A 125,584-nucleotide genomic window follows, 5' to 3' on the forward strand; every position below is an offset into this window, starting at 1 on the left:
CTTAAACTATAGGAGGCTCAACTCACCAGGAGGGGCAAAGTTTCCCAAACCTCAAAATGCCTATAAATACAGCCCTCATCACACCCACAAATCAGTTTTACAAACTTTGCCTCCTATGGAGGTGGTGAAGTAAGTTTGTGCTAGATTCTACGTTGATATGCGCTCCGCAGCAGGTTGGAGCCCGGTTTTCCTCTCAGCGTGCAGTGAATGTCAGAGGGATGTGAAGAGAGTATTGCCTATTTGAATTCAATGATCTCCTTCTACGGGGTCTATTTCATAGGTTCTCTGTTATCGGTCGTAGAGATTCATCTCTTACCTCCCTTTTCAGATCAACGATATACTCTTATATATGCCATTACCTCTACTGATTCTCGTTTCAGTACTGGTTTGGCTTTCTACTACATGTAGATGAGTGTCCTGGGGTAAGTAAGTCTTATTTTCTGTGACACTCTAAGCTATGGTTGGGCACTTTTATATAAAGTTCTAAATATATGTGTTCAAACATTTATTTGCCTTGATTCAGGATGTTCAACGTTCCTTATTTCAGACAGTCAGTTTCATATTTGGGATAATGCATATGAATAAATCAATTTTTTTCTTACCTTAAAATTTGACTTTTTCCCTGTGGGCTGTTAGGCTCGCGGGGGCTGAAAATGCTTCATTTTATTGCGTCATTCTTGGTGCAGACTTTTTTGGCGCAAAATTTTTTTTCTTGGTTTCCGGCGTCATACGTGTCGCCGGAAGTTGCGTCATTTTTGACTTTTTTTGCGCCAAAAGTGTCGGCGTTCCGGATGTGGTGTCATTTTTGGCGCCAAAAGCATTTAGGCGCCAAATAATGTGGGCGTCTTTTTTGGCGCTAAAAAATATGGGCGTCACTATTGTCTCAACATTATTTAAGTCTCTTTGTTTATTGCTTCTGGTTGCTAGAAGCTTGTTCACTGGCATTTTTTCCCATTCCTGAAACTGTCATTTAAGGAATTTGATAAATTTTGCTTTATAGGTTGTTTTTTCTATTACATATTGCAAGATGTCCCAGATTGACACTGAGTCAGAAGATACTTTTGGAAAATCGCTGCCTAGTGCTGGACCTACCAAAGTTAAGTGTATTTGCTGTAAACTTGTGGTATCTGTTCCTCCAGCTGTTGTTTGTAATGAATGTCATGACAAACTTGTTAATGCAGATAATATTTCCTTTAGTAATGTTACATTACCTGTTGTTGTTCCATCAACATCTAATACTCAGAGTGTTCCTGTTAACATAAGAGATTTTGTTTCTAAATCCATTAAGAAGGCTATGTCTGTTATTCCTCCTTCTAGTAAACGTAAAAGGTCTTTTAAAACTTCTCATTTTTCAGATGAATTTTTAAATGAACATCATCATTCTGATTCTGATAATGATTCCTCTGGTTCAGAGGATTCTGTTTCAGAGGTTGATGCTGATAAATCTTCATATTTATTCAAAATGGAATTTATTCGTTCTTTACTTAAAGAAGTCTTAATTGCATTAGAAATAGAGGATTCTGGTCCTCTTGATACTAAATCTAAACGTTTAAATAAGGTTTTTAAATCTCCTGTAGTTATTCCAGAAGTGTTTAATCTCCCTGATGCTATTTCTGAAGTAATCTCCAGGGAATGGAATAATTTGGGTAATTCATTTACTCCTTCTAAACGTTTTAAGCAATTATATCCTGTGCCATCTGACAGGTTAGAGTTTTGGGACAAAATCCCTAAGGTTGATGGGGCTATCTCTACTCTTGCTAAACGTACTACTATTCCTACGGCAGATAGTACTTCCTTTAAGGATCCTTTAGATAGGAAAATTGAATCCTTTCTAAGAAAAGCTTACTTATGTTCAGGTAATCTTCTTAGACTTGCTATATCTTTAGCGGATGTTGCTGCAGCTTCAACTTTTTGGTTAGAAGCTTTAGCGCAACAAGTAACAGATCATAATTCTCATAGCATTGTTAATCTTCTTCAACATGCTAATAACTTTATTTGTGATGCCATCTTTGATATCATTAGGGTTGATGTCAGGTATACAGGGAGTGCAGAATTATTAGGCAAATTAGTATTTTGACCACATCATCCTCTTTATGCATGTTGTCTTACTCCAAGCTGTATAGGCTCGAAAGCCTACTACCAATTAAGCATATTAGGTGATGTGCATCTCTGTAATGAGAAGGGGTGTGGTCTAATGACATCAACACCCTATATCAGGTGTGCATAATTATTAGGCAACTTCCTTTCCATTGGCAAAATGGGTCAAAAGAAGGACTTGACAGGCTCAGAAAAGTCAAAATAGTGAGATATCTTGCAGAGGGATGCAGCACTCTTAAAATTGCAAAGCTTCTGAAGCGTGATCATCAAACAATCAAGCGTTTCATTCAAAATAGTCAACAGGGTCGCAAGAAGCGTGTGGAAAAACCAAGGCGCAAAATAACTGCCCATGAACTGAGAAAAGTGAAGCGTGCAGCTGCCAAGATGCCACTTGCCACCAGTTTGGCCATATTTCAGAGCTGCAACATCACTGGAGTGCCCAAAAGCACAAGGTGTGCAATACTCAGAGACATGGCCAAGGTAAGAAAGGCTGAAAGACGACCACCACTGAACAAGACACACAAGCTGAAACGTCAAGACTGGGCCAAGAAATATCTCAAGACTAATTTTTCTAAGGTTTTATGGACTGATGAAATGAGAGTGAGTCTTGATGGGCCAGATGGATGGGCCCGTGGCTGGATTGGTAAAGGGCAGAGAGCTCCAGTCCGACTCAGACGCCAGCAAGGTGGAGGTGGAGTACTGGTTTGGGCTGGTATCATCAAAGATGAACTTGTGGGGCCTTTTCTGGTTGAGGATGGAGTCAAGCTCAACTCCCAGTCCTACTGCCAGTTTCTGGAAGACACCTTCTTCAAGCAGTGGTACAGGAAGAAGTCTGCATCCTTCAAGAAAAACATGATTTTCATGCAGGACAATGCTCCATCACACGCATCCAAGTACTCCACAGCGTGGCTGGCAAGAAAGGGTATAAAAGAAGAAAATCTAATGACATGGCCTCCTTGTTCACCTGATCTGAACCCCATTGTGAACCTGTGGTCCATCATCAAATGTGAGATTTACAAGGAGGGAAAACAGTACACCTCTCTGAACAGTGTCTGGGAGGCTGTGGTTGCTGCTGCACGCAATGTTGATGGTGAACAGATCAAAACACTGACAGAATCCATGGATGGCAGGCTTTTGAGTGTCCTTGCAAAGAAAGGTGGCTATATTGGTCACTGATTTGTTTTTGTTTTGTTTTTGAATGTCAGAAATGTATATTTGTGAATGTTGAGATGTTATATTGGTTTCACTGGTAAAAATAAATAATTGAAATGGGTATATATTTGTTTTTTGTTAAGTTGCCTAATAATTATGCACAGTAATAGTCACCTGCACACACAGATATCCCCCTAAAATAGCTATAACTAAAAACAAACTAAAAACTACTTCCAAAACTATTCAGCTTTGATATTAATTAGTTTTTTGGGTTCATTGAGAACATGGTTGTTGTTCAATAATAAAATTAATCCTCAAAAATACAACTTGCCTAATAATTCTGCACTCCCTGTATGTCTCTAGCCATTTTGGCTAGAAGAGCTTTATGGCTTAAAACTTGGAATGCTGATATGTCTTCTAAGTCAACTTTGCTTTCCCTTTCTTTCCAGGGTAATAAATTATTTGGTTCACAGTTGGATTCTATTATCTCAACTGTTACTGGAGGGAAAGGAACTTTTTTACCACAGGATAAAAAATCTAAAGGTAAATTTAGGTCTAATAATCGTTTTCGTTCCTTTCGTCACAATAAGGAACAAAAGCCTGATCCTTCACCCACAGGAGCGGTATCAGTTTGGAAACCATCTCCAGTCTGGAATAAATCCAAGCCTTTTAGAAAACCAAAGCCAGCTCCAAAGTCCACATGAAGGTGCGGCCCTCATTCCAGCCCAGCTGGTAGGGGGCAGATTACGATTTTTCAAAGAAATTTGGATCAATTCAATTCACAATCTTTGGATTCAGAACATTGTTTCAGAAGGGTACAGAATTGGCTTCAAGATAAGGCCTCCTGCAAAAAGATTTTTTCTTTCCCGTGTCCCAGTAAATCCAGCGAAGGCTCAAGCATTTCTGAAATGTGTTTCAGATCTAGAGTTGGCTGGAGTAATTATGCCAGTTCCAGTTCTGGAACAGGGACTGGGGTTTTATTCAAATCTCTTCATTGTACCAAAGAAGGAGAATTCCTTCAGACCAGTTCTGGATTTAAAAATATTGAATCGTTATGTAAGGATACCAACATTCAAAATGGTAACTATAAGGACTATCCTGCCTTTTGTTCAGCAAGGGCATTATATGTCCACAATAGATTTACAGGATGCATATCTGCATATTCCGATTCATCCAGATCACTTTCAGTTTCTGAGATTCTCTTTCCTAGACAAGCATTACCAGTTTGTGGCTCTGCCGTTTGGCCTAGCAACAGCTCCAAGGATTTTTTCAAAGGTTCTCGGTGCCCTTCTGTCTGTAATCAGAGAACAGGGTATTGTGGTATTTCCTTATTTGGACGATATCTTGGTACTTGCTCAGTCTTCACATTTAGCAGAATCTCATACGAATCGACTTGTATTGTTTCTTCAAGATCATGGTTGGAGGATCAATTTACCAAAAAGTTCATTGATTCCTCAGACAAGGGTAACCTTTTTAGGTTTCCAGATAGATTCAGTGTCCATGACTCTGTCACTAACGGACAAGAGACATCTAAAATTGATTTCAGCTTGTCGAAACCTTCAGTCTCAATCATTCCCTTCGGTAGCCTTATGCATGGAAATTCTAGGTCTTATGACTGCTGCATCGGACGCGATCCCCTTTGCTCGTTTTCACATGCGACCTCTTCAGCTCTGTATGCTGAACCAGTGGTGCAGGGATTACACAAAGATATCTCAATTGATATCTTTAAAACCGATTGTACGACACTCTCTGACGTGGTGGACAGATCACCATCGTTTAGTTCAAGGGGCTTCTTTTGTTCTTCCGACCTGGACTGTGATTTCAACAGATGCAAGTCTGACAGGTTGGGGAGCTGTTTGGGGGTCTCTGACAGCACAAGGGGTTTGGGAATCTCAGGAGGTGAGATTACCAATCAATATTTTGGAACTCCGTGCAATTTTTAGAGCTCTTCAGTCATGGCCTCTTCTAAAGAGAGAATCGTTCATTTGTTTTCAGACAGACAATGTCACAACTGTGGCATATATCAATCATCAAGGAGGGACTCACAGTCCTCTGGCTATGAAAGAAGTATCTCGAATACTGGTATGGGCGGAATCCAGCTCCTGTCTAAATTCTGCGGTTCATATCCCAGGTATAGACAATTGGGAAGCGGATTATCTCAGTCGCCAAACGTTACATCCGGGCGAATGGTCTCTTCACCCAGAGGTATTTCTTCAGATTGTTCAAATGTGGGGGCTTCCAGAAATAGATCTGATGGCTTCTCATCTAAACAAGAAACTTCCCAGGTATCTGTCCAGGTCCAGGGATCCTCAGGCGGAAGCAGTGGATGCTTTGTCACTTCCTTGGAAGTATCATCCTGCTTATATCTTTCCGCCTCTAGTTCTTCTTCCAAGAGTAATCTCCAAGATTCTGAAGGAATGCTCGTTTGTTCTGCTGGTGGCTCCAGCATGGCCTCACAGATTTTGGTATGCGGATCTTGTCCGGATGGCCTCTTGCTAACCGTGGACTCTTCCGTTAAGACCAGACCTTCTGTCACAAGGTCCTTTTTTCCATCAGGATCTCAAATCCTTAAATTTGAAGGTATGGAGATTGAATGCTTGATTCTTAGTCAAAGAGGTTTCTCTGACTCTGTGATTAATACTATGTTACAGGCTCGTAAATCTGTATCTAGGAAGATATATTATCGAGTCTGGAAGACTTACATTTCTTGGTGTCTTTCTCATCATTTTTCCTGGCATTCTTTTAGAATTCCGAGAATTTTACAGTTTCTTCAGGATGGTTTGGATAAAGGTTTGTCTGCAAGTTCCTTGAAAGGACAAATCTCTGCTCTTTCTGTTCTTTTTCACAGAAAGATTGCTTATCTTCCTGATATTCATTGTTTTGTACAAGCTTTGGTTCGTATAAAACCTGTTATTAAGTCAATTTCTCCTCCTTGGAGTTTGAATTTGGTTCTGGGGGCTCTTCAAGCTCCTCCGTTTGAACCTATGCATTCACTGGACATTAAATTACTTTCTTGGAAAGTTTTGTTTCTTTTGGCCATCTCTTCTGCTAGAAGAGTTTCTGAATTATCTGCTCTTTCTTGTGAGTCTCCTTTTCTGATTTTTCATCAGGATAAGGCGGTGTTGCGAACTTCTTTTACATTTTTACCTAAGGTTGTGAATTCTAACAACATTAGTAGAGAGATTGTGGTTCCTTCATTGTGTCCTAATCCTAAGAATTCTAAGGAGAGATCATTGCATTCTTTGGATGTAGTTAGAGCTTTGAAATATTATGTTGAAGCTACTAAGAATTTCCGAAAGACTTCTAGTCTATTTGTTATCTTTTCAGGTTCTAGGAAAGGTCAGAAGGCCTCTGCCATTTCTTTGGCATCTTGGTTGAAATCTTTAATTCATTATGCTTATGCCGAGTCAGGTAAAACTCTGCCTCAAAGGATTACAGCTCATTCTACTAGGTCAGTTTCTACTTCCTGGGCGTTTAGGAATGAAGCTTCGTTTGATCAGATTTGCAAAGCAGCAACTTGGTCTTCTTTGCATACTTTTACTAAATTCTACCATTTTGATGTGTTTTCTTCTTCTGAAGCAGTTTTTGGTAGAAAAGTACTTCAGGCAGCTGTTTCAGTTTGATTCTTCTGCTTATAATTTCAGTTTTTTTCATTATAAGATTTAAACTTTATTTTGGGTGTGGATTGTTTTCAGCGGAATTGGCTGTCTTTATTTTATCCCTCCCTCTCTAGTGACTCTTGCGTGGAAGATCCACATCTTGGGTAGTCATTATCCCATACGTCACTAGCTCATGGACTCTTGCTAATTACATGAAAGAAAACATAATTTATGTAAGAACTTACCTGATAAATTCATTTCTTTCATATTAGCAAGAGTCTATGAGGCCCACCCTTTTTGTGGTGGTTATGATTTTTTTGTATAAAGCACAATTATTCCAATTCCTTATTTTTTATGCTTTCGCACTTTTTTCTTATCACCCCACTTCTTGGCTATGCGTTAAACTGATTTGTGGGTGTGGTGAGGGGTGTATTTATAGGCATTTTGAGGTTTGGGAAACTTTGCCCCTCCTGGTAGGATTGTATATCCCATACGTCACTAGCTCATGGACTCTTGCTAATATGAAAGAAATGAATTTATCAGGTAAGTTCTTACATAAATTATGTTATATGCACAGTATATATCAGTAATTAAGTGTTGCATTACATAAGGTCAGCCCACACAATAAATGTTTATATATGCACAGTATATGTCAGTAATTAAGGCTGCATTACATAAGTAACAGAAAGAGAAAACCAGTGGCACTACTTTTTTAGTGAAAGGATTATTATGCTAAGAAGCTCTAGATCTCTATATAAGACAGACTGGGAAGTATATCCCAGATTAGTGCTGTAGTATAAGAGTCTGTGGTGCTGTGTACTGTATGTAGACTATGAAGGCTGGATGTGGTTAAAGAGATAACCACAGAAAGGAGTACACTTATAGCACTCGAGAGCTTGTAATGATATGATTTTATTAATCACAAGGCTCAGAGTGGTGCAATGTTAGTAAAGACAACACTTGTTCCCAAATATGCTAAATCTAACTAAATTTAAAACTTAACGTTTATTAATTCACAGTGCTAAAATTTGCGGAAAACAAAAAATGAATTAAAAACACTTAACCAAAATGTGTGCTAAGTAAGATTATGTAAAGTAATAGAGTAGGCTAATGATACCAGGGTTAGAGTCTCTATTTATATTAGTCTCTGTAGGGGGGGTCGTGTAGTATAGGTACAACCAACAGGGGGTTAAATATACTTATAAACGGAGTCCAGATCAGTATTTAGTGTTTAATACGTATAGTGCCCCTATATTGTGTATCAGTACTGACTACAGCTAACTGGAGATTTCTAGATATAAACTGCCTTGGGATTCAATATCCCTTCTTTCAAATTAGAACCGTTTGGAGTAGTATTATAACTACGAAATGGTTACTAAAGGTGACATTAAGCAAAATTGACTCCGTAGAGTTGGGGTTAACACTTTAGTGTGTTCACTCAGAGCTAGTCTGATGGATACCATATATAGTGGTGTTAGGTTGAATAAGGTAGGTTATAAGTCCTATACTGTGCGTCTACTCATGTATTATGCCACCTAAAGGTGTAGTATATCATTAGGCGTTGATACCAGAGTTAGTGTGTGTATTATATTACTGACCTGCTTATTCAAACAGGGCTTACAAGATAACACGTAGTTGGTTACATTGGCTATATAATAGTATAGGTTGTCAGAATCTCACAGACTGCGATTCTGAATTAATATCACCCAGTAGAAGTAGTTTAATACGTATAATTGGTTGTGGCTAAATTGGCTATATATCAATATTGGTTGTCAGGATCTCCCAAACTGAGATTCTAAATTCACGTCACTAAATAACAGTAGTTTCAAACATATAATTAGTTGTGACTGAGATTTAATTCTGTCGTGTGATTATTAAAGTTATTTCTATAGAGTTCAGTTGAATGATATAGCTTGTTGGTTATAGATATTTAGTTCAAAGTTCAATTGATGTAGTAATATGTATTACATATTTTATTACATTGTATCATTTTTGAATGTGCTCATGTAAATACAATTTAATTACTGAAAGAACTACCTGCAACTTTTCAGTTAAAGTTGTATGGTTTGTTAACATGTAGTAAACCACTCCTAGTGTCCTCTATTTTTGATATTATGTTAGCTGTGTCTTAGCTCAAAGAGAAATATCTTAAACTTTATTATTGATAAGCGTGTTAAAGTCACAGTATTGGTATCCTTAGAAAACAACACACACTGGTACTCTGTTAGTACCTGGTATTTAGATTTTAAATGATTGAGATTTAATAGTGTTTGTACATTTTCATGTCACAGTATTACTCTCTTGTGAAATAACTCCCACCGCTATTTTGTTGGTAAGCGTTATTGTTATAACGATATAGAGTCCGTTTAATTATTTTCAAATATCTCCCACCACTTTTGTGTTAGTAAGCATTGTTGTTATCACGGTATAAAACCAGTTTTTTACTATAAAATATCTCCCACCGGTGCGGTGTTAGTAAGCATTATTGTAGTAATGATATAAAGCCGGTTTTGTTACTGGTTTGTAGGCTGACAGGTAAAGCCCAATATTACCCTTATCTACTTTTGGCGCTTTCGTGTTTAAATTATTTAACCGTTAGTGCAATCTTGCACACAAGCAGTAGCTGTAATTTAGAAAGTAGCCATTACTATATTGTAGCCAGTACTATATTGATCCCATGCCAGTCTTCAATACCACTGACCTCCCTTATTTTCGTTTCAGTTTGATAAAGACTCAAGTATATTGCCTCAATTAAATAACAAATTTACATTTAGCATTAATAATGGTTAGCATCTAAAAATACAGGAGTTCGCAATGACTCCTCACCATTTCCCTAAATCCCTAACATGTTTCGCCGTCTAACACGGCTTTTTCAAAGGGTTATCGCTGGCGAAGACTGGCATGGGATCAATATAGTACTGGCTACAATATAGTAATGGCTACTTTCTAAATTACAGCTACCGCTTGTGTGCAAGATTGCACTAACGGTTAAATAATTTAAACACGAAAGCGCCAAAAGTAGATAAGGGTAATATTGGGCTTTACCTGTCAGCCTACAACCAGTAACAAAACCGGCTTTATATCATTACTACAATAATGCTTACTAACACCGCACCGGTGGGAGATATTTTATAGTAAAAAACTGGTTTTATACCGTGATAACAACAATGCTTACTAACACAAAAGTGGTGGGAGATATTTGAAAATAATTAAACGGACTCTATATCGTTATAACAATAACGCTTACCAACAAAATAGCGGTGGGAGTTATTTCACAAGAGAGTAATACTGTGACATGAAAATGTACAAACACTATTAAATCTCAATCATTTAAAATCTAAATACCAGGTACTAACAGAGTACCAGTGTGTGTTGTTTTCTAAGGATACCAATACTGTGACTTTAACACGCTTATCAATAATAAAGTTTAAGATATTTCTCTTAGAGCTAAGACACAGCTAACATAATATCAAAAATAGAGGACACTAGGAGTGGTTTACTACATGTTAACAAACCATACAACTTTAACTGAAAAGTTGCAGGTAGTTCTTTCAGTAATTAAATTGTATTTACATGAGCACATTCAAAAATGATACAATGTAATAAAATATGTAATACATATTACTACATCAATTGAACTTTGAACTAAATATCTATAACCAACAAGCTATATCATTCAACTGAACTCTATAGAAATAACTTTAATAATCACACGACAGAATTAAATCTCAGTCACAACTAATTATATGTTTGAAACTACTGTTATTTAGTGACATGAATTTAGAATCTCAGTTGGTGAGATCCTGACAACCAATATTGATATATAGCCAATTTAGCCACAACCAATTATACGTATTAAACTACTTCTACTGGGTGATATTAATTCAGAATCGCAGTCTGTGAGATTCTGACAACCTATACTATTATATAGCCAATGTAACCAACTACGTGTTATCTTGTAAGCCCTGTTTGAATAAGCAGGTCAGTAATATAATACACACACTAACTCTGGTATCAACGCCTAATGATATACTACACCTTTAGGTGGCATAATACATGAGTAGACGCACAGTATAGGACTTATAACCTACCTTATTCAACCTAACACCACTATATATGGTATCCATCAGACTAGCTCTGAGTGAACACACTAAAGTGTTAACCCCAACTCTACGGAGTCAATTTTGCTTAATGTCACCTTTAGTAACCATTTCGTAGTTATAATACTACTCCAAACGGTTCTAATTTGAAAGAAGGGATATTGAATCCCAAGGCAGTTTATATCTAGAAATCTCCAGTTAGCTGTAGTCAGTACTGATACACAATATAGGGGCACTATACGTATTAAACACTAAATACTGATCTGGACTCCGTTTATAAGTATATTTAACCCCCTGTTGGTTGTACCTATACTACACGACCCCCCCTACAGAGACTAATATAAATAGAGACTCTAACCCTGGTATCATTAGCCTACTCTATTACTTTACATAATCTTACTTAGCACACATTTTGGTTAAGTGTTTTTAATTCATTTTTTGTTTTCCGCAAATTTTAGCACTGTGAATTAATAAACGTTAAGTTTTAAATTTAGTTAGATTTAGCATATTTGGGAACAAGTGTTGTCTTTACTAACATTGCACCACTCTGAGCCTTGTGATTAATAAAATCATATCATTACATGCATTACATAAGGTCTGCACACACAATAAATGTTTATATATGCACAGTATATATCAGTAATTAAGTGATGCATTACATAAGGTCTGCACACACAATAAATGTTTATATATGCACAGTATATATCAGTAATTAAGTGCTGCATTGCACAAGGTCTGCATACACAATAAATGTTTATATATGCACAGTATATATCAGTAATTAAGTGCTGCATTACATAAGGTCTGCACACACAATAAATGTTTATAAATGCACAGTATATATCAGTAATTAAGTGCTACATTACACAAGGTCTGCACACACAATAAATATTTATATATGCACAGTATATATCAGTAATTAAGTGTTGCACTACAAAAGGTCTGCACACACAATAAATGTTTATATATGCACAGTATATATCAGTAATTAAGTGATGCATTACAAAAAGTGTGAGCATACAATAAATGTTTATATATGCACAGTATATATCAGTAATCAAGTGCCACATTACAAAAGGTAGGCACACACAATGAATGCTTATATATGCACAGTATATATCAGTAATTAAGTGATGCATTACAAAAAGTGTGAGCATACAATAAATGTTTATATATGTTTATATATGCACAGTATATCTCAGTAATTAAGTTCTGCATTACAAAAGGTCTGAGCATACAATAAATGTTTATATATGCACAGTATATATCAGTAATTAAGTGTTGCACTACAAAAGGTCTGCACACACAATAAATGTTTATATATGCACAGTATATATCAGTAATTAAGTGCTGTATTACATAAGGTCTGCACACACAATGAATGTTTATATATGCACAGTATATATCAGTAATTAAGTGATGCATTACAAAAGGTGTGAGCATACAATAAATGTTTATATATGTTTATATATGCACAGTATATCTCAGTAATTAAGTTCTGCATTACAAAAGGTCTGAGCATACAATAAATGTTTATATATGCACAGTATACATCAGTAATTAAGTGCTGCATTACAAAAAGTTCTGAGCATATATATTTCAGTATGTCACTCAGCAAATAAACAGTTAAGTTATACAGATAATGGTTTACTGATGCTCTGTATATTTCAGTATGTCACTCAGCAAATTAACAGTTAAGTTATACAGATAATGGTTTAGTGATGCTCTGTATATTTCAGTATGCCACTCAGCAAATAAACAGTTAAGTTATACAGATAATGGTTTAGTGATACTCTGTATATTTCAGTATGTCACTCAGCAAATAAACAGTTAAGTTATACAGATAATGGTTTAGTGATGCTCTGTATATTTCAGTATGTCACTCAGCAAATAAACAGTTAAGTTATGCACATAATGGTTTAGTGATGCTCTGTATATTTCAGTATGTCACTCAGCAAATAAACAGTTAAGTTATACAGATAATGGTTTAGTGATGCTCTGTATATTTCAGTATGTCACTCAGCAAATAAACAGTTAAGTTATACAGATAATTTTTTAATGATACTCTGTATATTTCAGTATGTCACTCAGCAAATAAACAGTTAAGTTATGCAATAATGGTTTAGTGATGATCTATTTGCTTCTGGCAGATGAGGGGTTACATGATAGTCTTTATAGTTCTGGTAGTTAATAGGTTACGCAATGCTCTGTAGGTTTGCTGCTGATGTGACATAAAGGTACTCAGTGCTATTGTGGCAGTGGGGGGGGGGGAGGGGTTAAGTGATTATGAGCATAGTTCTGTCAGATGATGGGTTTGGCTATTCTTTATATGGGTCTAACAACTATGCATGTTTTTGGCAATGGAGGGGTTTAGTAATGCTATGTATGTTTGTGGCAGGGGAGGGGTTTAGTGATGCTATGTATGTTTGTGGCAGGGGAGGGGTTTAATGAGGCTCTGCATGTTTGTGGCAAAGGAGGGGTTTAGTGATGTTATGTATGTTTGTGGCAATGGAGGGGTTTAGTGATGCTATGTATGTTTGTGGCAGGGGAGGGGTTTAGTGATGCTATGTATGTTTGTGGCAGGGGAGGGGTTTAGTGATGCTATGTATGTTTATGGCAATGGAGGGGTTTAGTGATGCTATGTATGTTTGTGGCAATGGAGAGGTTTAGTGAGGCTATGTATGTTTGTGTTGTGGCAGGGGAGGGGTTTAGTGAGGCTATGTATGTTTGTGACAGGGGAGAGGTTTAGTGATGCTATGTATGTTTGTGGCAGGGGAGGGGTTTAGTGATGCAATGTATGTTTATGGCAATGGAGGGGTTTAGTGATGCTATGTATGTTTGTGGCAATGGAGAGGTTTAGTGAGGCTATGTATGTTTGTGGCAGGGGAGGGGTTTAGTGAGGCTATGTATGTTTGTGACAGGGGAGAGGTTTAGTAATGCTATGTATGTTTGTGGCAGGGGAGGAGTTAAGTGATTTTGAGCATAGTTCTGTCAGATGACAGGTTTAGCTATTCTTTATAATGGTCTAAACAACTATGTATGTTTGTGGCAGGGGTTTAGTGAGGCTATGTATGTTTGTGGCAGGGAAGGTGTTTAGTGAAACTCTGTATGTTTGTGGCAGGGGAGGGGTTTAGTGATGCTGTGTATATTTGTGGCAGGGGAGGGGTTTAGTTATGCTATGTATGTTTATGGCAGGGGAGGGGTTTAGTGATGCTATGTATGTTTGTGGCAGGGGAGGAGTTAAGTGATTTTGAGCATAGTTCTGTCAGATGACGGGTTTAGCTATTCTTTATAAGGGTCTAACAACTATGTATGTTTGTGGCAGGGGTTTAGTGAGGCTATGTATGTTTGTGGCAGGGAAGGTGTTTAGTGAAGCACTGTATGTTTGTGGCAGGGGAGGGGTTTAGTGATGCTGTGTATATTTGTGGCAGGGGAGGGGTTTAGTTATGCTATGTATGTTTATGGCAGGGGAGGGGTTTAGTGATGCTATGTATGTTTGTGGCAGGAGAGGGGTTTAGTGTGGATCTGTATGTCTGTGACATGGGAGGGGTTTAGTGATGCTATGTATGTTTATGGCAGGGGGAGGGGTTTAAGGATGCTATGTATGTTTGTGGCAGGGGAGGGGTTTAGTGATGCTATTTCTGTTTGTGGCAGGGGAGGGGTTTAGTGATGCTATATATTTTTGTGGCAGGGAAGGGGTTTAGTGAGGTCTGTATGTTTGTGGCAGGGGAGAGGTTTAGTGATGCTATGTATGTTTGTGGCAGGGGAGGGGTTAATGATGCTCTGTATGTTTGTGACAGGGGAGGGGTTTACTGAGGCTCTGTATGTTTGTGACAGGGGAGGGGTTTAGGGATGCTATGTATGTTTGTGGCAGGGGAGAGGTTTAGTGATGCTATGTATGTTTGTGGCAGGGGAGAGGTTTAGTGATGCTATGTATGTTTGTGGCAGGGGAGAAGTTTAGTGATGCTATGTATGTTTGTGGCAGGGGATGGGTTTAGTGGCAAATGAGGGGTGATCTGTATAGTCCTCGTGGGTAAGGGGTTACTTGATATTATTTATGATTCTGACATTTAATCTACTCCCAACTCGCATAAACATCAAAAGCCATAATCATACCCTGCTCGACTGGATTCTCTCCACTTCTCCCGACCGAATCCAGGAGGCAGGTGTTCTCCCTAACAATTTCAGTGACCACTACTTAGTGTACTGCATGCTCAAAATAAAGGCTACTAAATCCTCTCCCAAGGTTAAAATCACCAGGTCCTTCAAAAAATTTAATATTAAATCATTTCTAAATGACATCAAGAACCTCCCCTGGCACAGATTAAACCTAATCCCAGATTTAGACTCTGCAGTTGAATTCTTACAAGTTTGGAATTTACATGCGCCGCTGCGTAAGGTGAGAGTAAAAGGAGCACACTTGAATTGGATCACAGCTGACCTCATTCAAATGTACCAATTTCGGGATTCATTGTGGTCAAAGTTCAAGCATACAGGCTCTATGAATGATCACTGTGTATATAGACAATGGCGAAATATATGCACTAAACAAACAAAATTGACTAAGGCCCAATATTTCTGTGAAAATCTGAACAATAAAATATCAAACCCTAGAAAGTTTTGGAAACTCATAAATAACTTACAAAATCCACCAATCCACTCCCAACTCCCCACTGTCAATGTGGATAACCAAACCCTGCAACTCCCCTTAGAAGTAGCAAATGCCTTTAACAATTATTTTGTCGGATGCTCCACCACCCTGATTGACAAACTAATAAATGGCACGCATCCTGAAGCTACAAATGTGGATCAGGCCCCACTAAAACAGCAAAGACCCAATATAGAGAAGTTCAATTGTAGACCTGTACCCAGTACAACAGTCTGGACCTGATCAAATCCCAGCAATGCTGTTGAAGCTCAGTGCACCGGCAATTGCTAAGCCTGTCACAACCCTAATTAACGAATCCTTGGTGTCTGGATACATACCCAAACTTTGGAAAACTGCAAGAGTAGTGCCTATTCATAAAAGTGGGGAGTTAACCTTGGTTTCTAACTATCGCCCTATATCATTGCTCCCAGTATTGTCAAAAATCTTAGAAAAATGTGTCCATACACAACTATGTGAGTATTACCAACAATCTAACTATCTGACCCCTGATCAATCAGGTTTTCGCTCAAATCACTCCACTACAACTGCCCTCCTAAAAGTTTGCAACGACATCCAAACTGGCATAGAACAAGGAGACCTAACTGGAGCTATTTTCCTTGATTTTGCTAAGGCTTTTGACACAGTGGATCACGACATACTACTGCTCAAACTAAAAAACTCTGGTATTGGTGATCGTCCACTAACCTGGTTTCGATCATATGTATCAGATCGATCACAATATGTCTCTGTTTCTAACAGTGACTCCCTCCCTCTCCCAGTCACGTATGGTGTTCCCAAAGGTGTAGGGGTCTCGGCCCCCTACTATTCACATTATTTATAAATGATTTGCCTAATGTCTGCAAATCCTCAACTGTACACATAAACGCAGACGACACGGTAATCTATGCAAACAATTCTGATCTGCAGCAGCTTTAAGCAGTGCTCCAAGACCAGTTCACAGAGGTAGAAAAGTGGATCTCAAAAAACAAACTCTTCCTAAACACTGACAAAACTGTCACAATGATCTTTGGAACTGGGCCTAAATTACACAAATTACAAAATTCCCATCTACGCATCAAAACAAAATCCAACTGCACGCTGACCGCAGTCCACTCTTTCATATACTTGGGTATGTTCTTAGACCCCAATCTATCTTTTGGCCTCCACATAGAAAAACTTGCATCTAAACTTTATCCAAAATTAGGTGCCCTGTACAGAAACAAATCTTGCCTCAGCCCTACAGTAAAGGAAAAGATGGTACAGCAAATGCTGATGCCTATCATGGATTATGGGGACGTAGTATATGCACCTGCTCCGCAAACTCACCTTAATAAACTTAATACATCGTATAACTCGTTCTGCCGCTTTGTGCTACAATGTCACTACAGGACCCACCATTGTGACATGCTAAAAGAACTAAACTGGCTGACGCTGGAATCCAGACGCACCCTCCATCTTTCCTGCCTTGTGTTTAAGAGCCTTTCTGGGAAGCTCCCACCATACCTGAGCACTATACTCTCCCCGGCTATTCCCACCTCCTATAACCTCCGATCCAATAACAGCACATTATTTAGTTTGCCTCAATACAAAAAGAAAGCAGCTCGATCCTCCTATTCCTACAGAGCGCCACAGTTATGGAATGACCTCCCATACACTTTCAAACCTTCCCCAAGCCAAATATCCTTTAAGAGATCCCTCTCTACATATCTCAAAACAGAATGCTCCTGTCATGGTTGATCATATATTTCCTACCTGTTCTATGTTAAATGTTTGCATATATTGTGTATCATTATTGTTTATGTATTTTATTGTACCCTATTGTATCAATGCAATGTTTTGTGGACCCAGGACATACTTGAAAACGAGAGAAATCTCAATGTATCCTTCCTGGTAAAATATTTTATAAATAAATAAATAAATAAATAAATAAATAAATATAAGGGTTAAATGGAGTATTGGATGTTACTCTGCAAATTAAAGGGAAGCTAAACCCAACTCTTTTCTTTAATGATTCATATAGAGCAGCAATTTTAAGCAACTTCCTAATTTACTTCTATTATTAATTTTTCTTTGTTCTCTTACGCCTAGATTTAGAGTTCTGCGTTAGCCGTCAAAACCAGCGTTAGGGGGTCCTAACGCTGGTCTTGGTCTACCGCTGGTATTTAGAGTCTTGTAGGTAAGGGTCTAACGCTCACTTTCCAGCCGCGACTTTTCCATACCGCAGATCCCCTTACGTCAATTGCGTATCCTATCTTTTCAATGGGATCTTTCTAACGCCGGTATTTAGAGTCGTGGCTGAAGTGAGCGTTAGAACTCTAACGACAAGACTCCAGCCGCAGAGAAAAGCCAGGAGTTAAGAGCTTTCTGGGCTAACGCCGGTTTATAAAACTCTTAACTACTGTGCTCTAAAGTACACTAACACCCATAAACTACCTATGTACCCCTAAACCGAGGCCCCCCCCCACATCACCGCCACTCTAATACATTTTTAACCCCTAATCTGCCGACCGCACACCGCCGCAACCTACGTTATCCCTATGTACCCCTAATCTGCTGCCCCTAACACTGCAGACCCCTATATTATATTTATTAACCCCTAATCTGCCGCCACCAACGTCGCTGCTACCTTACCTACACTTATTAACCCCTAATCTGCCGACCGCACACTGCCGACACCTACATAATATTTATTAACCCTAATCTGCCCCCCCCCAATGTCGCCGCTACCTACCTACAATTATTAACCCCTAATCTGCCGACCGGACCTCACCGCTACTCTAATAAATGTATTAACCCCTAAAGCTAAGTCTAACCCTAACACTAACACCCCCCTAAGTTAAATATAATTTTTATCTAACGAAATAAAATAATTCTTATTAAATAAATTAATCCTATTTAAAGCTAAATACTTACCTGTAAAATAAACCCTAATATAGCTACAATATAAATATTAATTATATTGTAGCTATTTTAGGATTTATATTTATTTTACAGGCAACTTTGTATTTATTTTAACTAGGTACAATAGCTATTAAATAGTTATTAACTATTTAATAGCTACCTAGTTAAAATAATTACAAAATTACCTGCAAAATAAATCCTAACCTAAGTTACAATTAAACCTAACACTACACTATCAATAAATTAATTAAATAAACTACCTACAATTATCTACAATTAAATCAACTGAAAAAAAAGATTACAAGAATTTTAAACTAATTACACCTACTCTAAGCCCCCTAAAAAAATAACAAAGCCCCCCAAAATAAAAAATGCACTACCCTATTCTAAAATAAATATTTTACAGCGCTTTTACCTTACCAGCCCTTAAAAGGGCCTTTTGCGGGGCATGCCCCAAAGAATTCTGCTCTTTTGCCTGTAAAAATAAAACATACAATCCCCCCCCAACATTACAACCCACCACCCACATACCCTAATCTAACCCAAACCCCCCTTAAATAAACCTAACACTCTGCCCCTGAAGATCTCCCTACCTTGTCTTCACCACGCCGGGTATCACCGATCCGTCCAGAAGAGGGTCCGAAGTCTTCATCCAATCAAGGCGATGTCTTCATCCAAGCGGGGGCTGATGAGGTCCATCATCCGGCTGAAGTCTTCATCCAAGCGGGGGCTGAAGAGGTCCATCATCCAGCTGAAGTCTTCTATCAAGTGGCATCTTCAATCTTCTTTCTTCCGGGTCCTTCAGCTTTTCCGATCAGCCAATAGAATGCAAGCTCAATCTGATTGGCTGATTGGATCAGCCAATCGGATTGAACTTCAATCTGATTGGCTGATTCCATCAACCAATCAGATTATTCCTACCTTAATTCCGATTGGCCAATCGGAATTGAAGGGACGCCATCTTGGATGACGTCCCTTAAAGGAACCTTCATTCATCGTTAGTCCGTCGGGGAAGAAGGATGTTCCGCGTCGGCGGGATGAAGATGGATCCTGGGGGGCTTTGTTATTTTTTTAGGGGGCTTAGAGTAGGTGTAATTAGTTTAAAATTCTTGTAATCTTTTTTTTTGTAATTTAGTGGGGTTTTTTTTTTGCAATTTAGTGTTTGCTTTTTTTTGTAATTTAGTTTAGTTGATTTAATTGTAGATAATTGTAGGTAGTTTATTTAATTAATTTATTGATAGTGTAGTGTTAGGTTTAATTGTAACTTAGGTTAGGATTTATTTTACAGGTAATTTTGAATTTCTTTTAGCTAGGTAGCTATTAAATAGTTATTAACTATTTAATAGCTATTGTACCTAGTTAAAATAAATACAAAGTTGCCTGTAAAATAAATATAAATCCTAAAATAGCTACAATATAATTATTATTTATATTGTAGCTATATTAGGGTTTATTTTACAGGTAAGTATTTAGCTTTAAATAGGAATAATTTATTTAATAAGAATTATTTTATTTCGTTAGATAAAAATTATATTTAACTTAGGGGGTGTTAGGGTTAGGGTTAGACTTAGCTTTAGGGGTTAATACATTTATTAGAGTAGCGGCGAGGTCCGGTCGGCAGATTAGGGGTTAATAATTGTAGGTAGCGGCGACGTTGGGGGCGGCAGATTAGGGGTTAATAAATATAATATAGGGGTCGGCGGGGGTTAGGGGCAGCAGATTAGGGGTTCATAGGGATAACGTAGGTGGCGGCGGTGTACGGAGAGGCAGATTAGGGGTTAATTGTATAATGCAGGTGTCAGCGATAGGGGGGTCGGCAGATTAGGGGTTAATAAGTGTAAGGCTAGGGGTGTTTAGACTCGGGTTACATGTTAGGGTGTTAGGTGCAGACTTAGGAAGTGTTTCCCCATAGGAAACAATGGGGCTGCGTTAGGAGCTGAACGCTGCTTTTTTGCAGGTGTTAGGTTTTTTTTCAGCTCAAACTGCCCCATTGTTTCCTATGGGGATATCGTGCACGAGCACGTTTTTGAAGCTGGCCGCGTCCGTAAGCACCGCTGGTATTGAGATTTGCAGTGGCGGTAAATTATGCTATACGCTCCCTTTTTGGAGCCTAACGCGGCCCTTCTGTGAACTCTACATACCAGCATTGTTTAAAAGGTGCGAGGGGAAAAAAGCATGCGTAGCTAACGCACCCCTTTGGCTGCGGAACTCTAAATCTAGCCGTTAGTATCTTTATTTTAAAAGCAGGAATGTTAAGCTTAGGAGCCGACCCATTTTTGTTTGAGAACCTGGGTTATGCTTGCTTATTGATGGCTAATTGTAGCCACCAATAAGCAAGTGCTATCCAGGGTGCTGAACCTGAAATGGGCCGGCTCCTAAGCTTTATATTCCTGCTTTTTAAATAAAGATTCTAAGAGATCGAAGAAAAATGGATAATAGAAGTAAATTAGGAAGTTGCTTAAAGGGACATTCCAGCCAAAATTGGAGTCCACATGGCTGCATTTCAGTTTTGAATCGAAGCATTTGTGTAATATAGAGGTATTAGCAAAGATGCTTCTAATAAAACCTTTAGCTGTTTCAAACGTGTATTTAAGTATGCACCGTGCACCAGCATTTTATACACAGCTCTTGCTCAGAGAGCCTAAGGTGCTTGTGCCATCTGGTAATGACTCAATTTGTTAATTGCTGACATGATACAAGCCCTACTGGTGCTCTGCGCAGCTGCAGTATATAAAATGTGGGTGCAGTGACAATATCTAGAATCACATGCACGTGCAGGACAAATGCTAGCACTAAAGCAGTGATAATATCTAGAATCTCATGCACGTGCAGGACAAATGCTAACACTAAAGCAGTGATAATATCTAGAATCACATGCACGTGCAGGACAAATGCTAACACTAAAGCAGTGATAATATCTAGAATCACATGCACGTGCAGGACAAATGCTAGCACTAAAGCAGTGATAAGGTTTACTAGAAGCATTTTGCCAATACATTTATATTGCACATGTAATTCATCTGTGTGCATTTACACTTTCACTGGAATATCCCTTTAAAATTGCTGCTCTATCTGAATCATGACAATACAAAAATGGGGTTTAATATCCCTTTAATCATTATGTGGCGCTCTATATGCTACTTGTATGCGTGGGTTAAGTGTTGCTCTGTATTCTTCTGGCATATGAGGGGTTAAGTGTTGCTCTGTATTCTTCTGGCATGTGAGGGGTTAAGTGATGCTCTGCATGCTTTTGACAAGGTAAGGGGTTAAGCAGTGCTTTCTACAATTCAGGAAGATGAGATGCTGTGCAACACACCAGCAGCAGAGGGGTTAACAAATGCATATTTTTCAGGACTGCATCTCCCATCCTCCCATGGGGGCACGGCCACTTTGTGGGGACATTACCCTCACTGTCACCCCAGTGGACTGTAACACATACACCCGGCCAGCTGAAGGTCACAGCTATATATACACACTGCAGGGAGCGGCTAAATATAATCTGCCGAGTATCTATTAACTCCTTAGCTTCCATAGCCTATCGTCCTCCTCCTACCAATTCTATAATAATGTCATTTCCCTACAGAGCTTTACTATACCCTCTCGGCTACAGCCACCTGGCTTTACATAGTTTATTTTAGCAGCCCTCAATATAAATTCATAGCCACCTACCCCCCTCCCCACACTCACCAGTTAGCCCCCAGCCCCTCCCATTGGTTATCAGATTATGTAGGAGGGTACTGGCCAGGGTGTGCTTTCTGCAGCATAGGAAAAGAGTCTGAGGGGTACAGAGCTAGATTTCTTCACTCCGGTCTCTCCCTGTCTCATTCTGCCGAACCTAACGCCAGCTTTGTCATGTCTCGTCCTCTCACTGACCAAGAGAAGCGGAAACAGATCAGCGTACGAGGTTTAGCCGGAGCAGAAAATGTGACCGAACTGAAGAAGAATTTTAACCGTCACCTTCACTTCACTCTTGTCAAGGATCGCAACGTGTCCACTCCTCGTGATTACTACTTTGCGCTTGCACACACCGTTAGAGATCACCTGGTGGGACGTTGGATCCGCACTCAACAACATTATTATGAGCATGACCCAAAGGTAAGTTGTGTGGCTGAGGATCTGAGTTTGCTTTGAAATGTTTCCCAAGTCCCAGTGATCTTGTAAAGAACACAGGAAGCGAAAATGTGTCTCAAGGTTTTTGAATGGTAATGTAGTTGTTGTAGGGGACCGACTGCAAATTATCTTTTGGTGTCATACAGAGGTTTCCAAACCCCACAAATGTTTTGGAAGTTTACTAACAGGTCTCTCCAGTCGTTTCTATGCAACTGATTCACTAAAGCTTCCACCAGCCTCTTCAGCTTTGCCAGCTCACACGCAATTGGCCATCAATCACCCCAGTCCGAGAATCCAGGGAGATTGAGAAACATCACTTTAGAATTGGTGTACTAGGTTAAGAAGCAGTGGTCTGATGAAGCTGGAGAGGCTGGAGGGAGCTTTAAGGAATCAGTTACATATAATAACATAGGAACTGGTGAAGCTGGAGAGGCTATAGGGAGTTTTAGTGAATCAGGTACTTAGTTACTGGTGAGGCTGGAGGGAGGTTTAGTGAATTAGTTACATAGAATAACATAGGAACTAGTAAAGCTGGAGAGACTGGCGGGAGCTTTAGTGAATCAGTTACATAAAATAATATAGGAACTAGTAAAGCTGGAGAGACTGGTGGGAGCTTTAGTGAATCAGTTACATAGAATATCATAGGAACTGGTGAAGCTGGAGAGGCTGGAGGGAGCTTTAGTGAATCAGTTACATAGAATAACATAGGAACTGGTGAAGCTGGAGAGGCTGGAGGGAGTTTTAGTGAATCAGGTGCTTAGTTACTGGTGAGACTGGAGAGAGCTTTAATGCATTAGGTGTATAGTTACTGGTGAAGCTGGAAAAGCTAGAGAGTGCTTAGTGAATCAAGTGTATAATTACTGGTGACGATGGAGAGAGCTTTAGTGAATCAGGAGTATAGTTACTGGTGATGCTGGAGAGGCTTGAGAGAGCTTTAGTGAATCAGGTGTATAGTTACTGGTGAAGCTGGAAAGGCTTGAGAGAGAGCTATAGTGAATCAGTTACATAGAATAACATAGTAACTGGTGAAGCTGGAGAGGCTGGAGGGAGCTTTAGTGAATCAGGTGTATAGTTACTGGTGAGGCTGGAGAGAGCTTTAGTGAATCAGGTGTATAGTTACTGGTGAGGCTGGAGAGAGCTTTAGTGAATCATGTGTATAGTTACTGGTGACAATGGAGAGAGCTTTAGTGAATCAGGTGTATAGTTACTGGTGAAGCCGGAGAGGCTGGAGAGAGCTTTAGTCAATCAGGTGTATAGTTACTGGTGAAGCTGGAGAGGCTGGAGAGAGCTTTAGTGAATCAGGTGCATCGTTACTGGTGAAGCTGTAGAAAAAAATAAATTAATTGTGCCCTTTCAGGAGGTTTTAGGGCTGATGTGCAGCATCAGGAAGTGCGCTTTAAGTTTAAAGCTAGCTGAAGGCTCAGTACCCTCACCCATGTCCTGTAACATTATTGGCTGATATTACATATTAGTACAGGTGGCCCTCGGTTTACGCCAGTTCAATTAGCGCCGTTTCAGAATAACAACCTTTTTTTCAGTCATTAAAACAGCCAGTAGGTGGAGCTTAGCAGACTTAAATTAATCTGTGTACACAGAACAGACCTTAGCTATCGAGCAACAAGATCTAGCGACAACTTCCCTATTATCTTCCTGCCCAGATTGAAATGCATATAATAGGTGCAGACCCAATATTATCTAACATGCTAACAATGCAGAAAACTGATTGCAGAAAAATGCAAGTAAAAAAATGTTTTTGTTCATTAAACTTAGTTTGATGATACAGTCGGTTGTGTGATTATTTAATTAGGTTTATAATGCTGTTTAGCATTTAAAGTCTTCATTTCAAAGCTTTACAAATAATGTATTAGGTGTTACTTATGACAATTTTGAGAGGGGCCTGGAACCTAATTCCCTCACTTCCCATTGACTTATATTATAAACTGGGTTTCAGTTTACAACAGTTTCGATTTACAACCATTCCTTCTGGAACCTAACCCCAGTGTAAACTGAGGGCTACCTGTACATAGTAACAGCTCTTGCTCTGAGAGGGGCGATTACTTTATGTGCACAGAATAAATTGACGTAGTTCAGACTTAAAGGGGAAGTGAAGAAAAATGCAACATTTATGACTCAGTGTGTACAGTTTTATAAAACTTTTACATTCACAGCTTTCTCTCCATCACATTTTGTGACATAGCTCCTTTCCAGGACAGCATACTTAGGTAGGCTCAGACATGTGCACGAGTCTCAATGCTGTTATGGAAGGAGCTAACATTGAAGGAGCAAAAAATAATAGGCTGTTTTCCTTTAAGGCCAGAAGAAAAGAGAATTCACCTTCAAATAAAGCAAAAATATATTTCCCTGTGAAGTTGTGAGACTTGATACCTAGTGTGTTTGAAATTATAGGCATAGATACAATTTTACATAAAATTTGTATGATGTTTGTTGCAAGATGTGCAGCTGTCTTTGCAACAATATTATACATATAGTTCACAAGACACGTGCATGCTCCTAAAACTACCTCATCATGTTCTCATTGAAAGGAGATCTAAAATAAAGTGAGAGAAATTTGATAAAAGAAAGTTTGTGAAAATATGCTCTATGTATGATGTACACGTCCCTTTAAATGTTTGATATGGCAGTAAATATTTTTTTTCCCAGTTCCCTCCTGCAGCAAAGTATCCGAGCCGCCAGCTCAGGGTGTCTCAAGGAATTAGATATTAGGTACGGTAACAGGAGCTGTGCATGCTTGTAAGGCGATCGTCTGACATGTACAGTTACGTGCACATTATGCGCTAAAAATCTCTCACAGGAAAGAACTAAATTTACCCACATTTAGGCCAGATTACGAGTAGAGCACAAACGTTTGCGCTCGAGCGATAAGGGGTTTATCATGGGGATTTGCGAACGTCTGGCTTACTGCTGGTATTACGAGTTCAAAGTAAACGCCATCGCTTGAGCACGATCGCAATTTACGCTAGAATGATTACCGTGACTTCAGAGCTCTGGTTAACTGTTTCTAGAAACATAAAAGTTGCACAAAGCAGATCAAAAATACATTACACAATACAGTTACACTCATAATAACACTGTCTAATAAATATACATTACATAGTACAGTTACACTCATAATAAGACTGTCTAATATATATACATTACACAGTACAGTTACACTTATAATAACACTGTCTAATAAATATACATTACACAGTACAGTTACACACATATTAACACTATCTAATAAATATACATTACACAGTACAGTTACACTCATAATAACACTATGTAATAACAATACATTACACAGTACAGTTACACTCATATTAACACTGTCTAATAAATATACATTACACAGTATTGTTACACACACAATAACACTGTCTAATAAATATACATTACACAGTACAGTTACACTCATAATAACACTGTCTAATAAATAAACATTACATAGTACAGTTACACTCATAATAACACTGTCTAATAAATATACATTACACAGTACATTTTACACTCATATTAACACTATCTAATAAATATACATTAAACAGTACAGTTACACTCATAATAACACTATCTAAAAATATACATTACACAGTACAGTTACACTCATAATAACACTATCTAATAACAATACATTACACAGTACAGCTACACTCATAATAACGGTGTCTAATAAATATACATTACACAGTACAGTTACACTCATATTAACTCTGTCTAATAAATAAACATTACACAGTACAGTTATACTCAAATTAACACTGTCTAATAAAAATACATTACACAGTACAGTTACACTCATATTAACACTGTCTAATAAAAATACATTACACAGTACAGTTACACTCATATTAACACTGTCTAATAAAAATACATTACACAATACAGTTACACTCATAATAACACTATCTAATAAAAATACATTACACAGTACAGTTACACTCATATTAACACGGTCTAATAAAAATACATTACACAGTACAGTTACAAACATAATAACACTGGCTAATAAAAATACATTACACAGTACAGTTACACTCATATTAATACTGTCTAATAAATTTACATTACACAGTACAGTTACACTCATAATAACACTGTCTAATAAAAATACATTACACACTACAGTTACACTTATTATAACACTGTCTAAAAAAATACATTACACAATACAGTTACACTCACATTAACACTGTCTAATAAAAATACATTACACAGTACAGTTACACACCTAATAACACTGTCTAATAAAAATATATTACACAGTACAGTTACACTCATATTAACAATGTCTAATAAAAATACAATACACAGTACATTACACAGTACAGTTACACTAATAAAACAAATAAATTACATAGTACAGTTACACACAGAATAACACTGTCTAATAAATATACATTACACAGTACAGTTACACTCATATTAGCAATGTCTAATAAAAAATACATTACACAGTACATTTACACTCATATTTACACTGTCTAATAAATATACATTACACAGTACAGTTACACTCATATTAACACTGTCTAATAAAAATACAGTACACAGTATAGTTACACTCATATTAACACTGTCCAATAAAAAATATATTACACAGTACAGTTACACTTATTATAACACTGTCTAAAAAAATACATTACACAGTACAGTTACACTCATATTAACATTGTCTAATAAAAATACATTACACAGTACAGTTGCACTCATATTAACACTGTCTAATAAAATACATTACACAGTACAGTTACACTCATATTTACATTGTCTAATAAAAATATATTACACAGTACAGTTGCACTCATATTAACACTGTCTAATAAAAATACATTACACAGTACAGTTACACTCATATTTACATTGTCTAATAAATATACATTACGCAGTACAGTTACACACATAATAACACCATCTAATAAGTATACATTACAGAGTACAGTTACACACATAATAACACTATCTAATAAATATACATTACACAGTACAGTTACACTCATAATAACACAGTCTAATAAATATACATTACATAGTACAGTTACACACATAATAACACTGTCTAATAAATATACATTACACAGTACAGTTACACACATAATAACACCATCTAATAAATATACATTACACAGTACAGTTACACACATAATAACACTGTCTAATAAATATACATTACACAGTACAATTGCACATATAATAACACTATCTAATAAATATACATTACACAGTATAGTTACACTCATAATAACACTATCTAATAAATATACATTACACAGTACAGTTACACACATAATAACACTATCTAATAAATATACATTACACAGTACAGTTACACTCATATTAACACTATCTAATAAATATACATTACACAGTATAGTTACACACATAATAACACTATCTAATAAATATACATTACACAGTACAGTTACTCTTATAATAACACTGTCTAATAAATATACATTACACTGTAACGTTACACTCCTATTAACACTGTCTAATAAATATACATTACACAGTACAGTTACAGTCATAATAACACTATCTAATAAATATACATTACACAGTACAGTTACACACATCACTATCTAATAAATATACATTACACAGTACAGTTACGCACATAATAACACTATCTAATAAATATACATTACACAGTACAGTTACACACATAATAACACTGTCTAATAAATATACATTACACAGTACAGTTACAGTCATAATAACACTGTCTAATAAATATACATTACACCATACAGTTACACACATAATAATACTATCTAATAAATATACATTACACAGTACAGTTACACACATAATAACACTATCTAATAAATATACATTACACAGTACAGTTACACTCATATTGACAATGTCTAATAAATATACATTACACAGTACAGTTACACTCATATTGACACTGTCTAATAAATATACATTACACAGTACAGTTACACTTATAATAACACTGTCTAATAAATATACATTACACTGTACAGTTACACACATAATAACACTATCTAATAAATATACATTACATAGTATAGTTACACACATAATAACACTGTCTAATAAATATACATTACACAGTATAGTTACACACATAATAACACCATCTAATAAATATACATTACACAGTACAGTTACACACATAATAACACTATCTTATAAATATACATTACACAGTACAGTTACACTTATAATAACACTATCTAATAAATATACATTACACAGTACAGTTACACACATAATAACACCATCTAATAAATATACATTGCACAGTACAGTTACACACATAATAACACTATCTAATAAATATACATTACACAGTACAGTTACACTTATAATAACACTATCTAATAAATATACATTACACAGTACAGTTACACACATAATAACACCATCTAATAAATATACATTACACAGTACAGTTACTCATAATAACACTATCTAATAAATATACATTACACAGTACAGTTACACACATCACTATCTAATAAATATACATTACACAGTACAGTTACACACATCACTATCTAATAAATATACATTACACAGTATAGTTACACACATAATAACACTATCTAATAAATATACATTACACAGTACAGTTACACACATCACTATCTAATAAATATACATTACACAGTATAGTTACACTCATAATAACACTGTATAAAAAATATACATTACACAGTACAGTTACACTTATAATAACACTATCTAATAAATATACATTACACAGTACAGTCACACTCATAATAATACTGTCTAATAAATATACATTACACAGTACAGTTACACACATAATAACACTATATGATAAATATACATTACACAGTACAGTTACACACATAATAACACTATCTAATAAATATACATTACACAGTACAGTTACACACATCACTATCTAATAAATATACATTACACAGTATAGTTACACTCATAATAACACTGTCTAATAAATATACATTACACAGTACAGTTATACTCATAATAACACTGTCTAATAAATATACATTACACAGTACAGTTACACACATCACTATCCAATAAATATACATTACACAGTACAGTTACACTCATAATAACACTGTCTAATAAATATACATTACACAGTACAGTTACACTCATAATAACACTATCTAATAAATATACATTACACAGTACAGTTACACACATAATAACACTATCTAATAAATATACATTACACAGTACAGTTACACACATATTAACACTATCTAATAAATATACATTACATAGTACAGTTACACACATAATAACACTGTCTAATAAATATACATTACACAGTACAGTTACACACATAATAACACTATCTAATAAATATACATTACACAGTACAGTTACACACATAATAACACTATCTAATAAATATACATTACATAGTACAGTTACACACATAATAACACTGTCTAATAAATATACATTACACAGTACAGTTACACACATAATAACACTATCTAATAAATATACATTACATAGTACAGTTACACACATATTAACACTATCTAATAAATATACATTACACAGTACAGTTACACCCAGCACCTACTGACCTTCCCTGCTGCTAATAACTCTTATCTATACACCCAGCACCTACTGACCTTACCTGATGCTAATAACTAGCTGGTGCATTGCATTTGCTTCTTCACTGTAATCTGTTTAAATAGATGTTAATCTTCCGATCTTTCTATGGAGTGTGCAACCTCGAAGTCGGCAATTGTGAACTGCTGTTGAGAGCTTTGTTTTAGTAGCTTATATCAGGTGATACATCTTAAAAAAAGGGTTTGTGCACAGGCCAGAATCTATTGAAATTTTTCTAAAGTTGAACTGTCGCAAATAATAATTGCAGATCCATTGTGATGAAGATCTGTTGAGTAATTGCGTTATTGAATGTGGGTGTGTGTACGCTGAAGAGTAATGCAAAGCAAATGCCTTTTTTATGGTTTGATAAATTGGTTTGGCATCAAGAAATGTAACATCTTGTCTAGTGTGAGACTGTGACTTTCATTATGAACAATGATATAGGACACACGTAAAAGACAGAAAGAGAACTTGCTGTGTTACTATATAGAGCTTACATTTTTGTGCTGAGTTCTGCATATGATTTGTAGTTAACAGCTGAGATACCTCCTTAAGCCCAGAGTCTACACAGTGCTATTAGTACTCTGGGTTGATGAACAGTAAGTCAGTTTTATTTATAGGTGACAGAATTATTCATGCAGCCAATTGTTAGATGAATGGAACTGTAAGTCTTTGCTACCTGGAAGTTGTGCTGTGCATTGAAGGGATCTGTCATTTATTACATATGCACATTATTTATCAGTAATAAAGCACTTCATTACAAAAGGTATGAACACACAATAAGTGTTAATATATGCACAGTATATATCAGTATTAAGTGCTGCATTACTTAAGGTCTGATCACACAATAAATGTTTATATATTCACAGTATATATCAGTAATTAAGTGCTGCATTACAAAAGGTCTGCACACACAATAAATGTTTATATATGCACAGTATATATCAGTAATTAAGTGCTGCATTACAAAAGGTCTGCACACACAATAAATGTTTATATATGCACAGTATATATCAGTAATTAAGTGCTGCATTACAAAAGGTCTGCACACACAATAAATGTTTATATATGCACAGTGTATATCAGTAATTAAGTGCTGCATTACAAAAGGTCTGCACACACAATAAATGTTTATATATGCACAGTATATATCAGTAATTAAGTGCTGCATTACAAAAGGTCTGCACACACAATAAATGTTTATATATGCACAGTATATATCAGTAATTAAGTGCTGCATTACAAAAGGTCTGCACACACAATAAATGTTTATATATGCACAGTGTATATCAGTAATTAAGTGCTGCATTGCAAAAGGTCTGCACACACAATAAATGTTTATATATGCACAGTATATATCAGTAATTAAGTGCTGCATTACAAAAGGTGTGCACACACAATAAATGTTTATAAATGCACAGTATATATCAGTAATTAAGTGCTGCATTACAAAAGGTCTGCACACACAATAAATGTTTATATATGCACAGTATATATCAGTAATTAAGTGCTGCATTACAAAAGGTATGCACACACATTAAATGTTTATATATGCACAGTATATAGCAGTAATTAAATGCTGCATTACATAAGGTCTGCACACACAAATGTTTATATATGCCCAATATATATCAGTAATAAAGTGCAGCATTACAAAAGATCTGCACACACAATAAATCTTTATAGATGCACAGTACATATCAGTGTTTAAGTGCTGCATTACATAAGGTCTGCACACACAATAAATGTTTATATATGCACAGTATATATCAGTAATAAAGTGCAGCATTACAAAAGGTCTGCACACACAAATGTTTATATATGCACAGTATATATCAGCAATTAAGTGCAGAATTACAAAAGGTCTGCACACAAAATAAATGTTTATAAATGTACAGTATATACCAGTAATTAAGTGCTGCATTACAAAAGGTCTGCACACACAATAAATGTTTATATATGCACAGTATATATCAGTAATTAAGTGCCACATTACTTAAGGTCTGCACACACAATAAATGTTTATATATGCACAGTATATATCGGTGATTAAGTGCTGCATTACATAAGGTCTGCACACAAAATAAATGTTTATATATGCACAGTATATATCGGTGATTAAGTGCCGTATTACATAAGGTCTGCACACACAATAAATGTTTATATATGCACAGTATATATCAGTTATTAAGTACTGCTTTACAAAAGGTCTGCACACACAATAAATGTTTATATATGCACAGTATATATCAGTAATTAAATGCTGCATTACATAAGGTCTGCACAGAAAAGAAATGTTTATAAATGTACAGTATATATCGGTGATTAAGTGCTGTATTACAAAAGGTCTGCACACACAATAAATGTTTATATATGTACAGTATGTATCAGTAATTAAGTGCTGCATTACATAAGGTCTGCACACATAATAACTGTTTATATATGCACAGTATATATCAGTAATTAAGTGCTGCATTACAAAAGGTCTGCACACACAATAACTGTTTATATATGCACAGTATATATTAGTAATTAAGTGCTGCATTACAAAAGGTCTGCACACACAATAACTGTTTATATATGCACAGTATATATTAGTAATTAAGTGCTGCATTACATAAGGTCTGCACACACAATACATGTTTATATATGCACAGTATATATAATTAATTAAGTGCTGCATTACATAAGGTCTGCACACACAATACATGTTTATATATGCACAGTATATATCAGCAATTAAGTGCCAAATTACAAAAGGTCTGCACACAGAATAAATGTTTATTCCTCAGAGCTGTCAAAATAGCAATCCCATTTCAAAGACCAGCTGGTCATTAAGGGGTTAATAAAGTGTTATAGTGTGTATTTACTGTAAATATTTCACATTCCAATGTTCTGTACATAGCAGAATATGTTCTAAGTATTTATATATAGATAGAAATATGTATTTGTAAATAAATAAATAGAACATATTCTTGCATGTGAAGAACATTGGTATGTGAAATATTCATATTTTCATATCGGATTAGTGCACATTAGAATATACTATCAGATTTGCGCGAGAGTGGGGTGTTCCATTGATGTCTATGGGGTAATATAGTAATATGTGAACACACGCAGGATATTCTAAGTGCGGCTTTTTGCTTTCGTTGGGTTAGTGCTCGAGCGTAAACAGTTTGCTTTCAACTCATAATACGAGCACAACCCGCTTACTTCTAACGCAATTAACGCTTAAGTGGGAGCATTAATTAGTGCTCCCCTTGTAATCTGGCCTATAATGTCTGATCTTAGATGTATATTAGATTGGTCATGGCTTTAGGTCTTATATTTTCTGAAGTGAATCATTGTTTTCTCCATCTGTGTTTTTTTCTTCAGAGAATATATTATCTCTCCCTTGAGTTCTACATGGGTCGTACACTGCAGAACACCATGGTGAATCTGGCTCTGGAAAACGCCTGCGACGAAGCAGCGTACCAGGTGAGTAGTATCGTAAAACTGTGATTATATGATATATACGTATATCTTTATGGGATAGAAAACGTATTTATAAATCTGTTCGGGTGAGCATCACATTCTGTAAACTCCATTAAGAATGAACCATTGCATGATCACCAAGGTGACGCTCCCAGGGCGAGGCTGTTTCATTGCACTTCGAGCTGGCTGCCCACTGGGATTTCCTCACATGTGGGAAAGTCAACTGCATAATTTGTGGTAGTGGGGGACTGTATGTGCGCTTCTTTTTTTAGAAATAAAAATATAAATAAACAGAACATTGCTGCTGTACGACAGACTTAACGGTGTGGCGCATAGCAGCATATTCGCAATTAACAGTGAATCACAGCACAAAGAGAACATGTTTATTTCTGTTTTACTTTTCATTATGATTTAATAGGCTAAATTCATAGACTTCAACATCCCCGTTAACAATCTGAACCTGCCTGATTCCTCACTAATCTCTGTGCCCCAACCTGGTCAAACAATTCTATTTGTTGATCCTTGTGTTAACTCACTTATCCAACCCTAGAAGGCTGTTTTCACTACCAAACTCACTGCTCAGATTATTGCTGATCACTTCAAAAATACAATTGAACAATTAGAAAAGATATCTCTTGCTCAAACCCATCCCTTCTACTTACCCCTTCTATTAACAATACTCTCTGTTACTTCTTTCCTGTCTCCTATCTTCTGCGCATCCCACAAGCTGTCCATAAATAGAACATATTCTTGTATGTGATACCAATTTATTCACAACTTCTTCCTCCCTCTCTCTCTCTCTCTCTCTCTCTCTATCTATCTATCTATCTATCTATCTATCTATCTATCTATCATCTATATATCTATCTATCTCTCTATCTCTCTCTCTCTCTATCTCCCTCTCTCTCTCTCTCTCTCTCTCTCTCTCTCAGCTTCTTTAAGCCCTGCCCTAACTTCTAAATTCAAGCATGCGTTAATCACACCAATCATAAAAAAGCCAGAGCTTGACCCTAACTCCCCTTCTAACTATCGTCCAGACTACTTCCTTTTGCCTCCAAATTATTGGAACAACTTGTCTATAATCGTCTAACTCAATTTCTCTTAACTAACTTCTTACTTGATCCCCTCCAATCTGGTTTCTGCCCTAAATACTCAACAGAAACTGCTCTCACAAATGATCGGCTATCTGCTAAAGCAAAGGGACACTACTCATGACTAATTCTTCTGGATATATTTACTGTGTTTGTCACACGACTATTTTCTCCTCTTACAAATCCTATTTTTTTTAGCATCCAAGACACAGTCCTCTCCTGATTTGCTTAAAATCCCTCAAACCACTTGTTTTCAGTTCCTTTAGCAGCATATCTTCTGATCCTTTGCCTCTCTCAGTAGGGGTACCACAAGGCTATATCCTCCTTTGGGTTCCAGTACCATTTATATGCTGCTTACCATTGGAGGCTCTGTTCTCAACACCTCACTCCAGGTCCGCTGTCTTGGTTTCCCACTTGACTCTGAACTTACATTCACTCCACATATACAAGCACTTACCAAATCCTGCCTTGCACACCTACACAACACTTACAGAATTCAACATTTGTCTGTTCAAGATGCTGAAAAAATACTAATAAATTCTCTCATTTTGTCCCACATTGACTACTGCAATCAAATCCTATATAGCCTTCCCAAACACCGCCTCTCCCCCCTCCAATCTACCATGCATGCTTCAGCTATACTCCTCTATGCAACTGGCTGATCTGTAGTTTTTTGTTTGTAGTAACAATATTTGTATGTCAGTTTTGTTACGTACAGTTGTCTCGCTGGTTATATTAAAAGGTTCTTCAGGGGCTGGTCTTGGGAATTCTAGAGGTGTGGTCAGGATGTTTCACCTAAACTTATATGCAGAATATGGAATTAATAAAGATTCTAATGTGGCTGTGACATATCTCGTCTAGCAGTTGTGTCTTGCGGTTTTACCGCTGACAAGATTGTTTTGTTTTTATCTTTCTTATATTTTTATTTAACTGTTTACAAGTTCCCTTTCGTGTGCATATTAGCGTAGAGTTTTTTTGTGTTTTAATTTGCTTGTAAAGTTTTAGTGACCATTTTTTGTGATGGCAATTTCGTTGACAATGCAACTTATTATACGTGTAGTGAGGTGACCATTTAGTTATATATATTAACTGATTAACGACGGATACAAATCTTTTTGTATTTTGCTATTTTCATGTTTTATTAAATCTTGACAATGAGTTTGTAATCTGGAAGTTAAAAAAGAAAGCATCACACTAATCCCAAAGAGTCCTGGCCAATATACTGGAACCTCGGCATCAGGTGGGATAGTGGAGAGGCAAGTTACAAAAGATAGTGCAGCAAACAAGGTTCTGCCTTACACAGCCTTTTTCAATGCTAAAATCAACCAGATTGCTCTCCTAACAAAACACCAATCCAATTTCAAGACACAAACAGTGTCCTATGTGTATTATATGCAACACGCCTATTTATTGGTTTAAGCCCTAAAACGGGGTATGCCAATCTAAATCCGTATCCAATCGGATCTCCTTCCAATAATAGGAGTGTTAGCTATGTGATGATCCAATAAAAAGTGTATGCCTTCCTGACACACCTCTATATCTTCCAATCACGGAGCACATCAATGACACACCCCCATCAGCATGTCATACTGACATCCACAGACTTAACATGCCTATGTATGTCTCTGAAGTCAATAGACAATTGAGTAGTGAAACTTACTATAAGAGGCTTTTTAGTGGTCCTAGTGAGGTATTCTCTCAACAATATAACAAGTTGATTACTTCCTATTTTGATGAAGGTGCAATTGACACTAAAGAAAAAACATTTCTTACAGCACAAACATCAAAAACTGCAACATTGTACTTATTGCCTACGATTCACAAAAACATACACTGTCCACCTGGGAGGCCTATTGTATCAGGCATGGGTTCTCTAACTGAGAATGCAAGCAAATATATTGATGCAAGATTGAGATATATTGTAGAAGGATAGCCATCATATACACGGAACACCACACATATTCTTAATAACATTTGCAATGTCGAATTGACACAGCCATGTTTGTTGGTAACTTGTGATGTGGAGTTCCCTTTACACCAGTATCAGGTGGTTGTGGGGCAAGCAAGCTGTAGCCACTTAAGATAGTGTTTGTGTCTCGAAATTGGATTGTTTTTTTGGTAGTCATCATAGCCTATTTAAAGCAGATTAGGAGAGCAATCTGGTTGATTTTAGCATTGAAAAAGGCCGTGTTTGGCACAAAACTTGTTTGCTGCACTATCTTTTCTAACTTGCTTCTCCACTATCCCACCTGATGCCGAGGTTCCAGTATATCGGCCAGGACTCTCTAAGATTGATGTGATGCTTTCTTTTTTAACTTTTTCTGTTTATTTTCTTATTCCCTCTGCTTTTTTCAGTACTATATAACCTTCCCCAGTGGGAGGGGGGTATGTGAGCAGGGTGATTAGATGTGATATTACCTTCTGTCAATGATTTTCGTTTATTAATAAAGGCTGTGGTTTATCAGTAGGGAATAGTGCAGTAAGCCCCTATACTTCTCTCTTTTGTGTAATATAATTGTTATTTTAGAGGATAAGCACCTTATCTCATAGAAATATTTTTATTTGATAAGTTTTTCCCACTCTTTTAGATTGTAGTGCTGGTCAGTTCTTATCTGTTAATTAAAGGGACAGTCTAGTCAAAATTTCATGATTCAGATAGGGCATGCAATTTTAAACAACTTTCCAATTGACTTTTATCATTAAAGGGACAGTCTACACCAAACTTTTTCTTATTTAAAAAGATAGATAATCCCTTTATTACCCATTCCCCGTTTTTGCATAACCAACACAGTTAAATTAATATACTTTTTACCTCTGTGATTACCTTGTTTCTAAGCCTCTGCAGACTGCTCCTGTATCTAAGTGCTTTTGACAGACATGCAGTGTAGTCAATCAGTGAAGAATCCTAAATAACTTCACGGGAGTGAGCACAATATTATATATATATATATATATATATATATGACACACATGAACTAGCACAGTCTAACTTTGAAAAACTTTTAAAATGCACTGAGCTAAGAGGAGGTTTTCAACTGTTTAGAAATCGGTTTAAGCCTAGCTGGGTTTAGCTTTTCAAAAATACCACCTAGAGAACAAAGCAAATTTGATGATAAAAGTAAATAGGAAAGTTTTTTAAAATTGCTGCCCTATCCGAATCATGAAAGTTTAGTTTTGACTTTACTGTCCCTTTAAATGTGCTTTGTTCCCTTGGTGGTATTTTTGAAAAACTAAACCTAGCTAGGCTCAAAATGATTTCTAAACCATTGAAAACCGCCTCTTAGCTCAGAGCATTTTGAAAGTTTTTCACAGTTAGACAGTTAGTTCATGTGTGTCATATAGATACCATTGTGCTCACTCCGTGGAGTTATTTAGGAGTCTGCACTGATTGGAGAAACTGCATGTCTGTCAAAAGCACTGAGATAAGGGGGCTGTCTGCAGAGGCTCAGAAACAAGGTAATCACATAGGTAAAACGTGTATTATTATAACTGTGTTTGTTATGCAAAACTTGGGAATGGGTTATAAAGGGATTATCTATCTTTTTAAACAATAAAAATTCTGGTGTAGACTGTCCCTTTAACTATACCCCAGATCTTTGTGTATCCCTCTAATATGAAATAATAATAAAATGACTAGCAAGGTAAATTCTTTGGCGCATGAGGATATACTCACTGCAAGGTAAGTCGGTTGTTTGATTATATACTGTGAGAGAGATAATAGCAACCAAGAACAAGTTATAGTAGATGCCCTCAGATGTTGTAGGAGATAGGATGACCTGACCATGTTGACTTTTTCCCTTTGCAGCTTGGGTTGGATATGGAAGATCTGGAAGAGATTGAAGAAGATGCTGGACTGGGAAACGGTGGACTGGGGAGACTGGCAGGTACGGCTAAGAATATAACCCATGGGTCATATGTTTGTGTGCCTTATATATACTTGTGAAATATGTTGAATAAATAAGACAATGGGGGATATTTATTAAAGGTCTGTCGGACCTGACCTGACAGTGCGGATCAGGTCCGACAGACCTCACTGAATGCGGAGAGCAATACGCTCTCTGTATTCAGCAATGCACCAACAGCTCTTGTGAGTTGCTGGTGCAACGCTGCCCCCTGCAGACTCGCGGGCAATCGGCTGCAAGCAGGAGGGTGTCAATCAACCCGATCGTACTCAATCGGGTTGAATTCCGGTGATGTCTGTCCGCCTGCTCAGAGCAGACGGACAGGGTTATGGAGCAGCGGTCTTTAGACCGCTGCTTCATAACTGCCGTTTCTAGCGAGCCTGCAGGCTCGCCAGAAACATGGGCCCTCAAGCTCCATTCAGAGCTTAATAGATAGGCCCAATGGCTTGGATTCTGTTCAGTTAAGTTCAAAATAAAATAAACTTTCAATACTTGTGTTTGAATTCACAAGAGACAAGGTTTCTATTTAATAAGTCCATGGTGGTTAAAGAGATTGTTTATCTTTTTAATTCTCCCAGTAATCGATAATGATTATCTGGCAACCCCCCCCCCACCACCACCACCACACAAAAAAACCATAGGGTCATCCATTTATGAAAATAGAAGAAAAGTTGTCTTCCCATTTAAAGAATGTAACACTTCTTGGATTGCGGCATTTTACATTGCGGTTGGATGCCGATATGTGAGATTCAGGCAAGTCCATTACTTTGAAACTCAGATTCCTATGTCTGAAGTAATCATCAAATATTGCAGCTTTATTCTGATGACAATGTTCATGCATGAACGATAGCCATAAATGATAAAGCTGTCATCACTATATAACTTACTTTTGGGTTCCTATATTAACAAGAATCTGATTTGCAGTAGATCGATGGCTCATTAATATTCCTGTGGATTTACCCTTGTCCACCAACCTACATGACTATTTTCAGCCTTCTGAACAGCGTCCAAAATAGTTTTTTTAATTTTTTATATCCAGCACCCAAAGTCACGACAGGAAACAGCAGGAAACCAGACTTAGGGACTGATGATCTAAAGGGAGAATATTAAAGAATCATCACCAGTCCTTCTATTTCCCTGGTGGAATGATCTAAAGCCACTTTTTACCCAGAAATCAGAGTGTCTCGCTAAGGGGCGTATACTGCATTTTCGTATGGGGAGGAGTTATATACATTACAAAAGTGCACCATGAAAATTGTAATTTAAAAATCATACAAAATTAATAATTAAACTATTCAGACAAAAATATGCAGGAAAAAATTGTATTGTTAAGGTGCATCAAAAATTGTATTTTAGCAAAAATGTAAAATTTGTACTGTATGTGACACAAATAACACAAGAATACATTGTTTTAAATATCCACAGTGTAAAGCTTAATTTAAGTACACTGGATGTGCAAAAAAAAAAAAAAGATTACAGTGGTTTCAAACTTAAACCCCCCACAAACACCTATAGGAGACGCTATACACAGGTCTTGTAACTGGCTGGAAAAGACCCCTTTGTACTCATTTCTCTTTCTTAATCCATCTTTTCTCCCCACTCTATCTTGCTTACCATTTCACGTTCTCTCTCTCATTCACTGTCTTCTATTATCTGTTTATCTCTCACTCATTCTTTTCCCAACCATTTCTCATTACGTCTATTTTCTCTTTTTTAACTGTATCCCTCCTTATTTTTATCTTTCTCTCATTCACTTTCTCTTTTTCTTTGTGTCTCTATTTCTCTCTCTTATTTATTCATCCATTCTCTGGGTACAATTTATCAAGCTCTGTACGGAGCTTGATGCCCCATGCTTCAGTCTCGCCGGAAAAAGAAGTTATGAAGCAGCGGTCTAAAGACCGCTGCTCCATAACCTGTCCGCCTGCTCTAATACGGTCGAGTTGATTGACACCCCTGCTAGCGGCCGCGAATCGGCAAGGGGCGGTATTGCACCAGCAGTTCACAAGAACTGCAGGTGCAATGATAAATGCAGACAGCGTCATGTCCGCTCGCACTATAATAAATTGACCCCTCATTCTTTTCTTTCTCTTTTTTCCTCTTTCTCTCTCGTTTTTTCTTTTATTTCTCTCTCTCTTTGTCTTTTGCTTTTTCTCCATCTTCTTTTCCTTGTTTTCTTTCTCTTTTTCTCACTTTCTTTTCTCTGTCTCTCCCTCCATTCTTTCTTTCTCTTTCTCTCTCTCATTCATCTTTCTTTCTTTCTTTCACTCTCTCTTTATCTTTCTCTCTTTCTCTCTCCCTCTTTCTATTACTCTCTCTTTCTCTCTCTATCTCTCTCCCTCTTTCTCTCTCTCTCTCTCACACACACACACTCTCTCTCTTTCTCTCTCTCTCTCTCTCTCTCTCTCTCTCTCTCTCTTTCTCTCTATTTTTTGTACCATTTTCTCCCCCTTTCCTTTCTCTGTAAGCTCTTGTCTCTCGCCCTTTCTCTGTCATTCTTTCATTTTATTCTCATACTCTGTCTCTGTTCTTTCCTGTCAGCTTGTTTCCTGGATTCTATGGCGACACTTGGGCTGGCAGCTTACGGTTATGGAATTCGATATGAGTTTGGAATTTTCAACCAAAAGATATCCAATGGTTGGCAGGTGTGTTATATATGTAGATCTATATACACACACAGTCACAGGGAGATCTTATTTGTCTCCAATAATACTATTTAACAACTTTATATATTCAATTGTTCCTGTCCATTGCCCCATAAGGTAGAGGAGGCTGATGATTGGCTGAGGTACGGCAATCCCTGGGAAAAGGCGCGACCTGAATACACGTTACCTGTTCAGTTTTATGGGCGGGTTCAACACACCCCACATGGAGCAGAGTGGGTGGATACTCAGGTGAGTGGTATATAATTGGTTTCTTTAATTTTTTTTAATCTGCAGAAATGTTGCTAGCTTACAAAAAAAAAATCACTGGTTCCTGCTTTGGTTATTGCCGACATAAAGAACCTTTTATTCATTTTCTAAAATCCTATACACTGAGCTTTATTATAGAACATATATTCCTTAAAATAGGTGTCAGTTAAAATTCCACATACAGATGACAGTTATATACAAGATAATCCTATGTCCAACAGTCATAACTATAAACAGCTATAACCAATGAGTAACAAGAAAACATGCACACAAAAAATGCACAGTCAGGGATTCTTGACTCCTGTAATTGAAATGTTCAAGACTCATTATCCTCAGGCATGGTACCCCATGACTGGTGTAAAGCTGATGTGGTGCCACTCTTCAAAAAGGGAAGCAAGGCTGATCCAGGAAGCTATAGACCAGTTAGTCTGACATCAATAGTGGGGAAGATATTTGAAGGGATTATAAGGGATTATATTAATAAGTATATTTGTGTAAACAAGATTATGAGTTCAAATCAGCATGGTTTTATTAGAAATAACTAATCTAATTTAATTCTACGAGGAAGTAAGTAAAAATTTAGATAAAGGGGAATCAGCTGATGTGATATACTTGGATTTTGCAAAGGTGCTCGATACAGTGCCACATGAGAGATTATTGTACAAAATGAAGGGACTGGGAATAGCTGAACATTTTAGCTCATGGATAAATAACTGGATAAAAGACAGGGAGCAACGATTAGTAGTAAATGGATCATTATACTTTACAAGGACTAATCACAAATGTACATGGAACAAACAAAAATGATAAATTAATATGAATTGCAGATATGGGTCACTTTAGAGCCCCTGTACAATCAGAAATTGCAGAGCGATTAAATACTTCAAAGGGAGATGAAGTGAACCTTAAAAATGTTACCAGTAGGCTCAATAGAAAAAGTAACAGTACTTGTGGTAATCCGAGCGATGTTCAACTCAAGAAACAGATTCGTAGTGGACACGCCAGGACAGTAAGCCGGTGGTGTGCCGGATCAAAGGCCAGTGTTTATTCCGAGTTCGGATCACATCCTCATAATACTAAGAAACTTCTTGCTGGAAACTGGTAAGCAGTAACTAACGGAGCAAACTAACTACCAACTGGTAAGCAGTAGCTAACGAAACAAACTAACTACCAACTGGTAAGCAGTAGCTAACGGAACAAACTAACTACCAACCAGTAAACAGTAGCTAACGGAACAAACTAACTACCAACTGGTAAGCAGTAGCTAACGAAACAAACTAACTGCTAACCAGTAAGCAGTAGCTAACGAAACAAACTATATACTAACCTGTAAGCAGTAGCTAACGAAACAAACTAACTACCAACCAGTAAGCAGTATCTAGCGAAACAAACTAACTACTAACCGGTAAGCAGTAGCTAACGAAACAAACTAACTACCAACTGGTAAGCAGTAGCTAACGGAACAAACTAACTACTAACCAGTAAGCAGTAGCTAACGAAACAAACTATATACTAACCGGTAAGCAGTAGCTAACGAAACAAACTAACTACCAACCAGTAAGCAGTAGCTAACGAAACAAACTAACTACTAACCGGTAAGCAGTAGCTAACGAAACAAACTAACTACTAACCGATAAGCAGTAGCTAACAAAACAAACTAACTACCAACTGGTAAGCAGTAGCTAACGGAACAAACTAACTACCAAACGGTAAGCAGTAGATAATGGAACAAACTAACTACTAACCGGTAAGCAGTAGCTAACAGAACAAACTAACTACCAACCGGTAAGCAGTAGCTAGCTGAACAAACTAACTACCAACCAGTAAGCAGTAGCTAATGAAAAAAACTAACTACCAACCGGTAAGCAGTAGCTAATGAAAAAACTAACTACTAACCGGTAAGCAGTAGCTAAGGGAACAAACTAACTACCAACTGGTAAGCAGTAGCTAACAGAACAAATTAACTACCAAACGGTAAGCAGTAGCTAATGAAACAAACTAACTACCAACCAGTAAGCAGTAGCTAACAGAACAAACTAACTACCAACCGGTAAGCAGTAGCTAATGGAACAAACTAACTACCAACCGGTAAGCAGTAGCTAACGGAACAAACTAACGACCAACCGGTAAGACTACTGTGGAATACAAATACTAAGTGATACACACTTTGAAACACAAGTATTACATAACAAAAATCAGATAAGATAACTTTTGATACAAGAGTTACAAACAGCCGGTTTGATAAATACTTATTAACCGATACTAATTAGTAAGGTTTTCATATACCATCTATTGCAACAGTATATAGAAAGATACTTTTTCTTATCTTTAAAGCATTAATATAAGCATACACATATTTATTTCATGTAATTGGCAAGAGTCCATGAGCTAGTGACGTATGGGATATACAATCCTACCAGGAGGGGCAAAGTTTCCCAAACCTCAAAATGCCTATAATTCAGTTTTTACAAACTTTGCCTCCTATGGAGGTGGTGAAGTAAGTTTGTGCTTCTTCATTGATATGCGCTTCTCAGCATTTTTGAAGCCTGATTCCTCTCAGAGTACAGTGAATGTCAGAGGGATGTGAGGGGAGTATCACCTATTGAATGCAATGGTTTTCCTCACGGGGATCTATTTCATAGGTTCTCTGTTATCGATCATAGAGATTCATCTCCTACCTCCCTTTTCAGATCGACGATATACTCTTATATATCATTACCTCTACTGATAACCGTTTCAGTACTGGTTTGGCTATCTGCTATATGTGGATGAGTGTCTTTTGATAAGTATGTTTTCATTACTTAAGGCACTCTCAGCTATGGTTTGGCACTTTATGTATTTATATAAAGTTCTAAATATATGTATTGTACTTATATTTGCCATGATTCAGGTTTTCAGTATATTTCCTTTTGCAGACTGTCAGTTTCATATCTGGGAAGTGCTTTTTTATGAAAATGTATTTCTTACCCGGGGTATAGTCTCTTTTTCAAATTGACTGTCTTTTAAATTCGCGGGCAGAATTAGGCTCACAAGGGCGAGAAATGCCAAAGTTTATTGCGCCATTTCTGGCGCAAGATTTTTTTGGCGCGAAGTTATGTTTGTTGATGTTTCCAGCGTCTTCGTTGATGCTGAGTCCTTCACAAGGTTGCGTCATCTATGACGCAAGTGTGTCGTTTTTGGCGCCAAAAAATATTTTTCTGTTTGTTGTGCGTCATACTTGGCGCAAAATATTTTCATTATTTAAGACCCCATTCTTATTTGCCTCTTGCCTTTTTTCTGTCAGAGGGCTATGCTGTTTGCATTTTTTCCCATCCCTGAAACTGCCATATAAGGAAATTGATAATTTTGCTTTATATGTTGTTTTTTCTCTTACATTTGCAAGATGTCTCAATCTGATCCTGTCTCAGAAATCACTGTTGGAACCCTGCTGCCTGATAACAGTTCTACCAAAGCTAAGTGCATTTGTTGTAAACTTGTGGAGATTATATCTCCAGCTGTGGTTTGTAATAGTTGTCATGATAAACTTTTACATGCAGAAAATGTTTCTATCAGTAGTAGTTCATTACCTGTTGCTGTTCCCTCAACATCTAATACACAAGATATACCTGTAAATTTAAAAGAATTTATTTCTGATTCTATTCAGAAGGCTTTGTCTGCCATTCCGCCTTCTAATAAATGTGGTGGTTATGATTTTTTGTATAAAGCACAATTATTTCCAAATTCCTTTGTTGATACTTTCTACTCCTTTCTTTATCACCCCACTTCTTGGCTATTCATTAAACTGAATTGTGGGTGTGGTGAGGGGTGTATTTATAGGCATTTTGAGGTTTGGGAAACTTTGCCCCTCCTGGTAGGATTGTATATCCCATACGTCACTAGCTCATGGACTCTTGCCAATATGAAAGAAATGAATTTATCAGGTAAGTTCTTACATAAATTATGTTATTTTATGACATATGTGATTTTATGATTTTAGAATTTTATATATTTTTAGACACCGGTATCCAAGTTTTTATGTACATGAACTGTATAATAAATTTGTAACATTATTTCTAGCGCCACTTTTTTCTGAACTTAGAAAAAGTTCAAAGAAGGGCTACAAATCTAATAAGGGGAATGCATAATTTAAGCTATGAGAAGAGGTTAGCCAAACTGGGTCTGTTTTCTCTAGAAAATTGCACTTGAGAGGTGACATGATTACTTTATATAAATATATTTAAGGCCCATATACAGAGATGGCAGAAGCTCTGTTTATTCCAAGAAAATTGTTTGTGAAGAGGTCATAATTTAAGACTGGAGGAAATGATTTTTTTTCTCACTATAAGAGCAATCAAATTGTGGAACTTATTACCTAAGGAGGTAGTAAATGCCAATATCTTAGATACCTTTAAAAATGTTTTAGATACATTTTTGGCTAGAAACAGAATTCAGGGATATGATTGCTTGAGTTAAATGGTTCACCTTTTTTAATGGGATTAATTCAAGATCAACTGGAACTTTTTTTAAGTATATTAAAATTTGTATAGGTTGAACTTGATGGACTTCTGTCTTTTTTAAACCTCATCTACGTTACTATGTTAAACATCATATTATAGATTACTGTTCTTGACTTCACACCTTGTTGGCTGTCTCATCTTGACTGTGTTTTTATTCCTTTTATTTCTGTTTTTATTTTTGTGCTATTTCTATTTCTCTGATTTCTTTCTTCATAGACCGTCCTTGCCCTCCCTTACGACACGCCTGTACCAGGATATAGAAATAACACAGTTAACACCATGCGTCTCTGGTCTGCAAAGGCCCCCAACGACTTCAATTTGAAAGACTGTAAGTGTTTACTAAAACCCGCTAAACCTTATTTTATTGTCCCTTTTCCCATTCAACAGCCTCCCCTCAGTCTGTATCCCTTTTTATATATAAAGTACATTTATAAGTTTATTTTATAGTTTCATTGCATATTTGCGCATATACATTTCATGATCAGTCCTTACACTCTCCTCATCTGGCTTAGCTGACATTGGATGCTCTTTGGAGACCAACATATTATAAACAAATAAGTCAAACAATTTTTTTTAGATTTGAGAGAATTAGATTTGATTAGTTTTATTTATCAAGGGTGCCAATAAATTATGAATTCCAAAACCTTAAAAAACTGCTTTGTTTTCAGTAGATAATGATTTATGAACATTGTCTGGTATTGTCTGTGTATTTCTTTCTCTAATCACAATCCCAAAATACTTTTGTGGTTATTGTTCAAAATTGTTACTGTGTTGTGAATTTTTGATTTGGTAAACTAAGAAAGTCGCCAGGATTAAAGACAAAGTGGCAATTTCAGGGGCTTACCAATTACATCAAGGGTTGTAGGACATGTATGTTAAAGGGTTCATTGATGACATCACAGGTTGTAGGACCTGTATGTTGATGAGTTTATTGATGACATCACAGATTGTAGGACATGTATGCTGATGGGTTGATTGATGACATCACAGGTTTTAGGATCTGTATTTTGATGGTATTGTCTGTGTATTTCTTTTGTAATCACAATACCAAAATGCTTCTGTGTTTATTGTTAAAAATTGCTACTGTGTTATGAATTTTTGATTTGGTAAACTAAAAACCAAGTCGCCAGGATTAATGACAAAGTGCCAATTTCAGGGACTTACCAATTACATCAAATGTTGTAGGACATGTATGTTAAAGGGTTTAGTGATGACATCACAGTTTATAGGACCTGTATGCTGATGGGTTTATCAATGGCAGATTGTAGGGCATGTACGCTAATGGGTTTATTGATGAAATCACAGGTTGTAGGACCTGTATGGGGATGGGTTTATCGATCACAGATTGTAGGACCTGTATGTTGATGAACTTATCAATTACATCACAGGTTGTAGGGCCTGTATGTTCATGGGTTTGTCAATTACATCACAGATTGTAGGACCTGTATGCTGATGCATTTATTGATGACATCACAGGTTGTAGGACATGTATATTGATGGGTTTATCGATTTCATCACATGTTGTAGGACCTGTATGTTAAATACAGGTTGTAAGACCTGTATGAACCGGTCTCACAGGTTGTAAGACCTGTATGTTGATGGGTTTATTTTTCAACAAACCAACAATGAAACAATTACTGCAGAAAAGCAATGAAAATGGCTTATTGTGATCATGTTGACATGAAAATGTCCAATTAACATGCTAATAATTATGAAACGCTAGATTGTGAACAACCTCATACTTAGACCTCATTTCCATTGAGAATAAAGAGGTGTCTTCAAACACCAATGGGCTTCCAATAATGTATTGTCTGTATGTTATGTTTGATTGGATAGAGACATAAGAGATACACAAGACTGGTTCCTCTATCCATCTTCCTTCTGAGGAACCTGTCTTGTGCATAAACTGTTTATTTTTTTTCCCAAAGGCACTTAAATCCTTAGTCTTAGAGCATGTATGGTCATGTATGAGCAAAGTGTAGAGCTTTGATGACCCTTTATATAGGGACTCATAAATATTTGTATTGTTTTAACTCAAACTATCATCTCCAAACTCCAAAAAAGAGAGATACATTAGTGATAAAATTACGTAGACACATGTAATTTAATGTCAAATAAAATAGAATATGCTAAGTTAACCTCCGGTTAAATCTACAATTCTTAAGGTTTATTTATAATTGCTTCTGAGTTAACCCTTTCTTAACCTCTCCACAGTTAATGTTGGTGGTTACATCCAGGCTGTGTTGGACAGAAACCTTGCTGAGAACATTTCCCGTGTGCTGTATCCCAATGACAATGTGAGTATCCATCTACATGTTCGGGAACTTGGTATCTTTCCGTCTTTGTCCTGATTACTTGACAAATAATATGTACACATTGATTAATAACCAATGTACTAGATTATGAGACCTGGTTTCTAAAGTAACAGAAATGTCATCAACGTATCACAAAAACCTTTATGTGTTGTTTGCATCATACATGAAATGTCACTATTATACCACTTAAATATATAATAATATTTCATTGTGAGGACATGATTAAAATATGATTTCTCCCAAATATAATTTGACATTTATTTGTTCTATGAAAAACAAGTGCATTTTCAAATGTATTGTCTATAGCAAAACATTTTATTTTTTAAAATGCAGTATTTGTTACAAAATAATATAATCTTGATATATATATATATATATTCTCCTGTCTCTCAGTATACTGAACATTGTCCAATAAATTCAACTCAATCTGCTAAGTATTTCTGAGGTTGTAATTAATAACCTCTATTAGCTAAAGGGATATGAAAGCCGAAAATTCTCTTCCATGATTCAGATACAGCATACAATTTTAATCAACTTTCCAATGTACTTCTATTATGTAATTTGCTTTGTTCTCTAATTATCCTTTGTTGAAAGGAATACCTGGGTAGGCTGAGGAGCTAAGCGCTAGCTTCTTATTGGTGGCTGCACATATATACCTAGTTCACAGTAGTGCATTGCTGCTTCTTCAATAAAGGATAATAATAGAATGAAGCAAAATTGATAATAGAAGTAAATTGGAAAGTTTAAAATTGTATTTTCTGTATGAATCATAAAAGGAAGAATTTGGGTTTATTATATCAAGTCTAGTTGGACATAAAAATGTTATAAACGCTCTAAAGGAGTGATCATTTTAGGATCCATCAATTCACTGCTACAATCTCCTGGCTGGGTGACAATCTTTCGGTGCCTGTGACATCCAAGCATGAAAATGTCACGTTCGACAGTCTGGATACCAGAGAGATGCTGCAACATTTTTGCTAGGATTTAGGGTAGCAGTAGCGCAAGGGTTAACCCCTTCTAAACTAAAGATGGTGGATAAGCTTTGTGAAGAATTTGCAGACCAGCATCAATATCCCCTGTAAAATTGTCAGCTGCCACACTGGGTCCAAGTTGACATCACAATTGTGACATTATGTCAGCAGCAATATTGTTGTCTAGAACCACAAACCATAAGATAACGTTTCCTCTGTATTTTTACTTACACAGTCGTTATGCTCTTCTTCGTTATGTTGTTTTCGTTCCCGCAGTAATATCCGCTTTCTCTGTCAGTTCTTTGAAGGTAAAGAGCTCCGTCTGAAGCAGGAGTACTTTGTTGTTGCAGCCACTCTTCAGGACATTGTCAGACGCTACAAGTCCTCTAAGTTTGGGAGTCGGGACGCAGTCCGCACATCATTTGATGCTTTCCCAGAGAAGGTGATTATCGTTATGCCATAAGGACGAGTAATGTGACAGAATACAGAAATGCCTGAGATATGCATACGTTTAGCCTAACCATTGCTTAAAGGGATAGTCTAGTCAAAATTAAACTTTCATGATTCATATAGGCCCATTTTTGGTTCAGCACCTGGGTAATGCTTGCTGATTTGGTGGCTACATTAGACACCAATCAGCAAGTACTACCCAGGTGCTGAACCACAAATGGTCCGGCTCCTAAGCTTACATTCTTGCTTTTTCAAATAAAGATACCAAGAGAATGAAGAGCAATTGATAATAGATGTAAATGAGAAAGTTACTTAAAATTGCATGCTCTATCTGAATCATGAAGGTTTAGGTGGTAAGGGCGAGTAATGTGACAGAATACAGAAATGCCTGAGATATGCAGACCGTTAGCCTAACCATTGCTTAAAGGGATAGTCTAGTCAAAATTAAACTTTCATGATTCAGATAGGCCCAATTTTGGTTCAGCACCTGGTAATGCTTGCTGATTTGGTGGCTACATTTAGACACCAATCAGCAAGTACTACTCAGGTGCTGAACCAAAAATGGGCGGGCTCCTAAGTTTACATTCTTGCTTTTTCAAATAAAGATACCAAGAGAACGAAGAACAATGGATAATAGACGTAAATTAGAAAGTTACTTAAAATGGCATGCTCTATCTGAATCATGAAGGTTTAGTTTTGACTAGATTATCCCTTTAAAGGGACATAAAAATCAAAAGGAAACTTTTATGATTGGACTGTATGGACTGTACAAGTTTACAAAACCTTTATAAGTGTCTTTGAGGATCAAATTTCCCTCTTCTTCTTCGTCTGTATTTTTGAAAATCAGCTCCTTTTCATGACCATACTGAGGTAAGCTCTGCAGCATGCACGTGTTTTGTGCACTATATGTATAATAAACATTGGGGTCTACGGTTTTATAATTATCAGCTACAGATGAGCTGTTTTCAATGTTGACGCAATTTTTCATTATCGTCAGCACTATTTTCATGACCGGTTCAGCAAAAAATGTCCTTGTACGTATCATGTGCCTGTCTTGTTTTACTGGTCACAGTCCAAATTCTCCGTACTTAGTGACACATTTACGGGGTTATTTTTCTTTTATCAAATTCCATAACAAAAATGACTTGATAAACCCCCAGACATCAATATTCACTTATTATCAAATAATGGAAACATTTTTTTAATGTTTTGTGTATGCGCTAAACACACTGACATTACCCAATGCCGTATTGTGTGACCAAATAGATATATACACTACCTGCTTAATCAATTATAATAATTAATGATAAGCAGTTTTACACTAATAAACATTAGCCCAATCCATAAGCCAACAATCAGACATGCCCACTTTACCAATAATGCCCCTGTTCAAATTCCTTAGAGAGATACACGCATATTTCTATGGGTTTGGAGCACCACAGGTTAATTACTCACATCACCTATTAGTGTCACTAAATGTTATTAAAAGAGATCAATCAAAATACTGACCCTTCAACCTGTAATGTCATCGATAAACCCATCACATCACCATTTTGTTTGTCCTTAATGGTGCACATTTGGTTTCTGGATTATAATATTGGGAGAGTAATGACAAAGATAACAATTTTGTGTTGTATTCAGGGGTAATCATTTAGTTTCAAGGGTATTAACAGCAGAAGCTTTTTGCGATTATGATCACTGGAGAAGTATACTGACAATACTGTCCAGAGTTCAGAAATTATCATCTGCTGGGACAAAGTGCAAGATTGTGATTAAGACAAACACAGATGTCATAAAGTATACAAGATCTGTAGTATACCTTAATATGCTGTCCTAGAAAGGAGCTTTCAACAAAGGATAAAAAAGGAGGAAGTCAATTTGTTATCAGACATAAATTGGAAAGTTTTTTTTTATTGTATGCATGAAAGTTTCATTTAGACTTTCATTTACCTTCTAGTTACACATGAGCTGTAGCAGGAGCCATGGGTGAGATTAGCTAAAACTCTCTGGGCTTGTGAGATTCTGTAACAAAATTTTCCAGTACAACAAAGCCCCTGGTGGAATTTTCTAAAGACAGTTTTTATTTTGAGAGCGAAGGGGCATTCCCTGCATTTATGTATGTGAATGTGATGCGTACATTACTATAGGGCTCACAAAAAAACTCAATTTAAAAATCATATAGAATGAATAAATTAAATATTGAAATAAAAATATGCAGTAAAAAAAATAGATTATTGAATCACGTCTGATCAGATGAAAATTACCACGTCTGACCCTAAGAAATGCTGAGTCGTATTTGCAATAAAAATCCTGCTTCTATATTTCTTTGTCAATTATTATGTATACAACGGTTTACTCACGCCTCTTTTTTTTTTTTTTAAACTAACTTTTCTCTAAACAAAAGAAATCTTTCTTTCAAAACTTTAGCTAAAATTTGTTTTTCTCCTTAAATGCATAAAACAATGTTGTTGTTTTTTACTAGACTTTAATTTAGACAGATGTTATTTTAAAAATAAATTCCAGCTGTGAAAAATCTATATGTAGACAAAATGTGTCTGCATTTTTGTCTTCCATAGAAGTTTAAAAGGACATTATAGTGCAGTTATTTGCCCCTTAGGAAATACATGAGAAATTGAATCCATTGTGAGCATACGGGGTCGTTAGATTTAGTTTGTGAACGAAAATCCATAAATTGGCTATTTCCTATGAGGAACATATTCAGGCAGCAAAGGAACCATTGGACTAAATAAAGCTAAAGCAGTATCTAGCGCTACACAAAAAATGCAAGCATTATGGAACGTTAACATGGCTGGAGCTCAATATATTGCATTTTAATACTGCATTTATTGCACTGCTATAACAAGTGGGCGGTTAATATTTATTGCATGAGCAGTAGTAAGGTGCGTCCTACAATATTCATGTCAAAAAGCACAAATGCGTAATTCCTCTCAGATAATAGAATTTTAGAAAGGATGACGTGAAAATAATTAATTTTGGATAATGCAAACGCACAAAGAATATTTTTTTATTGATAGCAAAAATTCCGTTCAGGTAGTAGAGTTGCACAAAAAGCAAGTGTAAAAAGTTAATATCAGGTGTTCAAAAGTGGTAAAAAATAGCAGAGGGATTGTATAAAACCGGAGCGGCCTAAGAGCTGGGCTCCTGGCTGGAAGGGTGAGGGGGAAAAGAGAAGGGGGGAAGGGGTTAGGATTTAGAGGAAAATAGGGAAGTAGAAGATAAGAAGGAGAGGAGGGACTGAAGGGATAGGAGATAGGAAAGGGGGGTTGAAAGGGTATACATAGATGGGACAACAGGAAGTGGCATTAGTACAGGCATTTTGAGTTGTTATGTTGAATTTGGGGTATGTTATTACCCAATGAGAAATTTAATTAAATTATTAAATGTGACCTTTTACATATTTAGCCAAACGCCTGTGTTTTGCGTCATTATTTCAGGTTGCCAGAATGGCAAAGGTGGTAAATGGTGGTGTTCAAAGGGTGTGTCATTATGTAAAGGTATATGGAAGGTAAATGGAGCCTCTAAGACCTTAAAAATAACATATTGCGCTCTAGCGCAAAACTAACTTGTAATACAAGTGCAGTGAGTGCACTGCCACCATTTTGTGCGATCCATTGAAAGTATAGGACACACAATATATGTATAAAGTTCATTAAAATGCTTCTGGTAAACTTTATAACCAACAACTTATAATGATCGCTGGGCAGTTATTGATCATGCAAGGCAGAGCGCAACATCAGGCGCCATGAATTAAAAGCTGCACTCCACTTGTAATCTCAATATTTAGCAAATACGCACAATCCGAAGCTGTGAGCATCAGGTATCCAGAGTAATATCTCAGAATAGGAATGAAAAGTTGTAGTATTGACCCATCTCTTGAATTTATTGGTGACTGTCAATTCATCGTCTCTTACAGGTTGCGATTCAGCTGAACGACACGCACCCTTCACTCGCTATTCCTGAACTAATGAGAGTGTTTCTTGATTTAGAGAAATTGGAGTGGGAAAAGGTAAGTTTTATTAATGGTGAGTTGTATTTGTCTATTGCTGAATGTCTTTTACAAGCCCTAGATCTGTAAGGAGTTTAGGAATTTTTGTTGTGACCATAGTTTGTATTGTGTAATATATAACCCAGGTATCATACAGTTGGCGAGTGAGCGGGAGAGAGGCGTTTCATGGAGATGTTTGACTACAAATCCTCTTACTAAACTAGTAAAAAAATAACAGATTGTAAGCTATCTTAATACAAGTTTATCTGTAGTGAAAACATTGCACTTGGTTTTCTTATGATTTCAAAAGCAGAGATTTTGGGGGGTAGTTATCAAGCCGTCAACCTCAAATACGCTGGAATTCCGCAGCGTATTTGTGGCGAGGCTGATTCGCCTTAGTTATCAAAGGCTAGAGACCGGCAAAAGTAGAATTCTGTGAAGTAAACTTCGATCCGCCGGACTCAGTCCGACAAAGATCGATTCTTACGTCACTCCAGATGTTCCGCACACAAGTGCGGCACAATCTCACTACTTTTGCTAGTTATCAAATGACTAGCAGGTACGCTCGGCACTTTTACGGCCCAGCGTACCTGGTTTTCAAACCGCCACCCCTGGAGGCGGCGGGTTCCCATAGGAATCAATGGGAATCTGACCATAGTGAAAGTACAAGTTCGCTGCTGACAGATATCCCATTGATTCCTATGGGAGATGTCTGCAACTAATACCCTAACATGTACCCCGAGTCTAAACACCACAAATTTGTCCCCCCTACACAGCCGCAACTAAATAAAGTGTTTACCCCCTAAACCGCCGCTCCCGGAGCCCACCGCAACTATAATAAATGTATTAACCCCTAAACCGCCGCTCCCTGAACCCGCCGCAACCTATATTAAACTTATTAACCTCTAATCTGCCCCCCCTACACCGTCGCCACCTATAATAAATTTATTAACCCCTATCCTGCCCCCCCTACACTGCCGCCACTGTAATAAAATTATTAACCCCTAAACCTAAGTCTAACACTAACCCTAACACCCCCCTAACTTAAATATTAATTAAATAAATCTAAATAATATTTCTCTTATTAACTAAATTAATCCTATTTAAAACTAAATACTTACCTTTAAAATAAACCCTAATATAGCTACAATATAAATAATAATTATATTGTAGCTATCTTAGGATTTATATTTATTTTACAGGCAACTTTGTATTTATTTTAGCTAGTTAGAATAGTTATTAACTAGTTATTAACTATTTAATAACTACCTAGCTAAAAGAAATACAAAATTACCTGTAAAATAAATCCTAACCTAAGTTACAATTAAATCTAATACTACACTATCATTAAATTAATTAAATAAACTACCTACAAATAACTACAATTAAATACAATTACATAAACTAACTAAAGTACAAAAAATAAAAAAAGCTAAGTTACAAAAAATAAAAAAATAAGTTACAAACATTTTACAAATATTACAACAATTTTAAGCTACTTACACCTAATCTAAGCCCCCTAATAAAATAACAAACCCCCCAAAATAAAAAAATGCCCTACCCTATTCTAAATTAAATAAAGTTCAAAGCTCTTTTACCTTACCAGCCCTTAAAAGGGCCATTTGTGGGGGCATGCCCCAAAAAGTTCAGCTCTTTTGCCTGTAAAAGAAAAATACAACCCCCCCAACATTAAAACCCACCACCCACATACCCCTAATCTAACCCAAACCCCCCTTACAAAAACCTAACACTAATCCCCTGAAGATCATCCTACCTTGAGTCGTCTTCACTCAGCCGAGCAGCGATGGAACCGAAGTGGACATCCGGAGCGGAAGAAGTTAATCCTCCAAGTGGCGCTGAAGAAATCTTCCATCCGATGAAGTCATCATCCAGGCGGCGCTGAAGAAGTCTTCGATCCGGGCGATGCCATCTTTCAAGAGGCGCTGAAGAGGTCTTCTATCCGGGCGATGTCATCTTCCAAGCCGGGTCTTGAATCTTCCTCCCGCCGACGCGGAACATCCTTCTTCACCGACGGACTACGACTAATGAAGGCTCCTTTAAGGGACGTCATCCAAGATGGCGTCCCTCCTAATTCCGATTGGCTGATAGGATTCTATCAGCCAATCGGAATTAAGGTAGGAAAAATCTGATTGGCTGATGGAATCAGCCAATCAGATTCAAGTTCAATCCGATTGGCTGATCCAATCAGCCAATCAGATTGAGCTCGCATTCTATTGGCTGTTCCGATCAGCCAATAGAATGCGAGCTCAATCTGATTGGCTGATTGGATCAGCCAATCGGATTGAACTTGAATCTGATTGGCTGATTCCATCAGCCAATCAGATTTTTCCTACCTTAATTCCGATTGGCTAATAGAATCCTATCAGCCAATCGGAATTTGAGGGACGCCATCTTGGATGACGTCCCTTAAAGGAGCCTTCATTCATCGTAGTCCGTCGGTGAAGAAGGATGTTCCGCGTCGGCGGGAGGAAGATTCAAGACCCGGCTTGGAAGATGACATCGCCTGGATAGAAGACCTCTTCAGCGCCTCTTGGAAGATGATATCGCCCGGATCGAAGACTTCTTTAGTGCCGCCTGGATGATGACTTCATCGGATGGAAGATTTCTTCAGCGCCGCTTGGAGGATTAACTTCTTCCGCTCCGGATGTCCACTTCGGTTCCATCGCTGCTCGGCTGAGTGAAGACGACTCAAGGTAGGATGATCTTCAGGGGATTAGTGTTAGGTTTTTGTAAGGGGGGTTTGTGTTAGATTAGGGGTATGTGGGTGGTGGGTTTTAATGTTGGGGGGGTTGTATTTTTCTTTTACAGGCAAAAGAGCTGAACTTTTTGGGGCATGCCCCCACAAATGGCCCTTTTAAGGGCTGGTAAGGTAAAAGAGCTTTGAACTTTATTTAATTTAGAATAGGGTAGGGCATTTTTTTTATTTTGGGGGGGGGTTGTTATTTTATTAGGGGGCTTAGATTAGGTGTAAGTAGCTTAAAATTGTTGTAATATTTGTAAAATGTTTGTAACTTATTTTTTTATTTTTTGTAACTTAGCTTTTTTTATTTTTTGTACTTTAGTTAGTTTATGTAATTGTATTTAATTGTAGTTATTTGCAGGTAGTTTATTTAATTAATTTAATGATAGTGTAGTATTAGGTTTAATTGTAACTTAGGTTAGGATTTATTTTACAGGTAATTTTGCATTTCTTTTAGCTAGGTAGTTATTAAATAGTTAATAACTAGTTAATAACTATTCTAACTATCTAAAATAAATACAAAGTTACCGTAAAATAAATATAAATCCTAAGATAGCTGCAATATAATTATTATTTATATTGTATCTATATTAGGGTTTATTTTACAGGTAAGTATTTAGTTTTAAATAGGAATAATTTATTAAAGTATAGTGCAGTGTTAGGTGTAATTGTAACTTAGGTTAGGATTTATTTTACAGGTAAATTTCAGTTTATTTTAGCTAGGTAAGCTATTAAATAGTTAATAACTATTTAATAGCTATTGTACCTAGTTAAAATAAATTGAAATTTACCTATAAAATAAAAATAAATCCTAAGATAGCTACAATATAATTATTATTTATATTGTAGCTATATTAGGGTTTATTTTAAAGGTAAGTATTTAGTTTTAAATAGGATTAATTTAGTTAATAATAGAAATATTATTTAGATTTATTTAATTAATATTTAAGTTAGGGGGGCGTTAGGGTTGGGTTAGACTTAGGTTTAGGGGTTAAAATTTTTATTACAGTGGCGGAGGTGTAGTGGGGGGCAGGATAGGGGTTAATAAATTTAATATAGGTGACGACGGTGTAGGGGGGGCAGGATAGGGGTTAATACATTTATTATAGGTGGCGACGGTGTAGGGGGGCAGGATAGGGGTTAATAGGTTTAATATAGGTTGCGGCGGGTTCAGGGAGCGTCGGTTTAGGGGTTAAACTATTTATTTAGTTGCGGCGAGGTGCGGGATCAGCAGGATAGGGGTTAATAATTTTATTATAGAGGGCGACGGTATAGGGGGGGCAGGATAGGGGTTACTAGGTATACTGTAGGTGGTAGCGGTGTCCGGGAGCGGCGGTTTAGGGGTTAATACATTTATAAGAGTTGCGGCAGGGTCTAGGAGCGGCGGTTTAGGGGTTAATACATTTATAAGAGTTGCGGCAGGGTCTAGGAGCGGCGGTTTAGGGGTTAATACATTTATAAGAGTTGCGGCAGGGTCTAGGAGCGGCGGTTTAGGGGTTAATAACTTTATTTAGTTGCGGGGGGCTCCGGGGGCGCCGGTATAGGGATAGAACAGTGTAGTTAGTGTGGGTGCTTAGTGACAGGCTAGCAATAAAGCTGGGAAAAAGCCGAAGAGCAGCGAAATCGGATGAGTGATAACTCTCACAGTCCGCTGCTCATCGCCCCGCGGCTTTTTGACAGCTTTATTTGATAACTTAGGCGAACGTATTCAAGGTCCGCGGCGGCGAAGGTAGGCGAGCTTAGGCGGGCGTATTGGACCGGCGAAGGCAGAAAAGTAGACGGCTTGATAACTACCCCCCATTATCCGTACCAGCGGCTCCGGTGTTAACCTCAGTCAAAGTAAACTCTGTCCCATTTCTGAAGGGATTCAGCGAGGAGAGATCTTGAAGGTCTTTGACATGATTTCTAGAGATTTAATTCTCTACCTTACAGACCCAGGCACAGACACACCAGCAGACATAGAGACATCACTAACATATATGCGCACATATAGACACTCACATACAGACACACCAGCAGACATACAGACAGCACTAACATATATGTGCACATATAGACACTCACATACAGACACACCAGCAGACATGAAAACAAGAGCACTAACATATATGCGCACATATAGACACTCACATACAGACACACCAGCAGACATACAGACATCACTAACATATATGCGCACATATAGACACTCACATACAGACACACCAGCAGACATACAGACAGCACTAACATATATGTGCACATATAGACACTCACATACAGACACACCAGCAGACATACAGACAGCACTAACATATATGTGTACATATAGACACTCACCTACAGACACACTAGCAGATATACAGACAGCACTAACATATATGTGCACATAAAGACACTCACATACAGGCACACCAGCAGACATACAGACAACACTAACATATATGTGCACATATAGACACTCACATACAGACACAGCAGCAGACATACAGACAGCACTAACATATATGTGCACATATAGACACTCACATACAGACACACCAGCAGACATGAAAACAAGAGTACTAACATATATGCGCACATATAGACACTCACATACAGACACACCAGCAGACATACAGACAGCACTAACATATATGTGCACACATAGACACTCACATACAGACACACCAGCAGACATGAAAACAAGAGTACTAACATATGCGCACATATAGACACTCACATACAGACACACCAACAGACATACAGACAGCACTAACATATATGTGCACATATAGACACTCACATACAGACACACCAGCAGACATACAGACAGCACTAACATATATGTGCACATATAGACACTCAAATACAGACACACCAGCAGACATACAGACAGCACTAACATATATGTGCACATATAGACACTCACATACAGACACACCAGCAGACATACAGACAGCACTAACATATATGTTCACACATAGACACTCACATACAGACACAGCAGCAGACATACAGACATCAATAACATATATGTGCACACATAGACACTCACATACAGACACAGCAGCAGACATACAGACATCACTAACATATATGTGCACACATAGACACTCACATACAGACACAGCAGCAGACATACAGACATCACTAACATATATGTGCACAGATAGACACTCACATACAGACACAGCAGCAGACATACAGACATCACTAACATATATGTGCACACATAGGCACTCACATACAGACACACCAGCAGACATACAGACAGCACTGACATATACTGTATGTGCACATATAGACACTCACATACAGACACACCAGCAGACATACAGACAGCACTAACATATATGTGCACACATAGACACTCACATACAGACACACCAGCAGACATACAGACAGCACTAACTTATATGTGCACACAAAGACACTCACATACAGACACACCAGCAGACATACAGACAGCACTAACATATATGTGCACACATAGACACTCACATACAGACACACCAGCAGACATACAGACAGCACTAACATATATGTGCACACATAGACACTCACATACAGACAGAGCAGCAGACATACAGACATCACTAACATATATGTGCACACATAGACACTCACATACAGACACAGCAGCAGACATACAGACATCACTAACATATATGTGCACACATAGGCACTCACATACAGACACACCAGCAGACATACAGACAGCACTAACATATACTGTATGTGCACATATAGACACTCACATACAGACACACCAGCAGACATACAGACAGCACTAACATATATGTGCACACATAGACACTCATATACAGACACACCAGCATACATACAGACAGCACTAACATATATGTGCACACATAAACACTCACATACAGACACACCAGCAGATATACAGACAGCACTAACATATATGTGCACACATAGACACTCACATACAGACAGCACTAACATATATGTGCACACATGGACACTCACATACAGACACACCAGCAGACAAACAGCACTAACAAATATGTGCACACATAGACACTCACATACAGACACACCAGCAGACATACAAACAGCACTAACATATATGGGCACACATAGACACTCACATACAGACACATCAGCAGGCATACAAACAGCACTAACATATATGTGCACACATAGACACTCATATACAGACACACCAGCAGGCATACAAACAGCACTAACATATATGTGCACACATAGACACTCACATACAAACACGCCAGCAGACATACAGACAGCAGTAACATATATGTGCACACATACACTCACATACAGACACATCAGCAGGCATACAAACAGCACTAACATATATGTGCACACATAGACACTCACATACAAACACGCCAGCAGACATACAGACAGCACTAACATATATGTGCACACATACACTCACATACAGACACATCAGCAGGCATACAAACAGCACTAACATATATGTGCACACGTAGACACTCACATACAGACACAACACCAGACATACAGACATCACTAACATATATGTGCACACATAGACACTCACATACAAACACGCCAGCAGATATACAGACAGCACTAACATATATGTGCACACATAGATACTCAGATACAGAAACACCAGCAGACATACAAACAGCACTAACATATACAGTATGTGCACACATAGACACTCACATACAGACACACCAGCAGGCATACAAACATCACTAATATATATGTGCACACATAGACACTCACATACAAACACACCAGCAGGCATACAAACAGCACTAATATATATGTGCACACATAGACACTCACATACAAACACACCAGCAGGCATACAAACAGCACTAACATATATGTGCACACATAGACACTCACATACAGACACACCAGCAGACAAACAGCACTAACATATATGTGCACATAGACACTCACATTCAGATACACCAGAAGACATACAAATATCACTAACCTATATGTGCACACATAGACACTCATATACAGAAACACCAGCAGGCATGCAAACAGCACTAACATATACAGTATGTGCACACATAGACACTCACATACAGACACACCAGCAGGCATACAAACAGCACTAACATATATGTGCACACATAGACAAGCACATACAAACATGCCAGCAGACATACAGACAGCACTAATATATATATATATATATATATATATATAAATAATGTAATGTTCTCCATGACGGTCTCAATAAGCCTCTATCTGTTTCAGGCATGGGATATCACAGTGCGCACCTGTGCTTACACCAATCACACCGTATTACCCGAAGCCTTAGAACGCTGGCCGGTCCATCTGCTAGAAAATCTGCTCCCAAGGCATCTGGATATCATCTATGAAATCAACCAAAGGCATCTCCAGGTATGACAGTTATCTGTCTATGTGTCTAGCAGTCTACCAGTCTGTCTCTCTATTTGTTTGTCTGTATGTCTATCTATTTGTATCTATATATCTATCTATTTATCTATCTATCTATCTATCATGTTGTTGGTAATCTCACTAGGCACAATTGGATATATTTAAGAGGGATTGTGCAGCTATAGAGACATTACTCCCCCAGAGCTTTAATGATACACTGGCCTCTAGTTATCAACGTGTCTACTTTACCTGCCTTCGCCAGCCCAATATGCCTGCCTAAGCTCGCCTACCATTGCCGCCGCGGACCTGAAAAATTTTGCCAAAGTTATCAATAAATCTGTCAAAAAGCTGCGCATCAAGTACGGGGCGATGAGCAGCGGACTGTGATAGTTATCACTCATCCAATCTCGCTGCTCTTCGGCTTTTTGACAGCTTTATTGACAAGCTGTCACTAAGCACCCACACTAAACTACACTGTTCTACCCCCTATACCAGCGCCCCCGGAGCCCCGCGCAACTAAATAAAGTTATTACCCCCTAAACCGCCGCTCCTAGACCTCGCCGCAACACTTATAAATGTATTAACCCCTAAACTGCCGCTCCCAGACACCGCCACCACCTACATTATACCTAGTAACCCCTATCCTGCCCCCCCATACCACCGCCACCTATAATAAAGTTATTAACCCCTATCCTGCGGATCCCGGACACCGCCGCAACTAAATAAATAGTTTAACCCCTAAACCGCCGCTCCCGGACCCGCCACAACCTATATTAAACTTATTAACCCCTAATCTGCCCCCCCTACACCGTCGCCACCTATAATAAATTTATTAACCCCTATCCTGCCCCCCCTACACTGCCGCCACTGTAATAAAATTATTAACCCCTAAACCTAAGTCTAACACAAACCCTAACACCCCCCTAACTTAAATATTAATTAAATAAATCTAAATAATATTTCTCTTATTAACTAAATTAATCCTATTTAAAACTAAATACTTACCTTTAAAATAAACCCTAATATAGCTACAATATAAATAATAATTATATTGTAGCTATTTTAGGATTTATTTTTATTTTACAGGCAACTTTCAATTTACTTTAACTAGGTACAATAACTATTAAATAGTTATTAACTATTTAATAGCTACCTAGTTAAAATAAAGAGAAATTTACCTGTAAAATAAAAACTAACCTAAGTTACAATTACACCTAACACTACACTATACTTTAATAAATTATTCCTATTTAAAACTAAATTCTTACCTGTAAAATAAACCCTAAGATAGCTACAATATAATTAATAATTACATTGTAGCTATTTTAGGATTTATATTTATTTTACAGGTAACTTTGTATTTATTTTAGCTAGTTAGAATAGTTATTAAATAGTTATTAACTATTTAATAACTACCTAGCTAAAAGAAATACAAAATTACCTGTAAAATAAATCCTAACCTAAGTTACAATTAAACCTAACACTACACTATCATTAAATTAATTAAATAAATTACCTACAAATAACTACAATTAAATTCCATTAAATAAACTAACTAAAGTACAAAAAATAAAAAAAGCTAAGTTACAAAAAATAAAAAAAATAAGTTACAAACACTTAAAAAATATTACAACAATTTTAAGCTACTTACACCTAATCTAAGCCCCCTAATAAAATAACAAAGCCCCCCAAAATAAAAAAATGCCCTACCCTATTCTACATTAAAAAGTTACCAGCTCTATTACCTTACCAGCCCTTAAAAGGGCCATTTGTGGGACATGCCCCAAAGAAAACAGCTCTTTTGCCTGTAAAATAAAAATACAACCCCCCAACATTAAAACCCACCACCCACATACCCCTACTCTAACCCAAACCCCCCTTAAATAAACCTAACACTACCCCCGCTTGGATGAAGATGCCGCTTGGATGAAGACTTCAATCGGATGGAAGACTTCTTCAGCGCCCCTTGGATGATGACTTCTGCCGCTCCGGATCTCTTTTCCGGTTCCATCGGTGGGTCGGCTGGCTGAAGACGGCTAAAGGTAGGATGATCTTCAGGGGGGTAGTGTTAGGTTTATTTAAGGGGGGTTTGGGTTAGAGTAGGGGTATGTGGGTGGTGGGTTGTAATGTTGGGGGGTTGTATTTTTATTTTACAGGCAAAAGAGCTGTTTTCTTTGGGGCATGCCCCCACAAAAGGCCCTTTTAAGGGCTGGTAAGGTAATAGAGCTAGTAACTTTTTAATGTAGAATAGGGTAGGGAATTTTTTTATTTTGGGGGGCTTTGTTATTTTATTAGGGGGCTTAGATTAGGTGTAAGTAGCTTAAAATTGTTGTAATATTTTTGAAATGTTTGTAACTTACTTTTTTTTATTTTTTGTACTTTCGTTAGTTTATTTAATTGAATTTAATTGTAGTTATTTGTAGGTAATTTATTTAATTAATTTAATAATAGTGTAGTGTTAGGTTTAATTGTAACGTAGGTTAGGATTTATTTTACAAGTAATTTTATATTTCTTTTAGCTAGGTAGTTATTAAATAGTTAATATCTATTTAATAACTATTCTAACTAGCTAAAATAAATACAAAGTTACCTGTAAAATAAATATAAATCTTAAAATAGCTACAATGTAATTATTAATTACATTGTAGCTATCTTACGGTTTATTTTACAGGTAAGTATTTAGTTTTAAATAGGAATAATTTATTAAAGTATAGTGTAGTGTTAGGTGTAATTGTAACTTAGGTTAGTTTTTATTTTACAGGTAAATTTCTCTTATTTTAACTAGGTAGCTATTAAATAGTTAATAACTAATAGCTATTGTACCTAGTTAAAATAAATTGAAAGTGTCCTATAAAATAAAAATAAAGATAGCTACAATATAATTATTAGTTAGATTGTAGCTATCTTAGGGTTTATTTTACAGGTAAGTATTCAGTTTTAAATAGGATTAATTTAGTTAATAAGAGAAATATTATTTAGATTTATTTAATTAATATTTAAGTTAGGGGGTGTTAGGGTTAGTGTTAGACTTAGGTTAAGGGGTTGATAATTTTATTATAGTGGCGGCGGTGTAGGGGGGGCAAGATAGGAGTTAATAAATTTGTTATAGGTGGCGGCGGTATAGGGGGGACAGGATAGGGGTTAATAAATTTATTATAGGTGGCGACGGTGTAGGGGGGGCAGATTAGAGGTTAATACGTTTAATATAGGTGGCGGCGGGGTCCGGGTGCGGTGGTTTAGGGGTTAAACAATTTATTTAGTTGCGGCGGGGTCCAGGATCGGCAGGATAGGGGTTAATAACTTTATTATAGGTGGCAACGGTGTAGGGGGGGCAGGATGGCGACGGTGTAGGAGGGGTCACGATAGGGGTTAATAAATGTATTATAGGTGGCGACGGTGTAGGGGGGCAGGATAGGGGTTAATAGGTATAATGTAGGTGGCGGCGGGGTCCGGGAGCGGCGGTTTAGGGGTTAATACATATATTATAGTTGCGGCGGGGACCGGGAGCGGCAGATTAGGGGTTAACATATTTATTATAGCTTGCGGTGGGCTCCGGGAGCGGCGGTTTAGGGGTTAATCAGTTTATTAGAGTGGCGGTGGGCTCCGGGAGCGGCGGTTTAGGGGGTAAAACATTTATTTCGTTGCGGCGGTGTAGGGGGGGGCAGATTAGGGGTGTTTAGACTCGGGGTACATGTTAGGGTGTTAGGTGTGGACAGCTCCCATAGGAATCAATGGGATGTCTGGCAGCAGCGAACATGAACTTTCGCTATGGTCAGACTCCCATTGATTCCTATGGGATCCGCCGCCTCCAGGGCGGCGGATTGAAAACCAGGTACGCTGGGCCAGAAAAGTGACGAGCGTACCTGCTAGTTTTTTGATAACTAGCAAAAGTAGTCAGATTGTGCCGAACTTGTGTGCAGAACATCTGTAGTGACGTAAGAATCGATCTGTGTCGGACTGAGTCCGGCGGATCGAAGCTTACGTCACTAAATTCTACTTTTGCCGGTGTCTAGGGCTTGATAACTAAGGCGAATCAGCCTCACCACAAATACGCTGCGGAATTCCAGCGTATTTGAGGTTGACGGCTTGATAACTAGGGGCCACTGTCTAAGTCACGAGAGTGTAACTGTGAGCATTTAACAAGTGCTTTGAGGTAACGTCTGTTATATTTGTGATTTTGTCTTTCATTGGTTTCCTTTTTATCCCTGTTTGCCTCACATTCTCTGCCTGTGTCACTTATCTCTTTCATGTTGCTTAGAATGTGTCAGCCAGGTTCCCTGGGGACGTAGAGCGCATGCGCAGGATGTCACTGGTTGAGGAGGGTTCTGTAAAGCGCATCAATATGGCTCACCTGTGCATTGTGGGATCACACGCTGTCAACGGAGTCGCTCAGATCCACTCTGATATCATAAGGGATACAGTGTGAGTGTTTATGTCTCGCTCTCTTTCTACCGTTTCTCACCTATTGTCTATTTCCTTGTTACCATTTGGCGAGTTAGTTATTAAGCAGACAGTCTAATTAGAATAACATTTTCATGATTCAGATAGGGCATGTAATTTTAAACAACTTTCCAATTTACTTTTATCATCACATTGTCCTTGTTCTCTTGGTATTCTTTGTTGAAAGCTAAGTAGGTTCACATGCTAATGTATAAGCCCTTGAAGGCGCAATCTTATCTCAGTGTATTTTGACAGTTTTTCAGAGCTAGAGGGCATTAGTTCACGTGTGCCATATAGATACCATTGTGCTCACGCCAGTGGAGTTATTTATGAGTCAACACTGATTGGCTAAATGCAAGTCTGTCAAAATAACTGAAATAAGGGGGCAGTCTGCAGAGACTTAGATACAAGGTAATTACAGAGGTAAAAAGTATATTAATATAACTGAGATAAGGGGCAGTCTGCAGAGGGTTAGATACAAGGTAATCACAGAGGTAAAACGTATATTAATATAACAGTGTTGGTTGTGCAAAACTGGGGAATGGGTAATAAAGGGATTATCTATCTTTTTAAACAATAAACATTCTGAAGTAGATTGACCCTTTAACTGTATCTTTCTTTTGGCCAAATATGTATCTCTTTATCTATCTGTATCTATCTATCTATCTCTTTATCTATCTATCTATCTATCTATCTGGGGAATGTTGAATGCTCTTTCTCCCAGTGACAAACCCAGAATATTTAGATCCATATTGTGAGTAACAAACATGATGCAACTTTTTAACCCTATTGCTGCCAGTAACACACATCATGCAATAATTTAAACCCACATTGTAACTAGACATGTGCACATCTGAAAATTTAGTTTCGTAGCAATTTGTTATTTTTTAAATCAAGTTTCAGATGCATTTGGATTGATTCGTTATATAGCTGTCATTGGTTTAGGATAAATTTGTTATTTCGGAAGTTCATTGTGTTCGGATTCATTCGTTATGTTATGTTCACTGTGCTATCTCACTATATTTTATTGAAAGATATCTCTATTTGCTATAAGTGTTTTTTTGATAATAAATATGGAACTTAAAAGGAATCGTGTTTAGTCCATAGAGTCAAACTATCGCGCCACGGCCATCCGAATAAAACTAATGAATCTGAACTAATTCGGATGTTTTGATACAAATTAATTCGGATTAGTTTAGTTTCATTACTAGGGTGATATAGAGATTCGGATACATCAGAATCTCTGAATCACCAAAATTTCGTCCGAATTTTGATTTGGAACAAAACAAATTGCACATGTCTAATTACAGCAACACACATAGAAGGGATTTAAACCCATATTGTCAGTACCACAAAAGGTTTATGTATTTAACCCATTTCCAGTAATGCACGCTGTACAATTTAACCCAATATTGTTAGTAGCACACAGTGCAGGATTTATTCCATATATTTCTAGTAACACAGGAAGCTTCTAAATTAACCCCATACAGTGAAGGGATTTAACCCTCATATTTCATATAGCACACATAGGAACAGGCACAGGGAATGGACGTAATCCCAATATTGCCAATAACACATATGGTGCATGGATTTAACCCACTGCCAGTTACACAGTATACAACCCCTATTCTTGTCAGTAACACACAGTTATGTCCAGTAACACACATTGTGAACTTTCATCCATAGTGTCATGTATGTATTACTGGCCCCTTAATTTCTTCACCTACACCAACCTATTTAAGCCACTCCCTACATCTATACCTTGCTTAGGTATTGAATCAGGTAGACATTTAGTCCGTTCTCCAAACTATACTGAAGCCACAGAACTTTGCCATCTTAGTTTCAAGAGCACTTCCTCTACTGCTTGCCAAAGGCCTGTGATTTTTTGCTTTTTCATACAAGCCTTCCTTGTCAGATTTACGCTCACTGCTGTTTTGTGTGCTGACTCCGGACATTTACCTACAGTGCTGGTCTTGCACAGAGTTTAACCCATCACGAGCGCTGCTAGTGAACTTCCGGTTCAACGCTTGTTGACTCTCTAGAGCTGCCTCGCCTTCAAGTTTTACTTACACTGCCGTCCATTGCGGTTACCTCACCCTGCTGCCGCAATCCTCCCTTCAACATCGGCAAGCCTGCCAGCTTATCAGACTACCTTGACTAATTGTGTTTTGACACAGTCTAACTGCTGCATCCAGCCGTCCTGGTAAAAACATCTGCCAGCCAAGTCTCCAGGGATTCAGCTCCACCTGTACCCAGCCTACCCATTATCATTTTCGGGAGACAGATAAGTCTTTTTCCTATTATTTGCCAGTTGCAATATTGTTTATTTATTTGTGTTTCTATTTCAGTATCCTGTTCCTGTAGCAAGTTATACCATCCAACCTTGGAGGGTTTTAATTCCTTTATATATAGATCACAATATATTAAATGCAAGCAATTCTAATTGGGGTTCTCATTTAAACTAGTATTAAACATGCCTGACCCCAAATTACAATATGTCCTAGAAGTAGATGCTTCGGACCATGCCATTGTTGCCGTCCTATCCCAACGAGCATCCCTATCTTCTCATTTACATTCTGTTGCATAGCATTTCACAACCCTTTCTTCTGCAGAGATCAACTACCCAATTGCTGAGAAAGAACTACTGACAATCAAAGTGGCTCTCGAGAACTGGAGACATTTACTAGAGGGCACTACCATACCCATCTTGATTTATACAGACCATCGCAACCTAGAATACTTAAGATCTACTAAAACATTATCTTCTAGACAGGTTAGATGGAGCCTGTTATTTTCTAGGTTTAATTACTTGATAACTTATAGACCAGGCTCATCAAATGGTAGGGCGGATGCTTTCTCCAGAATGTATCCAAAACCCATTGGTACTTGAAAAGCCTCTTTAATTCCACCCAACCACATCATCTCCCTCATGACAACAACAGATCTCTCTATCCGCTTAAAAATTGCTCTGAAAAGAGACCCACAGTTATCAAAACTCCAATTTATACAAAAATCTGATCACTTATTTTACAAGGATGATAAATTATACATCCCTAACAACATACACATTAAAGTACTACAGTTGGTACATGATTACCCCCTAAGTGGACGTCCTGGACTACACAAAATTTTGGAATTACTAATAAGAGAGTTCTGGTGGCCTTCCATGTATAAAACAACTCTAAAATATGTCTCTACTTGTTCAATATGTGTTACTTCAAAACATCCAAGAACTTCACCCTATGGGCTACTGCTCTCCCTTCCGATTCCTGACAAACCCTGGCAATCCATCTCAATGGATTTCATTGTTGATCTCCCTCCTTCAGATAACAATACAACCATATTTGTTGTCATTGGCCAATTCACTTCATCCCCTTACCAGCACTACCAACAGCTCCTAAAACGGCTCACATTTTCATAGACAACATTGTATGTTTACCTGGCTTACCTAACAATATCACTTCTGATAGTGGAGTTCAATTCACCTCAACATTTTGGAGAGAATTGTGTAAATGCCTCTCTATTGAAAACATTTTCACGCCTGCCTATCATCCACAGTCTAATGGTTTAGCTGAAAGGACCAACCAATGGTTGGAGCAATTCTTGCGCTGTTATTCCACTCATCTCCAGGATAATTGGTCGTCCCTTTTATCATTCACAGATTTCACTTTTAATAACACCATTAGTTCAACCACTGAACTCACTCCCTTTTTCGCCAATTATGGGTACCATCCCTCATTCCACAACTACAATCATCTTTCATCCATAAATCCTACTGTGTCTGAGACTATTCAGTCCATAGCTACTGCTCTTGGAATTATCCGCTCTAACATCAAAAAAGTCCAAGAAAGACAGAAACACTTCTGAATCTACTACCAACATAGAAGGCATCCACCTAAATATCAGCCAGGAGATAAGGTATGGTTGTCCACTCGTAACCTGAAATTTTCCACTCCTTCAAAAAAATGTAATAAGTTGTTTATTGGACCCTATACCATTGACAAGATTGTCAATGACAATGCAGTTTGTCTCTCTCTACCTTTACAACTCCGCATGCATCCAACTTTCCACGTTGCCTTTCTCAAACCTCCTCTGCTGGCTCCTCCTCCTGTTCGTTTACACAGCGAACTACAATATGAGTTGGAGAATATCCTTGATTCCAGGAAACATAGATGACGACTGCAATATCAGGTCAGATAGAAGGGCTATGACACCTCTGATAATTCTTGGGTCTCGTCTTCTGCCATCTCAGTTCCTTACCTTATCCGTACGTTCCATGCCTGTCACCCCTCTAAATCTTGTTTGCAGCCCTGAGGTCTGCTTTGGTTGGGTGGCCCTGTCGTATATATTACTGGCCCTTTAATTTCTTCACCTACACCAGCCTATTTAAGCCAGGCAGACATGTAGTCCATTCTCCAAACTATACTGAAGCCATCCTCTAACTTTGACACAGAAGTTCCTCACAGAAATTTGCTACCTTCGTTTCAAGTAAACTTCCTCTACGGCTTGCCAAAGTCCTGTGATTTTTGGCTTTTTCATACAAACCTTCCTTGTCAGCTTTACGCTCACTGCTGTTTTGTGTGCTGACTCCGGACATTTACCTACAGTGCTGGTCTTACACTGAGTTTAACCCGTCATGAGCACTGCTAGTGAACTTCCGGTTCAGCACTTGTTAACTCTCTGGAGCTGCCTCGCCTGCAAGTGTTACTTACACTGCCGTCCATTGCGGTTACCTCACCCTGCTGCCGCAATCCTCCCTTCAACATCAGCAAGCCTGCCAGCGCATCAGACTACCCTGACTGTTTGTGTTTTGGCACAGTCTAACTGCTGCATCGAGCCGTCCTGGTAAAAACATCTGCCAGCCAAGTCTCCAGGGATTCAGCTCCACCTGTACCCAGCCTACCCATTATCATTTTCGGGAGACAGATAAGTCTATTTCCTATTATTTGCCAGTTGCATTTATGTTTCCTTATTTGTGTTTCTATTTCAGTATCCTGTTCCTGTAGCAAGTTATACTATCCAGCCTTGGAGGGTTTTAATTCCTTTATATAGATCACAATATAATAAATGCAAGCAATTCTAATTGGGGTTCTCAAATGTGTTCTTTAATTCATTTTTTTTCTTTGCAACATTATAATTAAAGGGACACTGAACCCAAATTTTTTCTTTCGTGATTCAGATAGAGCATGAAATTTTAAGCAACTTTCTATTATCAAAATTTCTTCATTCTCTTAGTATCTTTATTTGAAATGCAAGAATGTAAGTTTAGATGCCGGCCCATTTTTGGTGATCAACCTGGGTTGTTCTTGCTGATTGGTGAATAAATTCACCCACCAATAAAAAAGTGCTGTTCAGAGTTCTGAACCAAAAAAAGTTTAGATGCTTTCTTTTTCAAATAATCGGCTAGATTACGGGTTTTGCGGTATGAGTGAAAAAGCAGCGTTAAGCCTCATAACGCTGCTTTTTCACTATCGCTGGTATTACGAGTCTTGTAGGTTTAGGGGCACCGCACACTTTTTCGGCCTTAACACAAATTAACTTACTCAATTTGCGTAAAGTCTTTTTTCAATGCGACTTCCTTTATGCCGGTATTACGAGTCTGCCTGGGAGGCCAAAAAGTGAGCGGTACACCCTATACCGCCAAGATCGATACCGTAAACTGAAAGTCAGAAGTTATGAGTTTTATGCTACAACGCCGTAACATAAAACTTGTAACTAAAGTGCTAAAAAGTACACTAACACCCATAAACTACCTATTAACCCCTAAACTGAGGCCCTTCCGCATCGCAAACCCTAAAATAAAATTATTAACCCCTAATCTGCCGCTCCCAACATCGCCGCCACTAGAGTAAACATATTAACCCCTAAACTGCCGCACTTCCGCCTCGCAAACACTAGTTAAATATTATTAACCCCTAATCTGCCGCCCCTAACATCGCCGCCACCTACCTACATTTATTAACCCCTAATCTGCCGCCCCTACGTCGCCGCCACTATACTATATTTATTAACCCCTAAACCTAAGTCTAACCCTAACACCCCCTAACTTATATATAATTAAAATAAATCTAAATAAAACCTACTATTAATAACTAAATAATTCCTATTTAAAACTAAATACTTACCTATAAAATAAACCCTAAGCTAGCTACAATATAACTAATAGTTACATTGTATCTAGCTTAGGGTTTATTTTTATTTTACAGGCAAGTTTGTATTTATTTTAACTAGTTACTAAATAGTTATTAACTATTTACTAACTACATAGCTAAAATAAATACAAATTTACCTGTAAAATAAAACCTAACCTGCCTTACACTAACACCTAACCTTACACTACAATTAAATCAATTACCTAAATTAAATATAATTACCTAAATTACCAAAAACAAACACTAAATTACACAAAATAAAAAAAGAAATTATCAGATATTTAAACTAATTACACCTAATTTAATAGCCCTATCAAGATAAAAAAAGCCCCCCCAAAATAAAAATAAAAAAACCTAGCCTAAACTAAACTACCAATAGCCCTTAAAAGGGCCTTTTGTGGGCCATTGCCCCAAAGAAATCAGCTCTTTTACCTGTAAAAAAAATATAAACACCCCCAACAGTAAAACCCACCACCCACACAACCAATCCCCGCAAAAACCTAACTAAAAACCTAAGCTCTCCATTGCCCGGAAAAGGGCATTTGGATGGGCATTGCCCTTAAAAGGGCATTTAGCTCTTTTTCAATTGCCAAAAAGCCCTAATCTAAAACTAAAACCCATCCAATAAACCCTTAAAAAAGCCAAACACTAACCCCCAAAGATCCACTTACAGTTTTGAAGACCCGACATCCATCCTCAATGAAGCAGCAGAAGTCCTCTTCGAAGCTCACAGAAGTCTTCATCCAAGCCCGCAGAAGTCTTCATCCAGACAGCATCTTCATCCATCTGGTGCGGAGCGGCTCCATCTTTAAGACATCCGGCGCGGAGCATCCTCTTCAATCAAAGTCTTCTTGCTGAATGAAGTTTCCTTTAAATTACATCATCCAAGATGGTGTCCCTTTAATTCCGATTGGCTGATAGAATTCTATAAACCAATCGGAATTAAAGGTGAAAAAATCCTATTGGCTGATCCGATCATTCTATCAGCCAATCGGAATTAAAGGGACACCATCTTGGATGACTTCATTTAAAGGAACCTTCATTCAGCAAGAAGACTTCGATTGAAGAGGATCCTCCGTGCCGGATGGATAAAGATAGAAGATGCCGTCTGGATGAAGACTTCTGCAGGCTTTGATGAGGACTTCTGCAGCTTCGTTGAGGATGGATGTCGGGTCTTCCAAACTGTAAGTGGATCTTCGGGGGTTATTGTTAGGCTTTTTTTAAGGGTTTATTGGGTGGGTTTTAGTTTTAGATTAGGGCTTTTGGGCAATTGAGAAAGAGCTAAATGCCCTTTTAAGGGCAATGCCCATCCAAATGCCCTTTTCAGGGCAATGGGGAGCTTAGGTTTTTTTAGTTAGGTTTTTATTTGGAGGATTGGTTGTGTGGGTGGTGGGTTTCACTGTTGAGGGGGTGTTTGTATTTTTTTTTACAGGTAAAAGAGCTGATTTCTTTGGGGCAATGCCCCACAAAAGGCCCTTTTTAGGGCTATTGGTAGTTTAGTTTAGGCTAGGTTTTTTTTTATTTTGGGGAGGCTTTTTTATTTTGATAGGGCTATTAGATTAGGTGTAATTAGTTTAAATATCTGATAATTTCTTTTTTTATTTTGTGTAATTTAGTGGGGTTTTTTTTGTAATTTAGGTAATTGTATTTAATTTAGGTAGTTTATTTAATTATAGTGTAATGTTAGGTGTTAGTGTAACTCATGTTAGGTTTTATTTTACAGGTAAGTCTGTATTTATTTTAACTAGGTAATTAGTAAATAGTTAATAACTATTTAGTAACTATTCTACCTAGATAAAATAAATACAAACTTGCCTGTAAAATAAAAATAAACGCCTAGATTTAGAGTTTTGTCGGTAAAGACCCGCGTAGCTAACGCAGCTTTTTTTCCCAACGGACCCTTAAGACAACGCTGGAATTTAGAGTTGTCTGAAGGGCTGCGTTAGGCTCCAAAAAGGGTGCGTTGAGCCGAATGTACCGCCACTTCAACCCTCAATACCAGCGTAGCTTACGTTAGCGGTAAGCTGGCAAAACGTGCTCGTGCACGATTCCCCCATAGGAAACAATGGGGCAGTTTGGGATGAAAAAAAAACTAACACCTGCAAAAAAGCAGCGTTAAGCTCTCAACGCAGCCCCATTGTTTCCTATGGGGAAACACTTTCTAAGTCGGCACCTAACACCCTAACATGAACCCCGAGTCTAAACACCCTTAACCTTACACTTATTAACCTCTAATCTGCCACCCCCGCTATCGCTGACACCTGCATTACACAATCAACCCCTAATCTGCTGCCCGAACACCGCCGCAACCTACATTATCCCTATGTACCCCTAATCTGCTGCCCCTAACATCGCCGACCCCTATATTATATTTATTAACCCTTAATCTGCCCCCCCCAACGTCGCCGCTACCTTACCTACACTTATTAACCCCTAATCTGCTGACCGGACCTCGCCGCTACTCTAATAAATGTATTAACCCCTAAAGCTAAGTCTAACCCTAACCCTAACACCCCCCTAAGTTAAATATAATTTTAATCTAACTAAATAAATTAAATCTTATTAACTAAAGTATTCCTATTTAAAGCTAAATACTTACCTGTAAAATAAACCCTAATATAGCTACAATATAAAGAATAATTATATTGTAGCTATTTTAGGATTTATATTTATTTTACAGGCAACTTTGTATTTATTTTAACTAGGTACAATAGCTATTAAATAGTTAATAACTATTTAATAGCTACCTAGTTAAAATAATTACAAAATTACCTGTAAAATAAATCCTAACCTAAGTTATAATTAAACCTAACACTACACTATCAATAAATTAATTAAATAAATTACCTACAATTACATACAATTAAATAAACTAAACTAAATTACAAAAACAAACAAACACTTAATTATCAAAAATAAAAAAAGATTACAAGAATATTAGGCTAATTACACCTACTCTAAGCCCCCTAATAAAATAAAAAAGCCCCCAAAAATAATTAAGGTCCCTACCCTATTCTAAATTAAAAAGTAACCAGCTCTTTTACCAGCCCTTAAAAGGGCTTTTTGCAGGGCATGCCCCTAAGTAATCCGCTCTTTTGCCTGTAAAAAAAAATACAACCCCCCCAACATTAAAACCCACCACCCACATACCCCTACTCTAACCCAAACCCCCCTTAAATAAACCTAACACTACCCCCCTGAAGATCTCCCTACCTTGAGTCGTGTTCACCCAGCCGGGCACCGATGGACCAAAAGAGGACATTCCGGAGCGGCAGAAGTCTTCATCCTATCCTGGCAGAAGAGGACATCCGGACTGGCAGACATCTTCATCCAAGCAGCATCTTCTATATTCATCCATCCGGAGCGGAGCCATCTTCTTCCAGCCGACGTGGATCCATCCTCTTCAACCGACGCCTACTCGCTGAATGAAGGTTCCTTTAAATGACGTCATTCAAGATGGCGTCCCCACGAATTCCGATTGGCTGATAGGACTCTATCAGCCAATCGGAATTAAGGTAGGAAAAATCTGATTGGCTGATCCAATCAGCCAATAAGATTGAGCTCACATTCTATTGGCTGATCGGAACAGTCAATAGAATGCAAGCTCAATCTGATTGGCTGATTGGATCAGCCAATCGGATTGAACTTGAATCTGATTGGCTGATTTAATCAGCCAATCAGATTTTTCCTACCTTAATTCCGATTGGCTGATAGAATCCTATCAGCCAATCGGAATTCGAGGGACGCCATCTTGGATGACGTCATTTACAGGAACCTTAATTCGGCGAGTAGGCGTCAGTTGAAGAGGATGGATCTGCGTCGGCTGGAAGAAGATGGCTCCGCTCTGCTCCGGATGGATGAAGATAGAAGATGCCGCTTGGATGAAGATGTCTGCCGGTCCGGATGTCCTCTTCTGCCTCGTATAGGATGAAGACTTCTGCCGCTCCGGATGTCCTCTTTTGGTCCATCGGTGCCCGGCTGGGTGAACACGACTCAAGGTAGGGAGATCTTAAGGGGGGTAGTGTTAGGTTTATTTAAGGGGGGTTTGGGTGAGAATAGGGGTATGTGGGTGGTGGGTTTTAATGTTGGGGGGGGGTTGTATTTTTTTTTTACAGGCAAAAGAGCTGATTACTTAGGTGCATGCCCTGCAAAAAGCCCTTTTAAGAGCTGGTAAAAGAGCTGGTTACTTTTTAATTTAGAATAGGGTAGGGACCTTTATTATTTTGTGGGGCTTTTTTATTTTATTAGGGGGCTTAGAGTAGGTGTAATTAGCCTAATATTCTTGTAATCTTTTTTTATTTTTTGTAATTTAGTGTTGTTTTATTTTGTAATTTAGTTTAATTTATTTAATTGTATGTAATTGTAGGTAATTTATTTAATTAATTTATTGATAGTGTAGTGTTAGGTTTAATTGTAACTTAGGTTAGGATTTATTTTACAGGTAATTTTGTAATTATTTTAACTAGGTAGTTATTAAATAGTTATTAACTATTTAATAGCTATTGTACCTAGTTAAAATAAATACAAAGTTGCCTGTAAAATAAATATAAATCCTAAAATAGCTACAATATAATTATTCGTTATATTGTAGCTATATTAGGGTTTATTTTACAGGTAAGTATTTAGTTTTAAATAGGAATACTTTAGTTAATAAGATTTAATTTATTTCGCTAGATTAAAATTATATTTAACTTAGGGGGGTGTTAGGGTTAGACTTAGCTTTAGGGGTTAATACATTTATTATAGTGGCGGCGAGGTCCGGTCGGCAGATTAGGGGTTAATAAGTGTAGTTAGGTAGCGGCGATGTTGGGGGGGCAGATTAGGGGTTAATAAATATTATGTAGGTGTCGGCGATGTTAGGGGCAGCAGATTAGGGGTTCATAGGGACAATTTAGGTGGCGGCGGTGTGCGGTCGGCAGATTAGGGGTTAAAAATATTTATTATAGTGGCGGCGATGTGGGGGGGCCTCGGTTTAGGGGTACATAGGTAGTTTATGGGTGTTAGTGTACTTTAGAGCACTGTAGTTAAGAGCTTTATAAACCGGCGTTAGCCCATAAAGCTCTTAACTACTGACTTTTTTTTGCAGCTGATGTCTTGTCGGTAGAGGCTCTACCGTTCACTTCAGCCAAGACACTAAATACCGGCGTTAGGAAGATCCCATTGAAAAGATAGGATACGCAATTGGCGTAAGGGGATCTGTGGAATGGAAAAGTTGCGGCTTGAAAGTGAGCGTTAGACCCTTTCCTGCCTTACTCTAAATACCAGCGGGCAGCCAAAAGCAGCGTTAGGACCCCTTAACGCTGCTTTTGACGGCTAACGCAGAACTCTAAATCTAGGCATAAGTTAGCTACAATTTAACTATTAGTTATATTGTAGCAAGCTTCGGGTTTATTTTACAGGTAAGTATTTAGTTTTAAATAGGATTTATTTAGTTATTAATAGTAATTTTTATTTAGATTTATTTTAATTATATTTAAGTTAGGGGGTGTTAGGGTTAGACTTAGGTTTAGGGGTTAATAAATATAGTATAGAGGCGGCAACGTTGGGGGCAGCAGTTTAGGGTTTAATAAATGTAGGTAGGTGGTGGCGATGTTAGGGGCGGCAGATTAGGGGTTAATAATATTTAACTAGTTTTTGCGATGCGGGAGTGCGGTGGTTTAGGGGTTAATATGTTTATTATAGTGGTGGCGATGTCCGGAGCAGCAGATTTGGGGTTAATAAGTATAATGTAGGTGTTGGCGATGTCGGGGGCGGCAGATTAGGGGTTAATAAGTGTAAGATTAAGGGTGTTTAGACTTGGGGTTTATGTTAGGGTGTTAGGTGTAAACATACATTTTGTTTCCCCCATAGGAATCAATGGGGCTGCGTTACGGAGCTTTACGCTGCTTTTTTGCAGGTGTTAGACTTTTTTTCAGCCGGCTCTCCCCATTGATGTCTATGGGGAAATTGTGCACGTAAAAACAGCTCACCGCTGACTTAAGCAGCGCTGGTATTGGAGTGCGGTATGGAGCACAATTTTGCTCTACGCTCACTTCTTGCCTTTTAACGCTGGGTTTTTGTAAACCTGTAATACCAGCACTGTAAGGAAATGAGCAGTGACAATAACGTGCAAGTTAGCACCGCACCCCTCATAACGCAAAACTTGTAATCTAGCCGAACGATAGCAAGAGAACGAAGAAAATGTGATAATAGGAGTTAATTAGAAAGTTGCTTAAAATTACATGCTCTATCTGAATCACGAAAGAAAATTTTTGGGTACAGTGTCCCTTTAATCTACGTGTCACATAAATACATGTACCTGCTCTGAAGGATCTGACTTCATATTATCCCTGGTGATTGTGGGGTACACACTTTCATCATGACCCCCTGATACACTGCTCCAAACTCCTCTCCATACTCTGCACTGGCATCCACTGGCGGACAGAGGGATGTGTGTATCCAGATCGCTGGAAAACAGGAGTTAAGAAGCAGCATTCGTAAGACCGCTGCTCCTTAACTCATCCACCACTTCTGAGGCAGCGGAAAGCAATCATCCCGGTCAAATATGATTGGGATTATTGACACCCCCTGCTAGCGGCCAATCTGCAGCGGGCGGCATTGCACAAGCCTTTCACTAGAAATGCTTGTGTAATGATAAATGCCGACGCATTTATTGATGTGCAGCGGACATGATCTGCTACAGCCGATCATGTCCGCCGGCACAATGATAAATTGGCCCCATAGAGTCATGAGGCTTGTGCTGGGTGACCTGAGTGCCCAAATGTTACTGTCCCCCAATAATTTGCCTTCCTAAAAATGGGTGATATGTACATTGGCATAAAGACACCCTGGTCTTTTTCTCATTCTCACTCGCATGTCTCATTTTCCCATTTGCAGTTTCCATGATTTTTATGAGATGGACCCTCACAAATTTCAGAACAAAACAAATGGTATTACCCCACGTCGTTGGTTAGTTCTTTGTAACCCAGGACTGGCTGAAGTCATAGCAGAGGTGAGCACTTCAATCTGTTCTGTTTTACTCCTTAGGAATGAGACGTAATGTGACCCTTATTTAAATAAAACCTAAAGATTTAAAGGTAGTATAGAAATGGAACCATAACAACTCTAGGGGAACTCATGGTTAGATCCAGCAAGTCTTAAGCTTTTTCCTATTTAATTAACTGCTTTGTTTTAAAAGATTGTGCCTATTTAATAGATAGCAACAGACGTTTTGGTTGCACCTTATTAACCTGTGTCCCTTTGGTTTTACAGCGTATTGGTGAAGACTACATTACACATTTGGACCATCTAAAGAAGCTTTTGAACTTTGTGAACGATGAAGCATTTATAAGAGATGTTGCTAAAGTCAAGCAGGTAAAGAACATCCATCTATCTGCCAAAGATATCTTTTGTACAAACAACTGTTCATTCTACATGAACATCTGCTCTTGCTATGCATGTATTTGTTTTCTCTCATGCTTAGGAGAACAAGCTGAAGTTTGCTCGATACCTAGAGAATGAATACAAAGTGAAGATCAATCCAAATTCTATGTTTGACGTCCATGTGAAGAGAATTCATGAGTACAAGAGGCAACTACTCAACTGTCTACACGTGATCACCTTGTACAACCGTGAGTGGTAGACTTGGGTCATGGTGTAATAGGCTGTTGAATGGGAGCTTCCTATATAATATTTACTTCTGTGTACAGGATTGAGCTATTGTCCCAGAATGTGACAATTGCCCCAGTTCACCCTGTACTGGTGTCATGATTATGAACACTAAGAGAATGAATAAAGAATTAAACTGTCCTTAAAATGATAACGTAAATATAGATGAACAAATACAATATATATTTATAGTTATTTTTAACACCCACCCTATCTTTAAACTCTAAAGCCAGGGAAATAAATGACTGCCATTTATTCATTAACCATATGTTATCTACAAGGGCATGTGACATGTATATGATATCTAGAGGATCATGGAACATCAGTATGATATTTAGATGGTCATGTGGCAACTATATGATATCAAGAGGGTTATGTGACAACAATTTTATAACTAGAGGATCATGTGACAACTGTATGATATCTAGAGGGTCATGTGACAACCGTATGATATCTAGAGGGTCCTGTGACAGCAATATAATATCTAGAGGCTCATGTGACAACTGTATGATATCTAGAGGGTCATGTGACAACCATATGATATCTAGAGGGTCATGTGACAACCATATGATATCTAGAGGGTCATGTGACAACCGTATGATATCTAGAGGGTCCTGTGACAGCAATATAATATCTAGAGGCTCATGTGACAACTGTATGATATATAGAGGGTCATGTGACAACCGTATGATATCTAGAGGGTCCTGTGACAGCAATATAATATCTAGAGGGCCATATGACAACCATATGATATCTAGAGGTTCATGTGACAACAATTTTATAACTAGAGGATCATGTGACAACCGTATGATATCTAGAGGGTCCTGTGACAGCAATATAATATCTAGAGGCTCATGTGACAACTGTATGATATCTAGAGGGTCATGTGACAACCATATGATATCTAGAGGGTCATGTGACAACCATATGATATCTAGAGGGTCATGTGACAACCATATGATATCTAGAGGGTCATGTGACAACCGTATGATATCTAGAGGGTCCTGTGACAGCAATATAATATCTAGAGGCTCATGTGACAACTGTATGATATCTAGAGGGTCACGTGACAACCGTATGATATCTAGAGGGTCCTGTGACAGCAATATAATATCTAGAGGGCCATATGACAACCATATGATATCTAGAGGTTCATGTGACAACAATTTTATAACTAGAGGATCATGTGACAACTGTATGATATCTAGAGGGTCACGTGACAGCAATATAATATCTAGAGGGTCCTGTGACAGCAATATAATATCTAGAGGGTCCTGTGACAGCCATATAATATCTAGAGGGCCATATGACAACCATATGATATCTAGAGGTTCATGTGACAACCGTATGATATCTAGAGGGTCATGTGACAGCAATATACTATCTAGAGGGTCATGTAACAACCATATAATATCTAGAGCGTAATGTGACAACAGTATAATATCTAAAGTGTCATATAACAACAATATAATATCCAGAAGGTCATGTGACAACAATATAATATCTAGAGTGTCATGTGACAATAATATAATATCTAGAAGGTCATGTGACAATATAATATATAGCGTGTTATGTGACAGCAATATAATATCTAGAAGGTCATGTGACAGCAATATAATATCTAGAGGGTCATGTGACAGCAATATAATATCTAGAAGGTCATGTGACAGCAATATAATATCTAGAAGGTCATGTGACAGCAATATAATATCTAGAGGGTCATGTGACAGCCATATAATATCTTGAGGGTCATGCGACCATCACTCATACTTATAATGTGATTTCTCCTGTGTGTGTGTAAGCTATTAATTGGTTAGAGAGGGGGTGCAGTCTCCTAGGAACAAGTTGGAATTAGTTTCCACTTGCTTTGAATGTTATTACTCCTTGTACTGAGGATAAAATGAATGCTTGGTATGTGTGTAACTAAAATATTTTTGTCAGATATTCCTTCATGTGAAAATGGGCTAATGTTGGATAAACATTGTCTCAATTTTTTCAGGTATAAAGAAAGATCCAAACAAACAGTATGTGCCACGTACCGTGATGATTGGTGGAAAGGTAAGTAGCTGAAGTACAAGGAACAAGAAATGGAGTATTACCAGATGTAGCAATACATGAGTAGAAATTCTGTTTGATATTGTAGGTCTTAAATTGTAGGTTTTATATTGTTGGTCTTATATTGTAGGTTTTATATTGTAGGTTTTATATTCTTGGTCTTATATTGTAGGTCTTATATTGTAGGTCTTATATTATAGGTCTTGTATTGTAGGCATTATTTTGTAGGTCTTATATTGTAGGTCTTCTATTGTAAATCTTGTATTGTAGGTCTTATGTTGTTGGTCTTGTATTGTAGGCATTATTTTGTAGGTCTTATATTGTAGGTCTTCTATTGTAGGTCTTGTATTGTAGGTCTTATGTTGTTGGTCTTGTATTGTAGGCATTATTTTGTAGGTCTTATATTGTAGGTCTTGTATTGTAGGTCTTATATTGTAGGTCTTATATTGTAGGTCTTCTATTGTAGGTCTTCTATTGTAGGTCTTCTATTGTAGGTCTTGTATTGTAGGTCTTGTATTGTAGGTCTTATATTGTAGGTCTTATATTGTAGGTCTTCTATTGTAGGTCTTGTATTGTAGGTCTTATGTTGTTGGTCTTGTATTGTAGGCATTATTTTGTAGGTCTTATATTGTAGGTCTTGTATTGTAGGTCTTATATTGTAGGTCTTGTATTGTAGGTCTTATATTGTAGGTCTTATATTGTAGGTCTTATATTGTAGGTCTTGTATTGTAGGTCTTATGTTATTGGTCTTGTATTGTAGGCATTATTTTTTTTTTTTTTATTTATATTTTTATTGAGGACATAAAGAAAAACATATCATTGTGTTATACAATCCACATTTGCATGCACCACAAGTATTGCTATGTACAAATAAAGAATCTTCAGTAGTAACAAGGTGGCGTATCTCTTGTAACATTCGTAATAGTTCATGCAAAGTGATTGTCCTCATTTTGGTCCCTTATATATACAATCTAGACCACTCTTGGGTCACTAGAAACAGTAGATAAACAGTAATTTAGGGAGTTTACAAGTGTGATACAATGTTTACATATGTATATGGTCCTGTAGGCATTATTTTGTAGGTTTTCTATTGTAGGTCTTGTATTGTAGGTCTTATGTTGTTGGTCTTGTTTTGTAGGCATTATTTTGTAGGTCTTATATTGTAGGTCTTGTATTGTAGGTCTTATATTGTAGGTCTTATATTGTAGGTCTTCTATTGTAGGTCTTGTATTGTAGGTCTTATGTTGTTGGTCTTGTATTGTAGGCATTATTTTGTAGGTCTTATATTGTAGGTCTTATATTGTAGGTCTTATACTGTAGGTCTTATATTGTAGGTCTTATACTGTAGGTCTTATACTGTAGGCATTATACTGTAGGTCTTATACTGTAGGCATTATACTGTAGGTCTTATACTGTAGGCATTATACTGTAGGTCTTATACTGTAGGCATTATATTGTAGGTCTTCATCTCTCTTTGAGCTGAGTAACTCTAACCATAGCTGTTTAATGAAAGTTGTTACAAAAGAGTGTTTATGGCATAAGTTAGTGCTTTGTACAAAAATAGAAATAAAGGTCTTGTTGATCTTCTCAGGCAGCTCCTGGTTACCATGTTGCCAAAATGATCATCAAACTTATCACATCAGTGGGAGATGTAATAAACAATGACCCGGTGGTGGGAGACCGACTCAAGTTCATCTTCTTGGAAAACTACAGAGTGTCTCTGGCAGAAAAAGGTGCGTTAAATAGCATGTAATGTCTGCAATGGGTTAAAACATTGTCCTATGGAAATACCCTAATGCTAAATTGTAGCAATGTGTAATCACAACACGATAACCATAAACCAGTCCCATATACATACTGTAGCTATAAACCAGTCCCTTATATATACTGTAGCTATAGACCAGTCCCATATCTGCATACTGTAGCTGTAAACCAGTTCTATCTGCATACTGTAGCCGTAAACCAGTCCCATCTGCATACTGTAGCCATAAACCAGTCCTGTATACATACTGTAGCTATAGACCAGGTCCATATGCATAAACCAATCCCATCTGTAAACTGTAGACATAAACCAGTCCCATCTGCATACTGTAGCTATATACTAGTGCCAAATGCATACTGTAGCTATAAACCAGTCCCTTATATATACTGTAACTATAGACCAGTCCCATATCTGCATACTGTAGCCGTAAACCAGTTCTATCTGCATACTGTAGCTATAAACTAGTCCCATCTGCATACTGTAGCCATAAACCAGTCCCTTATACATACTGTAGCTATAAACCAGTCCCTTATATATACTGTAACTATAGACCAGTCCCATATCTGCATACTGTAGCCGTAAACCAGTTCTATCTGCATACTGTAGCTATAAACTAGTCCCATCTGCATACTGTAGCCATAAACCAGTCCCTTATACATACTGTAGCTATAGACCAAGTCCATATGCATAAACCAATCCCATCTGTAAACTGTAGACATAAACCAGTCCCATCTGCATACTGTAGCTATATACTAGTGCAATATGCATACTGTAGCTATAAATATTTGCCAAATGCATACTGTAGCCATAAACCAATCCCATATGCATACTGTAGCCATAAACCAATTCCATATGCATACTGTAGCTATAAACCAGTCCCATATGCACACTGTAGCTATAAACCAGTGCCATATGCATACTGTAGCTATAAACCAGTACCATATGCATACTGTAGCTATAAACCAGTCCCATATGCACACTGTAGCTATAAACCAGTCCCATATGCATACTGTAGCTATAAACCAGTGCCATATGCATACTGTAGCTATAAACCAGTACCATATGCATACTGTAGCTATAAACCAGTCCCATATGCATACTGTAGCTATAAACCAGTGCCATATGCATACTGTAGCTATAAACCAGTCCCATATGCATACTGTAGCTATAAACCAGTGCCATATGCATACTGTAGCTATAAACCAGTGCCATATGCATACTGTAGCTATAAACCAGTACCATATGCATACTGTAGCTATAAACCAGTCCCATATGCATACTGTAGCTATAAACCAGTCCCATATGCATACTGTAGCTATAAACCAGTGCCATATGCACACTGTAGCTATAAACCAGTGCCATATGCACACTGTAGCTATAAACCAGTCCCATATGCATACTGAATCTATAAACCAGTGCCATATGCATACTGTAGCTATAAACTAGTCACATATGCATACTGCATCTATAAACCAGTCCCATATGCACACTGTAGCTTAAACCAGTGCCATATGCATACTGTAGCTATAAACCAGTGCCATATGCATACTGAATCTATAAACCAGTGCCATATGCATACTGTAGCTATAAACTAGTCCCATATGCATACTGCATCTATAAACTAGTCCCATATGCATACTGCATCTATAAACCAGTCTCATATGCATACTGTAGCTTAAACCAGTGCCATATGCATACTGTAGCTATAAACCAGTCCCATATGCATACTGTAGCTATAAACCAGTCCCATATGCATACTGTAGCTTAAACCAGTGCCATATGCATACTGTAGCTATAAACCAGTCTCATATGCATACTGTAGCTATAAACCAGTACCATATGCATACTGTAGCTATAAACCAGTGCCATATGCATACTGTAGCTATAAACCAGTCTCATATGCATACTGTAGCTATAAACCAGTCCCATATGCATACTGTAGCTATAAACCAGTCCCATATGCATACTGTAGCTATAAACCAGTCCCATATGCACACTGTAGCTATAAACCAGTCCCATATGCATACTGTAGCTATAAACCAGTCCCATATGCACACTGTAGCTATAAACCAGTCCCATATGCACACTGTAGCTATAAACCAGTACCATATGCATACTGTAGCTATAAACCAGTCCCATATGCATACTGCATCTATAAACCAGTCCCATATGCACACTGTAGCTTAAACCAGTGCCATATGCATACTGTAGCTATAAACCAGTCCCATATGCATACTGTAGCTATAAACCAGTCCCATATGCATACTGTAGCTTAAACCAGTGCCATATGCATACTGTAGCTATAAACCAGTCTCATATGCATACTGTAGCTATAAACCAGTACCATATGCATACTGTAGCTATAAACCAGTCCCATATGCATACTGTAGCTTAAACCAGTGCCATCTGCATACTGTAGCTATAAACCTGTGCCAAATGCATACTGTAGCCATAAACCAGTCCTATATGAATACTGTAGCTTAAACCAGTGCCATATGCATACTGTAGCTATAAACCAGTCTCATATGCATACTGCATCTATAAACCAGTCCCATATGCATACTGCATCTATAAACCAGTGCCATATGCATACTGTAGCTTAAACCAGTGCCATATGCATACTGTAGCTTAAACCAGTGCCATATGCATACTGTAGCTTAAACCAGTGCAATATGCATACTGTAGCTATAAAACAGTAATAAGCCGGTCCCATACATAGTCTATAGTTATAAGCCGGACCCATATGTAGACTGTAGTTATAAGCCAATCTCAAATGTAGACTGTAGCATTAGCCGGTCCCATACGTAGACTGCACTGAAAATCCGGTCCCATATGTAAACTGTAATGATAAGCCAGTCCCTTAGCTAGACTGTAGTGATAAGCTGGTCCCATACATAGACTGTAGTGATAATCTGGTCCCATACGTAGACTGTAGTGATAAGCCGGTCCCTTACGTAGACTGTAGTGATAAGCTGGTCCCATACATAGACTGTAGTGATAATCTGGTCCCATACGTAGACTGTAGTGATAAGCCGGTCCCTTACGTAGACTGTAGTGATAAGCTGGTCCCATACGTAGACTGTAGTGATAAGCTGGTCCCATACATAGACTGTAGTGATAAGCCGGTCCTATAGGTAGACTGTAGTGATAAACCGGTCCCTTACGTAGACTGTAAGTGGTCCTATATGTAGACTATAGTGATAAGCCTGTCACATAGGTAGACTGTAGCATAGGCCAGTCCCATACGTAGATTGTAGTGATAAACCAGTCCCATACGTAGACTGTAGTGATAAACCAGTCCCATACTTAGACTGTAGTGATAAGCCGGTCCCTTACATAGACTGTAGTGATAAGCCGGTCCCTTACATAGACTGTAGTGATAAGCCGGTCCCTTACATAGACTGTAGTGATAAGCCGGTCCCTTACATAGACTGTAGTGATAAGCCGGTCCCTTACATAGACTGTAGTGATAAGCCGGTCCCTTACGTAGACTGTAGTGATAAGCCAGGCCCCTTACGTAGACTGTAGTGATAAGCCGGTCCCTTACTTAGACTGTAGTGATAAGCCGGTCCCTTACGTAGACTGTAGTGATAAGCCGGTCCCTTACTTAGACTGTAGTGATAAGCCGGTCCCTTACGTAGACTGTAGTGATAAGCCGGTCCCTTACATAGACTGTAGTGATAAGCCGGTCCCTTACGTAGACTGTAGTGATAAGCCGGTCCCTTACATAGACTGTAGTGATAAGCCGGTCCCTTAAGTAGACTGTTGTGATAAGCGGTCCTATATGTAGACTATAGTGATAAACTGGTCCCATACAAACACTGTAGCATAAGCCAGTCCCATACATAGACTTTAGTTATAAGCCAGTCTCAAATGTAGAATGTAGCATTAGCTGGTCCCATACGTAGACTGAAGTGATAATCCTGTCCCATATGTAAACTGTAGTGATAAGCCAGTCCCATAGGTAGACTGTAGTGATAAGCCAGTCCCTTACGTAGACTGTAGTGATAAGCCGGTCCCTTACGTAGACTGTAGTGATAAGCCGGTCCCTTACGTAGACTGTAGTGATAAGCCGGTCCCTTACGTAGACTGTAGTGATAAGCCGGTCCCTTACGTAGACTGTAGTGATAAGCCGGTCCCTTACGTAGACTGTAGTGATAAGCCGGTCCCTTACGTAGACTGTAGTGATAAGCCGGTCCCATATGTAAACTGTAGTGATAAGCCAGTCCCTTAGCTAGACTGTAGTGATAAGCCAGTCCCTTACGTAGACTGTAGTGATAAGCCGGTCCCTTACGTAGACTGTTGTGATAAGCCGGTCCCATACGTAGACTGTAGTGATAAGCCGGTCCCTTACGTAGACTGTAGTGATAAGCCGGTCCCTTACGTAGACTGTAGTGATAAGCCGGTCCCTTACGTAGACTGTAGTGATAAGCCGGTCCCATATGTAAACTGTAGTGATAAGCCAGTCCCTTAGCTAGACTGTAGTGATAAGCCAGTCCCTTACGTAGACTGTAGTGATAAGCCGGTCCCTTACGTAGACTGTTGTGATAAGCCGGTCCCATACGTAGACTGTAGTGATAAGCCGGTCCCTTACGTAGACTGTAGTGATAAGCCGGTCCCTTACGTAGACTGTAGTGATAAGCCGGTCCCTTACGTAGACTGTAGTGATAAGCCGGTCCCTTACGTAGACTGTAGTGATAAGCCGGTCCCTTACGTAGACTGTAGTGATAAGCCGGTCCCTTACGTAGACTGTAGTGATAAGCCGGTCCCTTACGTAGACTGTAGTGATAAGCCGGTCCCTTACGTAGACTGTAGTGATAAGCCGGTCCCTTACGTAGACTGTAGTGATAAGCCGGTCCCTTACGTAGACTGTTGTGATAAGCCGGTCCCATACGTAGACTGTAGTGATAAGCCGGTCCCTTACGTAGACTGTAGTGATAAGCCGGTCCCTTACGTAGACTGTTGTGATAAGCCGGTCCCATACGTAGACTGTTGTGATAAGCCGGTCCCATACGTAGACTGTAGTGATAAGCCGTTCCCTTACGTAGACTGTTGTGATAAGCCGGTCCCTTACGTAGACTGTTGTGATAAGCCGGTCCCATACAAACACTGTAGCATAAGCCAGTCCCATACATAGACTTTAGTTATAAGCCAGTCTCAAATGTAGAATGTAGCATTAGCTGGTCCCATACATAGACTGTAGTGATAATCCTGTCCTATAGGTAGACTGTAGTGATAAACCGGTCCCTTACGTAGACTGTAAGTGGTCCTATATGTAGACTATAGTGATAAGCCTGTCACATAGGTAGACTGTAGCATAGGCCAGTCCCATACTTAGACTGTAGTGATAAGCCGGTCCCATACTTAGACTGTAGTGATAAGCCGGTCCCTTACGTAGACTGTTGTGATAAGCCGGTCCCTTACGTAGACTGTAGTGATAAGCCGGTCCCATACGTAGACTGTAGTGATAAGCTGGGCCCCTTAAGTAGACTGTAGTGATAAGCCAGGCCCCTTAAGTAGACTGTAGTGATAAGCCGGTCCTATACGTAGACTGTAGCATAAGCTGGTCCCATACATAGACTGTAGTGATAAGCCGGTCCCATATGTAGACTGTAGTGATAAGCCGGTCCCTTACGTAGACTGTAGCATAAGCCGGTCCCATACATAGACTGTAGTGATAAGCCGGTCCCATATGTAGACTGTAGTGATAAGCCGGTCCCATACATAGACTGTAGCATAAGCCGGTCCCATACATAGACTGTAGTGATAAGCCGGTCCCATACATAGACTGTAGCATAAGCCAGTCCCATAGGTAGACTGTAGCATAAGCCAGTCCCATAGGTAGACTGTAGCATAAGCCAGTCCCATAGGTAGACTGTAGTGATAAGCCGGTCCCTTACGTAGACTGTAGTGATAAGCCGGTCCTATACGTAGACTGTAGCATAAGCTGGTCCCATACGTAGACTGTAGTGATAAGCCGGTCCCTTACGTAGACTGTAGTGATAAGCCGGTCCCTTACGTAGACTGTAGTGATAAGCTGGTCCCTTACGTAGACTGTAGTGATAAGCCGGTCCCTTAGGTAGACTGTAGTGATAAGCCGGTCCCTTACGTAGACTGTAGTGATAAGCCGGTCCCTTACATAGACTGTAGCATAAGCTGGTCCCATACGTAGACTGTAGTGATAAGCCGGTCCCTTAGGTAGACTGTAGTGATAAGCCGGTCCCTTACGTAGACTGTAGTGATAAGCCGGTCCCTTACATAGACTGTAGCATAAGCTGGTCCCATACGTAGACTGTAGTGATAAGCCGGTCCCTTACATAGACTGTAGCATAAGCTGGTCCCATACGTAGACTGTAGTGATAAGCCGGTCCCTTAGGTAGACTGTAGTGATAAGCCGGTCCCTTAGGTAGACTGTAGTGATAAGCCGGTCCCTTACATAGACTGTAGCATAAGCTGGTCCCATACGTAGACTGTAGTGATAAGCCGGTCCCATACGTAGACTGTAGTGATAAGCCGGTCCCTTACATAGACTGTAGCATAAGCTGGTCCCATACGTAGACTGTAGTGATAAGCCGGTCCCTTAGGTAGACTGTAGTGATAAGCCTGTCCCATAGGTAGACTGTAGCATAAGCCAGTCCCATAGGTAGACTGTAGCATAAGCCAGTCCCATAGGTAGACTGTAGTGATAAGCCGGTCCCTTACGTAGACTGTAGTGATAAGCTGGGCTCTTACAAAGACTGTAGTGATAAGCTTGTCCCATACATAGACTGTAGTGATAAGCGATCCTTTATGTAGACTATAGTGATAAGCCGGTCCCTTACGTAGACTGTAGTGATAAGCCGGTCCTATACATAGACTGTAACATAAGCCGGAACCATATGTAGACTGTAGTGATAAGCTGATCCCATACTTAGATTGTAGTGATAAGCTGGTCCCATACTTAGACTGTAGTGATAAGCCTGTCCTATAGGTAGACTGTAGTGATAGGCCGGTCCCATACTTAGACTGTAGTTATGAGCCGGTCCTATAGGTAGACTGTAGTGATAAGCCAGTCCAATATGTAGACTATAGTGATAAGCCTGTCCCATAGGTAGACTGTAGGATAAACCGGTCCCATACGTAGACTGTAGTGAAAAGCCGGTCCCATATGTAGACCGTAGTGATAATACGATATGTAAACTGTAGTGACAATCCAGTCCCATACGTAAACTGTAGCATAAGCTGGCCCCATACATAGATTGTAGTGATAAGCGGTCCTATATGTAGACTGTAGTGATAAGCCGGTCCCATACGTAGACTGTAGTGATAATCCAGTCCCATAGGTAGACTGTAGCATAAGCTGGTCCCATACATAGATTGCAGCATAAGCCGGTCCCATACATAGACTGTAGTTATAAGCTGGACCCATACTTAGACTGTAGTTATAAGCTGGATCCATACTTAGACTGTAGTTATAAGCCGGTCCTAAAGGTAGACTGTAGTTATAAGTCGGTCCTATAGGTAGACTATAGTGATAAGCCTTTCCCTTAGGTAGACTGTAGCTTAAACTGGTCCCATACCTAGACTGTAGTGATAAGCCTGTCCTATAGGTAGACTGTAGTTATAAGATGGTCGTATTGGTAGATTGCAGTTATAATCCGGTCCTATAGGTAGACTGTAGTTATAAGCAGGTCCCATAGGTAGACTATAGTGATAAGCAGGTCCCATATGTATACTGTAGTTATAAGCCAGTCCAATACGTGGACTGTAGCATAAGCTGGTCCGAAACATAGAATGTAGCATAAACCGGTCCCATACTTAGACTGTAGTGAAAAGCTGGTCCCATACGTAGACTATAGTGATAAGCCGGTCCCATAGGTAGACTGTAGCATAAGCCGGTCCCATATGCAGACTGTAGTGATATGCCGGTCCCATACATAGACTGTAGTGATAAGCTTGTCCCATACATAGACTGTAGTGATAAGCTGGTCCCATACATAGACTGTAGTGATAAGACGGTCCCGTATGTAGACTGTAGTGATAAGCCGGTCCCATACGTAGACTGTAGTGATAAGACGGTCCCTTACGCAGACTGTAGTGATAAGCCGGTCCCGTAGGTAGACTGTAGCATAAGCCGGTCCCATACATAGACTGTTGTTATAAACCGGTCCCAAAGGTAGATTATAGCATAAGCCGGTCCCATACGTAGACTGTAGTGATAAGCCGGTCCCATACATAGACTGTAGTGAAAAGCTGGTCCCATACGTAGACTGTAGTGATAAGCCGGTACCATACGTAGACTGTAGTGAAAAGCTGGTCCCATACGTAGACTATAGTGATAAGCCGGTCCCATAGGTAGACTGTAGCATAAGCCGGTCCCATATGCAGACTGTAGTGATATGCCGGTCCCATACATAGACTGTAGTGATAAGCTTGTCCCATACATAGACTGTAGTGATAAGCTGGTCCCATACATAGACTGTAGTGATAAGACGGTCCCGTATGTAGACTGTAGTGATAAGCCGGTCCCATACGTAGACTGTAGTGATAAGACGGTCCCTTACGCAGACTGTAGTGATAAGCCGGTCCCGTAGGTAGACTGTAGCATAAGCCGGTCCCATACATAGACTGTTGTTATAAACCGGTCCCAAAGGTAGATTATAGCATAAGCCGGTCCCATACGTAGACTGTAGTGATAAGCCGGTCCCATACATAGACTGTAGTGATAAGCCGGTCCCTTACGCAGACTGTAGTGATAAGCCGGTCCCGTAGTCAGACTGTAGCATAAGCCGGTCCCATACATAGACTGTTGTTATAAACCGGTCCCAAAGGTAGATTATAGCATAAGCCGGTCCCATACGTAGACTGTAGTGATAAGCCGGTCCCATACGTAGACTGTAGTGATAAGCCGGTCCCATACATAGACAGTAGTGATAAGCCGGTCCCATACGTAGACTGTAGTTATAAGCCGGTCCCAAAGGTAGATTGTAGCATAAGCCGGTCCCATATGTAGACTGTAGTGATAATCTGGTCCCATACTTAGACTGTAGTGATAATCTGGTCCCATACGTAGACTGTAGTGATAAGCCGGTTTCATAGGTAGACTGTAGTGATAATCTGGTCCCATACTTAGACTGTAGTGATAAGACGGATCCATACGTAGACTGTAGTGTTAAGCTGGTCCCATACGTAGACTGTAGTGATAAGCCGGTTTCATAGGTAGACTGTAGTGATAAGCCGGTCCTATACGTAGACTGTAGTGATAAGCCGGTCCTATACGTAGACTGTAGTGATAAGCTAGTCCCATACGTAGACTGTAGCATAAGCCGGTCTCATACATAGACTGTAGTTATAAGCCGGTCCCATACATAGACTGTAGTGATAAGCCGGTCCTATACGTAGACTGTAGTGATAAGCTAGTCCCATACGTAGACTGTAGCATAAGCCGGTCCCTTACGTAGACTGTAGTGATAATCTGGTCCCATACGTAGACAGTAGTGATAAGCCGGTCCCATACATAGACTGTAGTGATAAGCCGGTCCCATACGTAGACTGTAGTGATAAGCTGGTCCCATACTCAGACTGTAGTGATAAGCTAGTCCCATACGTAGACTGTAGCATAAGCCGGTCTCATACATAGACTCTAGTGATAAGCCGGTCCTATAAGTAGACTGTAGTTATAAGCCGGTCCCATACATAGATTGTAGTGATAAGCCGGTCCCTTACGTAGACTGTAGTGATAAGCCGGTCCCTTACGTAGACTGTAGTGATAAGCCGGTCCTATAGGTAGACAGTAGTGATAATCTGGTCCCATACGTAGACAGTAGTGATAAGCCGGTTTCATAGGTAGACTGTAGCATAAGCCGGTCCTATACATAGACTGTAGTGATAAGCCGGTCCTATACATAGACTGTAGTGATAAGCCAGTCCCATACGTAGACAGTAGTGATAAGCCTGTTTCATAGGTAGACTGTAGCATAAGCCGGTCCTATACATAGACTGTAGTGATAAGCCGGTCCTATACATAGACTGTAGTGATAAGCTTGTCCCATACGTAGACTGTAGCATAAGCCGGTCTCATACATAGACTCTAGTGATAAGCCGGTCCTATAAGTAGACTGTAGTTATAAGCCGGTCCCATACATAGACTGTAGTGATAAGCCGGTCCCTTACGTAGACTGTAGTGATAAGCCAGTCCCATACGTAGACAGTAGTGATAATCTGGTCCCATACGTAGACAGTAGTGATAAGCCGGTCCCATACATAGACTGTAGTGATAAGCCGGTCCCATATGTAGACTGTAGTGATAAGCCGGTCCCATATGTAGACTGTAGTGATAAGCCGGTCCCATACGTAGACTGTAGTGATAAACTGGTCCCATACTCAGACTGTAGTGATAAGCCGGATCCATACGTAGACTGTAGTGTTAAGCCGGTCCCATACGTAGACTGTAGTGATAAGCCAGTTTCATAGGTAGACTGTAGCATAAGCCGGTCCTATACATAGACTGTAGTGATAAGCCGGTCCTATACGTAGACTGTAGTGATAAGCTAGTCCCATACGTAGACTGTAGCATAAGCCGGTCTCATACATAGACTCTAGTGATAAGCCGGTCCTATAAGTAGACTGTAGTTAGAAGCCAGTCCCATACATAGACTGTAGTGATAAGCCGGTCCCTTACGTAGACTGTAGTGATAATCCGGTCCCATACGTAGACAGTAGTGATAAGCCAGTCCCATACATAGACTGTAGTGATAAGCCAGTCCCATACATAGACTGTAGTGATAAGCCGGTCCCATAGGTAGACTGTAGTGATAAGCCGGTCCCATACGTAGGCTGTAGTGATAAGCCGGTCCCATATGTAGCCTGTAGTGATAAGCCGGTCCCATATGTAGACTGTAGTGATAAGCTGGTCCTTTACGTAGACTGTAGTGTTATGCTGGTCCCATACTTAGACTGTAGTGATAAGCCGGTCCCATAAGTAGACTGTAGTGATAAGCCGGTCCCATACGTAGGCTGTAGTGATAAGCCGGTCCCTTACGTAGACTGTAGTGATAAGCCGGTCTCATACGTAGACTGTAGTGATAAGCCGGTCCCATAAGTAGACTGTAGTGATAAGCCGGTCCCATACGTAGGCTGTAGTGATAAGCCGGTCCCATATGTAGCCTGTAGTGATAAGCCGGTCCCATATGTAGACTGTAGTGATAAGCTGGTCCTTTACGTAGACTGTAGTGTTAAGCTGGTCCCATACTTAGACTGTAGTAATAAGCCGGTCCCATACATAGACTGTAGTGTTAAGCTGGTCCCATACGTAGACTGTAGTGATAAGCCGGTCCCATACGTAGACTGTAGTGATAAACCAGTCCCATACATAGACTGTAGTGATAAGCCGGTCCCATACATTGACGGTAGTGATAAGCCGGTCCCATACGTAGACTGTAGTGATAAGCCGGTCCCATACGTAGACTGTAGTGATAAGCCAGTCCCATACATAGACTGTAGTGATAAGCCGGTCCCATACATTGACGGTAGTGATAAGCCGGTCCCATACGTAGACTGTAGTGATAAGCCGGTCCCATACATAGACTGTAGTGATAAGCCGGTCCCATATGTAGACTGTAGTGATAAGCTGGTCCCTTACATAGACTGTAGTGATAATCTGGTCCCATACGTAGACTGTAGTGATAAGCTGGTCCCTTACATAGACTGTAGTGATAAGCCGGTCCCATAAGTAGACTGTAGTGATAAGCCAGTCCCATACGTAGACTGTATTGTTAAGCCGGTCCCATACGTAGACTGTAGTTTTACGACGGTCTCATACGTAGACTGTAGTTATAAGCCGGTCCCATACGTAGACTGTAGTGATAAGACGGTCTCATACGTAGACTGTAGTTATAAGACGGTCTCATACGTAGACTGTAGTGATAAGACGGTCTCATACGTAGACTGTAGTTATAAGACGGTCCCATACGTAGACTGTAGTGATAAGACGGTCTCATACGTAGACTGTAGTTATAAGCCGATCCCATACGTAGACTGTAGTGATAAGACGGTCTCATACGTAGACTGTAGTGATAAGACGGTCTCATACGTAGACTGTAGTGATAAGACGGTCTCATACGTAGACTGTAGTTTTAAGCCGGTCCCATACGTAGGCTGTAGCATAAGCCGGTCCCATACGTAGACTGTAGTGATAAGACGGTCTCATACATAGACTGAAGCATAAGCAGACTCAAACCATAACCTAAAAAAAGGGGGAATATGGGATCAAACAGCTGCTGTTATTGGAGGATGAGTGTTATGTTAATGGGATGGTTTATGATCTTCAGTTGTATGAAAACAAAATGGTACTGGTAGGTGAACATTTATAAACACTTTGCTAAATCCACTAACCAACCTCTCCAGCTTTATCCGCTGTATATCATTTTATGCACTGGATCCACTTAAGCTCCCTCATCCCTGCATTCTAGAGTTAACAAGTACCATGAACTCACAGAGCCATTTGAGATGCCATTGACTCTCATCTACTCTACACTAATGTGGTAGAGATCTGTAGTGAGGTGGACCTAGTGCAGTAATTAGGCACGTGAGCTGCTATAAGTGGGGGCATGAAGGGTGACAGTAAGTGAGGAAAGCAGCATTATGGGTAAAGATTTAAAGAGAATCTGGCAACAATTTTGTGTTTGTTTCTTGTAGATACAGGAAGAGCAGAGAAGAAATAATGAGACAGGAAATGAAGAAAAGCGATTGTTAGTTGTTTTTACAAGATTGTTACACCCAATAGGGGGCATTAGGGGTTTAGTGATAGACAGAGGTCGGTTGCTCAGTGCAGGAGGAGAGTTTAGGGCACCAAATAGAGTGTTGGCTGAAAACATGAGAGATATTCCTGCTTTATAGCCATTGTCTACTGACAGCCAGCAGTTACACCCCCCTATCTGTCTATCTATCTATCTATCTATCTATCTATCTATCTATCTGTCTGTCTGTCTGTCTGTCTGTCTGTCTGTCTGTCTGTCTATCTATAGACAATTAACTTCTGTTGTATGGTTGTTCCTCAGTGGTCCCTGCAGCTGACCTCTCAGAACAGATCTCCACAGCTGGCACAGAGGCATCTGGCACCGGGAACATGAAGTTTATGTTGAATGGAGCCCTGACAATTGGCACTATGGATGGGGCAAACGTTGAGATGGCTGAAGAAGCTGGTGAGGACAATCTGTTCATCTTTGGCATGAGGGTACCTGATGTAGAGCGACTAGACCGGGAGGGGTAAGTATGTCTGTGATGGCAACTTTTATCTGAAGTGTCCACTATGTGTAGCACATAGACATGCATATGCACACATAGACACACATAGACACACAGACACATGCATATACACACATAGACACACAGACACATGCATATACACACATAGACACACAGACACATGCATATACACACATAGACACACAGACACATGCATATGCACACATAGACACACAGACACATGCATATACACACATAGACACACAGACACATACATATACACACATTCACACACAGACACATGCATATACACACATAGACACACAGACACATGCATATACACACATAGACACACAGACACATGCACACACAGACACATGCATATACACACATAGACACACAGACACATGCATATACACACATAGACACACAGACACATACATATACACACATGCACACACAGACACATGCATATACACACATAGACACACAGACACATGCATATACACACATGCACACACAGACACACACATGCATATACACACATAGACACACAGACACATGCATATACACACATGCACACACAGACACATGCATATACACACATATACACACAGACACATGCATATACACACATGCACACACAGACACATGCATATACACACATAGACACACAGACACATACATATACACACATGCACACACAGACACATGCATATACACACATAGACACATAGACACACAGACACATGCATATACACACATGCACACACAGACACATGCATATACACACATAGACACACAGACACATGCATATACACACATAGACACACAGACACATACATATACACACACATGCACACACAGACACATGCATATACACACATAGACACACAGACACATGCATATACACACATAGACACACAGACACATGCATATACACACATGCACACACAGACACATGCATATACACACATAGACACACAGACACATGCATATACACACATAGACACACAGACACATGCATATACACACATGCACACACAGACACATGCATATACACACATAGACACACAGACACATGCATATACACACATGCACACACAGACACATGCATATACACACATAGACACACAGACACATGCATATACACACATGCACACACAGACACATGCATATACACACATGCACACACAGACACATGCATATACACACATGCACACACAGACACATACATATACACACATGCACACACAGACACATGCATATACACACATGCACACACAGACACATGCATATACACACATTGACACACAGACACATGCATATACACACATAGACACACAGACACATGCATATACACACATGCACACACAGGCACATGCATATACACACATAGACACACAGACACATGCATATACACACATGCACACACAGACACATGCACACACAGACACATGCATATGCACACATAGACACACAGACACATGCATATACACACATAGACACACAGACACATGCATATGCACACATAGACACACAGACACATGCATATACACACATGCACACACAGACACATGCACACACAGACACATGCATATGCACACATAGACACACAGACACATGCATATACACACATAGACACACAGACACATGCATATACACACATGCACACACAGGCACATGCATATACACACATAGACACACAGACACATGCATATACACACATGCACACACAGACACATGCACACACAGACACATGCATATGCACACATAGACACACAGACACATGCATATACACACATAGACACACAGACACATGCATATGCACACATAGACACACAGACACATGCATATACACACATGCACACACAGACACATGCACACACAGACACATGCATATGCACACATAGACACATAGACACATGCATATACACACATAGACACACAGACACATGCACACACAGACACATGCATATACACATGCACTCACAGACACATGCATATACACACATAAACACACAGACACATGCATATACACACATAGACACACAGACACATGCATATACACACACATAGACACACAGACACATGCATATACACAAATAGACACACAGACACATGCATATACACACATGCACACACAGACACATGCACACACAGACACATGCATATGCACACATAGACACACAGACACATGCATATACACACATAGACACACAGACACATGCATATACACACATGCACACACAGACACATGCATATACACACATGCACACACAGACACATGCATATACACACATAGACACACAGACACATGCATATACACACATAGACACACAGACACATGCATATACACACATAGACACACAGACACATGCATATACACACATGCACACACAGACACATGCACACACAGACACATGCATATGCACACATAGACACACAGACACATGCATATACACACATAGACACACAGACACATGCATATACACACATGCACACACAGACACATGCATCACACATGCACTCACAGACACATGCATATACACACATAGACACACAGACACATGCATATACACACATAGACACACAGACACATGCATATACACACATAGACACACAGACACATGCATATACACACATGCACACACAGACACATGCATCACACATGCACTCACAGACACATGCATATACACACATGCACACACAGACACATGCATATACACACATAGACACACAGACACATGCATATACACACATGCACACACAGACACATGCATCACACATGCACTCACAGACACATGCATATACACACATGCACACACAGACACATGCATATACACACATGCACACACAGACACATGCATCACACATGCACTCACAGACACATGCATATACACACATGCACACACAGACACATGCATATACACACATAGACACACAGACACATGCATATACACACATGCACACACAGACACATGCATATACACACATAGACACACAGACACATGCATATACACACATAGACACACAGACACATGCATATACACACATAGACACACAGACACATGCACACACACACACATGCACACACAGGCACATGCATATACACACATGCACACACAGACACATGCATATACACACATAGACACACAGACACATGCATATACACACATAGACACACAGACACATGCATATACACACAGACACACAGACACATGCACACACAGACACATGCATATACACACATGCACACACAGACACATGCATATACACACATAGACACACAGACACATGCATATACACACATAGACACACAGACACATGCATATACACACATGCACACACAGACACATGCATCACACATGCACTCACAGACACATGCATATACACACATAGACACACAGACACATGCATATACACACATAGACACACAGACACATGCATATACACACATAGACACACAGACACATGCATATACACACATGCACACACAGACACATGCATCACACATGCACTCACAGACACATGCATATACACACATGCACACACAGACACATGCATATACACACATAGACACACAGACACATGCATATACACACATAGACACACAGACACATGCATATACACACATGCACACACAGACACATGCATCACACATGCACTCACAGACACATGCATATGCACACATGCACACACAGACACATGCATATACACACATGCACACACAGACACATGCATATACACACATGCACACACAGCCACATGCATATACACACATGCACACACAGACACATGCATATACACACATAGACACACAGACACATGCATATACACACATAGACACACAGACACATGCATCACACATGCACTCACAGACACATGCATCACACATGCACTCACAGACACATGCATATACACACATGCACACACAGACACATGCATATACACACAGACACATGCATATACACACATGCACACACAGACACATGCATATACACACATAGACACACAGACACATGCATATACACACATAGACACACAGACACATGCATATACACACATGCACACACAGACACATGCATATACACACATGCACACACAGACACACACATGCATATACACACATGCACACACAGACACATGCATATACACACATGCACACACAGACACATGCATATACACACATGCACACACAGACACATGCATATACACACATAGACACACAGACACACAGACACATGCATATACACACATGCATCACACATGCACTCACAGACACATGCATATACACACATAGACACATGCATATACACACATAGACACATGCATATACACACAGACACACAGACACATGCATATACACACATAGACACACAGACACATGCATATACACACATGCACACACAGACACACACATGCATATACACACATAGACAAATAGACACATGCATATACACACATGCACACACAGACACATGCATCACACATGCATTCACAGACACATGCATATACACACATGCACACACAGACACATGCATATACACACATGCACACACAGACACATGCATATACACACATAGACACATAGACACATGCATATACACACATAGACACATGCATATACACACATAGACACACAGACACATGCATATACACACATAGACACACAGACACATGCATATACACACATGCACACACAGACACATGCATATACACACATGCACACACAGACACATGCATATACACACATGCACACACAGACACACATGCATATACACACACATTCATATACACACATGCACACACAGACACATGCATATACACACAGGCGCACACACAGACACACACATGCATATACACACTTGCACACACAGACACATGCATATACACACATGCGCACACAGACACACACATGCATATATACACATGCACACACAGACACACACATGCATATACACACATGCACACACAGACACACACATGCATATGCACACATGCACACACAGACACATGCATATACACACATGCACACACAGACACATGCATATACACACATGCACACACAGACACATGCATATACACACATGCACACACAGACACATGCATATACACACATGCACACAGACACACACATGCAGACACAGACACATGCATATACACACATGCACACACAGACACACACATGCATATACACACATGCACACACACACACACATGCATATACACACATGCACACACAGACACACACATGCATACACACACATGCACACACAGACACACACATGCATATACACACATGCACACACAGACACACACATGCATACACACACATGCACACACAGACACACACATGCATATACACACATGCACACACAGACACACACATGCATACACACACATGCACACACAGACACACACATGCATATACACACATGCACACACAGACACACACATGCATATACACATGCACACACAGACACACATATGCATATACACACATGCACACACAGACACACACATGCATATACACACATGCACACACAGACACACACATGCACACACAGACACATGCATATACACACATGCACACACAGACACACACATGCATATACACACATGCACACACAGACACATGCATATACACACATGCACACATAGACACATGCATATACACACGTCCACATACACACATATTCATATACATACATACACACACAGACACATGCATATACACACGTCCACATACACACATATTCATATACATACATACACACACATGCACATATTCATACAAACACACATATGCACACACACATGTGCACATACACACAAACACGTACTAATACATATGCACATACTGATACACACACAAATTCATATACGTACAAACACACACACATACATATGCACATCTTCATATACACATACACATACATATACACACATGCACAAACACACATATTCATAAACATACATACACACACACACATGAACATATTCATACAAACACACGTATGCACACAGGCATATACATATACAAATACTCATACACACACAAATTCATATATATACAAACACACATATACACACACACACATGCACATACACACACATACACACACTTGTACACATACACATACATATACATTCAATAAAACACGTACATACACATATACACTCACTAGTGTACATAGACAAAATATCTGTCAAATACAAACATATACTTTCACTAACATACCACAGTATACCATGCAAATGTTTATATACACAGAGGAACATGTAATACGCACACACCTGTAGTACCTCACACAGACATACTTTGTTGTCACACACAGATAAAACAGACTCGTGCACAATTTCCTCATAGGGCACGGTTATTATATTTGTTACACAACACACGTGTCATATGTATCATATCACTGTCAGCCATGTGTGCAGTAACCGTGTGTGTGCGCAGGTACAACGCTCGCCTGTACTACGAGAGAATCCCAGAGCTCAGACAAGTCATCGATCAGCTTAACTCAGGATATTTCTCACCCAAACAACCCGACCTCTTCAAGGACATTGTCAATTTGCTGATGAACCACGACAGGTCAGAATCACATCTATTCTGTTTATTAATGTGTCTCCCTGTCTGCCTCCCTAACTGATGTCCCTATATGTCGCACTTGCTGTCTGCTCGCTCAAGCACGCCATACTGCTCGCTCAAGCACGCCATACTGCTCGCTCTCTCGTGTCTCTTCTTCACTCCCCATCACTGACTCGCTTTATGTCTGCTCATTCTTCTCTATACTTGTTTCCTCAATTTATTCTTTATTTCCGTCACTCTTTCCTGCACACAATCATTTGTCCTTTGTTATTCTTATTTATTTCTGCCCTCTGACTGTCAGTAACAAGAAATGTCTTTTTTTTCTTTACAGGTTTAAAGTGTTTGCAGATTATGAAGATTATATCAGAAGCCAGGACGCTGTCAGTGCTCTGTACAAGGTGATAAGTCACATGAGATGACAATGAGATAGAAAAGAGGAAGCTATGAGCTAGACATGTGCGATTCGTTTAGTTCCGAATCTAAATTCGTACTAATTCGCAAAATTCTGAGATTCGAATTTCCGAATTACCCTAGCAACAAAACTAAACTAATCCAAATGCATTTGTAACGAATAAATCCGATTAGTTCGGATGTATTTGAATGCATTTGAATGGCCATGGACTAATCACAATTCAGTATAACAATTAAATTTAGTGAGATTTAGTGAGATAGAACAGTGAAATAATTCCGTTTGTGTAACTTGGAACCATCTGAATCAACATAACACATCCCGAACTTCCGAATTTACGAATCGATCTGAAACTAATACATCCGAATGCATTTAAATGTATCCGAATCCGAAACAAATGCATTAAAATGTATCCAAATTTGAGTCAATCCGAACTGAAATTCGAAAAAATCTGAACATGTTTACTCTGAGCGTGTCCTTCATACTGCAGGTGACACAGTGACAGACTAGAGGGAGCTATGTGTGTGTCCCTCATTCACTGCAGGTGACACAGTGACACAGACAAGGGGGGCTATGAGTGTGTCTCTCACACTGCAGGTGACACAGTGACACAGACAGGAGGGGGCTATGAGTGTGTCCCTCACACTGCAGGTGACACAGTGACACAGACAGGAGGGGCTATGAGTGTGTCCCTCACACTGCAGATAACACAGTGACACAGACAGGTGGGGGCTATGAGTGTGTCCCACACACTGCAGGTGACACAGTGACACAGACAGGAGGTAGCTATGAGTGTGTCTCTCACGCTGCGTTTGACACAGTGACAAACAGAGGAGGGAGCTATGAGTGTGTCTCTCACACTTAAGGTAACACAGTGACACAGACAGGAGGGAGCTATTAGTGTGTCTCTCACACTTAAGGTAACACAGTGATACAGACAGGAGGGAGCTATTAGTGTGTCTCTCACACTGCAGGTGACACAGTGACACAGACAGGAGGGAGCTATTTGTGTGTCCCTCACACTGCAGGTGACACAGTGACACAGACAGGAGGGAGCTATTTGTGTGTCCCTCACACTGCAGGTGACACAGTGACACAGACAGGAGGGAGCTATGAGTTGTCTCTCACACTGCAGGTGACACAGTGACACAGACAGGAGGGAGCTATGAGTTGTCTCTCACACTGCAGGTGACACAGTGACACAGACAGGAGGGAGCTATGAGTTGTCTCACACTGCAGGTGACACAGTGATACAGACAGGAGGGGGGCTATGAGTGTGTACCTCACACTACAGGTGACACAGTGATACAGACAGGAGGGAGCTATGAGAATGTCTCTCACACTGTAGGTGACACAGTGACACAGACAGGAGGGAGCTATGAGTTGTCTCTCACACTGCAGGTGACACAGTGACACAGACAGGAGGGAGCTATTAGTGTGTCTCTTAAACTGCAGGTGACACAGTGACACAAACAGGAGGGAGCTATGAGTGTGACGCTCACACTGCAGGTGACACAGTGACACAGACAGGAGGGGGCTATGAGTGTGTCCCTAACACTACAGGTGACACAGTGACACAGACAGGAGGGAGCTATTAGTGTGTCTCTCACACTGCAGGTGACACAGTGACACAGACAGGAGGGAGCTATTAGTGTGTCTCTCACATTGCAGGTGACACAGTGACACAGACAGGAGGGAGCTATTAGTGTGTCTCTCACACTGCAGGTGACACAGTGACACAGACAGGAGGGAGCTATTAGTGTGTCTCTTAAACTGCAGGTGACACAGTGACACAGACAGGAGGGAGCTATTAGTGTGTCTCTTAAACTGCAGGTGACACAGTGACACAGACAGGAGGGAGCTATTAGTGTGTCCCTCACACTGCAGGTGACACAGTGACACAAACAGGAGGGAGCTATGAGTGTGTCTCTTACACTGCAGGTGACACAGTGACACAAACAGGAGGGAGCTATGAGCGTGTCTCTCATACTACAGGTGACAAAGTGACACAGACAGGAGGGAGCTATTAGTGTGTCTCTCACACAGCAGGTGACACAGTGACACAGACAGGAGGGAGCTATGAGTTTGTCTCTCATACTGCAGGTGACACAGTGACACAGACAGGAGGGAGCTATGAGTGTGTCTCTCACACAGCAGGTGACACAGTGACACAGACAGGAGGGAGCTATGAGTTTGTCTCTCATACTGCAGGTGACACAGTGACACAGACAGGAGGGAGCTATGAGTGTGTCTCTCACACAGCAGGTGACACAGTGACACAGACAAGAGGGAGCTATGAGTGTGTCTCTTAAACTGCAGGTGACACAGTGACACAGACAGGAGGGAGCTATGAGTGTGACGCTCACAATGCAGGTGACACAGTGACCAAGACAGGAGGGAGCTATGAGCGTGTCTCTCATACTACAGGTGACACAGTGACACAGACAGGAGGGGACTATGAGTGTGTCTCTTAAACTGCAGGTGACACAGTGACACAGACAGGAGAGAGCTATGAGCGTGTCTCTCATACTACAGGTGACACAGTGACACAGACAGGAGGGGACTATGAGTGTGTCTCTTAAACTGCAGGTGACACAGTGACACAGACAGGAGGGGGCTATGAGTGTGTCTCTTAAACGGCAGGTGACACAGTGACACAGACAGGAGGGGGCTATGAGTGTGTCTCTTAAACTGCAGGTGACACAGTGACACAGACAGGAGGGAGCTATGAGCGTGTCTCTCATACTACAGGTGACACAGTGACACAGACAGGAGGGGACTATGAGTGTGTCTCTTAAACTGCAGGTGACACAGTGACACAGACAGGAGGGGGCTATGAGTGTGTCTCTTAAACTGCAGGTGACACAGTGACACAGACAGGAGGGGGCTATGAGTGTGTCTCTTAAACTGCAGGTGACACAGTGACACAGACAGGAGGGAGCTATGAGCGTGACTCTCATACTACAGGTGACACAGTGACACAGACAGGAGGGGACTATGAGTGTGTCTCTTAAACTGCAGGTGACACAGTGACACAGACAGGAGGGGGCTATGAGTGTGTCTCTTAAACTGCAGGTGACACAGTGACACAGACAGGAGGGGGCTATGAGTGTGTCTCTTAAACTGCAGGTGACACAGTGACACAGACAGGAGGGAGCTATGATTGTGTCTCTCATACTACAGGTGACACAGTGACACAGACAGGAGGGGGCTATGAGTGTGTCTCTTAAACTGCAGGTGACACAGTGACACAGACAGGAGGGGGCTATGAGTGTGTCTCTTAAACTGCAGGTGACACAGTGACACAGACAGGAGGGGCTATGAGTGTGTCTCACACTGCAGGTGACTCAGTGACACAGACAGGAGGGAGCTATGAGTGTCCCTCACACTGCAGGTGACACAGTGATACAGACAGGAGGGAGCTATGAGTTTGTCTCTCACACTGCAGGTGACACAGTGACACAGACAGGAGGGAGCTATTAGTGTGTGTCTCACACTGCAGGTGACTCAGTGACACAGACAGGAGGGAGCTATGAGTGTCCCACACACTGCAGGTGACTCAGTGACACAGACAGGAGGGAGCTATGAGTGTCCCTCACACTGCAGGTGACAAAGTGATACAGACAGGAGGGACCTATGAGTGTGTCCCTCACAATGCAGGTGACACAGTGACACAGACAGGAGGGGGCTTTGAGTGTGTCCCTCATACTGCAGGTGACACAGTGACACAGACAGGATGGAGCTATGAGTGTGTCTCACAATGCAGGTGACACAGTGACACAGACATGAGGGAGCTATTAGTGTGTCCCTCACACTGTAGGTGACACAGTGACACAGACAGGAGGGAGCTATGAGTGTGTCTCTAACACTGCAGGTGACACAGACAGGAGGGAGCTATGAGTGTGTCTCTCACACTGCAGGTGACACAGTGAAAAAGACAGGAGGGGGCTATGAGTGTGTCTCACACTGCAGGTGACACAGTGACACAGACAGGAGGGGGCTATGAGTGTGTCTCACACTGCAGGTGACACAGTGACACAGACAGGAGGGGGCTATGAGTGTGTCCCTGACACTGCAGGTGACACAGTTACACAGACAGGAGGGAGCTATTAGTGTGTCTCTCACTGCAGGTGACACAGTGACACAGACAGGAGGGGGCTATGAGTGTGTCTCACACTGCAGGTGACACAGTGACAAAGACAGGAGGGGGCTATGAGTGTGTCTCACACTGCAGGTGACACAGTGACACAGACAGGAGGGAGCTATGAGTGTGTCTCTCTCACTGCAGGTGATACAGTGACACAGCCAGGAGGGAGCTATTAGTGTGTCTCTCACACTGCAGGTGACACAGTGACACAGACAGGAGGGGGCTATGAGTGTGTCTCTCATACTGCAGGTGACACAGTGACACAGACAGGAGGGAGCTATGAGTTTGTCTCTCACACTGCAGGTGACACAGTGACACAGACAGGAGGGGGCTATGAGTGTGTCTCTCACACTACAGGTGACACAGTGACATAGACAGGAGGGGGCTATGAGTGTGTCCCTCACACTGCAGGTGACACAGTGACACAGACAGGAGGGAGCTATGAGTGTGTCTCTCTCACTGCAGGTGATACAGTGACACAGCCAGGAGGGAGCTATTAGTGTGTCTCTCACACTGCAGGTGACACAGTGACACAGACAGGAGGGAGCTATTAGTGTGTCCCTAACACTGTAGGTGACACAGTGACACAGACAGGAGGGAGCTATGAGTTTGTCTCTCACACTGCAGGTGACACAGTGACACAGACAGGAGGGGGCTATGAGTGTGTCTCTCACACTGCAGGTGACACAGTGACACAGACAGGAGGGAGCTATTAGTATGTCCCTAACACTGTAGGTGACACAGTGACACAGACAGGAGGGAGCTATGAGTTTGTCTCTCACACTGCAGGTGACACAGTGACACAGACAGGAGGGGGCTATGAGTGTGTCTCTCACACTGCAGGTGACACAGTGACACAGACAGGAGGGGGCTATGAGTGTGTCTCTCACACTACAGGTGACACAGTTAATGTAAAATAAAGGGGAGAGAAAGGTGCGCTAGGCCAAATCGATAACCAAACACCCCCTTAAAAAGACAAATATCCCTACAGTTGTCTAAAATAAGAGAGAAAATATACAGGTAATAAGGGAGGCGCTAAGAAAAGCCAAAGGTATCAAGCACTTAAAATTTAATAAAAACACATAAGCATACAATAACATATGTATAGGGGACGTCTCCCCAAAACGAAATACTAATAAATAAAAACTAAAATACTAAAAGATGCAATTGATAAAACTTCCACAGATTTAAAACCATATAATTTGTATAGAGCAGTCCCAATCAGTTCGTTTTAGTAGGGTCAGATAGAAATGTCTTTACTCCATATAAAATGTAACTGAGTCTGTGGTCAGCGTCTCACTAGTCAAATACCACCAAGCTGCCAAATTGATAGAGCAATAGCTGCCAAACAGTGTAAGTGGATAATAATATACTTGCAATTCCAAAGTTCTCTTACTGTGTAAGATATCACTTTAGCAGAACATTCAGCCGTGTACTTTACCAGATCCTTATCCGTGAAGTAGATGTCTTTTCCCCTCGCCCGGTATTCACCTCGAGCGGGGCCGACTGAAACTTTCCGGCGTCTGACGTCACTGAAAGATGTTCCGGTTAGGAGAAGAAGCCGATTCCTGCGCTTACTTCTATGACCTGTTGTCACGGTCCTCTCAGATGAGCCCTGCACTTAGTGCTTATAGCACGCAAGGGATTGGATACTGGGCAAAGTGAAGGATATCCCAGAAATGCTGCCAAACACAAGTCCTACAGATGATTTACTCCTATTTAGGAGAAGATAGTTCCAAAATGTATAACCCGGGTTATTAAGTAGGAATCAAAAGATATGTAGATTGTTGTCACAGAAATAAAAACAACAACACTGCCAACACTGCCAACACATACGACGCGTTTCGCCCTCCTATGGGCTTTATCAAGATAGTGGTGGCAAGTGTGAATGACCTTATTTAAAGGGGTATCATTCAGTCTGATTGGTGGTGGTTTCAATTAGCAGATTTGCTTTAAGGTGGTATTTGACTTTCAGTAGCAACTTCTTTTTAAGGTGGTATTTTTCTCTTCTGACCTTTTAAATGAAATCACACAATCTTGCTACTAAAGGGACCTCGCAGTTGTACCAGAAAAAGGACCGCAATAGAATAATAAATAGAATATTCATAAATATTTAACGGAGAATCTATATGTGATTAATAAGAGATATATAACAAATTTTTATTACATATATCACTACAAATTGGCTCAAAGGCTTCCTAATAAAAAACTGTGTAAATATATCAAATGTAAATACATGAGTATACCATAAAATGTGCTAACTGAATAAAATTACATAATTCTCATAATAAAGTGCAAAGTTAATATATAATCTTACAAGTGAAGAAAATAATCTAACAACTATACATGTGTAATAAAATTTAAAATAATTAATCATTCAAATAAAAAGGGAGAGAGATCTAATTCAGAATTTAATCCCTTAGGATATAGGGTGTCATACTTATAGATATATTCTGCTTCCCTTATAAGGAGGGTTTTTTTCAATATTACCACCTCTCCAATGATTGTTTATTTTAAGAATACCCCAATATTTTAAATCCCTAGTATTACCATGGTGAACTTCCTTAAAGTCCTTATATAAATGTGTGTCCTCTTTTTCTTTTTCTATACAAAGAAGGTGTTCTCTTATTCTATCCCGGAGACTCCTCTTGGTTTCTCCGAAATAGAACAAGTTGCATGTGCATTTCAATACATATATGACATTCTTATGAGTGCATCTAATAATTCCCTTTATCGTGATATCTTCACCCAAACTATTGATTTTAAGATTCTTTGTATAGAAAAAGAAAAAGAGGACACACATTTATATAAGCACTTTAAGGAAGTTCACCATGGTAATACTAGGGATTTAAAATTCCTACTTAATAACCCGGGTTATACATTTTGGAACTATCTTCTCCTAAATAGGAGTAAATCATCTGTAGGACTTGTGTTTGGCAGCATTTCTGGGATATCCTTCACTTTGCCCAGTATCCAATCCCTTGCGTGCTATAAGCACTAAGTGCAGGGCTCATCTGAGAGGACCGTGACTACAGGTCATAGAAGTAAGCGCAGGAATCGGCTTCTTCTCCTAACCGGAACATCTTTCAGTGACGTCAGACGCCGGAAAGTTTCAGTCGGCCCCGCTCGAGGTGAATACCGGGCGAGGGGAAAAGACATCTACTTCACGGATAAGGATCTGGTAAAGTACACGGCTGAATGTTCTGCTAAAGTGATATCTTACACAGTAAGAGAACTTTGGAATTGCAAGTATATTATTATCCACTTACACTGTTTGGCAGCTATTGCTCTATCAATTTGGCAGCTTGGTGGTATTTGACTAGTGAGACGCTGACCACAGACTCAGTTACATTTTATATGGAGTAAAGACATTTCTATCTGACCCTACTAAAACGAACTGATTGGGACTGCTCTTTACAAATTATATGGTTTTAAATCTGTGGAAGTTTTATCAATTGCATCTTTTAGTATTTTAGTTTTTATTTATTAGTATTTCGTTTTGGGGAGACGTCCCCTATACATATGTTATTGTATGCTTATGTGTTTTTATTAAATTTTAAGTGCTTGATACCTTTGGCTTTTCTTAGCGCCTCCCTTATTACCTGTATAAGGTGACACAGTTACATAGACAGGAGGGTGCTATGAGTGTGTCCCTCTCACTGCAGGTGACACAGTGACACAGACAGGAGGGGGCTATGAGTGTGTCTCTCACACTGCAGGTGACACAGTGACACAGACAGGAGGGAGCTATTAGTGTGTCCCTAACACTGTAGGTGACACAGTGACACAGACAGGAGGGAGCTATGAGTTTGTCTCTCACACTGCAGGTGACATAGTGACACAGACAGGAGGGGGCTATGAGTGTGTCTCTCACACTGCAGGTGACACAGTGACACAGACAGGAGGGGGCTATGAGTGTGTCTCTCACACTACAGGTGACACAGTGACATAGACAGGAGGGGGCTATGAGTGTGTCTCTCACACTGCAGGTGACACAGTGACACAGACAGGAGGGAGCTATTAGTGTGTCCCTAACACTGTAGGTGACACAGTGACACAGACAGGAGGGAGCTATGAGTTTGTCTCTCACACTGCAGGTGACACAGTGACACAGACAGGAGGGGGCTATGAGTGTGTACCTCACACTGCAAGTGACACAGTGATACAGACAGGAGGGAGCTATGAGTTTGTCCCTCACACTGCAGGTGACACAGTGACACAGACAGGAGGGGCTATGAGTGTGTCCCTCACACTGCAGATAACACAGTGACACAGACAGGAGGGGGCTATGAGTGTGTCTCTCACACTGCAGGTGACACAGTGACACAGACAGGAGGGAGCTATTAGTGTGTCCCTAACACTGTAGGTGACACAGTGACACAGACAGGAGGGAGCTATGAGTTTGTCTCTCACACTGCAGGTGACACAGTGACATAGACAGGAGGGGGCTATGAGTGTGTATCTCACACTACAGGTGACACAGTGACATAGACAGGAGGGGGCTATGAGTGTGTCTCTCACACTACAGGTGACACAGTGACATAGACAGGAGGGGGCTATGAGTGTGTCTCACACTGCAGGTGACACAGTGACACAGACAGGAGGGGCTATGAGTGTGTCTCACACTGCAGGTGACACAGTGACACAGACAGGAGGGGCTATGAGTGTGTCTCACACTGCAGGTGACACAGTGACACAGACAGGAGGGGCTATGAGTGTCCCTCACACTGCAGATGACTCAGTGACACAGACAGGAGGGGGCTATTAGTGTGTCTCTCACACTGCAGGTGACACAGTGACACAGACAGGAGGGGCTATGAGTGTCCCTCACACTGCAGATGACACAGTGACACAGACAGGAGGGAGCTATGAGTGTGTCTCTCACACTGCAGGTGACACAGTGACATAGACAGGAGGGGGCTATGAGTGTGTCTCTCACACTGCAGATGACACAGTGACACAGACAGGAGGGAGCTATGAGTGTGTCTCTCACACTGCAGGTGACACAGTGACACAGACAGGAGGGAGCTATTAGTGTGTCTCTCACACTACAGGTGACACAGTGACATAGACAGGAGGGGGCTATGAGTGTGTCTCACACTGCAGGTGACACAGTGACACAGACAGGAGGGGCTATGAGTGTCCCTCACACTGCAGGTGACACAGTGACACAGACAGGAGGGGCTATGAGTGTCCCTCACACTGCAGGTGACACAGTGACATAGACAGGAGGGGGCTATGAGTGTCCCTCACACTGCAGGTGACACAGTGACACAGACAGGAGGGGACAATGAGTGTGTCTCACACTGCAGGTGACACAGTGACACAGACAGGAGGGGACAATGAGTGTGTCTCACACTGCAGGTGACACAGTGACACAGACAGGAGGGGCTATGAGTGTCCCTCACACTGCAGGTGACACAGTGACACACACAGAAGAGAGCTTTAGAACAATACTAGTTTCCAGAGTCAGGTTTGACTTTAGAATATGATGTTTTAAGCTATTGCTAACAGTGAGTAAATATTTAGAATGATATAAAAGTAATATAAATACCTTTAAATAGATAGTGACTGTTACGTTTAACTTCAGGTAGATATGACCAGAAATATATCAATTAGTTGTTTCACTTAACGGGGCATAAAACCCACAGTTTCCTTTCATGAGATAGAGGATACAGTTTTATCAACTTTCTAATTTACTTCTATTATCAATTTTTCTTTGTTTCCTTCTTATCCTTTGTTGAAATGCAGAATGTTAAGCTCAGGAGTGTGCACGTGTCTGCAGTACTATATGGCGGCAGTTTTGCACTATTTCCTGTCATGTAGTGATTCAGGCATGTGCACGCTACCTACCTAGGTATCTCTTCAACAAAGGATTACATGAGAACAAAGTAAATGTGACACTAGAAGTAAATTGTATTCTCTATCTAAAAAGTGAAAGATCATTTTGGGTTTCATGTCCCTTTAATAAGTGTTGGTCAGTCACTATGGCCTAGATTTGGAGTTCGGCGGTAGCCGTCAAAACCAGCGTTAGAGGCTCCTAACGCTGGTTTTGGCAGCCCGCTGGTATTTGGAGTCAGTGATTAAAGGGTCTAACGCTCACTTTTCAGCCGCGACTTTTCCATACCGCAGATCCCCCTACGCTATTTGCGTATCCTATCTTTTCAATGGGATCTTTCTAACGCTGGTATTTAGAGTCGTTTCTGAAGTGAGCGTTAGAGCTCTAACGACAAAACTCCAGCCGCCTGAAAATAGCAGGAGTTAAGAGCTTTCTGGGCTAACGCCGGTTCATAAAGCTCTTAACTATTGTGCTCTAAAGTACACTAACACCCATAAACTACCTATGTACCCCTAAACCGAGCTCCCCCCACATCGCCACCACTCGATTAAAATTTTTAACCCCTAATCTGCCGACCGCCACCTACGTTATCCTTATGTACCCCTAATCTGCTGCCCCTAACCCCGCCGACCCCTGTATTACATTTATTAACCCCTAACCTGCCCCCCACAACGTCGCCGCCAGCTACTTAAAATAATTAACCCCTAATCTTCCGACCGCAAAGCGCCGCCACCTACGTTATCCCTATGTACCCCTAATCTGCTACCCCTAACACCGCCGACCCCTATATTATATTTATTAACCCCTAATCTGCCCCCCTCAATGTCGCCGACACCTGCCTACACTTATTAACCCCTAATCTGCCGAGCGGACCTGAGCGCTACTATAATAAAGTTATTAACCCCTAACCCGCCTCACTAACCCTATAATAAATAGTATTAACCCCTAATCTGCCCTCCCTAACATCGCCGACACCTAACTTCAATTATTAACCCCTAATCTGACGACCGGAGCTCACCGCTATTCTAATAAATGTATTAACCCCTAAAGCTAAGTCTAACCCTAACACTAACACCCCCCTAACTTAAATATAATTTACATCTAACGAAATAAATTAACTCTTATTAAATAAATTATTCCTATTTAAAGCTAAATACTTACCTGTAAAATAAATCCTAATATAGCTACAATATAAATTATAATTATATTATAGCTATTTTAGGATTAATATTTATTTTACAGGCAACTTGGTATTTATTTTAACTAGGTACAATAACTATTAAATAGTTAAGAACTATTTAATAGTTACCTAGTTAAAATAATAACAAATTTACCTGTAAAATAAATCCTAACCTAAGATATAATTAAACCTAACACTACCCTATCAATAAAATAATTAAATAAACTACCTACAATTACCTACAATTAACCTAACACTACACTATCAATAAATTAATTAAACACAATTGCTACAAATAAATACAATTAAATAAACTAGCTAAAGTACAAAAAATAAAAAAGAACTAAGTTACAAAAAATAAAAAAATATTTACAAACATAAGAAAAATATTACAACAATTTTAAACTAATTACACCTACTCTAAGCCCCCTAATAAAATAACAAAGCCCCCCAAAATAAAAAATTCCCTACCCTATTCTAAATTAAAAAAGTTACAAGCTCTTTTACCTTACCAGCCCTGAACAGGGCCCTTTGCGGGGCATGCCCCAAGAATTTCAGCTCTTTTGCCTGTAAAAGAATAAATACAATACCCCCCCCCCCAACATTACAACCCACCACCCACATACCCCTAATCTAACCCAAACCCCCCTTAAATAAACCTAACACTAAGCCCCTGAAGATCTTCTTACCTTGTCTTCACCATACCAGGTTCACCGATCCGTCCTGGCTCCAACATCTTCATCCAACCCAAGCGGGGGTTGGCGATCCATCATCCGGTGCTGAAGAGGTCCAGAAGAGGCTCCAAAGTCTTCCTCCTATCCGGCAAGAAGAGGACATCCGGACCGGCAAACATCTTCTCCAAGCGGCATCTTCGATCTTCTTCCATCCGGTGCGGAGCGGGTCCATCTTGAAGCAGGCGACGCGGATCCATCCTCTTCTTCCGTTGTCTCCCGACTAATGACGGTTCCTTTAAGGGACGTCATCCAAGATGGCGTCCCTCGAATTCCGATTGGCTGATAGGATTCTATCAGCCAATCGGAATTAAGGTAGGAATTTTCTGATTGGCTGATGGAATCAGCCAATCAGAATAAAGTTCAATCCGATTGGCTGATCCAATCAGCCAATCAGATTGAGCTCGCATTCTATTGGCTGATCGGAACAGCCAATAGAATGCGAGCTCAATCTGATTGGCTGATTGGATCAGCCAATCGGATTGAACTTGATTCTGATTGGCTGATTCCATCAGCCAATCAGAAAATTCCTACCTTAATTCCGATTGGCTGATAGAATCCTATCAGCCAATCGGAATTCAAGGGACGCCATCTTGGATGACGTCCCTTAAAGGAACCGTCATTAGTCGGGAGACAACGGAAGAAGAGGATGGATCCGCGTCGCCTGCTTCAAGATGGACCCGCTCCGCACCGGATGGAAGAAGATCGAAGATGCCGCTTGGAGAAGATGTTTGCCGGTCCGGATGTCCTCTTCTTGCCGGATAGGAGGAAGACTTTGGAGCCTCTTCTGGACCTCTTCAGCACCGGATGATGGATCGCCAACCCCCGCTTGGGTTGGATGAAGATGTTGGAGCCAGGACGGATCGGTGAACCTGGTATGGTGAAGACAAGGTAGGAAGATCTTCAGGGGCTTAGTGTTAGGTTTATTTAAGGGGGGTTTGGGTTAGATTAGGGGTATGTGGGTGGTGGGTTGTAATGTTGGGGGGGGTATTGTATTTATTCTTTTACAGGCAAAAGAGCTGAAATTCTTGGGGCATGCCCCGCAAAGGGCCCTGTTCAGGGCTGGTAAGGTAAAAGAGCTTGTAACTTTTTTAATTTAGAATAGGGTAGGGAATTTTTTATTTTGGGGGTCTTTGTTATTTTATTAGGGGGCTTAGAGTAGGTGTAATTAGTTTAAAATTGTTGTAATATTTTTCTTATGTTTGTAAATATTTTTTTATTTTTTGTAACTTAGTTCTTTTTTATTTTTTGTACTTTAGCTAGTTTATTTAATTGTATTTATTTGTAGCAATTGTGTTTAATTAATTTATTGATAGTGTAGTGTTAGGTTAATTGTAGGTAATTGTAGGTAGTTTATTTAATTATTTTATTGATAGGGTAGTGTTAGGTTTAATTATATCTTAGGTTAGGATTTATTTTACAGGTAAATTTGTTATTATTTTAACTAGGTAACTATTAAATAATTCTTAACTATTTAATAGCTATTGTACCTGGTTAAAATAATTACAAAGTTGCCTGTAAAATAAATATTAATCCTAAAATAGCTACAATGTAATTATAATTTATATTGTAGCTATATTAGGATTTATTTTACAGGTAAGTATTTAGCTTTAAATAGGAATCATTTATTTAATAAGAGTTCATTTATTTCGTTAGATGTAAATTATATTTAAGTTATGGGGGTGTTAGTGTTAGGGTTAGACTTAGCGTTAGGGGTTAATACATTTATTAGAATAGCGGTGAGCTCCGCTCGGAAGATTAGGGGTTAATAATTGAAGGTAGGTGTCGGCGATGTTAGGGAGGGCAGATTAGGGGTTAATACTATTTATGATAGGGTTAGTGAGGCGGATTAGGGGTTAATAACTTTATTATAGTAGCGCTCAGGTCCGCTCGGCAGATTAGGAGTTAATAAGTGTAGGCAGGTGTCGGCGACGTTGAGGGGGGCAGATTAGGGGTTAATAAATATAATATAGGGGTCGGCGATGTTAGGGCAGCAGATTAGGGGTACATAGGGATAACGTAGGTTGCAGCGGTTTACGGAGCGGCAGATTAGGGGTTAAAAAAAATATGCAGGGGTCAGCGATAGCGGGGGCGGCAGATTAGGGGTTAATAAGTGTAAGGCTAGGGGTGTTTAGACTCGGGGTACATGTTAGAGTGTTAGGTGCAGACGTAGGAAGTGTTTCCCCATAGGAAACAATGGGGCTGCATTAGGAGCTGAACGCTGCTTTTTTGCAGGTGTTAGGTTTTTTTTTCAGCTCAAACAGCCCCATTGTTTCCTATGGGAGAATCGTGCACGAGCACGTTTTTGAGGCCGGCCGCGTCCGTAAGCAACTCTGGTATCGAGAGTTGCATTTGCGGTAAAAATGCTCTACGCTCCTTTTTTGGAGCCTAACGCAGCATTTGTTTGAACTCTCGATACCAGAGTTAATTTTATGGTGCGGCCAGAAAAAAGCCCGCGGAGCGTTAACAGCCCTTTTACCGCCAAACTCCAAATCTAGGCCTATGTTTCTAGATGAAATCAGAGTTGAAGATATTTCTCTCATTGATTCACAGTTTCAAATATTTGTGAACAGCAATGGAAATGTTTCATTAAAATATTGTTTTACTTCTATGATTTAATTTGCTTCATTCTTTAGATATCCTTTGTTGAAGAAATAGCAATGCAGAAGGGTGAGCCAATCACACGAGGCATCTATGTGCAGCCACCAATTAGACGCTACTGAGCCTATTTAGATATGTTTTTTTAACAAAGGATACCAAGAGAATAAATCAAAACAGATAATTGAAGTAAATTGGAAAGTTGTTTAAAATGCCATGCTCTTTCTAAATCATAAAATAAAAAATTTGGGTTTCACATCCCTTTAAATTATATTTTTCACTTTTTATTAAAAGTAAAATATATGAATTATTGTGAGCCGAACATGGGTAGGAACTTTAAACTTGAGAACAACCCGGCCCGTGCATACAGCTAAGAACCCGGTGAAAAAACGCTTGGAAGAGGGTTTCCTGATAGATTTTCAGACTGCTGTTGAATTAGACCCATGTAAGATATGGGGCAGTATGAAAATATTTGAAAACGTGATAAGTTTGTTATTTTGGGCATTCAAATGCATTGAAATGGATTAGAATTTGAAAGCCCAACGAAAGTCCATGAAATAGGCTTTGCATAGAAAATCTGATGGATTGGAATTGAGGTTTGTAGCTAGGTAGGTACATCAGAAAGAACCATGGGTTAAGACAAAAGGAACTTTGTTCAGGTAATTTATTTAATTAATACTCAGTATTGGCTATATTTCGCATGTCTCGCTGTTTGCCCCAAACACTGTTGTTTCATCATGCCCCATCTCTCTTTTTTTTATTTCATGTCCGCAGAACCCTAAAGAATGGACTAAAAAGGTGATCCATAACATTGCTGGTTCTGGGAAGTTCTCCAGTGACAGGACAATCGCTCAATACGCACGTGAAATCTGGGGTGTAGAGCCCAGCAGTTTGATAATCCCACCCCCTGATGTCTCTAGAGAGTGACTCCTTTATCCCTTGCCAGTGGATCACCTTCAGAACCATCCGCCCTTGCCTCCTCCGCGACGCAATTCAAGGGTCATGGGTTGTGGAGCATCCAAACGCCACTCATATACGTGTCCCAATAACATTTGCCTATTTGAACCTCTTCACGCCAGAATTACACCTATCCCACCACCGCGGAAGCACAAGTTGCTTTCCCTCCACAAGTCAACAGAAGGTCCCCTCTTGCCCTCATACAATTTGATCCCACTTCCACCACCCCGCAGGAAGAGTTTCTCTCATTCACTCGTCCGCTAGGGTCAGAGGAACACAATACTCATACCCGGCCCTCAAATATGTCCACTCCCTGTACCCAAACTTGTGCCACATATTTGGCTTTGTAAGAATGGAAGGTTTGTATAATGATGCTGAGTATCTACCTATACTTCCAGGCTAAATAGTGTCTATGATCAATGCCTTGGGAAGTCTCCCTCAAAGTGACTTATTGTATTTAATAAAAGCACAAGATAAGTAACAAGGTCTGTTTCATTTGGTTATTTTGGTGAGCATGAAGCACCACCTCTGTCTTTATCTGTCTCTTGCACACTTCCCTCACTCTTCCTCCCAGGACATAATAAATATCCGATTCCGGCTGTCAGTGTTATTCTTGTTGGTGCATCACTTAACCCCTTTCCTGCTGGAGTTGTGAAGCTTTCATCTGCCAGTGTTCTGCATAACACCATTAAACTCTTCTCTCCTGACAAAACTTTATATAGTGTCTGTTAACCTCTCTCCTGCCAGATCTTTATATAGTGTCTGTTAACCTCTCTCCTGCCAGATCTTTATATAGTGTCTGTTAACCTCTCTCCTGCCAGATCTTTATATAGTGTCTGTTAACCTCTCTCCTGCCAGATCTTTATATAGTGTCTGTTAACCTCTCTCCTGACAGATCTTTATATAGTGTCTGTTAACCTCTCTCCTGCCAGATCTTTATATAGTGTCTGTTAACCTCTCTCCTGCCAGATCTTTATATAGTGTCTGTTAACCTCTCTCCTGCCAGATCTTTATATAGTGTCTGTTAACCTCTCTCCTGCCAGATCTTTATATAGTGTCTGTTAACCTCTCTCCTGCCAGATCTTTATATAGTGTTTTTTTAACCCCTCTATTGTCAGATCTTTACATAGTGTCCTTCAGGGTTAACCTCTCTCCTGCTGGAGGCTTGCACAGTGTCCTTTAACCTCTCACCTTCCAAATGTCTACACAGCTTCACTTAACCCTTCCCTTGCCAGATCTTTTTTATAGTGTCTGTTAACCTCTCTCCTGCCAGATCTATATAGTGTATTTGACCCCCTCTTCTGACAGATCTTTACGCAGTGTCTTTTTAACCCCTCTGCTGCCAGATATTTACACAGTGTTCTTTAATCCCCTTACCTGGCAATGTTTGCATAAAATCCCTTAACCCCTATTTTGCCATCTTATATATAGTGCTATTTAACCCCTCTCCTGCTAAAGCCCTGCATATTTTCACATAATCCCTCTCCTACCAGAGTCCTACATGTTATTTAACTTCTCTCCTGCCGGAGACATGGATATTGTTCTTTAACCCCTCTTATTAGAATGTTCCACGCCCTTTAACCCTTTCATGCAAGAGCTCTCCACAGCACAGATTCATACCTAACACCTAAGTAACCCCTTTCCTGCCAGTACTCAGCATAACATAATTTCTCCATTCTTTTACCAGAGCTCTGTACTGTTCCTTGCTTATCTCTACCAGTGTCCTGACTAAGGACCCCTATAATCACATTTAACCCCTTTTTTTTACCCAAGTACTGTAGAATAATGTAACCCCTTGGTTGCAGCCATTCCCTGTTTAGATGCTTTCAGGTAAGAGCCTAGTCACCTAACCGCTCTCAGGCCAGAACGCTGCACAGTGTCACTTAACCCTGCAATCTGCTCTTTCACTAAAACCACAGCAGAATGTTCCATAGCCTATTATAAATCCCTTTAGAAACACCTGTCTCATTTCTTGTGCATCCTCCTTAGTCTCGTGTAACCCATCTCCCACCTAAACTCACAGACACCCTTAACCCTTTAATCGCAGAACATCTGCTAAGTGCAATGCAACCTCTCCTGTGCTCCAGTGATATTTAACCCTTTCTTTCCAGACCTTACTCTAAATAACTTCTCCCAGTGCCTCTATGATCATCACTTATCCTGCCAGAGTGGCCAAGTGCATCAATTAACTCTTCTCCAGACAGAATTCAACAGGGCATTCCTTAACCCCTCCCCTCCCAAAGTGCTGCAGATGTCAGATGGGGGAAAGGAAATAGCAAAACAGGGAGGCAGATTCCTACAATGACCTTTCCCATGAGCTATTAATACAGACGCTCCCACACAGTATGGGAGGGGGCACACTCTTAGCTCCTCTGTCCTTACACACAATTGCCCCCTCTGTGGTAAACAATGTCTGAGGAATACACCACAGTCATATAGCAAAGTGGCAAATTAATAAAGCCAGAGAGGAAGAATAAAAAACAGATATATTTACAGAAGGAGCTAGACAAGGGGGAGGCGTGAGAGACAAAAAGAACTGGGGAAGATGGAGGCTTGGTATAAACTGTAAGACATGGGGACGAGAGTGAGAGATAGACAGAGAATGAGAAGAGAGAGAGAGAATGAGAGAGAGAAAGAGAGAGAGAAGAGAGATAGAGAGAGAGAAAAAGAAAGATGGAGGGAGAGAGGAGGGAGAGAGAGAGAATTAGAGATAGAGGGGCCCATTTATCAAGCTCTGAACGGAGCTTGTGGGCCCCTGTTTCTGGCGAGTCTTCAGAATCTCCAGAAACAGCAGTTATGAAGCAACGGTCACAAAGACCGCTGCTCCATAACTCTGTCCGCCTGCTCTGAGCAGGCGGAAAGGAATTGGCGGAATTCAACCCAATCGAGTACGATCAGGTTGATTGACACCTCCCTGCTGGCGGCCCATTGGCCACGAGTCTGCAGGGGGCGGCGTTGCACCAGCAGCTCTTGTGAGCCACTGGTGCAATGCTGAATACGGAGAGCGTAATGCTCTCCGCATTCAGTGAGGTCTTGCGGACCTGATCCGCACTGTCCGATTAGGTCCGCAAGACCTTTAGTAAATAAGCCTCAATGAGAGAGAGAAAGAAAGATGGAGTGAGAGAGGAGGGAGAGAGAGAGAAAGAGAGAATGAGAGATGGGTGAGAGAGGAGGGAGAGAGAATGAGAGATGGGGTAAGAGAGGAGGGAGAGAGAATGAGAGATGGGGTGAGAGAAGAGGGAGAGAGAGAGAATTAGAGATGGAGTAAAAGATGAGGGAAGGAGAGAGCGAGAGAATGAGAGAAGGAGTAAGAGAGGAGGGAGAGAGAGAAGGAGAGATGGAGTAAGAGAGGGGGAGAGAGAGAGATAGATAATGAGAGAAGGAGTAAGAGAGGAGGGAGAGAATGAGAGAAGGAGTAAGAGAGGAGGGAGAGAGAGAAGGAGAGATGGAGTAAGAGAGGGGGAGAGAGAGAGATAGATAATGAGAGAAGGAGTAAGAGAGGAGGGAGAGAATGAGAGATGGAGTAAGATAGGAGGGGGAGAGAGAGAATGAGAGGAGTAAAAGAGGAGGGAGGGAGGGAGAGAGAGAGAGATGGAGTAAGAGAGGAGGGAGAGGGAGAATGATAGAGGGAGTAAGAGAGGAGGAAGAGAGAGAGAGAAGGAGAGATGGAGTAAGAGAGGAGGGAGAGAGAGAATGAGAGAGGGAGTAAGAGAGGGGGAGAGAGAGAGGGAGAATGAGAGATGGAGTAAGAGAGGAGGGAGAGAGAGAGAATGAGAGAAGGAGTAAGAGAGGAGGGGGAGAGAGAGAGAGAGAGAGAGAGAGAGAGGAGAGATGGAGTAAGAGAGGAGGGAGAGAGAGAGAGCGAGAGAAGGAAAGATGGAGTAAGAGAGGAGGGAGAGAGAGAGAATGAGAGGAGTAAGAAAGGAGGGTGAGAGAATGAGAGATGGAGTAAGAGAGGAGGGAGAGAGAGAATGAGAGGAGTAACAGAGGAGGGAGAGAGAGAGAGAGAGAGAGAGAGAGAGAGAGAGAGAATGAGAGATGGAGTAAGAGAGGAGGGAGAGAGAAGGAGAGAAGGAGTAAGAAATGAGAGAGAGAGAGAGAGAGAGAGAGAGAGAGAGAGAGCGAGAGAGAGAGAGAAAGAAATAGAAAGAGATATGGAGTAAGAGAGGAGGGAGAGAGAGAATGAGAGATGGAGTAAGAGGGGGGGATATATATATATATATATATATATATATATATATAGAGAGAGAGAGAGAGAGAGAGAGAGAGAGAGATGGAGTAAGAGGGGGGGGAGAGATAGATAATGAGAGAAGGAGTAAGAGAGGAGGGAGAGAGAGAGAATGAGAGATGGAGTAAGAGGGGGAGAGAGATAGATAATGAGAGAAGGAGTAAGAGAGGAGGGAGAAAGAGAGAGAGAGAATGAGAGATGGAGTAAGAGGGGGAGAGAGATAGAGATTTAGAGGAGTAAGGGAGGAGGGAGAGAGAGAGAGAGAGAGATGAGAGATGGAGTAAGAAAGGGGGGAGAGAGAGAATGAGAGATGGAGTAAGAGGGGGGAGAGAGAATAAGAGATGTAGTAAGAGGGGGGAGAGAGAGAATGAGAGATGTAGTAAGAGGGGGGGGGGAGAGAGAATGAGAGATGGAGTAAGAGGGGGGAGAGAGAGAATGAGAGATGGAGTAAGAGGGGGAGAGAGAATGGGAGATGGAGTATGAGAGAGAGTGAATGAGAGATGGAGTAAGAGGGAGGGGAGAGAGAGAGGGAGAGAGATGGAGTAAGATAGGGAGAGAGGGAGAGAGCATGAGAGATGGAGTGAGAGAAGGGGGAGAGGGGGAGAGAAAAGAGAGATATGTGGGAGGGAAAGAGCTGAGGAAGAGGGAAAGAATGAGACTTATGAAAGATAGAAAAAGATTGAGTGATGGGAAAGAGTAATATGGGCGAGAGAGGGAAAGAGACAGAGTTACAGGAGAGAGAGAGAGAGCCCTACAATAGATCACTACAATAGATCACTTTAGCTTGCAGTGGAGAACTATTGTTGGCTAGGGGACCTGTATGACTTGCACAAGTGTCACTCTATAGTGATGATAATGAACATTTATACACAACAGGGCATCTATACAATGCACTGTATAATAATGATAGATGCCTATACACTAATGGTGAGGGGAGGACTCTGTGCTGCATAGTGATGCTGAACATCTATAGACTGAAATAGTGCTGGATAATGATTATGCCCATCTATACACTTAATGCACAGGTATGTGTGTACAGTAGGCAGATTATGACTTTACATAGAGAGGTAGATAAATATAGACACTATAGACACAATGCAGAAGATAGTGCACTGATATCTTGTGGTATAACACAAGGATTATCAGTGCTCCTGCGAGTGCCCATCAGCGCCAGTTATACCCATTAGGCTGTGGGTAGAGGTGAGTCCTTTGGCTGTCACCAGCTTCACAAACTTGTTATTATTTTGCAGAGAACGCAGCAGCTGTGCAGTGAGATATTTCCCAGATGCTTCCAGCTGTTCTGTCTGATCTGCACTCTCTGCCACCATATGGTTAAGGGGAGTCCCCTCCAATTCTAGCCAAAATGCCACCACATATGGGCCCCACAATCTGCGATCAAATGCCGACAGATTCACAAAATGAATATTGTCTGCTCGAAGATTGATAAATCTTATTCTTAGAGATCGGAGAGAGAGAGAAATAAAGAAAGAGAAAGAGAGAGAGAGAAATAGAGAGAGAGAGAAATAAAGAAAGAGAAAGAGAGAGAAATAGAGAGACGGAGAAAGAGAGAAAGAAAAAGAGAGAGAAAGAAATAGAGAGAAAGAGAGAGAGTGAGAGAGAAAGAGAGAGAGAGAAAGAGAAAGGGAGAAGGAAAAGGAGAGGAGAGAGAGAAAGGAGAGAGAGGCAGAGGGAGAGGGAA

General features: G+C 39.7%; 1 protein-coding gene across 1 annotated transcript; it reads left to right on the forward strand.

Annotated features, from left to right (window-relative positions):
- Positions 1–22,113: 22,113 nt before the first annotated feature.
- Positions 22,114–120,141, forward strand: PYGM (glycogen phosphorylase, muscle associated). Its single transcript, XM_053719986.1, has 20 exons — positions 22,114–22,592; positions 33,582–33,683; positions 38,577–38,655; positions 41,212–41,315; positions 41,433–41,564; positions 46,295–46,406; positions 48,293–48,375; positions 49,663–49,806; positions 53,749–53,841; positions 61,778–61,924; positions 66,180–66,343; positions 79,390–79,504; positions 79,765–79,866; positions 79,976–80,123; positions 82,160–82,218; positions 83,807–83,948; positions 97,015–97,222; positions 103,665–103,799; positions 104,128–104,194; positions 119,475–120,141. The coding sequence occupies exons 1-20, from the start codon at positions 22,350–22,352 to the stop codon at positions 119,625–119,627; spliced, it is 2,532 nt and encodes an 843-aa protein (XP_053575961.1). The 5' UTR covers positions 22,114–22,349; the 3' UTR covers positions 119,628–120,141.
- The last annotated feature ends 5,443 nt before the right edge of the window (positions 120,142–125,584 follow it).

This window comes from Bombina bombina, chromosome 7 (assembly GCF_027579735.1).
Source record: "Bombina bombina isolate aBomBom1 chromosome 7, aBomBom1.pri, whole genome shotgun sequence".
Classification (NCBI taxonomy): Eukaryota; Metazoa; Chordata; class Amphibia; order Anura; family Bombinatoridae; genus Bombina; species Bombina bombina.

What these genes read in the sequence shown, in the direction of transcription:
- PYGM (XM_053719986.1), top strand. Translation starts at nt 22,350, where the DNA reads ATGTCTCGTCCTCTCACTGACCAAGAGAAGCGGAAACAGATCAGCGTA. An exon ending in CGACTTCAATTTGAAAGACT is followed by an intron (nt 46,407 to 48,292) that starts GTAAGTGTTTAC and finishes ACCTCTCCACAG; the next exon opens with TTAATGTTGGTGGTTACATC. An exon ending in TGCTGTATCCCAATGACAAT is followed by an intron (nt 48,376 to 49,662) that starts GTGAGTATCCAT and finishes TTTCTCTGTCAG; the next exon opens with TTCTTTGAAGGTAAAGAGCT.